Source organism: Mytilus trossulus, chromosome 12, assembly GCF_036588685.1.
Source record: "Mytilus trossulus isolate FHL-02 chromosome 12, PNRI_Mtr1.1.1.hap1, whole genome shotgun sequence".
In the NCBI taxonomy this organism is placed as follows: Eukaryota; Metazoa; Mollusca; class Bivalvia; order Mytilida; family Mytilidae; genus Mytilus; species Mytilus trossulus.
In genome coordinates, this window is record NC_086384.1 from 18,480,395 (window position 1) to 18,624,573 (window position 144,179).

The following is a 144,179-nucleotide window of genomic DNA, read 5'->3' on the forward strand; positions in this document are numbered from 1 at the left end:
CCGTCAGTAGTGTTTAAAGAACACGACAAAAATTTTAAGCCACGAATCTTATACTGATATTGCGAATATCAATGTTAAACTTCGGACATTTAATGTGTTGTGCCTTGCAATAGAGTGGTGGTCAAATGTTTGTGTACCACATATAGCGAGCTTTTATCCATCACCATTGTACATCATCGTCATTACATAATACACTTTGGCCAAGTCAATCTATTTAATGGGGGACATAAAACAACTGAAACATCAGTGCACCTCTAGGACACAAATGTTAAAAGAATCCTGTATTGAAAGAAACGTCTTGTCCTGCTGCTTGAAACTCAAAATATTTCTAAACAAAAGCCAAGAAAAAAACCCATCTGTGATCCGCATCGACAGTATACACTAGCCATGGTCTGTATAAGTGATTTGATATCTGAACTAGGGATAGCATTCTTAGAACTGTGAATGTTCTTGTAATTTAGAATACAACAGTTTGACTCCCAGTAAAAGTTTATAGTGGCTATATGACAAATAAGCATTAAACAGCCTTTACTTAAATGTTCTGTTTTAGAGAATGAAACTCCTCGTCTTGGTTGTAGTTTTTTTTTTACAATAGATGCAAGCATATGAAAGAGAGACGAAAGATACCAAAGGGACATTAAAAGTCATAAGTCGAAAATAAGCTGACAACGCCATGGCCCAAAAATGAAAAAAAACATAGAAAAACAATAGTACACATAGCACAACCTTTGATAGCCGTGACTTCGGTTTCTTGACTTGAGCCGGCTGCCATTTTGTCTGTATGTCTCAAAGAATCATTACAGGCAACAGTACGTAAGTTACCGATGGTTATGTTTTAAACAAAGCTAGGGGAATTCCAGGAAAAACAAAAAATAGTTCAGCTTGGTTGTGTGAACAAGATGTTACCCGTGTCATGCATATCAAAAGTATCAATATATTACAAACATGAATGGAACACAAATAAATTGCAAATTTTCAGTTCTGATCTGACACTTAGAATCTAAAAATTGTAAACCGCAAAACGACGTGTTAGTGAGTTTGGCCACGACAGAGCTTAAAGGTATCATTATTCGTGATACGGTAATATAAAAACCTATGTTGTGTCTATTTCAGTGGCAAGTTCTTCATAATTAAGTACATGACACCAAAATTAAATTTCCACGTTCGACACTCAGGTATTACAATTGAAACAGAATCTTCTAAACCTTCCGGGGCACACGAGATAACCCCTGGTTTTCAGTATGTTTCGTGTTTATCTTTGATGGTCTACGTAGAGTTTTGCAGAATTTTGTTTGTTATTGACGTCGTTCTACTTTTACCATGCCGTTTTGATATTATCGTCGACTAATATGTTTGAAAATCCCTTAAAATTCTGCGGCCTGTTTTAAGTAGTAAGGGGTACAACCCCTGTCCAAGAAGACTGTATTGACTCAACAAGCACCAGCGTAAGGTATCTTTTGAGATATGTGCACATTATACGATGGCGCAGAGGAGTGTAGTACATTGGAACCTATCTGGGGAATTGACATTTGGAAAGTTAAAATCGCCCTCCAAAGTTTGTCAAAGATTTTTTTTGTAGTCGTCAATCCGTCTCTATATCAAAGAAAAAGGTTAAGATATGAAGCGAACATTATAATTTCTGTAGTATCCTTTATCACAAGCTAACTGGGAAATGTAAGTACCGACTCACTAAAATGTAGGTAAAAAAAGAGAAAGGTAATCTTCAATATATTTGAATTTTGAAATCAAAGAACTAAGCAAAAAGGTTTACTTAAGGTCTTTAAAAGGTTCTGCATTTCAAATTGCAGTGCAAACTGTAGATATCACTATCATGACTATGTCATGTAGACTTATGCATCATTCGTATCCATTTTTATTATAAACAATTTTCAAGCGAATAGAATGAACCCGATGATAGATGTACATCTATGAATTAAAGTCACAATTATATGCGCAATCTTGGGTATATCTCATCATTACACCAATCAACTGTGTCAAAATACCTCAATTTACTGTACGTTTGTAAAAATAAATCAATTATTCTACTTCTGCATCAATTTAAGATTGATGTGAACTTCCATTGTTTATGTATCAACATTCCAATGTAGCCCCTGTATGCACATTGAGTTACTCAGTATATTTATATAACACTTAGTTGATATGATATTTAAGATCTTGCATTTTCCATCACGATTTCCATGATAGAAGGTTGATGCATATATGCTAATAGGAAGCATTGTTGTCTTTTGTTTATGTGTTACATATTTGTTTTTCGTTCATTTTTTTTACATAAATAAGGACGTTAGTTTTATCGTTTGAATTGTTTTACATTGTCTTATCGGGGCCTTTTATAGCTGACTATGCGGTATGGGCTTTGCTCATTGTTGAAGGCCGTACGGTGACCAATAGTTGTTAATGTCTGTGTCATTCTGGTCTTTTGTGGATAGTTGTGTCATTGGCAATCATACCACATCTTCTTTTTTATATTAAAGCCATTAAAAAAAAGAGTTTTGATGTCAAAACCAGCTCTTTGAAAAAATTTCGGATGCCTACGTGACGAGTTGGTTGATTGTTCAATAATACCTTGTTCAAAGATCATGACGCATGTTCCAATTATCGTAACCCCACGAGTTGGTGAATTGTTCAATAATACCTTGTTCACAGATCATGACGCATATTCTAATTGTCGTAACCCAACGAGTTGGTTGATTGTTCAATAATACTTTGTTCACAGATCATGATGCATGTTCCATTTGTCGTAACCCAACGATCGAGTTGGTTGATTGTTCCATAATACCTCGTTCAAAGATCATGACGCATGTTCCAATTATCGTAACCTCACGAGTTGGATGATTGTTCCTTAATACCTTGTTCAAAAATCATGACACATGTTCCAGTGATCGTAAGTAAAAAAAATCGTAAGTAAGAAAGTTATGTCATATAAATACATAATGTAACACTAGATACAAATTGGGGTGAATTTCAACAATAATACTGTACAATTATAGAGCTAGCTAAAACTTCCCGCTGTACAGATTTAAGGAGAATAATCTTGATGTTCATAGGCTTCATACAAATGTAGTACGAAGAAGTAAAAATTAGTAGATATTCAAAATAATCAAAGCTGGTATACATTGTATATAGGGTCATAAAGACAATTAATTAATCGTGGTTTGACTTTTTAGGTACTGGCTCTATCAATTGTATCAAATCCTCCACTGCTTCTTTGAATTAAAATTTTGGGGTTCTTCTTGGTTAAATTGAAAGTAATTACCGATTTAATTTCATAGGTCATTTCACACCCCACTATATTACCCACTCACTCACTAAGAAACAGGCCTATATATATTTTAGTTTTAATAGCTTGAATATTCAAATTTTTAAAGGTTATGATTGTAGAAGAGGTCAATTTTAATAATAATATATATTACTTAAACATTGACATTTTTTTTTATAATTTTATTTGGATACGTTTATTAAAGTCACATGCAACGAGTGAATATTGAGCTGATTTGTAACAATAACATATCCATGCCTTATATATCATGTACTATAGTACGCCGCTAGATTAAAACTGACGAGGAAAGGTAACACACGGCCACCGAGAGCGTTATTTTTGTGAAGCCCAGGTGGTCGTGTGGTCTAGCGGGATGGCTACAGTGCAGGCGAGGGAAGAACAAAAAATGTGCAACAACAAATTTACACATCTAACATTGTTGGGTTGATGTTTAGACGAGTTGTATAAATATATTTATATGTATATAGTATATATAATTTTTAATTGCTATAGTACTAGTATGTAAGCTGTTCAAAGGTTGCATTAATTAGGACAGTTGTATTAAAGGTGTTTTTTTCCAGATTTCAGAGACAAGCGGATGTGAAGCAACCCTGTGACATATCAAGCATGTATTGTAGATCTCCACAGTCAATAACCATGTGACAAACGTTCCTTTGTATAAATACGCTGCATCGTCCGGTTCAGTCGATAGTCAAGGTCGTTAAAAACTTCCATTTGTTGTTGTTCAGTCGATCGACAGGTGAGTGTCGGGATCTGCTCAGACTCTCTCAATAACTCTTCGAGGGTTCAGTATTGCTAAATGTGTGTCCCTGTCCAAATACTCTCATTTTCCAGCTACGGTCCAAAATTTCCAAACAGCATCCGAGTCGATCCCTTTTAGAGGTTCTACCTAAATTATAAATATATTCTTTTTTCGTCTTTTTATTCTTTGGTCGTGATAACCACGGCCGACATTCGGCTAACCGAGAGATTGGTCGGTTAATCTATATTGAGTATGCGGCTATATATGCGATTGGTCTGTTACTCGGGTTGGTTATACGTCTGTTAAGAGTAAAACGCACAATCTAATGTTAAACTCTATTAAAAGAGGGACGAAAGATACCAAAGGGACAGTCAAACTCATAAATCTAAAACAAACTGACAACGCCATGGCTAAAAATGAAAAAGACAAACAGAAAAACAACAGTACACATGACACAACATAGAAAACTTAAGAAATAATTCATGGAAGCCATAGATTTGTTGGAAATTTACACATGGCCTGGGCCATGTGTGAATTTTCAACAAATCTATGGCTTCCACGAATTATTTCGATTCTAATAGGACAAATTATAAGTTCATTCAAATACTGAAGCGAGGGTGGATATGCCGTATCTGTAACTGTTCTTTTTTACTCCTTGTTAGATAAAGCTCAACTTGAATATTTTCATAAATCTTTAGCTTGCATTGATTTTAGACAATATACGTATAGTGTCTTGAAATATGAAATTTATTTGTATGAGGCTTAGAAACGGGAAAATGCGAGGTTCTACCGAGCATTTTCCCGTTTCGTGCCGAATACAAATAAATTTCATATTTCAAGACACTAAACGTATATTGTCTTTATACTGAAATCGAAAAAAAAAATGAAAAATGAAAAAAACATGTAACAATAATTGTTAAAAAAAGTGTTTGGAATTTCCCTCTTGGGGTACCATTTTGGGGTATTTCCCTATGAGCGTAGTCCAGGTGGTAAGACATTGGCGTATTTTAAAAGGAATTAGAAAGGAAAAATGAACTTAATTAATAGCATTTGATAAACATGATATATAAATAACCAATTTGAAGACACAAAAGTTTAAATTCAAAAAAGTTTGACCATTGTTACTTTACGTTGTCATGGTCGTGACGTGATGTTGTTGATGAAATACAATAAGGAGGCGGGGCTTATAGGTCAATTGGGGTCATTGACGTATAAAGCTAACGTTTATACGTATAGCTTTATCTGTACAGTAAAATAGCTGATTGCAGTATAAATTTCGTTAATAACCACTAGAAAAAATATGTTTAATTCCCAAACCCAATTCTTCCGATTTTTTATTTACATGTTTTGTCGTAAACTACCGTCAAAACCAAAATTGACATTTCTTACGAAGGAGCTCCATGTTGACTCGCTGAAATTAGAAAACAAAACAAAACCTACCTCAGAATTCCATTTTAATACAATATTATACGAACTTCGATGGTTACAAAAAAGTTTATATTTTTGTGACATTGACTAAATAATGTTTTTATACTGCAACTTAAATTAGTTTATCGATAGCTTTTAAAATCGTTACATAAATATCAAGCTTATTTTCATCCCTTAATGAACCCCTCATTGTAGAGAAAGCGTTCCACGATGAAATTGACATTGCACCAAATATAGCTGTGTTACTATATTTAGGAAATAAACAATAAAATTGAGAATGGAAATGGGGAATGTGTCAAAGAGACAACAACCCGACCAAATAAAAAACAACAGCAGAAACTAGTTGCAATTTATTAATTCTTTTTATTATGCATCCGAATAAGAATAAAAGTTCTTTTGTCTTTTGTTTTATCACAATTTCTTATACAAAAATTGGCAAAGCGTTTGCAAAGTAGGTTCAATACATGTGGATTTACGTGGGAGGTATATTGTAACATCCATTATCGCTATTTTGTGCATTTTTCCTTTGATCCTTTTTTGTGATAATTTTCATATCATGCTTCCCGCTTGAGACGGAAAAATTATCGCTAGAAACTAAGGAGACCACATGGTGTTGCTAACGAAATTGACATTGAAATTGACAACGTCGTCATAGGTAAAATAGCGATAAACAGATTATCATTGGTCATGCTCAACTCGATTGCTTTTCTCACTTTCGCTGTACCAGCTCAAGCGAGAAAATCAATCTCGTTGAGATAATCAACGATAATCTATAATTATTATGTATATCCCTGAGTCTGCGCTAAGTATAGATATATCAAGATTTTTCACACAGTGTTGTTTACAAAGCGAAAGAAGCACGTCATATTAGAATAAAGAATAAACAACACGCACCCCACCAAAAACTAGGGGTGATCTCAGGTGCTCCGGAAGGTTAAGCAGATCCTGCTTCACATGCGGCACCCGTCGTGTTGCTTATATGATTACAAATTCGGTAAATAGTCTAATTCGGTAGGTCAAATTCATGAAAGGGAAGGGGATTGTAATTACGACGTAAGGAACATACCCGATATCATTTGTGAAACAGTTATTCCATAACGGTCAACCAACTCGTGATGGCGTCCGTAAAATTTACGAAGGGATGATTTCAACTTCACCATTTGGTTAAATTTATTTATTTATTATTTATTAAATATACAGATTTTTGGCATATTATAAGAACCAAATAAAAAAAAAGAAAAGTGTCTGACAAAATGATATCTATCATAGAACATTTTCCACCTTAAAACATTTCATAGTCTGCTCAGTTTTCAGTAAAACTAAAAGGCGTCGCGAAAGTATGTAGTATTTATACTTATACGCATAGCAATTTTTTTTTGATAAAAGGCGAAACAAACAATTTTAGATATCATTTAAAGGACAGAAAATAGTACTTTGGTTCTAAAAAATAAATTGACATTAGTAAATATTTCATAACTATAATATAACGTGAGTAATACCACGTTTTAGTGAAAATTATGGGAATAAAGTCTGTTAATGGGTTGGACGATTAAAATTGTGTCAGTTAATATTTATTAAGCCAAGACAATAGTTTTGCTACCTTTATATTTTCCCATTGAAAAAAGTAAGAATGAGATGTTCTTGAGTAAAAAAAAAGACAATACGGTGCAACATAATCCTTCTAGTAAGAGCATTTTTATTTTGACTTTCTTTGCATTTTTTTGAAGGGCGTGTCACTTCAATATATCGTGATATGGATTGACTGGAATATGCATGCATTTATTATTAACGTTTTCAATTAGCCTTAGTTTTTGTTTCGGTTCAAAGAGGCACGTTCTCACATCCGACTGAAAGTGTTTTTCTAATACAACACAACGTACATATAACTTGTTGTTGCTCTCATATGCACATGATATTTGTCACTGGACGTTTAACCGTAATTCATCCGATTGGTTCTTTTCATCTATTACTAAATCATCGGTTGTTTACAAATCATCTTAAAGAAGTAAATGGAAAGGAAGGAATGCAGCTACATTTGGTTATTTTAAATTTTATTTAATTTTATTCCGTTTAGTTCCTTTCTACATAAGTGCAGAGGAGAACTGCAGTTGTCCGCATGTAAACTTGTACCATTTGTCACCAATATGAGTACATCGCAATCCGTTACTGTTTCAACACCCAGGGGTGTTTCATCTCTGTATTCTTAAACAATTATTAGTTTATCCCTCTCTACTGTCCTTATCATCCTGTGTCTCCATCCAGATTCTCGTGTATGCCACGAGGGTCCGGATTGGGGGTGTTGTTTATTTCTTTTTTTTTTTAAATTGTTGTGTTACTTTTTTCTACGTTTTTTTTTTTATCTTACTCATTTTACTTTCTCTATTCTTTATATTTTAGCATCCCAATATATTCTAATTACTGATGTTTAGTTATATTACGACGTTTATCTCTGATTTATATACTGGTTACAGACCTTCTAAAATTCAAACTGACCACACGCACGATACACGCACAGTGAATGCACGATACACGCACGGTACACGCACGATACACGATACACGCACGATGAGCGATGAGCGTTACACGAAGGATTAACGCAAAATGAATGATGAATGATGAACGCACGATACACGCACGATGCACGATGAATGATAAATACACGATACACGCACGATACACGCACGATACACGCACGATACACGTACTTTGAATGATTCATTGAGGAATGAACAACGAACGCTTTTTACACGATTCTCAAAGCTATGATATTTAGAATAGTATCTAAAATTGATTTGCATTCTAATTAAAGGCAATACTTGTGGCTGTTTTGCCGATACCAGGATAATAGATAATATTCTATTTTGCCAGCTCATATTCAAATAACTAAATTAAAGTCGGCTATTTTATAGGCACCAGAAATATTTCTGAACTTTGACAGAAGCTCCTAACAATCAAAATATAGTGTCTTGATTAAAGTTCAGCCAAGTTTACGGCAAACGAAGGCGAGACATTGTGTTCCGCGAAACCCTAAACTAATTTTATTTCATACAGTTAAAAATCTAAATTTTATTTTTATTCATACAATGTCCGACGCATTATGTCTATAGACATTGACTGGTTCTAGAAATTATTTCAACTACATGTTTGATATAATTGATGTCAATAAATGAATGATTTATGTATTTTTATTTTTATGATATATAATTTTTCACTTTGACGGTTTATACGTATATATCTAAAAAAAGATAGTAAGCTGTAAGAAAATGACATTTACCAAATAAATAGAAAATTTAAACATTTGTTATACCAATTACTACATTATATACTTCTGTAACGACTTTTCGTCCTGAATATGCATGAAACTTTTGCCACTGGACGTTTAAACAACCACTGAATAATCAAATGTTTCTCTCAGTAAAATGAATTAAACAATATAACTGACACAATTGGTGTCTGTGGTTTGTTTGTACAGTAAACTTATTGAATTTGTATTTATTCCATATACAATTTCAAGTATGTTCATACATATTTCCAAACATCCTAACACTTCAAATTTCTAGGAGGTGAGATTCTCGGGGTTTTACCTAAAACTCTTTGGGAAAATGCAATTTTCAATTCAAATTTGAAACCAAACGGTAATAGATATCCCATGGTTTTTTTTAAAATGCAGGACTAATTTGATAAGGAGATTTGAAAAATCGATCTTAATGGTAGTTGAAATTTTTCAGTGCAATATTTTGTGTCCGTCGTTGTATTTCATACATATCAATTGGTGTATCCACTGTTTGCTGTTCGTAATCTGTTGTTTGTGGCAGTCAGGCCTCGCGATCGGTGTCCAAATTTAAGCCCCCACTTGGGGTTAATGATCATTTATAGGGGAGGGCTAATTATTTCGATGCAAACATAATTTTCCTTCCTGAAATAAAAAACAGCTTAACAATTTTTCTATATTTTTTCATTTAATCATAAACCGATGCATATTAAATGATATTTTAAAAATTTAAAATATATTTTATGGTAAATATGTCTAAATGTCAGGGTAATTTTCTTATCCAAATAATTATTTTTTTCATATTTTAAGGTAATAGTGTTATCAGTTATATGGAATTTGACACGTGTCTTATAGTTCAGTGATTTTCGGAAAAATTAACGAAAACCGGCTCAGTCATTGTTCTATTATCCTTTGTGATCTTTTATTGATTAAATTTGAAGATATATGCATTAAATAACAATATCTATCCAGATAAGAAATGTGTTTACATTGTACAGCACCCCTTTTAGTGGCCCTCAGTACCATATTATAACTCATTAGTGCACTAAGAAGTCCTTAGTCGTGTTGGTAAACGGACAGAAAGTCACAGGACAAAAAGTCACAGGACATAAAGTCACAAATTAGATAGGACAAAAAGTCACAGGACAAAAAGTCACAATTAATCCTTCGACAATTGTTTGAATATATAAAAGAAAGATCTTGAAATATTATCTTTTTATTACATCTATTCATTTTGAAGTGTAGGACATTGTTCATAAGCTTTGTTAAATAAAAAAATAGTAAATTTTAATCATTCAAAAATGATATTTCTTGGCACCATGAAGCCATTTAAGTACAATGTCATGATGACATCTTGTTTTCATAACAATTATTTGATCATTATTGATATTTATTGAATAATTTTTAATTACAAAGTTGCTTTCAGTTTAACACTTCAAGAAAAAAACAAAACTTTTATTTTTTAAATTATTTTTTCTTGCTTAAAGAAAAATATTCTAAAAACTAAATTGTGACTTTTTGTCCTGTGACTCTTTGTCCGTGACTTTTTGTCTGTGACTTTTTGTCCTATGACTTTCTGTCCTACATTCGTCGTGTTTAGACGCACCATTTTCTGCTCTTTGGTTGGATTGTTGTCTCTTTGACACATTCTCCATTTCAATCCTCCATTTTATTCAATTAGTTGTGTTTTCTTTATCTCTCTGTTTGGTGTTTTAACAGACAAAAACAATTCGCAGAATTAAAATAAAAAAAGCAGACATTAAACTCTTTCTTCTAAAAACCTAATTGCATGACATTGAATTAGTATTTTAATATCAGTCTTATCACATATTATATGACCTTACTAAAAATTTCCTATACTAATGATTTTTGACAGAAATTTTCTTACTTAATAATTATAGAATTCGTTCTTTTTGACACATTTAAAATTGCTGCCGTACATGTTATTTTGCGCGACGTCAAACTGTGAAATATCGGGAAAAGATGCATTTTTTCGAGATTTAACCATTAGCTTAAAGGGAAACTCCGCAAAAAAAATAATTGATACTAATATGTTCATTCTGTATAAAAATGCTCAAATTCATTGATATTAAATTTTATTCTGCTAGACAAGAGATCGCCATCAATTTTGAAATTAGAGTATCAATTCTCTGCGTGCCGCCAATTTGACCATCTTTGACTATCTTTTCCGTTTTTAGCCACGATATGTCTATGAACAACTAAAGACCAAAACAGTAACATAATGTAGTCGTAATTGCGAGTGGATATCTTGTCAATCGAACGGTTGTATTATCCGACTTACTAATTTGATACGGAAAATGTTTTTTTAGTAACCAACATCTGCATGTCGTTTTTAACTGTTTATATGGGAATTGGTTAAAAAGTCATAGTTTAAAGTCACAAATGATCATAAATAAGTGTTCCATGAGAATTGTTTTCAAAAATCTAATTTGTTCATAATTCTTTTATGTAATAAACTTATTTCAATAAAGTCGGACCTTCCCTTGTCTGATCACCTGCCTGGCTATAGGTATTACTCCCAAAGGTATTGTGAGGTGACACGTCCAGGTATTCCAGCGATTTCCTGTCGGGTGTATAATATACATCTCTGTCTTGCGTGTCCGATAGTAATATACAAGTCAATATTACTAAATAAAAATCTAAATAATTAAAAAAAAAAAAAAAAGATTTGATAAAATAAAAATCTGTTTACACATTTTTTGCCAAGGGTAAATATGGGAAAATATAAGTACTCGTATCGTTGTTAAAAGTGAAGGACAGTTTGAAACACACAAGAAATATTGATTAAACAAAAATATACGCACTTGTCGACCATTCTTTATACGCCTGGATAGAAAGTTACGGAACTATAGATAGTTGCAATTTAAAATTATATACAGGTCTGCATTTTTACATTGAACATATAAGAATGAAACATACATAATGTTTAATTTGGGTTAAAAGTTTTTTAAATAGACTAGTCCTCGCATGACAACAGTATGTTATCATAGGATATCGATGGACTATTGTATACCAAAAGAAGAAAAAGAGAACCATTTTGAATTAAATACAGGTCGATATTTAAATTGCTTTGGTTCATCGAAGTTATGGACATATTAAAATCACAGATTTTTATTTCAATAAGATTGTTCTCGAACAAAGGAAGAAATTCGTCTTCGCGGGATTTATTTTCTTTCTTGGTATTCACTAACGCTTTTTCAACTAAAGTTGAAGACTCGACAAAAAACATACAAATCAGATTTCCTTCTGACATACGGGCGCACTGCGTTTTTTTTATACGCCCGTCAACATTTTGACGGGAAGTAGTATAGTATACAAATGTACGGCGTACGTCCGTCCGCCGGGCGTCCACATGTCGCACTGTAACTTGAGAACCGCTTATCCATTTCATGAAACTTAACATATATAGCTGTTTCGGAATTTACGGTTTTTATTGAAACCATTTGTATATGCACGCATCTTTGTCGGAATTAAAATAAAAACAAAAGACTTATAAATATATATATATTCCTTTTGTCTTCGTATATCTTACATAAACATTTTAACAAGCTGACCACACTCTTACTTACAAAAAAAAATGTATAAGTTAGCGCACATCAAAGTCGTGCTCATATGACAAACAATTTTGTTGGGAAAGAAATACAAGAACAGCAAAATTATTTGTCCTTTATATCATTTTAAATAAGAACAACACATTTAATTATAAATATTTGAAGCATAAATATTTTCGATACAATTGTTTTAAATTACTTAAAATAAAAAGATCGTGATTGTTTTATTTGGCACGTGTCAATCAGTTCATTGATTTTCGGCATATTTAAGAAAAACCGGCACGTGTCTAAATAATGTTGAATATTTCGTTTATTTACGATTATTTTTTTGTAAAATTTGAAATTTATGCATTAAATATCATTCTCTAACATGACATATCAAAATAATACATATAACAACACTCCTTCTAGTCCTTAGTAGCATAGTCAAGGCCTTTGTGCACTAAGGACTCCTTAGCAGTGTTTAGACGTACTGAGAAAAAAACCATCCGTCATTCTTTAATAATCATAGAAGGTTAACAACTAGTCTGTTTCCCGGTCGTTATTGAAATTCTTGACAATACCTTACTTTTTGTATATTCCGAAGGCATATTGAATGTTGTACGGAGGGGACCAACCTAGTTAACAACATACTATTGTGAATTATTTTTTCGGATAATAATCTTTTAGACATACATTAAAAACGGTGTCATTGATTGGCAACCATGAACACAATGAAAAATGAATCCGTGAAAGTGTTCCATAGATATAGGAAGATGTGGTGTGAGTGCCAATGAGACAACTCTCCATCCAAATAACAATTTAAAAATTAAACCATTATAGGTTAAAGTACGGCCTTCAACACGGAGCCTTGGCTCACACCGAACAACAAGCTATAAAGGGCCCCAAAATTACTAGTGTAAAACCATTCAAACGGGAAAACCAACGGTCTAATCTATATAAACAAAACGAGAAAATGTTTATTCCATTTGAATAAAGGCTTCTTATGATATTACCATATTTTAAACTATTTTATATAAAAAATAATAATAATAATAAAAACAAGATTATATATCTTAACTTGTAAATTCAATTTCAAGTTTTGAAAGTTCCTCAAATTTAAAATTATGATGATACATGATATATTTGCCTGATCTTATATTTGTTTGATAAAAAATTAAATGATGTCTTCATATAATGTTTATTTATATTCAATTTTCCACAAAACATATTTAGCTTAGTTTAAATGAAATTCAGAATAGAGATTTCAAACACTGTTGAAGAGGATATACATATTCGTGTTAATTCACCTCAGTTTAATTTGTTAATTCAAGTTTGACATTTAACATTTTAATCCGCAATCCACATTTACCCGACAATCTTGTATATTGTTTTTTTCTCAATGAAATAACATTACGTACATGTGACCATCAGAAACTAAGGCAACATATTTATAATGGTATTTATCAAAACTTAAATATTTGAAAATATCTTAGTAGCATATGAATTGGCCAAATAAGCAAAGAATTAAAATCTAGCATCGTTCAATCAAGGATTTGTATAGTTTCTTTTAAATAAAATATTGTTGGTGTTTTGGCGACTAAACCAGCAACATTGCCGTTATTGAATAAAAATATAAAACTTTCGCCATCTGATAATGATAGGTTAAAATGTTCATTAAAATGTATAATATTTGTCTTAAAATTACATATAATGGGCTTTTTAGAATGACATGAAGTTCATCTTCAATAGTAGAGCGACAACACATGTCATTTCGTGGACTTCTTTTCTTTCATACTTTCCAGTGTCATTTTTTTTAGTGGAGCAACCCCACATCTAAATTTTGCAAAAAGCACTTTTGTTTTTAATTGCCAGAATATTTTTAACAAATAGCAGTTGGCCAACAGTATATTCTTAAGTCCATTTCGCTCAGGGGAATAGAAATTACAATTTTAAGTCTAAGTGTAGACCCAGCCAAGATTCACTGAATAACCACAAAATATTTACAGATGATAAAATATTTACACAAAAAGTCATGAACCTTTATGAACGTTATGTACGATGATGTTAATTAAGTGTTCACAAGAAAGTAAGTATGACTGTAAGTTTTATTTTAAGTTGGAACAAATATATATACTGTAACCGTGAGAAAAAAAGATAAGCTTTGGTTAGCTCTATAGCCGACTATGACCGTTACAAAATTAGAGATGAACGTTTGACAAACGCACGTTATCTGATATACACAATTATACAAGATTGACGAACGCACGATACACGGTTAAGAATGAATGATTGATGAACGCACGATACACGCACGATACACGATTAGAATGAATGATTGATGAGCGCACGATACACGCACGATACACGATTAAGAATACACGATGCACGCACGTTACACGAAAAATACACGGAACGATGAATGATGAACGCACGATTGGCACACGCACGATACACGCACGATGCACGCACGCAACACGCACGATACACGATGAACGCACGGAATAATGGTCAGTTTGAATTTTAGAAGGTCTGTACCAATGTAGATGACAAATTATGTCATTCATGCTAATTAAACAGAATCCACATGATATATGCGACCATTCTTGGATGAACTCAATATTACATTAATATTACAATTTTTGAAACCATTTTTATCAATTTTCAATTTCCATTGCCTAAATTGTTCATTGTTAATGTGTTGTTCCTGTATGTTTTATGTTTCATTGCTCATGTGTTGTTTCCGTATATTTTAGTCGCTCGCCTTGAGCCTAACCGTTTGATACGATAACATTCAATATCGCAATAACATTATACTTTTATTGCCATTCATAACTCTTAACAGACCGATTAACAGATCTAGTTTTATACATCCGACCCATTAACAGACCAGGTTTTAAATAAAGATTGATTTATGTCAACAAAATACAGATTTTCGTCTCGATTTATCAAACAATGATACCAATATGGTTAACCAACTGTCTTTTTTCATTGTTAAAAATATTGCATGCAAGAAAATTCAATCAACGTGTCATTTTGTGTACAATTTGTGTGTGTAAAATGTGTATAAATTTATTGATGAGTAACCCGCCTTTTCATTTTATAGATCGTACATTGCAGCTACAAAAATAATAATTACACCACTGGATTCAGTACATTAAATTGTTTTGTTAGACATGAATAATTTTTATGATAAACATATTATATTTAAAAGTTATTCAATGAAACATGCTGAATTTTCAATGATTTTCTCGATAACACCTGATTAACAGACTTTAGCCAACCCTATTAACAGACCATGCGCCGATATAGCCGCATACTCAATATAGATTAACTGACCAATCTCTCGGTTAGCCCAGTGTCGGCCGTGATAATGCCCATCTTTCATCGACTTGTGTGGGTTTTTTGTGTGGTTGCCAGAATGTTGTGTGTCTTCGATCCTTATTTTCAAGTTCCCAGGATAAGTGAGGGGAGGACAGGGGTAAGGGAGACAGGGAGAAAGAGGGTAGGAGAAAGGAGAGGAAGGCTGGGAGAAAGGAGAAAAAGTTAGAGAAAAAAATAAAATATGAAAAAATAAAATATCTCTTTTTTTTCTGGTAAATTAAGAAATTAAATAAGAAGAGGGGTAGGAGAAAAGAGAAGGAGGGTGGGAGAAGGGAGAAGGGTACCCCCTGTCCTCCCCCTCTTAAGTGTCGAGGCAATATGTTAACATACCAAAATGTACATTGTTACTAGAATGCTGGACTATTGAAGTTAATTGTTAACTTAAAACAGAAGTGCAATATGTCGTTGAAAAATACTTATTTAGATTGTATCGTGAAAGGGTCACATCATAATGAACACGTGTGCTCAGTTTCAAGTTGATATGACCACAAATCCATAAACTATATGTTAAACTAAAACTATAACTTTCATTAAAATAAGCCATTACCTCGTACGGAATGAACGAACGCACAGACGCACATTCATAAAAAAAACTGCATTCAAATTTTAGGAACCACTGATTAAAATTGTTAACGCCTAAATTGCGTTTCGTCTGAATCACCAGCGATGTTAAAATAAAAAAAAACTGAGGTCAAATTATGTACTAAGTTAAAGAGCATCGAGAACTTTAAATACCGACATGTTAGAATACATGTATACATGTATTTCACAATAATCCCTTACAATATAACAACACACATAGATGTGATATCGTGATTATCAATTTAGAAGTGCTACATGTAACTGAATTTTCTTTTCACAAACAATCAGTTCTTCGATTTTTAACTGGCTTTGGGATATTGAACCGTATTTAATTACTTTACTGTTAGGCTCAAAATTAAGTAGATACATATGTATAATGTGACGCAATAAAGATAAACACGATTAGATCAGCCTATCTTTGTTTACGTGTTTATTTATCTTTTGAACGCCATTGACTAAGATAATGTCTGTTTATGATTTGGTTGTGGTTGGAGCAGGATTAATAGGTTCTGCGACAGCAAGACATGCATCACAATGGGGCAGTGTGTGTTTGGTAGGACCAGAAGAACCAAAAGTAACTATTTTTTTTTCAGTTTCAAATAGACACATTATTCAACTTCGGAAATGATAAAGACTGAACGGGTTTACATGTTTGCATTTTTTAACTAATCGCGCAGGAAAAAATAAATCTTTTATAACTGATTTAATTTATAAAACGTTTGAATTGTTTTTTTGATTAAATAATCATTCTTTTTTTTTTGCCGGTCGAATATTTATGATTCAGAAATGTTTCCACTAGCCCATAAACCAACAATAACCATTCATATATAATTGTAAATACGCTATTTGCTAATATTCTTTATTCTTATAATAGTCTATATCGTCCAATGTTGCATAAGGGACGACCAACCGGGCATTGCTCTTTTACATTATATGGCGATAACATTTACGTCCACATGTTTACACATTTGCTAAATGCATCTTGTGATGCCAAACATTCTTTTTCTCATATCTTGTGCAAAGTTAATCATCTTCAGTTCTTACGAGACCAAGTTGTTTGTTTTCATTATCCACTAGCCCAATACCCCTAACTCTTAAGAAAACAGCATCATCAATCATTACAGACACTATATTTATGTAGAAATAAGAAGATGTGATATGCGTCCCAATGAGACAACTCTTCATCTAAGTCACAATTTGTAAAACACAAATCATCATAGATCAAAGAACAGCCTTCAATACGGAGTCTCTATAAAGCACAAAATGACCAGTGTAAAACAACATAAACAGAAAAACCAAGGTAACCAATAGACTCATTATGACACAGTAGTATAATCTTATAATAAAGAACAACACACCATAAAATATCAAACTAAAATGGCTTCACTCGATAAAAAAGCAATATTAACAAAAACAAGTAAACAGAAACTGATACGAATAAATTTTATCTATGACACAATGTATATATACAATATGTAAAACAGTGTCAAAAATACAACTATCTTGTATTGACTTAATTTACAGTCACGAACACTAGATGATGCTCGAGATATTTATGGAGCGCATTATGATGAAGGTCGAATGACACGATGTATAGCACATGATCCTGTATGGGCAACATTATGTCAAAACTCCATTGCTAGGTATAGAAAACTAGAGGCCGACTCAGGTATGACATTTTTATAGAGAACCTAGGTCAAAAATTGATAAAAATAGATATGGACAATTAAGTAAGAGAAAACATAGTTATATTTTATTTTTTTTTAAACACCATTAGACATGTTAAGAGCGACTTTATGAGATCTGCAAATATAATTGAAGACCTCTTTATCATTAATTGTGTTATTAGAATATTTCTTAAAGAATGCAGTACTTTCTATATACATCGATATGATACTTTAGAAATGTATTCACATCGTATTGAAAAAAATACGCTCTTCTCAAAATTTGATTCTGACAGGCACTAGCGACTGACAACTACAAGAGTGTTTAGTTTGGTCATATTCGAATTTTATTTATAAACTTGAAATCAAGTAAAAGAAATCTATATTTTTCAACCCCTAAACATAATGTAAAAAAAGAACATAAACATTAAAAAGAATTTTGAAACGACAGCAAAACCTTAAAATTTGCCACCAAAAATATGGTTTCTTTAATGTTTTGTTCACTAAATGTATATTTAGTAGGATAGCACGATCAAATTTAAACATAAATAATTGATATAGTACAACATATGCAGTTACCAAATGATATTGAGAAGATAAAAGCAGAGTTTTTGATTTGAATCAAATTCGTTAGCTGCGACTGTCGTACAAGTAAGATGTTTGTGCTATAAAACCAGGTTCAATCTCAAACGACCATTTTCTACATTTGAAAATGCCTGTACCAATTAAGTCACGAATATGACAGTTATAGTCCATTCGTTTGATTTGTTTTGTCATTTGATTAGGGACTTTCCTCGGAGTTCAGTATTTTTATGATTTGACATATTTTGATAGGTATATCCTTTTATGATGAAGTTGGGGCGTTAGTGCTTGGTGAAAACAATTCTGAGTATATGAATCAAAACGAAAATGTGATAAAAGCTCAAAATGTGAAAATTAGTAGACTGACATATGATGAACTTAGACAACAGTATCCGTACCTAAATGTTTCCTCTAGGGACTATGGTTTATACGAGGGTACAAATGCAGGTTATATCAGTCCACGAAAGGTTGTTAAGGCACAGATCCAGCAGGCAAAATTATACGGCTGCACTGTTATCCCTGAAGTCGCTAATGAAGTGTCTAGAGTGGTACAAGGTGGCAAATATCTTATGCGCATTACCACCGACTCCAAACACATACTTGCACGAAAGGTTTTATTGGCAACTGGAGCATTCACTCCATTTAGAAACCTTCTACCACGTGGTCTTGAACTTGACCTAAAGTTAATCCCGATAACGGTGGCAAAGGTGGAGATTTCCGACTTAGATTTTAAGAAAATAAAGTAAGTAAAGTTAAATATTATCTGTGCAACTATCAAGATCTAAAGAATTCTGGACCGATACGATACTTTTGTATTCATTCGTCGTATTTCAAAAGTAAACTCGCACACATACTGAATTCCAAGGACTATTCAAATCGGAAAGTCTTTTATCAAATGGCAAAATCAAATGTTCACATTATGTAAAACGAATGGAAAACAACTGAACTATTTAAATGTTTTGGATTATAGATATTGCAGGCAATAAAACCACACGTTTACTTAGTAAAACTGTACAAATTCTGTTTTCAAAATCATTATTTCCAATCAATTTCAAATAATATATAACACCTTCATGCTCATTCTGTGTGAATGCATGTGCCTCTCCCAAAACAGGGATTGTCGTTTGTTTAAAATTTGTTTTTCGTTTATAACATTTTTTTAGACGAAACGCGCGTCTGGCGTACTAAATTAGAATCATGGTACCTTTGATAACTATTTACACCACTGGGTCGATGCCACTGCTGGTGGACGTTTGGTCCCCGAGGGTATCACCAGCCCAGCAGTCAACACTTCGGTGTTGACATGAATATCAATAATGTGGTTTTTTTTTATAAATTTCCTGTTTACCAAACTTTGAAATTTTCGAAAAACTAAGGATTTTCTTATTCCAGGCATAGATTACCTTAGCCGTATTTGGCACAACTTTTTGGAATTTTGGATCATCAATGCTCTTCAACTTTGTTCTTGTTTGGCTTTACAAATATTTTGATATGAGCTTCACTGATGAGTCGTATGTAGACGAAACGCGCGTCTGGCGTACTAAATTATAATCCTGGTACCTTTGATAACTATTTGTACAAAACTAAGCTGTTAGTTTTCTGGTTTGAATCCATTTGTCATCTCGGGGCCTTTTATTTATCTGACTATATGGTATATGCTTTGCTCATTCTAGAAGTCTAGAAGGCCGTAAGATGACTTTGGAAATATACAATTAAGAATCACATACTGAAAATTGACTTTTGTAATTTTGTTTTTGCAAATAGAAAAAAAAGGTTCTGTAGAAATACCTTTTTATTCCAGAGACATGCCTGGTATGGTTTATTTTGGAAAAGGTACTGACGATTGGACGCAGGCGTTTCCACGTGATCAAACTGGGTTAATAAGCTGGTATATGTTACCTCCAGTAAAATATCAGGACGGTAATATCATAATATTTATTGAAGTTATTATTTAGCATGTCCAAATAAAGTTTCGGCGTTTGAATTTCATAACTGAATCTAAATAAACTCACTTTTCCGTTATTTTCAAATACGAGAAAACATGAAAACAAATTAAACAGTTTCAGGTTCAACCCACCATTAGTTTCTAAAAATGTCTTGTACCAGGTCAGGGAAATGGCCATTTTTATATTATAGTTCGTTTCTGTGTGTAACGTTTTAATGTGGTATTTCTGTTGTGTCGTAGTTCTCATATATTTGATGTGTTTCCCTCAGTTTTAGTTTGTAACCTGGATTAGTTTTTTCTTAACCGATAAATGAATTTTGAAGAGCGGTATAATAGTGTTGCCTTTTAAAATAATCTCAAGTTTAAAATCCTCCAGGTGGTATTTGCATGACGGGTGATGTATGAATAGGAGAAGCTCAACCCCTGAAAGCACTTCCTGCTTTTGGAGTGCATGCCATTTCCCAGTTTTTTGTTTGTTATCTTGATTTGTGTTCCAAATGGATTGATGAGTTATAACAAGAGTAATCTACTGCTGACTTTACTTTTATTTAATACAATCCGTACCATAATAAACTATTTGGACCATTCGTTGTTCATTTGTTCTATCTTTTTGGTAATATCTTTTTTGTCAGATGTTGGCGGATAGTATTGTGTGTTCTGGGTCCATATGCATAAAACTACGTGTCCCCAATCGTAATACTTATTTATTATAGGACAATTTAAAAAAAAATACGTCTGTTCGGAACACATCTTAAATTAAGTAGCTTTATGCATTTGGGCGCTGATGTTCCAATGTTCTGATGTTGTCAGTGATTCCTGTTTACATTTTTGTGAAGCAGATTCACCAAATTTTGCTAGGAACTTGATTATGTTACTTTTGAAATGTTTCGACATCATATGCACATATTTAAAGATGTTATTTATGGTTTATTTTAGGTAAATATTATATAAAGCTGGGACATTTTCAACATGTTGTTCCTACACATTTTACCACATGCAAAGAAATGAAGACATGGTTTTGTAGTACTGGGGATAAATGCATTGTCAACGCTACTGCTGATTTGATTGGCAATATAATCAAAGGTAAGGATTTATCAATACCAGATAAAGTAATCTTATATACTAGGATTGACATTTTATACGACAGACGTATGTTTTGTCTACACAATACCCATCCGTGACCAAGGGATAGTTGTTAATGTATTAACTAAATTTATTGACAGTTTTCCATCTTCAAAGACACCAGTTTTATATGCATGTTTCGCCTACATAAGGATATTAAGTGTTATTTCAATGTATGAACAATGGTCAAATGTTTACTTATATGCAACATCTATGTATATTTTATTCTGAAATAATGAACATAAACCCTCTATCAATGAAAATATGGTAATTTTTGTGATGAAATGAATTATCAGAATTTTGATTATTTTTTTAAATACTAAGGCTTTTCTACCTCAGGCATATAAATTATCTTAGCTGTATTTGGCAATATATTTTCGGAATTTTGGATCTCAATGCTCTTCAACTTTGTACTTTATTTGGGCTTTTTTTTGGGGGGATTCGAGCGGCACTGATGAGTCTTTTGTAGACTGGCGTATATATAAAGTTTATTCCTGGTATCTTTGATGAGTTTATAGTAAGAAATACAAGCCAAGGAATATCGCATCAACTGGGAGATATTTTTTCCATGCCTTCCATTTGTATACATAGGCGCTGTTTAAATGTCCCTTCGGTATCGTTCGTCTCTTTTTATGCTATCGGTGAAATAACTATTTGAAAATACTTATTTTAGGTGTCAACAGGGTTTCGTATCATGGAGATTGTTGCGTTATAACAGAGACATCAACAGAAAGACCCTACATTGATATGTTACATTCCCAACTTGGTGTTGCAATAGGTGGTAATGGGTACGGAGCCAAGTCCAGTGATGAGATAGGACGAATCGCAGCGGCAATGGTATTGAAAAATGAATGGGATTCAACTATTCCGAGGACAGTATTTCAGGCTAGATTTAAAGATGTGGATTCAAAGTTGTAGACAACATACAGATGTTTTCAAATTTGTAAATTACAGAGATTCAATTTTTGAATAAGTATATATAGACAGAATTAATTGATAATATGAAATTGGATATATAACTTTATTGGATCACACATAATTGGTTTAGAGTTTTGATTCAACGTTTTTCCAACCATTGATTTTTATGCAGAAAGAAATTCGTGGATTTTCACTGCAAAGTCTCTATTTTTTTACATCTTAAAAAAATAACAACGCCAGTGATAAGAATAAAAACAAAAATTTTATTATGATATTAGACTATAAAATTCAAGTATTTTAACTCTTTGACAAAACGTAGTTTTACCAAACATGAAAAATATATCAGAAAGTGTAGATTAGCGAACAGTTTACCCGTCATTGGTTATGTGACATGTTAGGATTTTACACATTACATGAACACTTTTAAGTAATTTAAAAAACCTCAACCAAGTTTTGAAATAAAAAAAAGCTAGTATGAAAATTATTCTTTATAAAAGAAATAAACGTAAACTACATATTAATAGCATTGTATTTTCTACATTAACTAGTATATAAATAGTCTGTTCAAGCTATGTGCAGTGTGAACTACCTAATGACAGTGGCTTTTTGGATATAAATTAATCAAAGCGGTTCTTCATTTGTACTTGGAGAACATTGTCTATGGTAGAATGTTTGAATAAAAATAAAAAAGAAGATGTGGCTTATTTTTGCAAAAAAATTGAGAGCGTGAGAATTTACTGTTTATTACGAGCCAAGATTGTGGGAGACTCATATACATCTTATGTTAATGGATGTACTAACTGACACATATTTGTCTGCTACAGTTGAATGGGTTGAAGAGTTTTCCACTCATTTTTTAGCCATACCATGAGAGGCGAAAAATTCCAGAGGGACATCCAAACGCGTAAGTCGAAAAAAAACCCACCTAACAACGTTAGCTATGTCTAAAATAGAAATACTCAATATATAAATAAAGGCAACTGTAGTATACCGCTGATCAAAACTCATAAATCCATGGACAAAAACAAAATCGGGGTAACAAACTAAAACTGAGGGAAACGCATTAAATATAAGAGGAGAACAACGAAATAATATTAAAATGTAACACACACAGAAACGGACTAAGCATTATACAAAATCCTATAAGAATAACAAATATAACATCAAAACCAAATAGATAAATAGGGATAGATAAGTACCGTTACTCGTCTTATATTCACACTAAAAAAAAAGAGAAAACAAGGGCACAACGGAAACACAACGTTAAAATGTAACACACACAGAAACGAACTATAACATAACAATGGCCATATTCCAGATTTTGTACAGGACACTTTTAAAGGAAAAAATGGTGGGTTGAACCTGGTTTTGTGGCTTGCCAAACCTCACACTTTTATGGACATGTTAAATATAACATTAAAATGACAATCCAACATTACAGGACTACAATATAAATAAATAGGAGAACACAATTGACAAAGACACACAAGAATAATAGCTAATAAAGGGCAACAAGTTTAAAATTTTAATACTAGCTATCAAAGGTACCAGGATTATAATTTAGTACGCCAGACGCGCGTTTCGTCTTCATAAGACTCATCAGTGACGCTCATATCAAAATATTTATAAATCCAAACTAGTACAAAGTTGAAGGGCATTGAGAATCCAAAATTCCAAAAAGTTGTGCCAAATACGGCTAAGGTAATCTATGCCTGGGATAAGAAAATCCTTAATTTTTCGAAAAATTACAGTTTTTTTAAACAGGAAATTTATAAAAATGACCACACTATTGTTTTTAATGTCAACACCGAAGTGTTGACTACTGGGCTGGTGATACTCTCGGGGACGAAACGTCCACCAGCAGTGGCATCGACCCAGTGGTGTAAATAGTTATCAAAGGTACCAGAATTATAAATGAGTACGCCAGACGCGCGTTTCGTCTTCATAAGACTCATAAGTGACGCTCATATCAAAATATTTATAAATCCAAACTATTACAAAGTTGAAGAGCATTGAGGATCCAAAATTCCAAAAAGTTGTTCCAAATACGGCTAAGGTAATCCATGCCTGGGATAAGAAAATCCTTAGTTTTTCGAAAAATTCAAAGTTTGTTAACAGGAAATTTATAAAAATGACCACATTATTGATATTCATGTCAACACCGAAGTGTTGACTACTGGGCAGGTGATATCCCCGGGAACGAAACGTCCACCAGCAGTGGCATCGACCCAGTGGTGTAAATAGTTATCAAAGGTACCAGGATTATAATGTAGTATGCCAGACGCGCGTTTCGTCTTCATAAGACTTATCAGTGACGCTTATATCAAAATATTTATAAAGCCAAACTAGTACAAAGTTGAAGAGCATTGAGGATCCAAAATACCAAAAAGATGTGCCAAATACGGCTAAGGTAATCTATGCCTGGGATAAGAAAATCCTTAGTTTTTCGAAAAATTCAAAGTTTTGTAAACAGGAAATTTATAAAAATGACATCATTATTGGTATTCAGGTCAACACCGAAGTGTTGACTACTGGGCTGGTGATATCCTTGGGGACGAAACGTCCACCAGCAGTGGCATCGACCCAGTGGTGTAAATAGGTATCAAAGGTACCAGGATTATAATTTAATATGCCAGACACGCGTTTCGTCTTCATAAGACTCATCAGTGACGCTCATATCAAAATACTTATTAAGCCAAACTAGTACAAAGTTGAAGAGCATTGAGGATTCAAAATACCAAAAAGTTGTGCCAAATACGGCTAAGGTAATCTATGTCTGGGATAAGAAAATCCTTACATTTTCGCAAAATTCAAAGTTTTGTAAACAGGAAATTTATAAAAATGACATCATTATTGATAGTCATGTCAACACCAAAGTGTTGACTACTCGGCTGGTGATACCCTCGGGGACGAAACGTCCACCAGCAGTGGCATCGACCAAGTGGTGTAAATAGTTATCAAAGGGAACCAGGATTCAGACGCGCGTTTCGTCTTCATAAGACTCATCATTGACGCCCATATCAAAATATTTATAAAACAAAACAAATTACAAAGTTGAAGAGCATTGAGGATCCAAAATTCCAAAAAGTTGTGCCAAATACTGCTAAGGTAATCTATGTCTGGGATAAGAAAATCCTTACATTTTCGAAAAATTCAAATTTTTGTAAACTGGAAATTTATAAAAATGACCTCATAATAGATATTCATGTTACTAATGAGTCTTTTGTAGACAAAATTCACGTCTGGCGCAAAAACACAAAATTTTAATCCTTGTTTCTATAATGATTTTATATATAAAACTCGTATTACAATAGTGAGAAATCTTACGAACATACTAGCTAGAACTAAGAAACATACAAAGCATATCGATACAGTCGCAAAGAATTATTATGGCATATGATATATACATGTACAAATAACTAAAACAGAAATTGTTAAAGATCGTAGAATTATGTGGGATTATCATATATACACAGACTGACTACATTTATTTTTGTGTATCATAGTTGTACATTTATAATCAAGTATATCATAAAAATGTAAACATACTTGAAATGTAAAAATATGTTCTAATTATAAACAACCATGTATATAGTTTGCAGTGCTCTGAATAAGGACCACTAAACCACTCCACTGATCAATAGTACGGGCTAAGGTCCCAATTATATCACATATTCAAATTAATAAAATTGAAAAAGATTTTTTTTTTTAAATGTCTTAAAATAGATTTACACTGAAACTTTAATTAGAATCCACTTTACTCAATTCAAGGTCAAAGAACAATAGAACTTTAAAGTATTATTGTTACGTAATTTGATATTATGTTTAATTGTTTGTTTACTAACTGAATATGTAATAATATTTCTAAGTGAATAAAAATGGAGGACGATGTGTATGATTTGTGTGTAGTTGGAGCTGGAATGATAGGGTCTGCAGTAGCAAAATATGCATCAGAATGGGGTCGTGTTTGTTTAGTTGGACCAGAAGAACCAAAGGTATCATAAAGACTGTAAATATGTATTCTTTTAAGACAATGCTTATTCTGGAACGTTAAGGTGCAATGTACAACCTATTGAAAATACTATTTTAAAATTGACAATGGAAATGGGGAATGTGTCAACAGAGACTACAACTCTACCGAAGAACGATTGACATCTGAAATTCTTACCAAAATAACATACATTTAAAACAACATAATAGTTATCAAAGATACCAGGCGTATAGCATAAGTGCGATTCGACGATTGATGGGATTGAGACCAGGTGGGTCAGCCTGTCAACGTATATTTGTTCCACATTACAGATATTCTAGTGGAAACTTTGTTATAAACGATGTGATAATACCTGTACCTGATGAAACAAATATTCTATACTATTTATTCCGTTAGGAACATCTACTGTAACATTGTGTAATATTTATTCCTGTGGAAATAATATTCCAGAATATTTTCCCATTGGGAACATATATTATGAAGGAACTTCTGTTCTGTGACATCAATTCTTGAGTTAATCTATTCATGTCTGAAATAAACAGAAAATGATATTTTTTGTAACGATCTGAAAATGAGGTATGATGGCCAATTAAACAAATATCAACAAGAGTTTAAATGATGTAAATATAAGCATGCAGTTATATTCATTGTAAGGCATTCAAAAATATGAGGTTATTTAATTAACACAAATCATGTCAAGATAGGACCAAGCAAGCACGAGAATAAATGTAAGGAAAAAATTCGATTAATTAATCAATGGACGAAAAAGCTAAAACGATGCATCGGACAGCGTAGCCACCAGCAGTCCATGATATTAAGTTTCAATAGAACATATCACAGATATTTTGAAACTAGAATAGTTGAATAAAATTGAGTATTTTTCAATTTAATGGAAATAATTGAGATAAAATAAAACAAGATGAGCTAACTTTAAAATAAAACAAGCTAACAAATAACATGTAACTGATTGTCTTAGGAAAGGGATGTTAATTGTAAGAGAGATATATTTGGATGTCACTATGATGAGGGAAGAATTGCGAGATGTTTAGCTCATGACCCTGTCTGGACACAGTTGGCACGTATCTCTATGTCAAGGTACAGACAAATAGAAAGTGATTCAGGTAATGACCACTCTGTATCAGCTAAAAATAGTTCCGTAGTTTATACAGTATCAATATTTTTGGCATATCTCAATAAAAAGTAAAATTACAAAAAATACTGAATTCCGAGAAAAATTCAAAACGGAAAGTCTCTAATCAAATGGTAAAATCAAAAAAACTAAAACACATCAGACGAGTGGATAACAACTGTCATATTCCTGATTTGGTACAGGCATTTTCTCATGATGAAAATGGTAGATTGAACCTGTTTTTATAGCTAGATAAACCTCTCACTTGTATCATGCTATATATAGACAAGAAGATTGTTTTAACAGATATGAACTGAAACAGCGATATTGATACCACGTTAAGAAAGGACACTCGTTCTCGTAGGATTCCATATGTATTCCATCCATACATTAACACTTCACTAGTAACTATTCGCATTACTAATCATTGTTTAATAAGAAATTGATCCTGTATTGCCATATTTGTGTCTATTTCATTGTATATGTCTTCCCAGCTAACAATGTTACGTCATTATTACGTAGTGACAACGTCATGTTTTCGTCGTATTGACGTCAGGTTATTACGTTGTATTTACGTAAAAGTGTATGGTTTTCTTGGCGTTGTCACAACGTCGTAAATCAACGTTGTGGTGACGTAAAATTACGTTACTACAACGTTATTCCTGACATTACAACAACGTTTATATTACGTTATATCGATGTTGTCACAACGTCATACATCACATTGTGGTGACGTAAAATTACGTTTTTACAACGTTATTCCCGACATTACAACAACGTTACTATTTCATTATGTTGAAGAAATTAATATGCTATATAATTGGCCTTAAAATGATCATATATATACATACATAGTATCAACTGTGTTTGGGACCATGAAGTGATCTCTAGACGATGTACCTGTTTGTGCTACTCTCTGGAGGAATTTGTATATTTCTACATCATCTTTTGTTTTTGTAGCTTTAATCGAGTTACTGTTTCAGTAATTGTGATATAACAGAAATGAATCCTAGGGCCATCCATAGCTAAGTCGCTGTCTATTCGTATACAGTTCTTGATAGTTAGTGCTTGTAAAAATGATGCATTTATCATGTATGTTACTCGATAAGGGGGTGTTCCCCCTGTCTCTTCTAACCAATTTTTAATTGCTGCCTATACGATATGTAATTCGCCAAATATTGAATGCCGTACAGTGACCTCTATAGTTAATTTGACTGGTCTCGTGTGGCGAGTGTCATTGACAATCATACCACATTTCTTTTTTATACTAGCATTTAATTTATTTCATCGTAATAAACATTTCTCATTTGGCATGTTCACGTTCTGGATATAATATGGTTAACTACATACCCACCCAGGCCATGAAAATTTTATAAAAAAAAAAGTTTATGAAAAGTAAATAATGCCTGTATATCAAAAAGTGAAGATTTGATCATCGTTAACTTTGTTTATTTTAAATGGTCTCCTTTGTTCCTGGTAGTGGTATTTCCGGATCTGCTGGAATTACCCTCTTAGTAATTGGTTCCTGCAATGACAATACAAAAACTTATTAGTACACATAATTATATATTCAGTAAAATTTAATGTTACCCTTTATTGTCGCAAAAGAGTATCTTGATCTTCACAATGCTAGTAACAAATACATATCTATAATAACAATTTCGTACTGAATTAAAAAAAAAATAACCAACATAGAAGAATACAAACAATAATAGTTTTGGAAAATAATCCAAGATAGGTTGTACTATAGATACTGGGGAAATACGGGTATTCTTACATAACATGCTTATTGCGTGTTTCGCCTGGTTTCGAGGGTCCATGTTTTAGGGTTTCCCCGATCAATTCTTCATGTAAGACTCTACAAAAGTTGACATTAATTACATTTGCATCGTGATATTTAATATAATTAAGAATAAACCTTAGACTGTCAGGGAGCAACAATTTACTTAAAGGAGGGTGTTTGCTTGAATCAGATTTTTTCGTGCCGTATAATTTTCATTTTTCAACGATATCACTCAAATTATTTTGTTCAAATCTAACACTATAATAAAGGTATGGGAGGAATCGGGATTCAGAATATTTTGTGTCCTGTATTCGAACAGAATATTTTGTTTCATCAATTTGGAAATCAGAAGGAAAAAAAATAAAGAAAAATATCCATGACCCCTTTTTAATTTTTTTATTTCAAAGGCAAATTCGGAATTTTCATAACCTATTTATGATTTTGAAGCTAGTCATTGGACAAAAGTCAGTTCCCAGTATGAGTAAAAAAAAGTCCTATCATTTCAACTAAAACCGATATTTTTCAAAAAAATATTACGAAGTAACTGTATGAGCGATTTTCATAATAAAGATACCAAAAGATGCGGAAATGTATGAAGTTTGATTGTTTATTTGGTTATAATATTATTCATGTTCATTTTAATTTTCTGACGAGATGGACACAAAGAAAAACAATTCTTGAAAAGTTTGCAATTATTCTAAATCGTAAAAACTTGCACTTGTGTTTAACTCATTAAATGATGAAAACGAAACTCAAGAAAATTATGACTAAATAAACAATAGACATTTTTACATCTTTGGTAACTAATTTTAAAAAAAATCGCTCATACAGTGACTTGGTAAATTTTTTTTTTGAAAAATACCGATTTTAGTTGAAATGATAGGACACTTTTGTCCCATCATCATGACTGTAGTATATAATTGATTTTGTAAGATGACATAATGATTTATCATTTATCAAATTTAAAAATACACTGCGCCTTAGTTCTTATCATTAATTTCTACATTATGACATAATCCAATGACTGATATATCATTTTAAACTTCACAAAAAAAACCGGTAAAATAACAAATTCACAGTATTGCTAGCGCCGGAATACATTATTTATACCAAGCTGGCTTTTAATCGAGATATATTTTAATCAGATCATAACTACTGTTTCACCGCCAAAATAGACACTGCCAAAATATAAAAAAAAAATATCATTGAAAATTATGATCAATAAATCTACGTTTTACATTTACAAATTTGACATATATATGTTCCACACCATATGAGTATTTGGACCGCACGAGTACGATCCGGACCGTATAAGTATACTATGTAGACTCGTACGGTCCGACCATACGCGTGCGGTCGAACGGTATGAGTAAACGCGTATGGTCCAGTACGAGCTGACCATACATGTTATGGATCATATGGTTTACATTTAGACCACCATTATCACAATCTTTATTTTTAGTATTATAAATTGTTATTATTACAATAAGATGGACGTAATGTTCATGCTCTAAACACCAAATCCTGTATTTTGACATTTACCGGCAGCTAAAAGCCCTAACAACGAACCAAAATCGGAAACGTTACGGTATTTCCGTATCCTTTTTTTATTGAATGTTTGAACACAGTCGCCTGCAGATTTCATAATTATAGCGAAAAAATGGGGAAAATAAGATAGGTGACTGTGGTTTGAATCAAAAGACTTCGTCCCCTTTCACAGGTAATGCCTGACGCATATCAAATATCGTTCATTAGTTCTATCAATAGAAACAATACAAATTAAAATTAAATTAGTGCATAATAAAAAAAAGAAATCTTGCTATTGTAATTTTAGGGATGTCAATAAATTACAGTACTACCTGTGACTTTATCTTATTAATGGTGGCCATAAAAAATATATTCACCATGGTGGCCCTATATGTTCATCATCATACCCCCTATTGCTTTTTTAATACACCAGATATTACTCAAAAGCTAGTCAAGGATAAAGGGAAATCTTGAATGCATTGAAGTGTTAAAATTATATAACTTACAGGTCGGGTGTCTCAGGTAAAATATACATGTATGTGTTTGTCAAATTTAATAACTGTGATTATGAACATGATGAAAAAAATTCAAAACTAAATTGAAATAATAAAACTAGTTGAACAAACAGCTAAATTAAAAAATTATTGTCCCCTGACTATTAGTTTTGATATTATACCTTTTAAATAATTTTTGATCAATTTAAGTGTTTTGTTTTGGTAGTGAAAAATAAATGAATATCATTTTCAAATATACTGCAAACATTTAAAATGCCTGCATTTTTCTATTGACAAGGTGTTTCTCAAAAATTAATTTTCTAACATCAAAATGGTTTATTATTGTAGATAGACTGATCTGCATTCAATATTATAATCAAATGATAAAGATTGTCTTTAGGACTCATACGCTAAATAAAATTCAGGCAATTGATTATTTCTTTATTGAATAAAATATTAGTAAGTATTAGAAATATTCATTACAACAAACTTTGATAATAATTTAATTGTCATTTGATATATTTTAAACATGATCCATGTTTTAGAGGTTAAGCATTTCTTTTACTTTTTGTTCTTGGGTTAGAGACATTATAATAAGAAGGTAAATAATTTTCAAATGGATTATTTCAAAGTTGTTTTGAATTTTACAATCAAGGAATAGGTGTTCTTCATTGACCTACAAGAGGCACAGTTTACACATTCTATCCTTTCTAGGAGTTTTATATTGTCCACTATTTTAAATTTCTAAATTATGACCAAAAATTCTATACCTATTGACACAATCAAGTTTACAGTTTTTATCAAAAGTTTTTATTTTTAGATTTTTCTTTAATTTCATTTTTTATTAAGGACTTTAAAAGTCTTAATTCATTCAAGTCCCTGCAATTATTAACTTTATCTAAAAGGCGTAAGTTGATTGAAATATTCTTTGTAAATGTATACCAAGAATATGTATCATGCCAGTCCAGCACTATATATATTGACAATATAATACACTAAAAAAAAATGATTTAATTAATAGACAATTAAAGTGTCACCATCTTTAGAAGTGGACTTTATTTTTTCTGGAGACAAATTTTGAAAGAAATTAACCAAACTGAAGATAACATATTTAATAAGTTTCAAGACAATTTCTTTTCATAAGATTCACTTGATTCAGATATATAAGAACATTTTTCATTATGATTAGCATTTTTAATGAACATTTATCAAAATTTGATGAAAACTAGGTGGACATTTGGAAAATGAGTCTTTTCAGTTATTGTTTGTGCACAACTCTTGTTTTGAGATTTGAAGAAAATTAAGATAAACAAAATTAGTTTTTTCCTAAACCATATAATGGTACTTGTAGTTTTCCTGAATAATATTAGATGTTATCAAAATTTATTGTAAAAGGATTGATATTGATCATCTTATTTTGTTAAGAAACCAAATTGTTTAATTACTTTCATTTTTTTTAATTTAAAATATCACTTGCATGATTATTAGTTATTATTGATAGCAATAACTCATTTAATAATGTTAACAAATAATTGAATACACATCATATAAACCTTTTACTTAAAAAAATAATTATTAAAAGTCTGTTTATTTCAAATGCTAGTCAATAACTCTATCTTTAACTTTTTGCCACTTCTACTCAAGATTCTTACTAAGAAGAAATTAAAAGAATAAGAAACAAAACATACAAAAAAACAAACAAAAAACCATTAAAAAAAAGAGACAAAAAAATTAAAGACAAAAAAATAATAATAAATTAACAGATTAAAACAATATTTTATTCTACATTTTCCAAAAAAGGTGAAATGTCAATTTTAAAAGAAAACAAGTTACCTGTACAGGTAAATTTTAATGAAACATACCAGCTGAAAACTTCAACCCTGATTGATTTTAACAGGTAACATAATTAGATAAAAAATGTACCTTTGATTTATGACCCCCAATAAATGGCCAACATCTCAAGATTGAATACCCCAATAAATGTTCACCATTGGATGTTGACCATGCAAGAGGGTGGACATTACTAAGAGGAAGTCACAGGCTGTACTGTACGTTGCAACATCGTTTTAATGACGTGATTTATTTGATCGATGTACAGTACATATTGCAATTATTTATTTTTTATTTTTTTATTATCACCATGTATTATTGATGACAAAAACATATAGTTCCTCTTTTTTAATAGCTTAAAAATCAACTTAATACTTTATCGACAAAAATATGATGACGTTGCTATAACGTCACAGATACGTGACAGATGCATCGCAATATGACATTGCAACAACGTAATACAAACGTTATTAAAAACAATAATTACGTTGTCCTGACGTCGGTTCTACGTCGTATCTGACGTGACGTAAAATAACATTCTCACAACGTTGCAACAACGTCGTACTTACGTAACGTCAGTCACGACCTTCCAGCGACCAATACATAACGTCACAATGACGTCGTGTGTTTCCTGGGTTTGTCTCTGTACGATCAATTGTCTCCAATAAACAAATACTTAAATCTGGTATGATTGCCAATAGGAACACTTTATATAAAGAACCAAAGTACGAGGTAATATATCAAAATAAGAAAAATAATACAACAAACATAGGAGAGACATGTACAAGAAAACATGTAAAAAGAAAATAAAAAAAGAAGGATCAATATAACTGATCAAACATCCTCAGAATTGTTCAATAATTGAATATAACTCACATAAAATCTATATTTAAAACTGTATCTAAACTGTTTTAAAAGTACATGGGTGTTCTCTTAAACCATTATAAATGATTGTTACAATTTGATGTGTTGTGAAAAAAATATATTTCCTCTTTAGTATTGTAAAATATGTGTATACTTCATTTGGGGTAGGCATAAGTCAAAAATATAAATCAATAAAAAGTCTTTTTGACGTTTTTTTTTTACAACCAATAACGTCACAGATTAATTAATACATAAAAGTAATTGTAATCAAATTATTATAGAAGTCTATGGCATGATTCATTTACTGTAACTTGATCTTTCAGTACGTTTTAATCACTACATTCGAATCTTATTTTGGAATTAGGGATTGATTTTTATGATGAAGTTGGGTCATTAGTAGCAGGAGGAAAGGATACAAAATATATGATTGACAATGAAAGGGTATCAAAGGAACAACACCTGGAAAGCGAGATTCTGTCATACGAGACACTCAAAACGAAGTTTCCACTTTTAAATTTCTCTGACAAAGATCATGGTTTATATGAAGTAAAGGCCGGACATATCAGTGCAAGAAATTTGGTCAGTGCTCAAATCAAGCTGGCTAATTCCAAGGGTTGTACATATATTAATGAAATTGTTAAAAACGTTACTCAGTTGGAAGAAGATGGCAATAGTAAAATGATCGTAATAACAGAATTAGGCAAACAAGTCGTATGCAGAAAAGTAATACTAGCAACTGGCGCATTTACATCATTCAGAAATCTACTTCCTGTCGAATTAGATGTAGGGTTATGCCCCCTTACCACTGCTATGATTGAAGTTACAGCTGATGATTTTACAAATATGAGGTTAGATTGTAGTTATTTATTAAAGTTGAATACTTCCAAATAATCTGATATTTGTTTCCTAGCAACACACTAAACAATTTGGTGCATTATCACTTGCAATAGACTAGATTAAACAAAAAATGGGTATCTTAGCCAAACACACGAAGGTGATGGATAAAGGCAACAGTAGTATACCGCTATTCGAAACTCAGAAATTGATAGAGGAAAAAAAAAAAATGCAATCCGGGTTACAAACTTAAACTGAGGGAAACGCATCAAATTTAAGAGGAGAACAACGGCACAACAGAAAAACAACATTAAAATGTAACACACACAGAAACGAACTATAATATAACAATGGCCGTTTTCCTGAATTTGTACAGGAACCAGCCCACACAGTGCATGTTATGTCATTTCGGTATAATGATTTCACGTGTTAACAACATATAACGCCATATCTTTCCTTATAGGTATGCTAATATTTCAAACACAATTGTTCTGTTTAAGTCATTGTGTGAATAGTGTTTATATTTTTTGTAGTACGGCGGATCTTGTCATTAGGTCTTTCCACTTTACTGTGGAAAGACCTATTGTTTTTCTTCTGATTATTTTTTTTTTTTTTTTTTTCTTCCGCCTAATTTTGTTCTTGCGATAAACATTTGTTTCGCAATATGTCGCTTAGATATTTGATATATGATATCGAACAGTTTATGCACTTTTGAAATTTACCCTGCGTAAACGAATACATTTCTTTGTAGGAGTTATCTCCCCAAACACTGTTTTTCTTGTTAGCGCAACTCCTTCGCAACCGTAAAATATTATGACAAATTTATTTTACAAAATTGCTCGTTATATCCTTCGCATGATTTGTCCTATTTTGACTGAAGTGATATGAACGCTCCATATGAGAGTTATTTCCCCTTATGCATTTGATATAAGTGATATGCATTTCTATCTTGTAAACCATAAGTGCTAGAGACTAAGGATCTTTTGATTTGAGGTCCTTGGTCCAAAAAAATAAAAATTAGGTCAAGGTCAAAGGTCAAGGTCATATTCTAATTTTTGAATTTGGCTTATTTCCACTAATTTCCAGAAACCGTATAAGATATCGACAAATTATTTTTTCTAAATTGTTAGTTGCGACATGTCGTAACACGTAAATTTTTATTGCAAGGGTACGTAGAACGTAAAATTGAGTTTTCTCCCCTCTTATATTTAAAAATACGCGTATGGTGATATAACTGATTAACCAAATATAATTAAGACCTATGGTCTTTTGATTTGAGGTCCTTGGTTTATGACCTTGAAATTGATCTCAAGGTCATAGATTAATTTGACTTTCTAGTTTTTGACCTTTGCTTTCAGCTCATATGTATACATGATATAGCCATGAGACTTTTTGGCGAAAGGTATTAAACCACTTAACCTTGAAAAAAACAACCGGAAGTGACCTCGTGTAAACCGGAAGTAGCTATTTTTTGTACTTTATTAATAAAAAGGTATATAGAACCAGATCTTTTTGGAATCAGTGTCAATTAAATATTCAAATATTATCGGAAGTAACATTTTTTCAAACCGGAAGTAACAAATTATCTCCCTTATTTAATTGTTTTGTATAGAAACCATATATTTCTGGAATCAGCGTACAATAACCTATCAGTTGACGATTGAAATGACATTTTAAACTTAATTTTACAACTTTCATTTTAAAATACATTATTTTCAGTGGAAAGACCTTCAATTGTTCTCTGAACAATTGGTTTTTAATTATGTATAATTTACTTATAGTCTTTCTTATGTTTGTGGTTATATTGGTTTCATGGAGTAAAATATATATTCTATTAGTATTAAACGTAAAGCTTCGATACTCATCAAAGCAGGTTATCAATAGAAAGAGGCAAATTTAGTATGCAATTGCTGGATAGTAAAAAGTATTCTCACTTTTAAAAATTCTGATTGAAACAAATAATAATTATATCAGTTAATCTTGCAAAAAAGAGTTCTGTTAATGTTTTTTCCTATTTTTAGAAATTATCCCGCTGTAATATATTTTGGAAAAGGGGCTGGTAATTGGAAGGAGGATTACCCACGCTCAAAAGATGGTGACTACAGCTGGTATATGTTGCCGCCTATTAAATATCCAGATGGTAAATTTATACATAAGAATTGCCTATTTTCACCTTTTGTATTTATTTTTGATGGACAGGTTTAAAAAAAAAGCATTTTTTTTCAATTTCTATATAGAAAGAGTAAGGAATCCAATTTTGATATCTGATACATATATATGTATAAAATTTTTCTCGAAATCACTTTGATTAATTTCACATACGTATCCATGCTCCTAATTCGTATTAACAAAAGTACGCGATAATTTCTGAATTTACAGTACCGCATTCCCTGCAAAATTTCATAATGTCGGCCGTTTAGATTCATGTTCCCTTACATGCAAATATTTAAAACGTATGCTAAAACCTTCAACAATGAGCAGAACCCATCACACATGTTTATGTGATACCTTTGAGATACGCTTTAGACAACAATGATAGTTAAAATGAAACCATAAGGAGTTGCAACCGAAGCTTGACTTGAGTTTCATAATTTGAAGAACTAGACAGTGTAGACCAAATACTGTCTGCATGGTATCAGGGATTCCGACTAAAATAAGATCATCAGTGTTTCTGACCTAGTGTGATAGAGCACATACAGAAAACTTTCAGATTTTTTTAATTTGAAGGTTTGTCCATCTATTCGTGATCTATCTAAAATATGTGAAATTTAGTTTTTATACAAACAGTAAAACCTTTACAAAGTTAGTTTTCTAACGTCAGACACTCAAATCAATCCATGTGTTCTTAGACAGTAGATGTTATTGTGTCCTGTTAAATTGTTCCCTTTAAAAAGTTTTGGATTCTCATATATTCTATGTATAATTTTTGGACTAGTTTGAATCTCGGTCTATTTCTGTAATTTATTCTTACATACTTTTGATTTTTTAACCCTGTATGCGTACATTGCCTATGTAAATTTTAAAATTGTTTGTATGCACATTGAACGACAAATTTATGTGACGTATATAATTTGTCTGACGTCGGACACTCGAGTAGATCCATGTGTTCGTGGATAGGTTTTTGTGTCCTGTTAAATTGTTCCTTTTAAAAGTTTGGGATTCTCATAAATTATATGTATAACTTTTGGACTAGTTTGATTTCTGTAATTTATTCTTACATACTTTTGATTTTTTAACCCTGTCTGCGCTCATTGCCTATGTAAAATTTAAAATTGTTTATAATCCAGGTACTTTTGATAACTATTGTATGCACATTGAACGACAAATTTATGTGACGTATATAATTTTTCTGACGTCAGACACTCAAATCAATCCATGTGTTCGTAGATAGTAGATGTTGTTGTGTCCTGTTAAATTGTTATACGATGATGACTGATGTTCCCATATTTTGACTATTTTATTGATTGTGACTGTTTATTTAACGCATTATGTAAATGTAACGGAATTTGATGAGACTGTTATTAAAGTGAGAGGGTTAGCGCTATAGAACCAGGTTTAATCCACCATTTTCTACATTTGAAAATGCCTGTACCAAGTCAGGAATATGACAGTTCTTGTCCATTCGTTTTTGATGCGTTTTGTTTTTTGATTTTGCCATGTGATTATGGACTTTCCAAATTGATTTTCCTCTGAGTTCAGTATTTTTGTGATTTTACTTTTTGATGCGTGTAACAATAATGTTGTTATATATGACACATCTGATGCTATATATGGTATGTGTTGGATTCAGGCAGTTATAGCTTTTAATTCGTATTATAGAGAAGTACTATATAAAGCTAGGACATCTACAGCATGCTACATCTAAACGTTTTACCAGTAGCTTGGAAGTAAAGGAATGGTATTGTAGTGGTGGGGACATACAACTCGTTAATGATACAGTTGATCTTTTCAAAACTGTCGTTCAAGGTACGTTTCTATGGTATAAATGTATGTTTTTTTTAATAAATCGGATGATTTTTGGGATGACATGTTTGGTAAATACAACATGAGATTGTGTTATTATATGTTCAGATTTGTAACTATCGGTTACCATAGCAGGCATTTGATACATTTTTTTTTTATATTAGACTGATGTCATTGAACAAAAACATGTCCCGGCTTTTTTTTATTTTCGTTCCTTGGCTGAAGTTCTTGTTGTCTTTTTGTTTTAAACAGATGATTTCAAATGCACACACAAATATTTCTTATTGCAAGCGTTTAGAGGAGTAGCTAATTTTGCTTACTTACACTACGGAAAGAATGACCTTTACCTATTTCACTTCGCCATCTTTCAAAATGATAAATAGAAAGCACAAGGGTGTTCCTTTAAATCAAATGATTTACGAAACGATGATATAAAATCCAAACATTACCAATGTTGCAAACAACGTAGAACAAATAAGTTAGCAGTGTCCTTTTACTTTCTTTCCGCTATATAGATGATGTTCTCTTACTTTTGGGTAATTTTGTTTGACAAATCTATCATATCGAACTTGACAGAAAGGATACAAAAGATACAGTTAATTCTGCCTCACTTTTTTACTAACGTAAAGAAATTGATACTGAGGGTCGGAGGGAAGCAAGCTATTACGAATTTACGACAAAAGAGACGATTTCAGCTTCCCAATTGTGAATTTTCCGTTAATATATAGCAATATTTCATCAGCGCCTGCATACGGAGTACTTATTTCCTAGTGTATAAGTTATTCCTGGACTTGTATTTCCTATCATAATGATTTCCTTGATAGAGGGTTGCTGCTCACATGAAGCTGTAAAGAGTTTAAAGTGGTGAAGTTTAAATAAACTCTTCGTAAATTTTATAGACGCCAGGAATATCCGAAACTACAATGCTGTCCCCTTTTTCTAAATGTGACTTCCGATTTAGACTTATTATCGGTTTGTATTAAAACGAGCAGCACGATTGTTTCTTCCCTTTCTTGTAATATAATATTTGTAGATTTGTAAATTCTATCAACTGTACTGATTTTAAATGAAAGAATAATATTATTATATACAATTGCGAGTATCAAATCAGTACCTTAAAGGTAAGTGTGTACATCTGTTTACTCTTCTGTAGCACCTAATATCATCCAAGTGTTTGGTGGTGTTCGTGTTGATTAGTCTTTAGTATCTATGTTGTGTCTAAGGTACTATTATTTGTGAGTCTGTTTCTTTTTTTAAGCAATGACGTTGTCTGTTTATTTTTGATCTATGAGTTTGAATGTCTCTGGTATCTTTTGTCCCTCTTTTATGAATAGTCATATGTAAAATATGGCTAGAGTTATATCTGCATTAAATTTTTTTTATAAAATGTTCTTCTTTTATGTTTTTATTGTAGGCGTTGAACCGATTTCCTACCATGGTGATAGCTGTGTTATAACAACAACCCCAACTAAACGCCCATACATAGATACAATACATCCACAGCTAGGTGTCGCTGTCGGTGGGAATGCGTACGCAGCAAAATCCAGTGATGAGATAGGAAGGATAGCTGCTGTGATGATGATGAAAAATGAATGGGATTCATCCTTAAAAAAGACAGATTTTCGCATCAAAATGAAAGAAAAACGTCAAACTGACAGTTAACGTCTGCAACTGGTACCTGGCTTGTTTCTTTGAATGACCCAACTAAGTCAGGAATATGACAGTTGTTGTACATTAGTGTGATGTGTTTGAACTTTCCGTTTTGAATTTTACTTGGAATTATATTTTGTTTTTGTTTTCTACTACTCATTATATACCTATATGGAGTTATTTTCTTTCAGAACGTCAGGTCATTCTTTTTCAGAATCAACCCGGACGATACCATGTTTCAATGGTATATGCTCTAAGGCATAAAATAATGACCTGTGTAAGGTCATTAATTTCCTTGATTAACATGCAATCTATGATTTACTTCAAAATTTTATTCGTCTAATAGTTTTTTGGTGCCGATTTGGATATTTATTTTCTAAAGTTTAACCGATGATAGATGTAAAAGAAAACGTCATTGTAGGCCCGCAATTTAATTTTAGAAACAAATAACTTGAAGTTTTGTTGATTTATCGCTATAATAAAGAAACATTATCATATAGGTCAGATGAATTTTAATGTAGACTTTCATAAAATAAATCCAGATTTAACATATTCGTGTGTAAGATTTTGAAAATCTTATTGAGTCAAACTGAATAGGTTGATTGCTTAACGTCCAGTGGCAAATATTTCATGCATGTTCAGAACGATACACACTGAATAGGAAATCATACTGTGACCTACATGTATTTATATTCGTCTTCGTGTCAGTTCGTAACTTTTAAAAATTTATGTATACCTTTTACTCTATCAAATGATCAACTAATAAAATAATCTTATATTCTATTGAATAACACGAAAGGGTCGGTGCGGAGGGTAATATATAATTTTATCCTGATTATCTTTTAATAAAATGTATTGCTGTTCGATTCAAGTAAAATGGTTAAATAAATAACAACTTTTCCGCGAAAGAAATAACATAACAAAACGAAAAAAAAAACCACATACCCCTCCCCCTTTTCACTAAGCTAAGTGATACAATAAATAACTTACAATGTGTCTTGTATTTGTCATACACCGTTATCGGATGGTAACAATACATTGGTGTCTTACTTCATGCAGTTACAGTAATATTTTTATTGTGTATGGATAACAATTTTTAAAAGGTTTATATCTACATTATTTAGTGAGTTTTATTTCACATTTTAAATGAGCCGAAGGACGTATTAACCTGAACGCATTAGAAAGGAATATCCCACTTTAGTGTTGTCGGTAAAAAAGGATACTTAATTTTACAAATCTTTATAAAATTAATATTTTTTTACGGTAAATAAGTCAGATAATGCATATTTTAAGGTTTTTCTTGTCGTAGAACACACCTCGGGGTGTCAGGATTGTTCAAAGAAAGACCTCCCTCCGGTCGGTCTTTCATTTGATCAATCCTGTCACCCCTCGGTGTGTTCTACGACAAGAAAAAAACTTAAAATATGCATTATCTATAACTTAATCAATGATTTCAGCAACCTTAACATCAATGATTTCATCAATGTTTACGGCACGATCTACCGCAACATGTTTTTATTTTTTTTTTAAATTTCATTATTCTTGATTGAACATACATTTAAAAGAACTAGTTATTTCTTTTCTAAATTATGAAATATATATTTCTATATCATTATGTATCCATTACGTTTTAATTTTTAGTGGAGTCCGTGTTGTTTTTATACCCCTATTTGCGACATTTTGTTCACGCATCGTTGTCAATGTGATGGAAATTTATGCAACTGTCGTACACATGAAAGATCTAGCGCTGTAAAACCAGGTTCAATTCACCATTTTCTACATTTGAAAATGCCTGTACCAAGTCAGGAATATGACAGTTGTTGTACATTCGTTTGATGTGTTTTATCATTTGATTTTGCAATTTGATTAGTGACTGTCCGTTTTGAATGTACCTCGGACATGTCTGAATTCAATATGTTTGTGATTTTACTTTTTACTTCCATGGTATTGTAATCGTATTAGCATGGTTTGAATTTTTCCTACTACAGTTATATTTCCTTAAATTGATTGGTTGGAAAATTGATTCGTTTACAAACAAATATTTGGTATTTAATAAAACAGTCTGAATGATGCAATATAAGTGTCAAGTTGGTTGGACTTCAACTTCATAAAAAAAAAACCTTGACCAAAAACTTTAACCTGAAACTTGCACTTTCATTTTCTGTGTTCAATTAACCTTGCAGTTGGGGTAGAAACTATAATTTGGCATTCAATTTAGAAAGATCATATCATAAGACACATGTGTACTAAGTTTCAAGTTGATTGGACTTCAACTTCATCAAAAACTACCTTGACAAAAAACTGTAACCTGAAGCGGGACAGACAAACGAATGGACGGATGAAACGGCCGGACGAACGAACAGACGCCCGGTCAAGAAAGCATAATGCCTCTCTTCTATCGTAGTTGAGGTATAAAAATCACAAGAATTCATTCCTTTAGAGATTAAAATTTATTAAACTGTTCATTTTATAAAGTATTAGTGTATGTATTGACAGTGACATGAAGAATTAGCTTCTAATTGATACAAAAAATGCACGTCAAACATTTAACTAGTAATCATCAAAATCTTGCATTGAAATATAAACATCAAATATCTAGTTATACTTTCACTACAGACACACGTTGTGTTAGTAAGTTACATCTGCGTTGCTACTGAACTAAAAATAAAGACGCGGAAGACAAAAATGAGACATTTAAACTCGAAGGCCGAAGGCAACGTCACATCTCTATACTAAAAATATTAACGTAGATGCAACAAAAAAACTCGTAACAAACTACCACATAGCAATATAAAGACTGAGAAACACGCATTTTAGTATATACAGCTTACAGAAAACTACTTAATGAATGGTGAGTAAGTTTTAGTCTAATGTATTAACCAGGTCACATGACAGTTATTTTCTTTAACTTTTTGTTCCACTTTATAGATAATGTTTTCTGACTGTTTTTCAAAAACATTTTCTTATCCAATGCATAGATTTCCTTAGTTGTATTTGGTACAACTTTTTTAGAATTTTGGATCCTCAAAGGTTTTCAATATTGTACTTGTTTGGCTTTATAAATATTTTGATATGCGCGTCACTGATAAGTCTTATGCAGACGAAACGCGCGTCTGGCGTACTAATATATAATCCTGGTAACTTTGATAACTATTAAACTCATCGCAATTTGAAAAGGAGAATACCACAGGGACAATAACGGAAAGTTTGATTTTAAATTACATATAACTCTTCTCCATTAATAACTCACTGCAGAAGTCTTCAGTATTTGCTAATTTTAGTTTAGACTTTGAATAACTCTCAAACATTATACAGCGTAAATGACATCTTGTTAATAAGAATTTTAAACAATAAAAAAGCACATATATACATGTAAGTAGTATAAAATGTAAAAGCATTATACATCAGGCTGAAATACAAAGCACAAATTCTGATTTCATCGTTCTCCGTTCTTTAAACAGTGTTTTAAATGGTGTGTATGTGACATCCGATTACATCCGGTGAATATGTTACCGTTCAATACAATATTTCTAAAAAGAAAAATCACATATACGAATAAAAGAGAAATATTCAAAAGATAAACTGTTCAAACAAACGAACAATGCACAAAAATGAAAATGTATGAAAAACAAGAATGTGTCCCAAATACACGGATACCCCATCCACACTATCATTTTTTATGTTCAGTGGACCGTGAAAATGGGATGAATAAACTCATCATAGATACCAGGACTAAATTTAGTATATACGCCAGACGCGCGTTTCGTCTTCAAAAGACTAAAACCACTAATTTGGCATTAATATTAGAACGATCATGTCATTGGAAACTAGTCGATTGGACTTCAACTTCATTAAAAACTACCTCGACAAAAAACTTTAACCTGGCATCTGCACCATCATTTTCTATGTTCAGTGAACTGTGAAAATGGGATACAATCACTACTTTGTATTAAAATTATAAAGATCATGTCATATGGAACATGTTTACGAAGTTTCAAGTCGATTGGACTTCAACTTCATCAAAAAATACTTCGACCAATAACTTTAACCTGAAGCGGGACGAACGGATGGACAGACGTCGGACAGACGAACGAACGGTACGACGGATGCACAGACCAGAAAACATAATGCCTATGAAAGGTGCATACAAAAAGACAGGTGTTAACAAGGGCTCAAACATTGAAATCCGTACGATAAAGTTAAATCGAGTTTCAGTATCATATTTCCTGTATCTATTACACGTGTGCCTTTTCACATATTTCATTTATACATAAAAAAAACTATGTAATGGAAATAAACGCCGCATTCGTTCTGCGTCAACTGCCACCAATAGAGTTATGTCCTTCATCGGATAAAGTCATCAGTTATGCGCTACTTTATGGCTTCATTTACCAGAAATTATTCATATGTTCATCAAGAGTCTTAGTGATCGTCATTGTGCAGTCAGCTGTATAAACTTAAATAATGTTTGTTCCGTACGTAATTTATCATAGTTTCTTAATGTGAAGAATTATGAAGGTCAATTATCATATGATTATTGCAAATTCTATTGCCAAAAATTCTTGACACTTAACATCATATTTTGCCAACCACCAACTCAACATGCGAACGGACGTGACAATGATCATAAAACGCACGAACAGTGTTCACTAAAACCAAAGAGTTGCATCGAACTCGAAAGTATATAAGTTGAATTTTGCGACGTGTCTGTATCTCAACTCAGGTATGCAATTTGTATTGGTCTAAAATCTGAGGAATTTAAGAGTATCGTCTTATTAAAATTTTAAAAACGAATGTCGACTGATCCAAATAATGACGATTTCTATACATCCTGGATTTGCATTCATGCATCAACAGACGTTCACCCGATCTGGATCCGGCAATGTGACAAACACAGATTTTTCTTTTGATTTCTATGTATATCATGAACAATTTCTTTTTTAAGTTTTATGTTAATTGTCACGTGGACGTTATAATTGTGCTTTGGGTAATAAAAATGTTTAGTTCAAATGATGAATACTTTCAATTATTAATGGCAATTCAATCTACTGCGTTGTTATTTTCGAATTTAAAGTTTAACAAAAAATTCATAAGAAAATATTGTGTTACTGCTTTTTAGATAAATAACCACAAAAAAACAAATGATGTCGAGTACATTAAGGTTATTGTACGGCTTCTCATAATTATCAAAACCGTTATAGTATGAAGTGTATAGCGTACTATACGAGGCTTTACATTTACATGTACATATCTATTTTGGTACGAGTATACCATAATACTTACAATTATTTACATGTAAACATGTTTTTGGCCATGTGATATTTTCGTCCATGCTTTCAGCGCTCTCCTCTGGATACCGTATTCTACAGGAATAGTGTCCTTCGTCTTCCTTTGTTGCGCAAAATATGTTAAGAGATGGGTAATCAACTTGCGATCCTTTGTATTTGTTTGATGTGGTCTCATCAACTGTCAGCTTTACTTCTTCGGAATTTTTCTTCATAACCCAATACACCTTCGAACCATCGGGCAACGGTACTACTGTTTTACATTCGAGTGTGCATCCACCACCGACTTTCACTTCAAACGAAGGCTTTATTTTCAGTCGTGGAAATTCTAAGTTTAAAAAAAAATATTAACATGCAGATACAGGTTCCATGCAAATTTATGTTTCATGTTTTAATGATCATGAATTACACCAAAAGCTTTATTTCCTACATGTATTATATGTAGATCGAGACCAACAACGACATGAAAAAAAATTCAAGCAGTTCAAATCGCTATCATTTATCTAGAAAGGAATGACATTTCTCAATTTAGTATCATCTCAAAAGATCAATACAAACCCTTCTTTCAATTGGAGTGAAATACAATACATCAGATTAGATATTAATGTGGAAAACATTTTTTTTTCGTATTTTGAATTCAATATCATTTCTTTTTTCATCACAAAAGCAATTGTTTTGTAGTATATTGGAAGATTAATAAACTTTGCGAAATAGTTTTAAAATATAAAAAAATATTCACTCACACAAACTACCCGACAGTTCCAGCACCGATCCGCTTAAATTAGTTGATGGAATAAAGGGAAAAGTTCCCAAATGAAACGATCACTGTACTGAGTTTGTTACTCATATTTAACACGAACTCACAACCATTCCACTATTAATTATAACTTACCGTAAGTTATTTTCTTCTGATAAGTTTGCCAGTCTTGTAATTTTGTCTCTTTCTTTTTCACATCTTTCATTTGATCTGTGTAGAGCTTTCCTTTCCCGTTATAGGTTTCTAAACGATGGAGGACTCTCTCTAGTATACCACATAGATCATAGTATTTGTTGTCATCCAACGAGAAGTTCTTTGAGTGAGCCATGTCATTTCTGGACAACCTGATGCGTTCAATATCGTCACCAATTAAAATGTCGGAATTCTGAATATCAGACCACCTTCCTCCCCATTTATGACTTGGAACATGCTTATTTTGTTTTCGAAGCTGTGCATACAGATATGTTATATCACATTCGTCTCTTTGTTTAACGAGAAAGCCACCACTATCGGCGATTAACAGGTCAAATAATGCACTGGTCAGAATTTCTAAAATGATGATGGCCATTCTTGTTGCATTTATTTGCTCACGGCTGAAGATTTTCTGAAAACGCAATTCACAATCATATTTACTAAGTTAAAACTACCTTCATGTGTATATAAAAGCAGATGCAAGATGACGAATGAAACTAAACATTACATCTTTAACCAGTCTCATCTTTAACGGGTTAAGAAATGGTCAGTGAAAATTAAATAATTATTCTTTTATATTTTTTTAGAACAAATATTTACAGTCAAATAGAATATTTTTTCATGTCATTCTATATGGTTACTGTCATAAAGGATTGTCATAAAGGATTATAGAATACACAGACGACAGCCGAAAAACAACAATCAAAAGATCTTCATAACAAACAACTCTCATTGCTAAACATGAGTGCAACAAGCAATACTCTACTTTGTTGTTGTTATCAATTATACACTAACATTGATTATTAATAAACTATGTTTCAAAGGAGTAGGTCCAGTAAGACCCCTTTTGGCCCCAAAATATAGAAGTTTTACAAAATTGTTAAAATGTAAACTTTTAGTTATCTATTGGACAGTTGAATGCTTCTGTTACATAAATATGGGCTGTTTTGGCAACACAATACACATATGGTACGATCACCATTTATTCATGCTAAATTACTGAAATCTTTACAATTCTAGCAATTTAGTTAAATTTTAGACGGTTTTTGTGTAAAATGAAAGTGGTCACATTCGTGTTCATCCTTAATATTGAAATTTAAGTTGTATTTGATGATAATACATAACATATATAATATAAAGGTTGAGGATGAACACGGATGCGGCCACTTTCGTTTTAAACCATCTGAAAAGTGACATTTTATGGCATATTTGGTATATTTCCATATTTGAGCTTGAATCAAATCGTTTGTAATGACTAGATGAGTTAAAATCTTTCACATAAACATGATAAACTAATTGATTCAAATAAAATAGCCACTTAAGTGAGTTGTAAAAAATGTGGTCAACATCTTTCGTCAGATGAAACCAAAATTTGAGGCCAAAATCGGTCCTTTCCAGATCTTACTCCTTTAAAAAACAAAATTATACACTTACACAATGTAGTGCTTAATATGAGATGATACAAACTAGAAAGGCAGAGATCTTTTTGTTTTAATTTTGTGATATGAATAGATTTTATTATGTCAATGAAATACTAAGACTCTTAACCTGCTCAATTTCTCCTAACCAATCAAAAAAAATTTCCTCTGAACTGTGGGTGTTTCCATGTTCTTCACAAAAATATTCTTTCTTTGGTTTGATGACTTTCAGTTCAACCATCCCATCAAGGCATTCGTAGTCTGTAAATTTGCATTTAAGCTTTAGTTCATACGATAAATTAGGCTGACCTGGGATCTCTTTCATCTCTTCAATGATTCCTATCAACTTTGCCTTGACATCTCGATACGAGCGCTTCTCTGGTTCTCCCCATTTCCATATTTGCATCTGCAAAACATTCCGATAATTAGCAACGAAAAGCTTTTCGCAACCGGTAGCATCTAAATTGTAAATCGCAAAATCTCTATAGAAGGCAGGATGTCGTCCATCAGATGTCTGTGGACCTTTGGCAACGGTGTAATATCGGGTACAGGCAACTAGAATCAGCGTGGCAAATGATGGTGGGAGAAAATCAAATGCAACACAAAGACATGATGATTTGGAAGCGCAGGAATAAAATATGTCGTTGATGTTGCTCAGTGATGTATTTTTGATCATACATGGTACATAGTAGTCTGTGTCTTCGTCAATTTCGCATGCGTTTGACATTGTTCTTGACCGAACAATAATGTTAATTTTTTCCATGATTTTCAGTAAGTGTATTCTGTATTTCCTTATGTTTACCTCCTGTCGCAGAAATATTTCATTTAATAGTTTCTCGCTCAGACGTCCATGCTGTCTCAGCTCTTCCCACTCTGTTTGATGGACCAAATCTTTCTGGAATTGGTCGGCTGTTATTATGCATTTAAATGCACTTGCCAACCATTGTGGATCTAACACGACGTATTCGGGTAGGTCCGAAAAGTAAACATATGTTCCGATGCCATTATGATACGTGAGAAACTGCTCTAATTCCTCTTCGTCTGTGATAGGTTGTATAATGTTGTTTGCAATTTCTGCAATATCTGATTTAGCAACTACAGGTTTTCCGCATGAATTTTCACCAGAAAGGGCCTTTTCGAGGTGGATCCATCTAGCGGGAGTTTTGATATTCCACTGTTTTCGGCTTTTTGCAATTTCAACTAAGTCTCTTCGTAAAATGTCGAATTCATCATCTGTATCATTTGTATTAGATATAACATAAATTTTTCGTATATTTCTTCGTATCTGGGAATTCCTTACTATCTCATGTACTTGGCGCTTAAATTTTGCATTGCAGTCAATGTTGTTTCCCTACAAAACAGGTAAAACTGGTTTGACACAAATTAATACACATACATACACAACTTCAAAGTATAATATTTAACAGACTTGATGATTCCAGTCTTTTCGAATTATCAAGTTATTATCACTCATTAGTAAATTAAACTGTTGCCAATCGTATGACATATACATATATCAATTTATGCGGTACGCTCAGTTTAGATGTTCGAGCACATTATACGATTTTAGTCACAATTATAAATTGTTTCACCGTAACGATGATTTTGTCTCTCAATTATCTAGGGGAATGATTTAGAGGACACTAGGTTAAAATTATATTATACGTATATGTATTATCATAATAATACAACAATGTCAAAGTCAACATACATGCATAAAAATTTAGCATCGTAACAAAGTTAAACCGAAAAGGTTTCTATGGTGATCAATATGAATACGCCGATACATTGTATCGTCGCAAGCAAATTATTCGTAGTGTATCACAAGGGGTTGCCTGAAATGTTCAAAGTTGTATAATGATTTTGTCAGAAAGTGTTATCCTACCTACTTTAAACTGATCTTTGTGTGTTCCTACAATGATAACGGGTGGTTCCTGATAATCATTGTTGTTTTCCTCGTCGACGGATAACTTGCAATGGCAACGAATAGTTTCAAGCCAAAATGCCAGACCGTCTGCAAAAAAAGTTTCTAGGTAATTAGTTTTATAGAGCGGATATCATACTTGTTTATATACATAATATGAACATTCAAACAGTCGATTAGAATCTGCTTTTCATAATTACTAGAAATTCACAACATTTTAGTCTCTTTCTCATCAATGGTATCCTTCGAGTGAATACTTGAAACACCCACAGTAGTGCAAACGACACTCAATTAGCAAAAAGATATTATTTTAATTCGTAAATGATACGCGTTTGGATTCAATTAACCTACAAATACACGTAGAAATTTAGTACTGCATAACACTGTGACAATAACTAATCAAGTTAAACGATATCAAATTAAAAGTGGAGAGTGAATTGATGGACAATATTATTTCTTAAAAAAAATATAACGCTTTGGCAGCTGTAGCTGCCATGTACTGCTGCCATGAAAAGTCGACGGTTGTCAACATTTGGATAAAATTATTGGATTTTTGTAATAAAAAAGTTTGAACCTGAAATGATTATCCCTGGAAGACACACATTTTCTGTGGACAAATTATGTAACATCTTGTTCATGTTGTTACACTGTATTCCGCTTGTATACATGAACTTACATTCTGAGTCGTCAATTTTAATAGTGTCCATCACATTTAAAACAACAACATATATGGATTCCTGGCCAAAAAAGGTCTGATGTGTATTGAAGTGTTCTCGGTCTCCTGCAAAATCCCATATTGCGATTGGTGCAGTATCTTCAGCGTCAATTTCAGCATAAACGATGTCATAAAGATTGTAAAAATCTTGTACTGGAACTTCTTGTGCTTGTGCTTCGTTGTCAGGCTTTTCTGACGCACTCTCGTCTGGTCTTTTCGAAGACAAGTAGCCTGTTGCCATGTTTGAATCGTGCGAAAGATTAGCTTTACTTTTCGCAATACAGCATTTCAAAAGCCTTGAATTTATTTCATTGTCATACGTACGACCTGAAAACGACAAGATATGAAAAATTATCCCTAAGTCTCAAAAGCATAAATCAATCATTTTGTCATAATTCGACTAAATAAAAGACGTGATGGAATATTTAGAAAAAGTATGTTGTCTATTAACAATCAAGTCCCTAGGTTGTAACATTCTCTGGGTACATTGTGTTTGAATCAGAATTATGAAAGGGGTTTGGTTTTTAGTACAATGCAAGCGTGTAATAATGAAAATAAATTCTCCTAAATATCCGTTTGAAATTGTTCAAAACTGCATAACCTCAAATACATAGATAGGTTCTAGCTTAAAAAGTCCTCTGATTATTCTATAAAAATTTTAAAGCGTTTCAGTTCTTCTTAGAAAGGGACGATTTGCTTTACTTCTCAAATTTATAACCTGTTAATCTTATAAGCTTTAGAAACATAGTTCTCAAGTTTACCTATTTCCAAATAGTTATCAAAGGTACCAGGATTATAATTTAGTACGCCATACGCGCGTTTCGTCTACATAAGACTCATCAGTGACGCTCAAATCAAAAATATTCATCAACCCAAACAAGTACAAAGTTGAAGAGCATTGAGGATCTAAAATTCCAAAAAGTTGTGCCAAATACGGCTAAGGTAATCTATGCCTGGGTTAAGAAAATCCTTAGTTTTTCAAAAAGTTCAAAGTTTTGTATACAGGAAATTTATAAAAAGACCACATTATTGATATTCATGTCAACACCGAAGTGTTGACTACTGGGCTGGTGATACCCTCGGGGAAGAAACGTCCACCAGCAGTGGTATCGACCCAGTGGTGTAAATAGTTATCAAAGGTACCAGGATTATAATTTAGTACGCCATACGCGCGTTTCGTCTACTTAAGACTCATCAGTGACGCTCAAATCAAAAATATTTACTAACCCAAACAAGTACAAAGTTGAAGAGCATTGAGGATCCAAAATTCCAAAAAGTTGTGCCAAATACGGCTAAGGTAATCTATGCCTGGGTTAAGAAAATCCTTAGTTTTTCAAAAAGTTCAAAGTTTTGTATACAGGAAATTTATAAAAAGACCACATTATTGATATTCATGTCAACACCGAAGTGTTGACTACTAGGCTGGTGATACCCTCGGGGACGAAACGTCCACCAGCAGTGGTATCGACCCAGTGGTGTAAATAGTTATCAAAGGTACCAGGATTATAATTTAGTACGCCATACGCGCGTTTCGTCTACATAAGACTCATCAGTGACGCTTAAATCAAAAATATTTATAAACCCAAACAAATACAAAGATGAAGAGCATTGAGGATCCAAAATTCCAAAAAGTTGTGCCAAATACGGCTAAGGTAATCTATGCCTGGGATAAGAAAATCCTTAGTTTTTCAAAAAGTTCAACGTTTTGTATACAGGAAATTTATAAAAAGACCACATTATTGATATTCATGTCAACACCGAAGTGTTGACTACTGGGCTGGTGATACGCTCGGGGACGAAACGTCCACCAGCAGTGGCATCGACCCAGTGGTGTAAATAGTTATCAAAGGTACCAGGATTATAATTTAGTACGCCATACGCGCGTTTCGTCTACATAAGACTCATCAGTGACGCTCAAATCAAAAATATTCATAAACCCAAACAAGTTCAAAGTTGAAGAGCATTGAGGATCCAAAATTCCAAAAAGTTGTGCCAAATACGGCTAAGGTAATCTATGCCTGGGATAAGAAAATCCTTAGTTTTTCAAAAAGTTCAAATTTTTGTATACAGGAAATTTATAAAAAGACCACATTATTGATATTCATGTCAACACCGAAGTGTTGACTACTGGGCTGGTGATACCCTCGGGGACGAAACGTCCACCAGCAGTGGCATCGACCCAGTGGTGTAAATAGTTATCAAAGGTACCAGGATTATAATTTAGTACGCCATACGCGCGTTTCGTCTACATAAGACTCATCAGTGACGCTCAAATCAAAAATACTTATTAACCCAAACAAGTACAAAGTTGAAGAGCATTGAGGATCCAAAATTCCAAACAGTTGTGCCAAATACGGCTAAGGTAATCTATGCCTAGGATAAGAAAATCCTTAGTTTTTCAAAAAGTTCAAAGTTTTGTATACAGGAAATTTATAAAAAGACCACATTATTGATATTCATGTCAACACCGAAGTGTTGACTACTGGGCTGGTGATACGCTCGGGGACGAAACGTCCACCAGCAGTGGCATCGACCCAGTGGTGTAAATAGTTATCAAAGGTACCAGGATTATAATTTAGTACGCCATACGCGCGTTTCGTCTACATAAGACTCACCAGTGACGCTCGAATCAAAAATATTTATAAACCCAAACAAGTAAAAAGTTGAAGAGCATTGAGGATCCAAAATTCCAAAAAGTTGTGCCAAATACGGCTAAGGTAATCTATGCCTGGGATAAGAAAATCCTTAGTTTTTCAAAAAGTTCAAAGTTTTGTATACAGGAAATTTATAAAAAGACCACATTATTGATATTCATGTCAACACCGAAGTGTTGACTACTGGGCTGGTGATACCCTCGGGGACGAAACGTCCACCAGCAGTGGCATCGACCCAGTGGTGTAAATAGTTATCAAAGATACCAGGATTATAAGCCAGCTGTTATCTTGTTTTTCTATTTTCTTACACACATGTTTGAAGCACAATGAATTTTGAAACGATAATTGGATTGTCCATTGGGGGGTCCACGCTTCTGATACCTGAATGATTACAGTCGTAAATAAGGGGTTTCGTTCTATGAGTATTGTTATATACATACATGTTTATAGCTACATTTTAGTAAAACCCGACTAAGTACGCTGAGATTTTATCAAGTTTTCAGTTATATGAGTTGAATAAAATCAATAGTTGACAATAAATTCTAATAAAATATAAAGCAATGAAAACAATAAATGAATATACTTATGGATTTATAATTTTCGAAATACCAAGGATTAATTGCATCTCCAAGTTAGAATAGATTACTTCAGCGGAGTCTTTTACTTTTAAATAGAATGAGTGTCAGATTTTCAAAAAGTCAAACCTGGGAACTGTGATGAGTTTATTCAAAACTGATATACGGCGGATATTTTTGATTGAGTTATAAACTTACCATCATGAAAGATCCAGTCCCCTTCATTTACTTTGCCTCTGCACTTTAGTGTATGTATTTCAATTCCATTTGTTTGCTGCACATTTTCAACTGATTCCTTTAAAAGTCGTTTTGTAAGGCTTGTCTTTCCAGTATTTTTTCGTCCTACAATTGCCAGACGAATCCCATTGCTTCTTTCTTCGCCATCTTTCAAACAATTAAGATAAATATTGACCGATTCGTGATCCAAGCGAGTAAGTACATCGGGAATAAACCTTTTGGAGTTTTGTCGCTGTACATCTGTAGGCGGTGTCTTATCCCACAAGGAACTGTAGCTATAATCTTCAATTTAATACATATGACAAGAAATTAGAAAGATAAACACACACACCTTGCAGTAAAACAGCACACATCAATCAGTCATCTGATTTGCGCAACATTTTGAGCGGTTTTAAACTATTTGTAAGTTCACACAAAATTTCAAATGAAAAACTTTAATAAAAGAACATGCTGTTGTCGAATTCGTATATCTATTCACTTGTTCAATAACGTAACTCTTTTCAGTTGTCAAGAAAATGTAGATAATATGTGGTCTTGTATTCCTTGGATTTTGTGTAACAAGGAACTTATGTAATAATATTCTTAGAATGATAAGGTCATCAATAGTCGTTCTCTCATGAATCAAAACTAATAAAAAACATGAATAAAAAGACGAGAGAAAAGGGGGTCACAGTAAATTCTAAAACATAAAAATCGACACAACTTGCTGAATTTGCAACTTTATGAAATTATTTCCCCCGCAATACCACAAACCCACTATGAATGCAATGACTCTTATGGACGGTTGACGAAATATTGAAATTGTTCATCATAGCAAAATTAAGTCGTTGACACATTAATCTGCACTATTGAACTTATTACCATTTGATTTATATCAGGCCAAAAGGTTACAGTTTATGTCAACCATGACCATTTCCCTTATCAACTTTTGTCCAAATGTCTAAAAGCGAAAGAGATACAGAAAAATATTTTGGACATCTATTCAAAATTTTACATTTGTTTACGGAAAAACTTCTACTGGGGTCTCACCATTTTAAGGATGCAGAATTGTCGTACGTGGTTATTACTCAGAAACTGTTAGTCGTAGGGACACATAGATAACGCACCTATATTTTGTCACCAGTAAAGTACATTGCAATACGACTGACAAAGAAGAAATTACTTAAGAAAACTATCAGTGAACACATAAATTGCCAGAAAATTATTTTACTTTATCATAAAAAAATTCAGGATAATGAATGATGATTTACCATTTTTGTAGTTGACCTTAGCAATGTACTCCTGATATTCATACTCTTCCACCAGTTCCTAGGAAAGAGACAACATTTCTTATACAGGAAATTTACTATCAAAATCATTAAAAAATTAATACATTTATTTATTACAGAGGAAAACTATAAGAATTGTAAATCCAAAACTAAATAAAAAAAATATATTAATAGAAAAAAACCTATATGGTTAATATTGCGACATTTTGCCGATCATAAAATAGACGTCTATGGAGACTCTTTCTCAGAACAGTTGGCTATGAGTTAAGTTATTTGCAAAATGACTAAACTCTTCTTAAATCTATTTTAATCTTATATGTATTTATGAATTCGAGCGATTTGTCTTAACAGTCATAAATGGTTTCTAGTACAAATATAATATAACTCGATCATTACCAAATTTTCTTTTATTTAACTATTACCAAAATATACGAAACTGCGTGCGCACACAGTCTTATTCCGTGATGTGGCAAAACATTGAATGTTGTACTTGCAGCATTGTTTTTTTAATTAATTGTTGTGATATTACATCATTTAAGTTAAACCTGTTAAAGGTGAAGGTTTGATAGAAATTCAGACAAAAACAATGTTCGATGTGTTTTAGTTACAACATATCAACATTTTGTCTTATTCATGCTACAGAGATATAACAATATGTGGTATGAGAGCCAATGAGACTACTCTCCATCCAAATAATAATTTGTTAAAGTAAATCCTTATAGGTCAAAGAACGGCCTTCAATATGGAGCTTTGGCTCACCCCGAACAACAAGCTATTAAGGGCCCCAACAATGACATACCTGTTTTACTTGAAGTTTGAAAATGGCAACATTCACGTCTATTCGTTTTAATTCTAAATGTTTAACTAATATTTTACTTAACACGTGCAACTGATCTCTGAGTTTTTAAATTAAGGATTAAATTGTTTATCAAAATTATGGTATACAAATATTAGATATTAGAATTTCGGTTATGTTGTTCACTGAAATGACTGATGTATCTATACTACGAAAATAACGAGGTCCAATTTGTTAGTCGGCATAATCTTATGTATTACAATTGAATATTCATATGAAAGTTTTAATGATATGTGCATAGGTGTCGCTGATAAGTCAGTTTTAGGCTGACATAAATTCCTATATTGAAGGTGTCATCATATCATTTATTACTAAATTCCTTGCAATTACATAAACGGTACCAATTTTTCTGCACCAGATGCGCATTTCAACAATCATTGTATCTTCAGTGATGCTCGAGGTCAAAATATTCGGAAATCCTAAGCTTATTAAAAAGATGAAGAGCTAAAAACCAAAAAGAACAAAAAAGTGTAGCCAAAGCCTGGCAAGGAGTCAGAGCTTTGCATGAGGGGGATACATTCCTTAATTTCTGTAGGTTACAACTCTAATTTTTAGTGAGATTTGTATTTTCCTCATTCTTTAGTTTTCTATATAGAGTTTTTTAAACAGTTGTTTCGTCATTTCCAATTCGTTTACCCTAAAATAGTCCTCCGAATAAAATATGTGTGCAACTCTTGATATGATTATACAGTGTTGGAATAATACATTCTTGTTCAACAAAGTGTCGAAAATATTTTCAATGTATTTACTAAGAATTCTTAATGAACTGCCTGTCCCATTAAAAAAGAAAGGCGAAAGATACTATATAAAGGGATATTCTAACTCAAGTCAATTACAAACGAGGTCATTGAGTGCAGAAAAAAGACGCTTTTTTCAACTGCATTGTAACATTTGCCGCATTACCATAAACTTTTATGGCTGTAATACAACCATCACATTGATAGTAACAGGAATTGGAACCCACGTTTCTGGTTTGTAATGGTAACCTATTTAAATTACATTCCGAATAATTGAATTCCTGTAACCTAGACAATGACTGAATGGTTACGGATTCTTTTGAATGCAGAAAAAAATGTTGAAGCACACCTAAATAGACCAAAAAATTAAAAAAAATGTTTAATGGTTTTCACTTTTTGCTTATTAAGTGTTGTTTGTTATATAAATTGCCGTTAAAGTAAAAAAAATGATTAACTACAGTATATTTCAATTGTATTAAGAAGCTCTATTGGAAGGGAAGTTTCCAAGCTTATTTCATTTTATCATTAAATAAGATTTTTTCGGATACTGCACAATTATAGTACATCGTAGTATGATATAACTGCAAATAATAAATCAAACATTTAAACTGATAGAACAAACTGTACGAATTACAATTCTTCCTTAGGATTAGACTTAACCGATTGCATACTACCCATAGTGTTTCCTCAAATGCATAATAAAAAGGCTCTAGATAAATTTTAACAACAATATGTTCTCACAATGATATCCGGTACTTACTTGATTATTGTGCTTGAAATACATGGGAGGATAATGGAAATCCACGTCATCATGAGTATGCTCCGCTAAATATTAAATGTATTTTATATACACAAAAATCATTTATTGGATTTGATATAATTGACAGTACTGAAACATACAAATAAAGTTATAAACACAGAAAGAGATTTCATTTTCATAGCCATGTTGGTATCACAGAATATTGTAAGCTTTTTGGGATCGTTTATTCTGACTTTTATATGTAACAATTAGTTATTAACTGACAACCAGTGTGTGGTGCCAGATTTATGTTTGATTGAATATATTGTACCTTCCAAATGTCGTTCCTGTTTTTTTTTAATTTTCTAATTGACGAATGGAAAGACAAACTCATGACGGTATTTAATACACAAAGGTTATAGTTCTGATAGGATACCAGAGGGACATTCAAACTCGAAAATAAACTGACAAAGCCATGGCTTGAAAAGAAAAAAAGACCAAAAGACAAACAATAGTACACAAAACATAACATAGAAAAAACTAACGACTGAGCAACACGAACCCCACCAATAACTGGGGGTAATCTCGGGTGCTCCGGAAAGGTAAGCAGATCCTGCTACACATGTGGCACACGTCGTGTTGTTCATGTACGAACAAACCCGGTAATAAGTCTAATTCGGTAGATCACATTTGGAAAAAGGGGACGGGATTGTAGTAACGAAATTAGGAATATAACCGCTACCATCTATGAAACGAATATTCCATAACGATCAACCAACTCGTGATGGCGTCCGTAAAACTGACGAAGGGGGATGATTGCAACTTCACCACTGAAAACTCTTTTTTAGCTTTCTTGTGAGCAGCAACACTCGATCTATGTACAGTGGTATAACAGATTAGGACTGATATCTTGCTTTACCTCAATATTGACACATATGGTCGACTTCAAACTAAAAAATGGAAAACGGAATGATTTCAACTTCCAAGTGGTCAACTTCCTATTTCTCATCAGTAACATACCCTCATCCTAATTCGTATGGCGCTTGACTAAATGTGGATCCGGGTGGCGGGTGTTGCATGCATATCAAGAGACGATTACATTGTCACCCGGTTTTGCTCCTTTAGAGTTCGTCGATTCCCTAGGTTTTGAAATAGTTCCTTGATTTGTGAGATTTGGCCATTAGTAAGCTAACGTTGCCTGAATTTTTCAAGCTAATATTTTAATATGTTATATGTAATTTACCCTAAAGACCAGAACATCAAAAATGGTAACAATTTACACCATTATATACGGAAGGGTGGTAAAATGTTTCTCAAATAATCGAAACTGTTGATCGGCGAGTCAACTATAAAATCAAAATGACATACGAGAACTAAATGTTAACCATGTGAATACAAATTTTTAAGAGAAGTTTACATGGATGAAAGTTAATGTAGGTGAGTGGTAGATTTATAGTAAAGGGTACTGCAACCCATTTTTTCTAGATAGTTTATTATTCATGAGATAAATTTGGAACACTACTAGTACCCTATGGAAATTGCATTACAATTAAATGCGTCCCTGTAACCTGTAAAGTGACTAAATGGCCATGAAATGAGTGCAAGAAAAGTATTGGGGCACATGGAAATATATGATAAAAAGGGACATTAAAAATATTTAATAGTTTTTATCATTTGATTATTAAAAATATATTCTAATAGGAAAAACCGTGAAAGTTAAAAAAAAAAAAATTCAATTATGTTTCGACGATTTTATTGGAAGCAAAACTTTTAAATGTATCACAACTAGTAAGAACACAATATGTGTCTTTTGGAATGCTCTTTTTACATGCAAAAGGTAGCAGTTATGAACACTTTTAAACTTCGAGTAACCGTTATATTTGATTTTCTCGACTATTTCCTGTGAACTAAGCGGATAAGTCTAGTAGAGTAAATCAATAATGATCAATTAAAATCTATTCTGATAATTCATTTTTTCTATACTAGTTTAGTGTACTATGATATAACTGTAATCAATAAATAAAATTGTCAAACTACTTAAAAAAATCAGTACGAGTCTCTATTCTTCCTTGCGTTTATAATCAGCTAATCGCAAATTATCCTCAGCCTTTGTTTAAATGCAAAATAACATGAGTAAGAAGGCTTCAAATAAATGTCAACAAAATATGATCTCCGGTACTTACTTTGTGTTTTTGAAAAGTGATGTTATCGGTGAAAGCAATTCAATTTCTGTATTACTTACATATTATTCTACATGTTTGTTGATGAAGTATGTATTATATTACATATGAATGGAAATTTTTTGAAAAAAATAGTATCCAACATATATTCATATACATATATATATATATTGGTCATAATACATTACATCTCTCTGGTTGTCAGTTTATTGTTGAGTTTGCTATGGTTGAGACTTGGTCGAGTATAGATAATGGCAACAGTTCAAAACTCATGAATCCATGGACAAAAAACAAAATAGGGGTAACCGAGGGAAACGAATTAAATATAAGAAGAGAACAAACAGTCCAGACTCAAATCATATGTGGTAGAGATTCTACATTGTTATATTTATTAAAACAAAAAAGTAAAATTCTGAACGGTCGAGTAAAAATTCAGAACAGCCTAGTACTTTGTACCATTTTACAGTTGGTTTGTAATGTATAAGAATGTCGTTTGATGACGATCTGATAACTTATAGAGTTGCAAGTGTATTACTATTTATTCAAATATGTGTTTTACGCATATAAATACCGTTGATATTTTCTGCAGGTAAACATGGTGGTGGCATTCGTCTTCTTGGTGGCAATGGTTGAGGCAAGGATTTACTTCTTGGCACATTGCCTACATCCGAAAAATAGAAACTGTTAACATACTATATAAGAATAAATCATTTCTATCGAACACAGTATTATTTTATGTAGGGGTTTCATTCGATAGACGCAATTTTTTTTATTATTCTTAACTTCAAGGTAAATCGAGCAAATTTATTTAATAATTATTTTTGTGTACTTTACACCGTGCTCATGTGGGTCTTATATCTGATCTTATTGCTGTGTCCACAATTGATATTCTACGTATATCACCTGTATCGGTGTGAACAATTCCATGTTTATATCACATGCCATTTCCGTGGGAATTTCTTCTATTGACTCAGAGGCCGTACGAATGGATGTAAATTTAGATTAATGCATATGTATTGTGAAATATAATGTGTATATATTTTTGATGAATCGATGATCACATTTTCAACAACACAGTTAGATGTCAGGTTTTTAAACATTTAGTCTCTACTCTAGTCTATACTCAAAACTGAAGCCATGCAATAAACTGGTGAAGACTGAAGGGATATATTGGAAGATATTAAATGTGGCAAGCAAAATCGAGGGAATTGTGCAAATGATGATACAAGCATGAAAATTACCACAAAGCATCATTATTATAAACATTTTAAGAAATAACTGCTGGCCATTAAAAAAAAAAATTCAAGATGGCCACGGCCATTTTCTAAAATGGCTGTTTTCTTCATTTTGAAAATATTGATTTTTCTGGAAAACTTTTCTTTGAACTTCTTTTGGTAAAAATCAATTATCAGGTTTGGCGGCTACATTCCTTCCATCACATATTTATTAAAATGAATATTTGACATATCCAGTATTTGCGCATGCGCGAAAATATTACAAAATTCTTTAAAAACATTTGTGATATACTATGTACCATATATTTAGTATTTTTGGATATCTATTAAATGATATTATGAATTAGTTTAATAACATTTTTCAAGTTTTTGATACACATGTGTTTAACACTTTTGCGCATGTGCAAACTATTTATAGACATCAAGGGCGATTTGCATGCACAACCAGGCAATTCTCAAGTATTCGATGGATCAGCGAAAATATGGTGAATCCCGGAGAAACATCAATTGTAACTGCTGATCAGCCACTTTTGGGAATGTCCAAGCAAATTCAATTAGAATGGCCTGATTTTTACGGAAAAGATAAGTTTATCGTCATGGTTGGTGGATTGCACATTGAAATGACTTGTTATAAAACTATTGGTGATATATTGCGTGATAGGGGATGGAAAGGTTGTCTAACTGAAGCCAATATTGCAACGCCAAGAACGGTAGATTCTTTGTATGCATGTTCAAATGGAGCTAGGACTAGACAGGCGCATCAGACAACTGCGTGTATTTTGCTTGAACTGTTAATTTCGGATTATGAAAGCTAAACTCAAAATGGAAAAGTATGTCATGACTCTGTGACGTTCAATGATTTAAAAGACTGGTGTATGGAGTTATCTCGACCACAGTTTCATACCTGACGTTCAATTATAAATTAAGAACTTCTTCAGATTTTTGTGTTATGCTCATTTCATGAGTAAGAGTTCGTACTTTACAAAAAATCCATATAAAGCATGATAGAGTATTGTTTCAGGTTTTGATCGTGTAAGTTATGCTCGATCGTTACCAAACAATCTCCAAATTATGACCTCCCTTCCCGAACATCACCACCCACAGGTTGCAATTGAATTTGAAAATGATAATTTCACTGTACGTAAGACCAGCAAATTTCTTTCTAATAAAACAATTTGTCAGGCACAAAAACAGAATAATACATTTGCGAAGGGCGATGTTGGTGCCATGGGATTAACCAAAGATCCAATTAAGACAAATGGATGGTAGCTGGACCAGGAGTCAGTATACTAGAAGATGAATTTAAAAAGATTCTGTGGTTTGGGTCATTCGATAACAGATGAACGACCTAATGAAGATTTTTCGAAAACACAAAACGATGTATCCTTGAACAGCGTTAAAGGCTTTGTAAAGTGATGAACGAGTTTGTAAAATCATTTCAAGAAAAACAATACTCAATTTAGGAAATTGTTGCATAGGTAAGATATATAAATAAACTCTAAGAAATTGTCGAAACAAAACGGAGGTCTTTTGAAGCAAATGCAAATGAAAGAGAACCTGCTTTTTATAACCAAATTAAAAATAACAACTTCTTATTTTGGCCACAAAATGAAACTGGACACGTCTTTGTCAAAGACAAAACTAGATAATCATGGGTTTGGAGTATTTTTCTTTGTGAAGATGACAACGAAACAAAATTGTTCAAGTTTCTTGCTGACAAAATTGCTTCTTAAGAGACTAATACAAATGTGTATGTTACTCATAGTGAAAATATTCTTTGCAATTTCAATAAGGATACTTCCTATCTACCCCTTGTAATCATGACGAAGCAGATACACGAATGTTATTTCATCTAATGCCAGTCATACCAACTGACAAAATCAGCGGAAACCGTGTATTCGTGAATTCTATGACTTTGACCTGCTATGGACGATTCTCTATATTAAACAATTAACATTGTATTTTAGGGGTTGTTTACATTTTGAGTCGTATGACAAATGTATGTTGGACGATCCATATAACATTGCATTTATTGGATTGTAATGTTTACATTTTGAGTTGTGTTTGTATGTGGAAATCTTAATGAAAACAGCTCAATTTTATAATACTTTAGAAACATGACACACAGTTTTCACTTGAGTGTATCCAAATGACCTACATCACATCCTTGAAAATGGTATTGTAACGTTTATGGGTCATCGTAAATTCCCCTTTTTCTATTTATAGATACTATATTTATAACTATACTTGTCTGGTCACTTTTTCGCGGGGATCGTTTTTCTCGTGCTTGAGACTCAATGTTCCGACTTGGATATTTAAACCTCGTCAGGGCAGTATTTCTTTAGATTGGGGAAAACTTTCGTACTGGTAAGTTGTACTTTAAATTTCCATTTATTTTGTATTTTGATGTTTGACTTAAATATTTATTCTTCACATTTGATAAATGTCTTTTCGGTCTTGTAGTCAAACAGTTCTAAAATATTAAGTTCCGTTTCCGTTCTACGATAAATATAGGGAATTGTAAACTAGCTAGATATTTTATGATTTCGGGTCTATTAAGAGATGGAGTTCATTTTGATAGCGATATTTGGACAGATGGTTAATCCGAGGGATATTTTGGAGTAAAGGTCGTCAATCTACGGAATTGTTCGTGCCTACTTACTCTGAAATAGAATTTTGTATTATCGCATGATTTGGTTTTGGATCTTGAACTGGTCAATTTGATTGAAACACGTTTTTCAAACATTGCTCTGGTTGGATTGAAAGCTAAACGGGTATAGAGAAATGCGATGTTTTTTTTACTTGATCGATTTTTGTTCCCTAGTCATAGAATAATGAGATTCATGATCTAGTCTAACAAAGTCAGTGGGAACCAGTGGGTATAATTATTTTGTCTCGGAAGGTTGACGTCACAACTTGATTGAATGGAGAATATTTTAGTTAAAAACGATTAGTGTACAGCTCTCAATATTTTAAGGAAACGGACACCTCAAAATTCTAGTATCATTTTATTTTTTTATTCAATTAGATAGCGCTAAGGCCAAACGCTTCTATGAATTGGTTAACTTGTAATGGGTATTTTTCATTGCATCGTTCGACAAAAAGGGGAAGTTCGAGAGTGTATTGAAATTCGAAATTGATATTTTTGCCCTGGAGATACCGCGATATGATTTATATATTTATGTTGTCTTTGTCTATTAAATATGAAAATGTTTTATGAATTTTTGTCATTTGTTCTATGTGCAAATACATTGCTTTGCAAATCGTCATCACTGGTCATTTTTAGGTTTCTTATACCTGTCATTTATTGAATTTACTGTTTCGTTGTATTGTCAGTATGCTGTCAGAAGTCCTAGCTAGCAGGGTATAATGTCATGAGACAGATTATGAATGAGAATACGTTTACACACGAAAACCCATTTACGTTGCAGTATATCCCAATTTACTCATGGCATTTACGTGGGAATTCCGCAAATACCATACTGCCATATCGAATATACCAATTACAAAACAAAGAATCTGGGTTCGTTCGCGCCAAATCATGCTTGCGCCCACTCATGTTGGCCCCCTTTTGCGTTCGCACCCAAAGTCCGTTCACACTCTACACGTTCGCGCCCAAATATACTATGAATTATACAAATCGTACATTGTATCTTCATATCTTTTTTTGTAAACAATAATGATGATCGAGTCTAAATTTGTTGTGTGTTTAATATTTTGTAAACGAGTTTTTGAAAGTGTATTGCTATAAATATTTAGCCATCATATTGTCATACTTGTCCAATCACACATGGGATCAAAGGAGACAAGCTGTTAAAATAATTATATTTCATATTTTTAATTAAAAATCTTCAAAGTTTTAATCATTACAAGCTAAATATATGCAGTTATTTACATCACAGCAGTTAAAAGATCTTAAAAGGCTTAAAACAACAATCATGTTTTTTAAAACACTAAAAGATAATACCAAATTAGGCTGTGTATAAATATAAGAAGTAATCATACTTTTAATTAACATTTAAAAATTAATCATCAAATAAAAAAATAAAAAAAAAATATATGATTTCTTAAATTTTGTTCAAAGAAAATAAAATTACTTGGTATGTATACACATAAAAATATCTAATAATTTAACTAATTTCAACCTCCCTATTTCTGATACAAATCGGGCTCGAACGTGAAGGGTGCGAACGGACTTCGGGGGGTTACATGTAAGGTGCGAAAGTATATTGGGTGCGAACGGATATGATACCCAAAACAAATATATACATGTACATGTATAGTCACAGATGTTTGAAATTCTAGAAATGGCGGTGTAAAGATATGACAAACTCTACTATCATAGAAATAGGGAGGTACATCCAAAGTTCCAGGACTTCTGATCCAACCATGTATACGTAGTATGGTATGTAATTGAGATATAGTTTTGGTCGATAGATGTTTATGAAGGACCTGTACATATGTAGTACAAAGTATATCACTGGATTGAGCTCTTTGTCCAAGTGTATTATGAAAGTGCTTTGCTTGAGCTCAGTTCATTGTTATGCAATTCATTCATTGGGAAATAAAGATTTGACAGACAACTCTCATGTACAATGAATTGAATCCATTTTATGTACAATGTAAGTAATAGAGAGATAATAGCATTTTATTTAGATTTGAATCAAACATTTTTATCCATAAGCCAAATTTATAAAAAAAAAAAAAAAAAAAATTTTTCCAAACAACGCTTCTCTAGCTACTAGCAATATGATGCCTGATTATTATTATTTTACACTTTATTTTATACATCTATACTACCTACATGACACCTTAGTCCTGAGTGTAAATGGTCATCCAGTATGTTAAAAAAAAAATTTATAAGGCCTATTTGACCTTACTGAATTTAAAACTATATTTCATTGTTCATGTACAACATTTATCATTCATTTGTTTATTTCCTAATTTTTGTGAGTTAACAGCAATTATTAATTACTACAATACTCTTTCATACCACACCAAAACTGCCTTATACTGTATTGGTATTACCTATATTTGTATCTGTATCACAAAATGAATTGAAAAGATAATATTTTTGCAATACCTTTTTTCATATAGAATACTATAACTTTTTAGATCATTAGACATATTAAGTAGATGTTCATATCCCCTTGAAATTGTATCAGATGACTTCTGTAGCAGTTATATATTTTTTATGAGTCTGTGAAGCATGCTCACAACGGTTCTTTTGATGATATAATTTTCATACTGGCCAATTTTTTTGGCTTTGACCTGCTTTGGAAGATATATTTTCAAATAATTAATATGAAATAGCACAGAAGTTTACTCTCTAGCTCATCTAGCCCAAGCATCATGTCAGGCATTGTCATTACTAATGTCTTCTAAACTGAGTAAATTAATCCCTAAAACAATTAAATGTCTTTTAATCTGAGAAACAATTTCGACATTAAAACGAATGATCATGATGATCCTCCAAAAAGTAATATAAATAGCCAATACAAATAGTAAGTAAATAGATGTTCTCAGATACCATCTCCCATATAAAACAAAATCGCATCATGAACAAATGAACCTGTTATGGTTCCTCTCCTAGCTTTAAAATGTATCCAAAATCAAAGATGTGACACATATTTTATCATAATCATTTGGCATTAATGTAATTCGTGTCTCTTCCATGCCGGTTTTGAACATAAAAAAACTAAATATTAAATATACAACTCTCCTAATGCTCAGGTTGGTTGTAATATTATGCAACACAGTTATTAATATGGGAAAAACATAGAACTTTTTTTGTTAAATATACAAACATAATATCCATACTGATTTGTGTCCACACTTGTTTGAATACTAAGATAAACAGAAACCACAACAGTTTTACTTAAGATTTTTGAAAATTGTTTACCAGTATTCACAAAGGCGTGAACTTTTATAAAGATATTAATGCGTATAACCTTTTGTTGTGTTAAAATTTAAAAAAAAAAACCCGCATCAGACTATGAACATATTTCATAAAGGTAGAAATGGTATCAAGTGATATGATGCTTCAGAATTAGACATATGAACCACATATGATGTTATTTATATTGGATTACACATAAAACTAGTTACACATATTTAAAGAATGACTTCCTTACAGTACCTTTAATAAATATTTACAACTACTGATCCGTTGAAATTGCTGATGAACATTCTTTCCCCGTTGGTATATTCAATTATCAGAATTTTTCACTCTTTTTCAGATAATATTATGTTTATAGGGACAAACAGTGTTAGATACTCACTTTTGACGTGATGTTTATAGGGACAAACAGTGGTAGATGCTCACTTTTGACCAGACATAGTTGCTACAAGTGAGACATTAAGACACATCATTCTGCCTCTGATAGGGATAGGGTTAAAATATTTAGGATCAACTAATACTTTGCACTTATAGAATATTTGAAAGCCAAGTATGTATTAGAACCAAAACAGTCGACCAGCTTTATGACCAGAAAGGACATAATAATGATTTCCATATCTATCTACTGCCAACTTGGCATGAGATAGTTGAAACAATAGCTTATTTAATACTTTTTAAATTTGAATGTGGTCCAGACTCTACAGTCTAATATTTATTAAAACAAAAAAGTCAAATTCTGAACGGTCGAGTAAAAATTCAGAACAGCCTAGTACAAATTTGTACCATTTTACAGTTGATTTGTAATGTATAAGAATGTCATTTGATGACGATCTGATAACTTACAGAGTTGCTGGTTGATAGCTTACGTGTATGAATGTGTATTAATATTGATTCAAATATGTGTTTAACGCATATACATACCGTTGATATCTTCTGCAGGTAAACGTGGTAGTGGCACTCGTCTTCTTGGTGGCAATGGTTGAGGCAAGGATTTACTTCGTGGCACATTGCCTACATCTGAAAAATAGAAATTGTTTCAATACTAAATTAAATAGATACCACAACAGTTTTACTTAAGATTTTTAAATAAAGGCGTGAACTTTTATAATTATATTAATGTATGTAACCTTTTGTTGTGGTAAAATTAAAAAAAAAAACCTTTCAGACTATGAACATATTTCAAAGACATGATAGAGGTAGAAATGGTATCAAGTGATATGATGCTTCAGAGTTAGACATATAAACTACATATCATGTTATATATATTGAATAAGACATAAAACTAATTACACATATTTAAAGGATGACTTCTTTACAGTACCTTCTATAAATATTTACAACTACTGATCCGTTGAAATTGCTGATGTAAAATCTCTCCACGTTGGTATCATCAGTTATCAGAAGTTTTCACTCTTCTTCAGATAATATTATGTTCATAGGGACAAACAGTGTCAGGTATTAATATGCTCACTTTTGACCGGACATAGTTGCTATAAGTGAGACATGAAGACACATCTGCTTCTGATAGGAATAGGGTTAAGATATTTAAGATCAACTAATACTTTGCTCTTAACCTGTGAAGAGATGAAAGACAGTTCACAGCTACTTTGTCTTTAAACACGGACTTTGGGCAATGATTCACTAAGATTATGAACTTATGAATTCGACAATTTATTAGAGACCTGATTGTTTTGACCAATTCTGTCCAGTGTCCAGATCAACTTCTTCTCGTTTAGCACATGATGGCGTAGTCCTCAAAAAGAAATCCATAACTATTTTAAAGTAACGGTCCCACCTGATGTGTTGGGGTTCTCTGAACTTAGGACGATGAGATATCACCTTTCGGAGATGTTCATGTTGAATTATGTTTAGATTCCAAGCTATAACATGGCCAGAGAGACTGCAAATGTGGGGCGAGTGGGAACAGTCACATGTCAGAGTTGTTTTTAGGTATTCTTCAAAATGAATATCCTGCAATGCTTGCGAATATTTTATGGACATAAAATCAATTTATTGAAGCATCTCTATTAACATAATGCATATGATATTGATGAACATAACACAATAGTTCACAATTTTAAAATTTTTGTTTTTTTAAAGTTTACGAATTATCTTGAGATTAAGGAAACTATCGAAACAAGAAGTTCTGTTTATTATCTTGTAATTCCTCGATATTGACATAGATGCACGACTTCAAACTAAAGTCTGTGATAATGTGATGATGTCAACTTTCTAATTGTAAACTTTCCCTTTCCCAGCAATAGAATACCGTCTGCCCATTCGTATAATGTTTACATGTATGAATTCATCAGTTACGCAAGTGTATGTTCACACTTTCTTGACATCATTAGAAAGGGCGTTCTCCTTACACAAAAACTGCTCCAACAGGGTTATGAGGAACAGTGACTGGAATGGACACTCTATACGTTTAACCTTATTGATTAACAGATACAATATGTCTGTGTCTCAAATCACGAGCAAAATGTGTTAATAACCGTACAGTTTTAGATATCAGAACATTTGTCTTAATTGTATTTTCCATTTGGTTCTTATTCCCGATTCTGACATTTTGATTGAACGATGATAAGAATGGCGGATGATGCATGTATATCAAGAGAAGCTAACACTATCGATGCATCTGGTATCGCATTTTGATTAGCTCGTGCGATTTCTTTGTTTTATGTTTAATTTTGTTACCTTGATTTGTCTTTTTTATCGTTTGAACATCGGTAAAATAAGGGTGCCTGTAATTATCAAGATATAAAATTGTGTTAAATAAGTTAAGACTACAGTCTAATATTTAGTAAAAAAATAAAATTCTAACCGGTCGAGTAAAAACAGAACATTCGATGTCCAATTCTGAGGTTTATATTACACACGAACTTCATTTTATGACGGTCTGGTACCTTTTAAAGTTTTTAGCTGATACCTTCTTACGTGTTTATGTATTTATAAAGGTGTTGTGCTATACGCAAATAAATACCATTATTATCTTCTGCAGGTAACCATGGAGGTGGCAAGGTTCTCTTTGGTGGTAGTGGCGGTGGCAAGGAGCTTCTAAGGTGTATTCTACCTACACATGAAAAAATAGAAATTTTAAACTACTAAAATAAACCACAGCAGCATTACATCAGAATCTTGAAATTTTTAAACAGTAATCACAAACATGCAATTATATAAAGATATTGATAAATGCAACTGTTATAAATACGATGCGAACACAACGCGGGAACGTAGTATTGTATTCCAATAGGTATGAATTATTTTCCTTTTCATAACTAAATTATACCAGGCTGTTAATGTATTTGCGTGATTATATTTCACTTGTATTTTTCTTTTAAAGTATTCATATATGGAGTATGAATGATATCTTAGTCCTATATGCATATAACGTTTGTTATAATTTTGTAATATTATTTTTGCTTACCATTTTGTAAGAGCTTATTTAAATGAAATAATAATAATTGAAAATAAGTTAAAAGAGTGACAGACGCATTGATTAGAGTAAGAAGTGTGCAGTGCGATGCTCATTGGCCTATATGCAAGCCTTGTGGTGACATGGTGACTAAGCTGACTTAGTTGAAGGTTGGTTTTTGCTGCAAAGTTGTTTTTGGTGTGTTAAATATATGATTTGAATATGTCTTTTATTTCGTATCATAAAATTGTTATTTGTTTAACTGAATACCATATAAAGTGCCTTGTAATATATCATAAACACTGTAGCCCAGAATCACTCCCTTGACAGTAATTAGGTATTGTAACATAAAGACTTTGTGACGTTTCACTTGTATACCTGGGCATACTAGATCAAATTTTTCTTCATTTCGTAACATTTCCCAACATTTTGGTGCCGTGCAAATTTTAATCGGCTGAAATCAATCAGACAAGCAACCAGAAGTGTTGGGACAAGTTATTTAAAAAATATATGATTTGAAAAACGGACCAGACTGAGTAGATTTTTTGCAATATTCAAAGTGTAGAGTTAAAACAATACGAACAATTATAAAAATCAACAGTCTACTTTATCCTATGAAACAATGAATTATGATTTATTATTGAAAATAAACAACAGGGCCATAACCGCCTACAAACATTAACTATGGTCAAAGTCAAGAAAAATATTCCTGAATAGCAATCTTTCTATGACTCCTTTGAGTACATGTGAATCCAAGCTTACCAGACATTCAGAAATTCAAGTATCCAAATTCAAAGCTTTAAGGTGAAGCATCACATACCATTGATGGTTTCAAAATGACAAACGCAGTAAAAGTATTAAAAGAAAGAAACAGACAATCTAGAGAGTTGATACAGACACACATGCATGCAATTCTAGACATTACACCACCAAATAATGATTTAGCGACTGTTACATTTTTTAAAGATCGTATAGAGACATCCATACCCAGATTAGAAGCTTTGGTACTGGACAGTACTGGCTTAAATAATTGTGAGCAAGTTTTCGGGAGAAGTTAGACAACATCTAGCACGAGAACATGGATCACATACCTGAATGTTGTCAGATTTATGCAAAGCTATTCGTATGAGATAAATATAATTGAGGCAGACCAGGATTATGGTATCAAACAGTCATTCTACCACGCCTACATATATGTTTCTCGTTGAAACAAAACTTTACGGAAAAGAGTTGATCATGTGAAAAAAATAACCAAAGTGTTTTGACCAAGATACCATGTATTTTCTGTCAGGTAGTGCACCCACCGGTGCACTGAACACGAATTATAGATACAAATAAAAACGAATAAATATTGTAAAACGCAGCAATCTGTACTTTAATTGTCTTAGTACGCGTCGTGTTAACGAATGTTACTCTACAAATGTATGCTTTCATTGCAAGAACGAAAACCCCTCATAGTAGTTTATGGAATGAATCATTGGTCGGTAAAATAAATACACGTGTTCAAAGTCGAACTTTCGTAAAACAAAGCGGTAAACTTAAACACGTACATTCTACTAAATCATCAGAATCCGTTAATATTATGCATATCATCATTGAAAATGATGATTTATTTTTTAACAAATATTTCAAGAACAAACTACTGACAGTCTATATGAATGGAAAATGATTAGAAAAAAATCCCACATATTTTCATATACAGGTTTTTTATAACTCATTTAATCAATCTGACTGTTAGTTTGCAGTTCAGAAGTGATCGAGTATGGTTCAGACTTAAGTCAAGTGTGGTTCAGATCCTTACAAATTGTTAAGAATTGGTCTACTAAAAGTATAGTACTTGTTCAGACTGTTAGGTATCGTTTAGACTACAGTCGAGTAATATTGAGTACGAACCAGTCTAATTCAGAATGGTCAATTGAAAATCAGTCCAATTCAGAATGATAAAAAAAAGTCGAGTGCAAAAACTGCCTAGTGCAGATTTGGTTATTAGTACCAACGTAATTTTAAGATGATCTGATACTTTTTAAATTTGCTGGTTGATAGCTTGCGTAAGTGTATGTGTGTGTATTAGTTCAAATACTGTGTTACACGCAGATAATACCGTTTATGCTTTCTGTATGTAAAAGTTGTGATGGCAGTGGCAATAATCTTCTTAATGTCATTTTGTCTACGACTGAAAAATATGAATTGTTAAATTACTGAATAAACAGATACCATAAATAAACAAATCCGGGCCACATATCAAAACTGAGGAAAACACATCATCTATAAGAGGAAACATAACGAAACGACAGATAAACTGAACTGCTACAAAAATAAACGGCAACATACATAAAAACGGATTATGTGATAACAATTGCCATATTCCTGACTTGCTACAAGACATTTTAAGACAAAATGGTGAGTTGAACCTGGTGTAATGGTAAGCCAAACCTGCCGCTTATATAACAATGTTAAAAATACCGCTAACATGACAGTATTACGTGACAGGAATAAAGTACAAATAAATGCAAGAACATTTGGGACAGAGAAATACATATATAAATAATATAATAGTTCATTTTAACATGGTAACCACAGAATAACAGCAAACACTTAAAATTAATTTAAGACAGAACACAAATACAGCCCAATTGAATAATGAACAGTGCGTCACATGAATGTATCAAGGCCACAAAACAGTGTTACATCAGAATCTTTCTTTTTTTATAATGAATTTCATGAGCATAATAGTAAGCTATATACATTGTATGAATAATATAATATATAGGCCAAAAATATACAACATATTGAAAAGACACAGCTACAAAAGTTTGATACATTGCAGAATATGATTGCAAGACAAAGGTTGCTTGAATAGAGAATACATTTTTTTAGTTTATACAACATATAATGTTATTGTTTATCTTTGCTTTTATGACAATAAAAGAGTCCAGGTGTTCTAGCAGTTCTTTGCCCTACTGATTCTTTAATTTTTATAAAAAAAAAAAAATAATAAGTTTTCTTTTAATTTTTTTTTCAGTGCTATCATATTTGTTTGTTCCAATGATAATTTGCTTCTATGAATATAGAAATTGTGTACAGAATTAATGAGCTTCCTCTATCATTTTTTTCGGTTTTCTTTAGAATACCAAAAAAACCTAAATCTATATCTAAAAATAGATTTAGTTCTGTCTTTTTATATATCCAGGAGTAAAGGTCGTCCCATAATTTTGATATATACTAGACAAGTCCAGAATATATGTTCCATTGTTCCAACCCCATTCACACCCAAAACTACACTTATTTGTATATTTCACTTTTATTTTAAAGAGAAGTTCATTTGTGCCTAAAATTTGATGTATTATTATGGATTGAAACTACTGCAATTTTGAATTCATAATCCATAAAAGGGCACTATATGGATATTTTTCCTATTGAAGTTTGTATTTAGAATTATGGACCATTTTTGCTCACATTTCTGTTAAATGTGGTTTGAATAAAATGTCTCTTTTAACTTTATCTGGTTTGTTATCTAAGATAAAGGAATATATTTTGTCAGTAACATGTTTACACTTTAGACTTTTTGGACTAGGTATGGATAGGAATAAGCGGTTTAATTTTGATATTATAAGTGTTTTATCACTGTTACTTTCCCAATTGGGTAGGGTATTTGGTTTGGGTAAGATTTTATTGTATTTTCTATTTCTTTCATCCTTGACAAAGACCTTCATCATTGACTAGTCTTGGAAGTGTTTTATTAACAAAATTCTTAGTTTCTAAATTGAGGAATTATTTGGAGGACCTTTCTCCTTATACCTATTGCATTTTTGAATGCACATAATGACCACGCATTTTTCCTTGTCTTGAAATTTGAAATTAAGTATTATTTTTTGGTTTTCTGTGTTTCTGTGGTTTGTATATTTTCTTCCAATTTTTGAATTTCATTTACCAAAGCATTTTGCAATTTATTACTTTCTTTCTACTGTTTATTTGGTGCAAAGGAAATTGTTTTACCTCTAATTTCGGTCTTTATTGTTTCTAAGAACAATTGATCTTTTAATTTGAATTGAATATCTAAGCAATCCACCTGATCTAGCATGTCTCTATTGTACACTAAAGTTGCATATTAATCCTTTTGTAAAACTTGTATTTCATTTTCTATAAGCCCTTCCCATTTTGGAAATCACTTATTGTAAAGTGGAAAGCTATTGGTGTATGATCAGATCTATAGCTGTTTTGAATTTCTACTTCTTTTATATTTTGATAGAAATTCCTAGATACAAGAAAAAAAGACAAGCATAGCTTGCTTTAGAGGATTAATTTTTTCACCATGTATATCGTTTCTTATCTGGGTAGAATTATCGAAAAGGATCGATTATATCATAGGTTTCAATAAGTTCCAACACTTTTTCTCGTGTATTATTTATATTTATTTATATTTAGGTAGTTGCAAGTAAACGGACGACTTATGAAACGCAATACTCAATTAGTTTTTTATTTTTTCATTTTAAAATACGCATGAAATACTAAATTGAATATAAAGTTGATTTATTTGAAATTCAAAAGCTGAATTGATTTTGGCACGCTTAACGTTTAAATCATGTGGTATGCACTAAAATCCTGTTTTTCTCTTAATTATTGGTCGTGTCAATCGGTAGCTGTAAAAAATCCTTGAATGATTGAAAGAAAGGTTAACCAATACTGTTGGGGATGTTTTAAGTCATGTTTTCCCACTTCTGATTTTGTTTAGACGAGATGTATATAATAATGTACACAGCCATGTATCACCATCATTGATGGTGATCCGATGGATAAATCTATTGTAGAGTTGTCACTGACTCAGACGTACTTATAAATATAATTATTTTCTGTGACTTTATCTAACATTAATTTCTAGGATCCTTTACTATAAATAATTGAGCTGATCTGTAACAATAACATCTCCATGCCTTATATATCATGTACTGTAGTACGACGCCAGATTAAAACCGACGAAAAAAGGTAACACACGGCAACCGAAAGCTTTATTATTGTGAAGCCCAGGTGGTCGTGTGGTCTAACGGGACGGCTGCAGTCTTCCGATTTGGTGTCACGATATCTCAGTAGCATAGGTTCGAATCCCAGCGAGGGAAGAACAAAACATTTGCGAAAGCAAATTTACAGATCTAACAATGTTGGATTGATGTTTAGACGAGTTGTATATTTCACTCTGTTGGTCTTTTGGAAAATGTTGTTTGTGCTGTTTTTAAACCCTTTTACAACGAAATGTGTTTTACATGCACACGTATAAAAAAATCGGTTTTATCCAACGCAATCATAAGTTTTAACGTAGTTTTCAATTTAGACTCGTTTATATTTTTTCGTTTTGGCTTGTATCATATTTTCTCTCCGGTTTATATGATCCGTGCATCCTATATTCACTCTTAAAATCCAAGAGTCTATCTTAACATGAGAGTACTTTTTATATAGCCTTCCAAATACCGTTTCGATCCCTAACATCACTGAAGAGACATATATTGTCGAAATCCAGATCTGGTGTACAAAAAAATATTGACACCTTATGTTTGTGGCATAACTTCGTGGCCACAAGTCAAGTTTTTTTTATGTTTAGTATCAAATTTGTATTAAGATTCATTTTGTTACATCTTGTGATCAATATATGGCAATCGCAAATGGCAGTCAGCAGGGTGAAAGAACATCAGTTGTTCGACCTGTTAGTCAAATGCGTTTTGTGTAAATATACTTTTTCACTTTTTTGGTCTTTTGGAAAATGTTGTTTGTGCTGTTTTAAGACCCTTCTACAACGAAATTTGTTCTACATACACACGTATAAAAATTGCGGTTTTTTATCCAACGCAATCATAGGATTGAACGTAGCTTTCAATTTAGACTCGTTTATATATATATATATTTATACATGTAAGCTAACTACAACTAATTTAATAATTTATTTTTGAAATTATCTTTCATTGATTCATTTATATTTAAATAGTCAATCTAGAATTGATATAACAAAGCTTTTCCCTATGTTTGATTGTATAAGTCAGAGTTAAGCAGATAGTTTAGGCTTGTATCCATCGCTCGTTTGCAGTGCTTACAGTATAAGTAACGTATAAGTAAGAAAGGCTAACGTAAAAAGCACAAAGAAGCACACGTAAGAACATACATATACTTACGCGCATCGTAGTATTCTAAAATGTACAAGAAAAGAGTAAATACTTCATTGAATAGTAGATGTATACAAATATATATCAACATTCAGTAAAAGAGAGGTAACAGATAGCCGAGGGACATTCAAACTCGTAAGTTGAAAATATACTGACAACGCGATGGCTAAAAAAAAGATGACAAACAATTCTACACAAATCAAAACTTATTACAATATGTGACAGAGAACCGGAAGGTTACGTACAAGTTAGTAACAATGGAATTCCTTGCGAACATGCCACTGATCTCTTGAACTATTGCGTGGTTTGAGGATCACAGTGAATCCTGAATGGCGAATACGCCGTTTGATTTTTTCTTCTGACCTAATCTTCTGGCGATTTTGGCAAGTTCATTCCGGGCTTCCTTCTTGCGTATAAACTTTCCAGCTTAATTTGAACCATGCGATAAGAAAAATTGTTTATCAGCATAATGCATAAATCTTGTTATAATAGGGTTTAGGCGTTGTCTTTCTGTATTCTTATTGCCGGTATTCTATGAGCATTTTCAAATGGGGAAACTATTTACTTTATGTTTATCTATGTTTTAAAAGATTGATCAAAAGGTTATCGAGTACTGCCCAGATGTTGTCATCACTCTTTTCTGGCATTCCATACACTTAAACATTATATTTGCGGTCGTGTTTTTCAAGTAGTAACTGCTTTTCTTGTAAATTACTCATTTTAGTTTCAAAACTCTGCCTCATTGACTCTGACTTTTCTACCTCTAGAGATTGTACACTAAGTTCCATATATAGCTTCACCCCTCTTTGTAATTCTTCGTGATCTTGTCTTATATCTTCACCTGTTCTTGAAACATCTAACTTTACTTGTGTGACATCGTGTTTTAACTCCTGTACTAGATTTGAAAATTTATGTTCGATTGGATCTAATTTCTCCGAAAAATTGTTTACTTTGAGTCTACTCCCGAAATAAATTTTTTGAAATCTTTAAATGTTGTGTTTGACAGGTTTGTCATGATGATATCAGTAGTTCGTGTGTCAATTTGAATGTTACCTTTTTGATTGACATGTTATCACTGTTTCTAAACCATACCGGCAAAAATTGTTCGCACTCGATGGTATCTAACATTCGGCACAAGGACGGAACATCAATAGACAGAAGAAAGATAGGTTTATCCTTATTTTCTTATTTTATTTATGATATCGAAGAATATATATACATATATAACTACTTTCTATTGTGATATGCAATATATTTATACAACCGTTCTATATTAACGGAGAAATAAGTAAAAATGCACGTCAAAATGACGAATACTTATCAACTCGTGTAGTTGTTTCCCATAAATATATCTTTTATGTACTAATAAACATTTCCAAAACAGATGTCCTATTAGTATAAATGAATGGGATTGAATTTTACGTTAATAACTATAAACATATTTACATATCCGATTACATAACTCTGACTGTCAGTTTATTGTTGTGTATGAATCATACTTGGTATATATATAGTATGGTTCAACTTAAGTTAGATATGGTTCCGACTATATAAAACTGGTCTAGTAATGATCAAATACAAGGTTAGATTACAGTCTCGTAATATTGAGTAAAAACAGTCAAATACAGCTTGTTCGAGTAAAATGCAAAACAGTCGTTTGCAAATTAAGACAATTTCAGATTTGGTAAGCATTATAAAAACTTCATTTTAAGATGATCTTATACCTTTTAAAGTTGCTGGTTGATAGCTTACTTTGTCTATGTGTGTATGTGTGTGGTCGTGTGTTTGTAGTAATTCAAATGGTGTGTTATACGCAAATAAATACCGTTGTAAAATACTGTAGGTACAAGTGGCCTATATGGTCGCCCTTTGTCTGTAACTTAAAAATAGAAATTGTTAAAACACAAGAATTATTAGATACCACAACTGTTTTACATCAGAATCTTTAATATTGTTAACCAGTAATCATAAAAGGTATCTTCTTAAATAAATATATCAATAGATATACCATTAAGGTCGTGATGAATTTTCAATATGTTTTAGTTTTATTTTACTATTTACACCTTTCTTGAAATTAAGAACGGTATTAATCGATAAAATGCATCAGAGCTAAATATGAACCATATCAGATGTTGTATTTATCAAATGAGACAGGATCTCATTTAAACATACTCAAATCGTGATTTCATACGGTACATTTTATAAATATTTACAGCAACTGGTACAAAAACACTGGCGAAAGACATTCCGTTTCCGATGGGTGCATAATACCAGTAATCAGCGGTTTTGATATGAAAAGAAATATGTTAAATGGAGTCCATTTGAGTTAGGTCAATGTTCATGGAGACAAGTCAGACAAGTCGTACTTATATCTTCTTTTGACCATAAACAGTTGCATCTTGGGAGACTGACGGCAGATCTCCTTGTAACAGGGGAAAACTTGATGTATTTCGGATAAAAAGTATTACTTTGCTCTTAATTGTTAATCTCAGTTATGATAACACTAACCATTAACGGTACCAAATTTACCAGATGCTCATTTCGACAATTACTGTCTAATGTGACGCTCGAGGCGAATTATCAGAGCATTATGCCATCATGTCCACGTGTTTGGGAGAAGGTTAAACATTTTTACTACTTTTGCAACATTTCATATATATACAACTGCTACATATTTGAAGTTCAAATAGAAAATAACTCTATCAAGATGTAAAATGAAACTTAAGATATATCCTAGGCTATGAAAATTTAGTTTTTTTCGATATTGCATTTATTGATTGTCTTCTAGTTTGACAACGTTGCATTATATCAGCATGGATAAAGAGACTCTGGGAACAGAGTTTGTTACAGTGTCAACTTTCAAACTCATTTCATGTTGTTAAATTTTTAGTTTCACTTTTTGTGACGACCTTTGCACGGAGTTTTGACAATATTATATTCTTATTACATTTTATGTTGTACATTATAGTAAGTTTAAGATAAATGAGACGTATACATAATATTTAAGAGTCGCCGGCACAAAAATAATGCGGTTGCGTTTAGCCTGTTTGTTTGGCGTCCAACCCTCTCCTCATTGTATAACAATAAGTTGGAAGGGGCGTTACACATAAGATCTGCACTTAGTTCAGCAAGAAATTAACAGAAAGTACCAATGTAAGAATACTAGTGGTTACTTCAAATGTTATTTACATCTTTTTTTTTAAATGACTATGAACGTTCAAGGTCCAAGCAAGATCCAGAATTGTCTCACTTTAATTTTTAAGTTCTCTTCAAATGTTTCGCGTTTACAAGTTTCCAAGAAATAGATAAAATACAATCAACTTAGAAACATGAGGGATCACCCCCTCCCATCCCCAAATTGTAATATAATGAGAAACAGAACTGTGTATCAATAATCGATTATAAAGCAATATATTGAACATACTTCCTCCTTGGGTTGATGGGTTTTCCTTTGTATCATAATCATTCATATCAACATAGGGCGGTTCAGTTTCTATTTCTTGGTAGCAATCACTTTCATATGGTACATGTCTGCATTAAATAATATTATAGTCATTATTGAAAAACATAAAATGTAAATGCCAAAATGTTAGAACTTCCGACCTCGCAGATCTGGTACAGTTATTTTTGTGTATTCTATTGGATTTTTTCTTTAATTTATAAAACATACACACAAACCGAGTTTTTCAAACACGACTGTCACAAAAAAACCGTTCATAAAAGCAGTTTCTTAGTTTTTAAACAGTTCTCCAACGCACAATATCTTGTTTCCTATTTCACGGTTCCCAAAGCACCATTCACCACTCCCATATGCACAGTTAAAGAGTTTGCAATTTCCAATAACAATTTGCACGTTTTAAGAGACGTTCAAAACATTCTAGAGCTTTACATATATAAGGGAAGTATTTTTTTCAAAATTTTGATAAAGTTTTAACAAGAGTCTAACACTAAGCTTCAAATTAAGCACAGATCAGGCAACAACTCTGATAGTATACATGTTTCCCTTCGATAGGTTTGTTTACGCAAAGTTCTGTTTGCGGAATAGATATAATAGTTCCCTGGTCAGTTTCCATTATAGCCCTCATTAAATAATATTGTAAAACATATTACACTAGATACAGTTCAGACGGAGTGTCCTCTAACGACCTGTCAGTTTGACAAACTCACTGTATATATACTCACTCTAAATCTTCACTGTGTACGTCTTCTAAATCTCCGTTTGCATTTCTCAATTCTTTTTTAAACGCGCTTATCCAAAACTACAAATATATGATATGAAGTATAGTGCACTTTTTGGCAAATACTTAAACAAAATAAATGTGAAGTTACTTTGTTTATATTTTTTAACATGTACTGGGTTTTTTTAAACAACATTCTAAGAGATGTACAGGTGAATTGGCCCAAATGAGTTTCGAATATTGGCGCAATCGATACGTTTGGAAAGCAAAATTTAGAGCAAATAATACCCCCGAAAATCAGAAATTGGTGCATAAGGACTACTGCTGCAACCACCCCGAAAATTCTTGTCGATTGAGTCAGACCAGTCTCCCGATCGTTGAATTTGTGTAGATCTAGATTGATCGAGTTGGTCTGATCGGCAGTGTGAACCTAGCTTAAAAGAGCTATGTAAAACGTGTATACCTTCAAATCATTATTATTTGCAGCAGAAAAATACTGAGGGCAGAATACATATTGATGACGATGAACCAGTTTAAATGCCCATAGTGCTTTGTTATCCGCGCATTCTGTTGCCACTTCGACACTGAAATTTAAAGAACAAATGTTATAACTTAAAGATATCATTCTATACATTTTATTACACTTGTAAATACATTTGTAACAGGAGGGTCGGGTGGTTATGCGTCACCGTTCCCTCTTGTCGATTAATGGTTCGCTCCGCTGATACTGAGCTCTTGCAAATGAAACCTAATACAGATGTTCAGATACTTTATTAAATATTCCACATAATTTACATGTGAACAGTGTAACCATAAATTAAATTTAGTTAAGTTTAGCAAATTTCACTGGTCGGATTAATGATAAACCAATGTTGTAAAAGATGTGAAGCGGATTAATTAATAAGTGATCTATTTGAGACCCTATTTCATTGAGCCGCATATCCTCTGAAACCATACAAAGTCGGAAATATTTGTGATATGACGAATACATGTAGTGTTTTGTACTTCCTAAATTTGTCTCTGAAACAATCTTTTTTTTTAGCAGAAAACGCCAATTTTTGAGGAAATATCCAAATTCGGGGACCGTTATCGATTCGTGTCTTATACGCTTTCGCGCATATTGACGACGTGCTGTCCGACAACTCGGCCCACGTCCAACTCGCACCACTCAAACACTCAGTAAATAATACAACTTGTATCACTTTATCAAACTTGCACCACTAAAAAAAAGAAATATACCAAACTCGAAGAAATGTGTTTAATCATTAGATTGTTTTCTTCTTATCTGGGTAAATTCCTTCTTTCTCGGAGCACCCGTGTCACACAGAGACAGAACTTGCACCACTCGAAAAAAAACTACTACAAACTCGCACCACTGAAGAAATGTTTTAGATTGATTGTCTTCTTCACTGAGTTATTTCCTCCGTTCTTGGAGCACCCGTATTACACAGAGACAGAACTTGACTCGCACCTTTCGAAAAAACGAAAAAAAAAAGAAACTGAGAAATGTTTTATTCATCAGTGTTCTAGGTTGTATTCGTCTTCTCTAGTTCTAGGAGCACCTGTGTAACCGAAACAGAAGCAACTGATTATATATTCAAACTCATATGGAAGAAGAACTGACAAACTGATAAAAACCATCAACATACCATATTGCATCAATGCATAAAAACAGTTTGAGTAACACGAACCCATGCTCAAACATTTCAAGTAGTCTTCAAGCCGCGTTTTTTTTTAGTATTTCTAATTTCAAGATATATTAAGATGGCTACATGTGTGTGTGAGCATTTTTTTTTTGATTGATGTACACGCATGATTTGAATTTTACCTGTATACTTACCTTTGGAAACCAAATAGTGAAACACCTTCATTTTCAGTTCTACTGAGTTCATTTTCGTAATAGTATACGCAACCCTTATGAAGAACCATATATATATGAATCCCTAAAATGAAGTTATTATTTCAAATGAGTCATTTAAGATTTCGTTTTGTGTATGATTTAAATGAAACTGGTACAACAAACAACAAACATACACGGGACAATTAAAATAACCAAACCGCCAAGTCTCATGAAAAAAAAAAGAAGAGTGAAGAGGATGTAAAAATGAAAGATTCAAAACTACTAAAAACAAATGCAAAACCGTTGAAATAAAATTACGGAAAATCTCATTATAGCCTTACTCATTTTAACACTAAACCGATAATTTAATTCTTTTTAAAATTACAAAAACATGGACTGCATTAAATGTCCTCTCATCCGTTTACTACATTTTGTAAGTACTTCAATCGGTGTTAACATGAATTATCGTTGCTATGGTCATAACTATAAATTGACTGTAATAAAAGTTAACTTTGAACTTTCTAAATAATAAGGATTTTCTACCCTACTAATGATAGGAATCGTTTGTGTCGAAAATGAACATTTCCATAGTACTTTTTAAAAGTATTAAAATATTAACATTACCTCTATTTAAAGAAAGCGGCAAAATAACAAACTCACGATATTGCCAGCACCGCCAAAATGGACATTGCTATAGAATATTTTAATATTCCGGTTAAATTGATCACGTTTTAGAGAAACTCTACCCGTTCGATTTAAACTTTACTTACACGAGTAACCAGAGTTAATCAAATCGAGGTCGACCATGGAGAACATAATAATAGCTTACATTTTTTGTTTTTCTCTCTTCTAATCCAGCCACTTGTGATGTCATCTGAAGCAATAAGCTGTTGACATGCTGCAATATATGCATTCACTATATTGAATATACATGTATGTATATATTAATAAAAGACAAAACTTATGGCAGTATATCCCGAAAAGACATGTTTATGTCAATCTTCAGTCTTCAATAATAGATATGTGACTTCATAATATTTTAATGATTTACACACACCAACTTTTAAGGATATAAGTTATATTCAGAAAAAGGTAATGAAATAAAATATTGTTGTTGAGAGAATCGAATTTACGTATAAGACAATATTTACTTACGAATTTTCTTGAATGGTTGGCGTATACTTCTGTAAGCAAACTGTTTATCATACTCTCTGTTCATTTTGTCACATTTTCTTTAATTATTTGATAGCTGTGTATAATAATATAAATGTGCTATAAGATAAACAAACAAAAAAAACAAAAAAAACGCAACATAATTTTTATTACATTAATCGTCAAGAGAAAATCTAAAGCTTTGGTAATCCAATTACAGTTCTGGTAAGTATAAATTGCATATTCTTTTATTTATCTTTTCAAATTGACAGTTTCACCGAATTCAGTAAATACTTGTATATATTTTCAATCAGACAGTTCAATAGACCATTTTATTAAATTGGAAAACTTTTTTAAACGGTTGTGTGGAAGAGTAGAAACTCCATGCAAAGTCATTAATCCAATTGGAGGAACCATGATTTAAAACGTTATTTATTATAATACAGTCGAAATGAAACGATAGTTTACGGGGTAGTCGTGTTGTTTAAGTAGCCAATATATAGCAGGGAACTTTTCATGTTCAGAGGTGGCCTTAATTAAGCTGAAATGTGTTTTTAAGTTGTAACTGTTTACCATTTGATACTACGTGGCTCGTACGGCCTTAAAAGTAGATAAATTGATAATTTTATTCTGAAGAATTTTCTCAGTGTGTTTGGTCTACCATCAATATTTGGAGCAGATTGCATATGAATATCTTGTTCGATGTCCAATAAAAATTATAAAATAACTCCAAAACAGTAAAAATTTTAAAGAAACATGTTAGACTTCATTCAAGTAACTATAGTTGTTGATAATCTAACTCATGTACCTACTTTGATATTGACAAGGCTTTAAAAAAGGGTAACGAAGTGTCGTATACATACGTAAAGAATGGGAAAAAGTGCAAGGTATACGAATAAACCTGTAGTAAATTACATACTAGAAAGTTTTGGGGTGCTCGTTTGCTCGAAAAGATCAAAATGCTAACAAAGAAAAATAGTTCCAGTGAATCATATGATGAAACGCAAGAAAATAAAACTATTTGACAAACATTGCTTACCACGGCCTTAACCAGTATTAATCATTGAACTTTATATATATATGTGTCTATAAACAGCAACACAAAGCTAACAAATTATATGCATCGCTTTTACAAAATCTATTTGTGTGCAGATAAATCAGTACAAAAACTTATGCAATGAAAAACCAATTGTTCAGAGAACAATTGAAGGTCTTTCCACCCCAAATGCTAATGTTTTGATAAGAAAATAATCACTTTTAGTTTAAAATATCAATTCGAATATCAGATAATAGAAACATATACTGTGATTTCAAAAATTTATGATTTCTCTATACTGTTGCTAAAATAACTTTTAGGTTGATAAGTAGGTACTTCTGGTCTTTTTACATCCGGATTCATTAGAACCTTACTTCACAGTAATTCTAATTCTAGTAATTTTTACATTAAAATAATGCAAAAATGGTTACTTCCGGTAGATCATCTTCAAGGTCATATGTCTGCAACCCAATGTAAAATACTACATTACTTTATAATGTACCAAGAAGATGTTAGAGCAAAGATCAAAATCTATAACATCAATTTAAACTTTAACCTTAACTTTAATTTCAAGGTCATAATGCAAGGACATTATGGCTAATGAGTTATATCACCATACACGTAATATTGAATATGAGAAGGAAGAAAATTCCCATTAAATGTCAACGTACCCTTTGAACAAATAATTATCTGTTACATGTTGCAACTACATGTAACAATTTAGTAAAAATATTTTGTAGATATCTTTTACGGTTTTTAAAAGTTATAATAAGCCAAAATCAAAATTTAAAACATAAACTTGACCTTTGACCTTCACCTTGTTATCTTTTTAATTGATCAATGACATCTAACCAAAAGACCATAGGTCTCTATCACTTATTCTAATGCAACAACGTTTGTAACGTTCATTTTAATTGGATAACGTCACTTTCTTACATGGCATCAATTGACAATTGATGCTATGGGACGTACGCGCAAGCGCAGACGGCATATGACAGATTTTAGATACATGTTTTAACGCTGTATTCTGTCAGTTTCATTAGAATGGAGATAACAATATTGTATTTTAAGCTCCGACGGCATCAATTTGGGATTTGATGGTCGCAAATACCCGTTTACTGTCTCCGCTAACGCGTCGCCAGTAAACTTAATTTGCGACCATCAAATCCCCAAATTGATGCCGTCGGAGCTTAAAATACAATACAGCTATCTCCTAATTGTTTACCAGTTACAAATGTATATCACTTATAACATGAAGATGTAACGAGCAATTTCTTAAAATAAATTTGTCGGGTTCTTTTACTGTTGCAAATGGGGAGTCGACAGAATAACAGTGTCTGAGGAGATAACTCTTACAAAAGTGTTCTGTTAAATAGGGTCAGTCTCAATAGCATATAAACTGTTTGATATCATATACAAAATATCTAAGCAACATCTTGTGAAACAACAAATCTGCGCGGGTGCAGCACCAAAAAAAATAATTAGGCGGATAAAAAATTAATCGAAACAAAATCAAAAGGTCTTTCCACGAAAAAGTGGAAAGACTGAATTACACAAATAAAGTTTAAGAATACCTAACGTTGTATTTTAACACATTGTTAGTAAGTAAACACAAAGAATATTAACGAGGCAACCTACTTCACCTCCCGGTCACTATGAACATTAACGGAGAAGGAATTGTCTATTTTGTAAATCTGCCAATACTAGCAGCTCTTCCATCAGCTACTTTACACTGTGTACAAGAAAAAAGTATCCCATCTACGCAATATTCTATCTGTGAAATGGAAAACTCAATGTATATATAAACTTGTAACATCTGTGGTATTCAATGCGCGGGAAAAACAATGGAAAACACATTATTCTAAAGAACTATCGATCATTGTACAAATTTTAAAAGACGTAAACACTAGGTGGGATATAGCGGCGAGAAAGAGCTCAAAAAGAAAACTTGTGGATTCTAAAAACGATACAGCAGAGTTGTCACTAGAGGACCACCCATGATAAAATATGGTACAGCAGAATTATCACTAGCAATATATTTAGAAATAATATGATAATATCTAAACGATAAAGATTAACTTCATTAAATGGTATCATCCTAATTATTACTGTATAAAAATTCAGGGAAATAAAACATTTTGAATGAATTTGGAAAAAACTAAGTGGTTAAAAAAGTATTTCCGATGTCACTTTGTGGTCTGACCCAAAAAGCAATATATGTTCAATAAAATTTCCATATTTCCTTATTTAAAAAAAAAGTATGTTAATGTACTGCAGTGCACAACGTACGATAAATTTCAAGAGTAAATATTTTGTATAACAATAAAACTCCGATACAGACACGATGTAATACACTGACATTCAAATAAGTATATAATCACCAGGAACGCCCGGAATCATATCACCGACCGTGCAAGGACTGTATAGCCAGTCAATGTCGTTAAAAACTTCCATTTGTTGAATCAAATCTTTGAAAGTCAAAAATGTATCAGTACATAAACACGTGAAGGGCTGTTTGACAAAAAGGTACATAAGTATAATAACTAAATCCTTCTGAGGTCAACTTTACTTAAGGCTGTTGGAACCTTTATTTATTTCTTTATGATCTTTAACTTAAGGATCGGAACAATTTGAAAAAAAGTAAAAAAATATGTATATAGTTTACCATCCTAAATATCTACAAAAATATGTCAGTCAATGAATGTTAAGAAAACACACACAAATCTGATAACATGCCATTATGTGTGATTAAGAATTATTAAATCAAACCCAAGTTCATAAAATTACACCATCACGATATAATAGTATCTAGCTTTTAAATATGTACACATGTATTTATACATGCAATGTGCGCTTTCACAATACTTAGATAAACGCAAAAACCTTCTGTTGGCGTCTTTTTCAAATTTACTATCAACTAAAACATCTTTTTGTTGGCGCCTTTGTTGGAGTTATTTGTTTGCTTAAATTTTTCAGTTAAATGTGATGTATGTTTACACAATTTTTGCCGCTGGATCCCAATTATTGTCACATTTACCTTTATGTCTGTTTTGGTTGCTAATCTTATTTTGTCTATTTAACGGAACTATAAACGACTGTTATACAAATGGGAGGTTTAACTAGATATACAAGCAGTTGTAACCCACCTTTCTCCCTTGGAATGCCTGTCCCAAGTCAGGATTTTTTTTTCACTCCTTCTGTTGGTTGATATCGTTTGATTTTGTCAGTTCTTGTGGACTTCCCCTTTTTGTATTGAGTTCGGTTTTTTGTTATACTCTTTTACGCAACACCAACAAACAATAAACACAAAAGGAAGCAAAATGTCTAACTATACAAAGTTTTAGTTAAATAGAGATGGATTAAATGCTTTCTTTCTATGACCAAGTAAACTTTCCTTGAATATCATGCTAAAACGAAATGTAAAATTTTGTAAGTATTTATAGATTATAGATGGTTTTTTTAATTTTTTTAACAAGAGGATGTGATATGAAAAATCATCACACAAAAACAAAATTCAATGAAAAATACACCAAATAGCGATAATTCATTATACCTATATAAACAAAAATAATGATGATAATTTTTAATAATTCGTTTGTGAATGACTAATTTCAATTTAAATCATGTAAAAAGTTATCAAAAGTACCAGGATTATAATTTAGTACGCTAGACGCCGTTTCGTCTACACAAGACTCATCAGTGACGCTCATTTCAAAATATTTATAAAACCAAACGAGTACAAAATTGAAAAGCATTGGGGATCCAAAATTCCAAAAAGTTGTGCCAAATACGGCTAAGATAATCTTTGCCTGGGATAAGAAAACCCTTTGTTTTTTTAAACATTCAAAGTTTTGTAAACAGGAAATTTATATAATTTATTTTTAAAACATTTGCAAATATCAATATTTATTCCTACCTTTACATGATGTATGAAAAACACATATCAGCAAGTGTTATGTTCAAACTAATGTTCTGCAACTTGATTTAAAAACCCATTTATCAGGAAGTATTTACGAATAAAGTCCATAAATTCAACTGGAAACTTTCTATGTATTATTATTCCCAGTTTTAAAAATATTTACCGATGCTTAAATCTGGATCAATTTAACACTTATTTATCCTGTTCATGTTCCATACAAAATTGTTGAAAACGAAATGGATATTGCGGAAGATTATCTGGGTAAATTGTTGATTCATGTTAATTGCTATGTCATCGAAACGATGCAGGATCTTTTTCTAGTCTTTCTCAAAACATTACTGCGTTCTTAAATGTCGAACATAACCTTTCTTGAATTCTATCTGCAACCACAATAAAAAAAAAACACTTTTATAATGACTTTGGAATTGATTATTTTTCTCACTCAAATGAATTTAAAAAAAAACGCATTTCCATTAATAAGATAGTTTGGCGTGGGAGGAGTACATCATCAGTAAATAATCTGCAGAACGTAGTACAATGTAGTATTAGCCGTCGTGTATCTCGTTGTAAATGTGACATAACTCCATTTTCAAGATAGTCAATCATTTGTCGTAGATTTGTACTTTGACATTGGTTTGGCATGCAAGAAAGAAATGGCAAAATAAAAATTTATAATTGAATGTTAAAGGAAACACCTATATTGTCTCTTTTTTAATTGCTGAAATATCATTAAACATTTGGTTTCTAAATCATTTTTGTTTTAGATTATGACACAATTTTTGTTTTAGATTATGACATAATCGGAAGGTAACTTGTATCTTTTACAAGATTTGAATTTGTAATACTCAGTCTAAGACATGTAGTTTTGAAGCACATTTTACAGTGTACTACTAAAGTTCATAAGTTTGGAATGAGATGTACCAATCGGCATTAGAATTATCAGATCCCTTCGATATCGTTGATGCGATGTGGTCGACAGACAACCGGGGCCAATCATCCTGCAACCACGCCAAAACAGTATTGGAAAGTCTCATTATTTTTTGCGTTCATAGACTATATAATAAGAGAACTGGAGAGTGGAGTCGCATCAAGTATTATCAGAAAATCGCTTCTGTGCGCTGTATCTGCTTCATCGTGTTGTAGGAAATATCCCAAACGAACAAATCTCAATATTGTCTGAAACATACGTAACTGACCTGGCATGTAATTTTGACAAATTCAATTGGGAGGTCGCTCGATGCCGAACACGTACGCTGATTTATAACATCTCGCGAGTGCTGTCATGCCATGCTGGAGATCCTTCAGTCACGGCACTACGTAATGTAATTGAAAACAAATGTATAATCAACAATGAACAACGACAGTAACATATCATTACTGCATATTCCTCGGGATTTCAGTCTGAATATTGACAAAGTAATAAAGAAATATTCTGCCCAGACACAAAGAGCAGATTTTGGACAATTTTGAGTAAATTCCACAAATATGTGTTGTTTATGTATTACTCTTTTTAGAAGATTTCTTAATAGTTTTACATTCATAAATTTGTATATACATATAGCTTCTCTTTTAACCGTCCTATGACCGAAAACCGAAAAAAAAAAAAATTCTGCATAATAGAGTCCCGCTCGGCGGGAGTTGCTTCCACATCGTTTCATTCTAGCTACGCCCCTGGTTCTTATGTTTTACTGTTATACCACTGTCCAACGTTAGGGTGATGGTTTCGATCCCACTAACATCTTTAACCCCGCAACATTCCGTATGTATGTGCCTGTCCCAAGTCAGGAACCTGTAATGCATTGATTGCCGTTTGTTTATGTGTTGCATATTTGTTTGTCTTTTTTTTGTACATAAATAAGGCTGTAAGATGACCTATAGATGTCAATTTGTGTGTCATTCGGTCTCTTGTGACGAGTTGTCTCATTGGCAATCATACCACATCTTCTTTTTATATATCATGTTCTAAACCATATATTATTCCAAAAGCAAACTTTTTGATAAGGTATCCGACACCAATATATATATCTAATTATGAATAGTTTTCAGAATTAACCACCTCTAAAGTTTCGATTTGTTATTCAAAATTGTTTAAATTGTTTTTAGAATCATATTCAAAACAGTGTGGTCCTGGCCATTGATTGACGACCTCAATTATCCCATTGACTGGGAAAGATTAGGTGAACGTTTGTCGGTAACAATCACTGCTCACTATGTACGTTTTAAAGACACTGAATCTGTGGGGTCGCCAAAGGTTCTCAACACCTAAAAAAAGCAATTCGAAAAACGAATCCGGAATAATACGATGTGTTGATTTATATCAATAATATAAATCAAAACGTAAAGGTTATTCCTGAATAATTTTTCGAGTTGTTTCATTATTTAAGGCGTTAAGAACCTTTGGTGACCCCACAGTTTGAATTCTATAATAAGTAAGAAGTGAGCAATGGTCGTTACAGAAAAACGTTCACCTAATCTGTCCCAGTCAATGGGATAATTGAGGTCGTCAATCAATGGCCAGGACCACACTGTTTTGAATATGATTATATTATCATTAGAATATATGAAATCCTTTTTTTTTATTATTCATAAGACATGCCTGGTATGGTTTATTTTGGAAAAGGTACTGACGATTCGACGAAGGCGTTCGCACGCGATAAAACTGGGTTAATAAGCTGGTATATGTTACCCCAGTAAAATATCAAGACGGTAATATCACAAAAAAAAATATTGACTTTTTCAGAGGAGACGTGTATTGTGGGTCGGTGTGGCTGGGTTGCTGTTTTTTTTTTGTTTTTTTTTTTAATATAATTTCTGCTTTCTTTTGTATTAAATGATTAATAGTGATGAATACATCTTTTTTGCCACCCTATACGAAAAATTCTGTTAAGCTTGGATCGTTTGTGATAAGAACGCTGTACATTTCACTTGAAATAATTGAAATAGTTTATCTGTACCTTTTTAAATAATAATCCTAAGTTTAAAATCTTCCATGTTGAATTTGCATGGGGATTGATGCATGCATAGAAGAAGCTCAACCCGTCAAAGCATCCGCTCTTCCACATTTAGGAGTGAATGCGATTTCCCAGTTTTTTGTTGTTATCTTGATTTTTCTTCCGAATTGATTGATGAATTATAACATGGGTAATCTACTGTGTCTTTACTTTTATGTAATACAATCCGTACCAAGAAAAACTATTTGGACCATTCGTTGTTCATTTGTTTTATCTTTTTGTTAATTTCTATTTTGTCAGATGTTGGCGGATAGTGTTGTCTGTTCCGGGTAGGTTTGTATAAAACCACGTGTCCCCAATCGCAATAGTTATTTATGCTAAGGTCACACGTAATTCCAATTCGAATCGCATTAACTAATTCGAATTAGTTAAATTCGCATTCGAAACGTTTTACGTCCTACCGTCAATTCTAATTCGAATTACATTGCGCGTCAAATTCGCTTTACTGTCCAAGCGACGTTAACTTTTAATTCGTATTCACAAAAGCGTATTTCTATAAATGCGAATTAGATCATTCGAATTAGCCAATTCGAATCATTACGAATTAAAAAAGAAGAGTGTGTGAACGCGATTAACGAGTTCGATTCGCATTCGATTCGAATTCAATTTGAATTAAATGTCCGTGTGAACGAGGCATTATTATAGCCTAGGACAATTTAAAAATACGTCCGTTCGGAATGCATCTTAAATTAAGTAGCTTTATGCATTTGGGTCCTTATGTTCCAATGTTCTGATGTTGTTAGTGATTCCTGTTTACATTTTAATGAAGCAGATTTACCGAATTTTGGTAGGAACTTTATGATGTTACTTTCGAAATGTTTCGACAACATATGCACATATTTAAAAATGTTATATATGGTTTATTTTAGGTAAATATTATATAAAGCTGGGACATTTTCAACATCCTGTTCCTACACATATTACCACATGTAAAGAAATGAAGACATGGTTTTGTAGTACTGGGGATAAAAACAATGTCGACGCTACTGCTGATTTAATTGGCAATGTAATCAAAGGTATGGATTTATCAATTCCAGATAAAGACATCTAAGATACCAGGATTGAAATTTTATATGACAGACGTATGTTTTGTCTACATAATACCCACCAAGGGATAGTTGTTAATGTATTAACTAACTATATTGACAGTTTTCCATCTTCAAAGATCTTATAAATTATCTATCAATGAAAATATGGTAACTGTTTGTGCTGACATGAATTATCATTGATATTGCTATATTCATAAATTAACTGTTTACAAAATTTAGAATTTTATGAAATACTAAGGCTTTTCTACCTCAGGGATAGATTACCTTAGCTGTATTTGGCAACACATTTGGGAATTTTGGATCTCAATGCTCTTCAACTTCATACTTTATTTGGCCCTGTTTTTTTGGATTCGAGCGTCACTGATGAGTCTTTTGTAGATCTATGATATGGTAAGAAAAACAAGACAGGGAATATTTATTAACTAGGAGATATTTATTCCATGCCTTCCATATATACACATAGGCGCTGTTTAAATGTCCTTTTGGTATCATTTGTCGCTTTTTAAACATTCGATAAAATAACTATTTGAGCATACTTCTTTTAGGTGTCAACAGGGTTTCATATCACGGAGATTGTTGCGTTATAACAGAGACACCAACAGAAAGACCCTTCATTGATATGTTACATTCCCAACTTGGTGTTACGATAGGGGGTAATGGGTACGGTGCGAAGTCCAGTGATGAGATAGGACGAATCGCAGCGGCAATGGTATTGAAAAATAAATGGGATTCAACTATTCCGAGGACAGTATTTCAGGCTAGATTTAAAGATGTGGATTCAAAGTTGTAGACAGCATACAGATGTGTGCAAAACTGTAAATTAAGAGATTCAATTAGTATATATAAACAGAATTAATTGATATAATGAAATTGGATATATGACTTTATAGGATCACAAATAATTGGTTTGGAGTTTTGATGGAACGTAATTCCAAATATTGATTTTTATGCAGAAAGAAATTCGTGGATATTCACTGCAAAGCCTTTATGTTTTTATATCTTATAAAAATAACAAAGTTAACTCCATTGATACGGAAAAACATTATTTTATTATGGTATTAAACTATAAAATTCAAGTAATTTAACTCTTTGAGAAAACGCAGTTTTACCAAACATGAAAAAATATATCAGAACGTATAGATGAGCTAATAGTTTACCGGTCACTGGTTATGTGACATGTTATGATTTTACACATTCCATGCACGCTTAAAAGCGATTGAAAAGAACCTCAACCATGTTTTGAAATAAAAAAAAGCTAGTATGATTATATTTTGTATATCATATAAAATACAAAAAAGTAAACTACATAATAGTATTGTATTTTCTACATTAGCTAGTATATGGATAATCTGTTCAAACTGTATGCCGTGTTAACTACCTCATGTCAGAGGCTTTTAAATCTAAATCGACCAAAGCGGTTCTCTACTTGTACTTAAAGAACATTGTCTATGATAGAATGTTTGAATAAAAAGTCACACAACTATCTTGGATTTCTTAATCAAATGTGGCTTATTTTTGTTAAAATATGGATAGCGTGAGAATTTGCTGTTTATTACGAGCCAAGATTGTGGGAGACTCATATACATCTTATGTTAATGGATGTACATTTTTTGTACTAACTGACACACATTTTTTGGTACCGTTGAATGAGTTGAAGAGTTTGTCACTCATTTTTTTCGCGATACCAAGAGAGGCGAAAGATACCAGAGGGACATTCTAACGCGTACACAGCTACTTTTGCTTTCAATGGTCCTTACAATTCTGTTGACAGTTATGATTTTTCTACTCTGTACACTACACTTCCACACAATCTTATAAAGAAAAAGTTTTTGTATTTGATAAAATGGTCTTTCGAAAAATCTCATTGTAATTTTATTTGCTGTAACTCGTTTAAGGCCTTTTTCTGTAACGAAAAAGGAAAGTATGCTAGATACACTTACTGGAAATGTGAGGATATGATTGAAGCTTTAAACTTTCTGCTTGATAACATTTATGTACGTTTCGGCGATAAAGTGTATCGTCAGGTAGTAGGTATTACTTTGGGCACCAACTGTGCCCCTTTAATAGCAGATTTATTTCTATATTGCTATGAATCTCAGTTTATGACCAAACTCAGTAAAGACCCATCATTGTTACATTTGGTTGATACATTCAAAAATACCTACCGTTATCTGGATGATATTTTTTCGTTGAATAATCCAGAGTTCTCTAAATATATTTTATCGTATGTTTTTTATATGTTGTGATGTTATGCTATTGTTTCAGAAAAAGGGAGAAGGTTTGGGTCCATTAAAACGTTTAATCCCGCTGCAAATGTTTGCACCTGTCCTAAGTCAGGAATCTGATGTACAGTAGTGGCTTATTTTTGTTAAAATATGGATAGCGTGAGAATTTGCTGTTTATTACGAGCCAAGATTGTGGGAGACTCATATACATCTTATGTTAATGGATGTACATTTTTTGTACTAACTGACACACATTTTTTGGTACCGTTGAATGAGTTGAAGAGTTTGTCACTCATTTTTTTCGCGATACCAAGAGAGGCGAAAGATACCAGAGGGACATTATAACGCGTACACAGCTACTTTTGCATAGGTACTATTAATATACTATTTATATACCACAAGTATGTAGTACTTGAAATCTACTAAAAAGATTCAGTAATATTGTGTTATTTCCCAACTTATTCGATATTCAAGAGCTTGTAGCTCCTATTCAGACTTTGTAAAACGTCACCAGTGTCTGAGTAGAAAGTTGATAAATCAGGGGTATGCCAAAGAACGTCTCGTCCTTTTTAAAAAAAAAATTCATCGGAAGGTACCAAGACTTTGTTGATAAATATTCCGTATCAACTTCTCAAATAATACACGATGGTCTTGATGTATAGATTCTGCGTACTGATGTTGTTTGTCATCTTAACAACGTGTTTTATTGTTCTTTCATTTGTCTTTGTTCTATTATAAATATTACTTTTACTGTTGAATGGTTTTATGTGATATCTGTTGATGTGGCTCGGTACTGTACATAAACATCTCGTCAATGTGTTTGTATTGGCTTTCATTTTTTGGTGGTTTTATGTATATACGACTTTTTGTATTTATTTTGTTCTTATAACGTGACTCTGTACTTTAAAAGATCCCGTCAGTATGATATTGTTCTATTATATGTCGTTATGATATATTTTTATTATGAGTTACTATATACGTTGAACCACAAACGTCAAAATCATTTAATCGCGTAGTGAAATTAACTATTTTTGGATTCTTATAATTTCTATATATAACGTTTGGACTAGTTTAAATATCGGTCTACTTCTGAAATTTATTCTTACTTACTTTTGATTTTTTAACCCTGTATGCTAACATTGCCTAGTATGTAAATTTTAAAATTGTTTTACAAAATTGTGAAAATGTAATATTAAAGCTATTTATTAGAAAGAAGAATGTTTCTGCTACATAAATATGGGCTGTTGTTGACAATACAATGCACACATACCAGGTACTAGCACCACTAAGTCATGCTAAATTACTGAAATCTTCAAAATTGTAGCATTTTAGTTATATTTTAGACGGTTTCCACGGATGTGGCCACCTTCATTTTGTGATAAAAAAAACATCGAAAAAGTTACGTTTTGTTTTGCATATTTGATAGATTTTCCAGATTTAAGCTTGAATCGGAGAAATTTTAATTACTAAATCAATTAAAATCTATCACATAAACTAATCGAATCAATTGAAATAGACACTTAAGAGTTTAAAAAGTGTCTAAAATCTTTCGTTAGATAAACTTGAAAATTGAGGCCAAAATCTGGCCTAATTGGACCTACTCCTTTATGTGACGTAAACACAAATTTCTGACGTCAGACACTCAATGTGTTCGTAGATAGTAGATGTTATGTGTTCTGTTAAGTTGTTCTTTTTAAAATTGTTATACGATGATGACTGATGTACACATATTTTTACTATTTTATTCATTGTGTCTGTTTATTTAACGCATCAATGTAAATATAAAGGAATTTGATAAGACTGTCATTAAAGTGAGAGGGTTAGCGCTATAGAACCAGGTTCAATCAACCATTTTCTACATTTGAAAATGTCTGTACCAAGTCAGAAATATGACAATTCTTGTCCATTCGTTTTTGATGCGTTTTGTTATCTAAATTTGCCATGTGATTATGGACTTTCCTAATTGATTTTCCTCTAAGTTCAGTATTTTTGTGATTTTACTTTTTACCTACGAGTTATTGTAATATTTAGGTAAAATTGAGAATGGAAATGGTGAATGTATCAAATAAAGGCAACAGTAGTATACCGCTGTTCAAAAGAGACAACAACCCGACCATAGAAAAAACAACAGCAAAAGGTCACTAACAGGTCTTCAATGTACGAGAAATTCCCGCACCCGGAGGCGTCCTTCAGCTGGCCCCTAAACAAATAGATTTTTATTATTGCCCCCTGCTATGGTTTTTATTAGATTTCTTACAACCACTGTTTTTGCCCTGTGTTTGTTATACATGTCAGTTTTGTTATATTTAAGTCCATACGTCGGGCCTTTAATTACAGTTTTTGTAAGAGTTCTTTACTGCACTCCTTATTACTCCCTATTCCGTAACTGTGATCCTCATTCAATGTTACAACCTCCGGTCTTTTGTATTGATCCTATACCCCTATTAAATAATCATGATTTTACGGAATGGAAAAAATATTATCAACAACACAACTTCTAGGTTATCTACGTGCATAAATAAACGTATTGGTAATGCCACTACAGCCAGATTATTTAACAAAAATGCACGTGGATATCCACAAATTTTCCCGTGCAATGCCAAAAAATGACTAACTTGTTTTAGATTAACTTCTCAAAATACTATAAGGTCAACAGTGAACGGGAGAACCTTTTCGCTCTCCTTTTCCTGTGATATTACCTGAAAAACTCAAAACCTAATATATGTGGTAACTTGAACCCAACCTAAGTGTGGTATTCAATATGTGGGACAGACGGGACGAGAGTATTTCAGAAGAAATCAAGAACATCTGTACCGCTTTCGTAAACCACTAAAAAAATCAAAAGTTTAGTATATCAGCATTTAGATAAGCATAATCATAATCTGAAATATATAAAATTCCAACCGCTCGAAACCGTTCAAAAACAACCAGGAGAATCACACAAGCAATTTGAAAAATCACGCGAAGTTCGCGAATTGTTTTGGATAAAAAGACTTCAAACAGCTTATCCTCTCGGTCTAAATGATAAAATATTAGGGCAGGGGAACATATCTAAAACTCATATCGATGTCATTAATATTGTTGATAAACGACTTAGAAATAATAGGTCTCATGGTAAACGCAAGAACCGCAATCAACGTATTAAACATCGTATACATTATACACTTGCTGATCTGTTATCTAAAATAAAGAATAATGGCAGACATCAAGTATTATGCAAACTGGGTCAGATACCTATAAGTAAATTATATGCTATTTTTCTTGAGTGTGATAAAATTTCTTTTTTTATGCCCATTTTATGAATACACCCGTATTATTACAGCCTTTTGTCATCACAGGCTTTTTCCTATTATTGATAAACCTGAAAATCGTAAACGACATTTTCTCAAATTAAAATATATAAATAGAGGTATTGATTTTATTAATTTGTCTAGCATATTCAATGACTCTTCTGTCTATAGCTTAATACCTCCATATTTTGATAATATAGAACAACCCATTATTTCTTATTCTTATAAAAAAAACGAGCAGAAATTTGATTTTCAATTATACGTCAATTACACCAGACGTCAATATAGAAAATAATGTTCCTTCCACTTGAGATTGCGAAACATCTAGTTTTAAATATGTTCCCTATGGTCATGTTATCACAGGAGACCTCAACATAGTCGATGACCGTGAAGTCATAACTTTTCTAAAGAAAGGACCGAAATACCGTCCTCCATCTACAATAGATTGAAAACAGTGTCGTCAGGTCATTAAAGACGCTCTGTCTGCCTATTGTAAAAATTGGTGCAAACGTGAAAAATCCGATAAAAAATCTTTAGACAGTTATTTGAATAAAATTATGAATACTGTTGATATTCGAATATCTCATTTAGAAAACAATTCTGAAATTAATAATAGGAACCATGATATACCCATTTCTTGAATAAAAAACAAACTCAAGGTACTCGCAGAGCGGTTTGTGTTCGTACCGGCAGACAAGGCAGCAAATAATGTAGTGGTGGTGTGACGCATATACTACACGAAAGTTCTTCAAAACGAAATTATCAATTCCTCTACATTCAGGTCAGTGCGCACCACAGAGAGTCAAATCTTTAACAAGCATACCACTGCCACTTAAAGCATCTTCCGAACATTTGAAAGTCCCTACCATGTACTGGTTACCGAAATTACACAAAAAACCATTTAAATTCCGTTTCATCTCCGCTTCGAGTAAGTGTTCTACTACTAATCTATCAGTGCTTCTAACCACCTCCCTTACTACTATCAAAGAACTGGTTATTAACTTTTGTAATAAAGCTTATGAAAATAATGGTATTAATTATTTTTGGAGTGTTAAAAATTCTTTAGAGGTTTTAGATAAAATACATGCTTTCAATGGTCCTTACAATTCTGTTGACAGTTATGATTTTTCTACTCTGTACACTACACTTCCACACAATCTTATAAAGAAAAAGTTTTTGTATTTGATAAAATGGTCTTTCGAAAAATCTCATTGTAATTTTATTTGCTGTAACTCGTTTAAGGCCTTTTTCTGTAACGAAAAAGGAAAGTATGCTAGATACACTTACTGGAAATGTGAGGATATGATTGAAGCTTTAAACTTTCTGCTTGATAACATTTATGTACGTTTCGGCGATAAAGTGTATCGTCAGGTAGTAGGTATTACTTTGGGCACCAACTGTGCCCCTTTAATAGCAGATTTATTTCTATATTGCTATGAATCTCAGTTTATGACCAAACTCAGTAAAGACCCATCATTGTTACATTTGGTTGATACATTCAAAAATACCTACCGTTATCTGGATGATATTTTTTCGTTGAATAATCCAGAGTTCTCTAAATATATTTTATCGTATGTTTTTTATATGTTGTGATGTTATGCTATTGTTTCAGAAAAAGGGAGAAGGTTTGGGTCCATTAAAACGTTTAATCCCGCTGCAAATGTTTGCACCTGTCCTAAGTCAGAAATCTGATGTACAGTAGTTGTCGTTTGTTTATGTAATATATACGTGTTTCTCGTTTCTCGTTTTGTTTATATAGATTAGACCGTTGGTTTTCCCGTTTGAATGGTTTTACACTAGTAATTTTTGGGCCCTTTATAGCTTGTTGTTCGGTGTGAGCCAAGGCTCCGTGTTGAAGGCCGTACTTTAACCTATAATGGTTTAATTTTTAAATTGTTATTTGGATGGAGAGTTGTCTCATTGGAACTCACACCACATCTTCCTATATCTATTCAGAAATTTACCCAAACGGACTTACTTTAACTAAATCTAACATAAACAGCAGCAGTTGTCCTTTTCTAGATTTAGACATTTCAATTTCAAACGGGAAACTTCACACTTAAATTTACGACAAAAGAGACGATTTTTCATTTCCTATTGTTAATTGTCCTTTTTTAGACGGCGATGTGCCTTTGGCTCCATCATACGGTGTTTATATATCGCAACTCGTTCGGTTTGCCCGTGTGTGTTCTGATGTCATAGATTTTAACGAACGTAATCAATGCATCACTGGTAAATTGTTGTGTCAAGGATTTCGATACCATAAATTACTTAAAACTTTTACTAAATTCTTTCATAGATACAAAGATTTGATTAGTAAATTTGGCTATACCTGTAGAAAGCTTATTAAAAATGGTATTTCTCATCCTAAATTTTATGGTAATATTGTACTTAAAGCGAGGAAATCACTATGTGATCCTTGTAAACTCATCGAACCTTTAAACAAACTTATAAGTAAGGGTTATCGTACCAATATTGTAATTAGATCTCTGAATATAGTTCACATTGGCACTAATATTGATTTTGTCATTAGCAAATTAAAACATAACTAAATTTCATTATATTTTGAGGCGAGATGTATAGGGGACACAGCCACGTTAACTTTTATTTCTATAGAAGTCGCTCTTCACTATACTACTACCTGTCGATACATTTATTTTTGGCATTGCACAAGTCATGTCTTCTTTGACTATTAATGACGTTAAAATACTAAATCCCTGTGATGTGTTTTAGTCGATTTTAGTCTCTGATGCATGATTTTTTACTATTAATTGGTTTTGGCTTTTAACTAGCTGTCAGTAACTCTCAAATCGTATTTCTTGTTAATTCGACCTGTTGATACTGTTTATAATGCTTTTTTGTCATTTTTTTTTATTTATATGGATCTTGTCTGTATACCAGCTTTGATTATTTGTAATATCTTCAATTTTTCACTTATTCTTACAACATTTGTATAAACTTTAAGATTATAAAAAACCGGTTTTTTTCTAAAGTGAACATTGATTGGTTAAATATTTCTCAGTGTGTTTGAATTTGTTTGTTAACCTTTTGGTCATGAATGTTTGTCTTTAATATTTAATTAACGGTGCATTTGTATTCAGATATCGCAGATCAAATTTATTCGTTCATTGTGTAATCATACGTTTTTTGATTGAGTTAAGTCTGCCAATTGATATTTTATCGTATGTTTTTCTATGTTGTGATGTTATGCTATTGTTTCAGAAAAAGGGAGAAGGGTTGGGCCCATTAAAACGTTTAATCCCGCTGCAAATGTTTGCACCTGTCCTAAGTCAGGAATTTGATGTACAGTAGTTGTCGTTTGTTTATGTAATATATACGTGTTTCTCGTTTCTCGTTTTGTTTATATAGATTAGACCGTTGGTTTTCCCGTTTGAATGGTTTTACACTAGTAAATTTGGGGCCCTTTATAGCTTGTTGTTCGGTGTGAGCCAAGGCTCCATGTTGAAGGCCGTACTTTAACCTATAATGGTTTAATTTTTAGATTGTTATTTGGATGGAGAGTTGTCTCATTGGCACTCACACCACATCTTCCTATATCTAGTTCAGTGATAATGAACGCCATACTTATTTCCAAGTTGTACAAGAAACTAAAATAAAAATAATACAATACTAACAAAGACCAGAGGCTCCTGACTTGGGACAAGCGCAAAATTGCGGCGGGGTTAAACATGTTTATGAGATCTCAACCCTCCCCCTATACTTGTAGCCAATGTAGAAAAGTAAACGCATAACAATACGTACATTTAAAATTCAATTCAAGAGAAGTCCGAGTCTGATGTCAGAAAATGTAACAAAAGAAAATAAACAAAATGACAATTATACACAAATAACAACAGACTACTAGCATTAAACTGACATGCCAGCTCCAGGCTTCAATTAAACTGATTTAAAAATTATGATTTCATCATACGAATATCAAGCACAATCCTTCCCGTTAGAGGTTTAGTATCATACCATCATCACATATGTGAAGAGAACATAACCCGTGTCATGCCAACAACTGTTTTTTTAATAAATGTGTTTAGTTTCGATGCAAATAACCTAAGTGAATTAATATTAACGTCAAAATATGCATTCTTTAATGACCTGACAACAGTATCGTAACTATATCCCTTCTTAATAAGTCTATTCAAAGGTTTTGTTAGTTTCTGCGGTGAATACTGACATTTTTGTGCTTTATAAAGAATATTTCCATAAAAAATTGGATGTGAAATACCTAAACGTATAAGAAGTCTGCATGTTGAGCTATATTTACGAATGATGTCCTTATACCGATGATAAAATTTAGTAAATGTTTTGACTAGTTTGTGATATCGAAAACCCTGGTGTAATAATTTTTCAGTAATACATAAATTTCTCTCGTTAAAATCTAAACCATTGTAACATGCACGAATTGTACAAGTTTAGATATATAAACACCGTAAGATGGTGTTATGTACCTGTATTTTACAGTACTTGATTTGTACTTGAAATTTACGTACTATAGATTTATGATTGCACGGTTAAATTTTCAGCATTTTGACCGTTTGTCTTTTTTAAAGCTCATGAAGTTATGATGTTCAAACATGGAATACTGTGATCAGTGTTGGTATTATTTTTGTACCAATATTTTTAGTACAACATGTACAAGTTTCAAGTACTGGAAAATATAAGTACCTAAATATTACAATAATGCTAATGTAAAGAAATAGTACTTAAAATTAAAAACCAATTGTTCAGAGAACAATTGAAGGTCTTTCCATCAAAACAATGTATTTTGATATGAAAAGTTGTGAAACTAAGTTTAAAATGTCATTTCAATCGTCAAATGATAGCTCCAAGTAAGCTGATTCCAAAAATATATTGTTTCCATACATTTGTTTTAAATAAGGGAGATAATTTGTTACTTCCGGTTTGAAAAATGTTACTTCCGATTATATTTGAATATTTACTTGACACTAATTCCAAAAATATCTGGTTCTATATACTTTTATATTAATAAAGTACAAAAAAATAGCTACTTCCGGTTTACAAAAGGTCACTTCCGGTTGTTTTTTTCAAGGTTAAATGGTTTGATACCTTTTTCTAAAAGTTGTATATCTTTATCATGTATACATACAGAATAAAAGCAAAGGTCAAAATCTAGAACGCCAAATTATGCTATGACCTTGAGATCAATTTCAAGGTCATAAACCAAGGACCTCAAATCAAAAGACCATAGGTCTTAATTATATTTAGTTAATGAGTTATATCACCAAACGCGTATTTTTAAATACAAGAGGGGAGAAAACTCCCTTTTTACATTCAACGTACGCTTGCAATCAAAATTTACATCTTACGACATGTCGCAACTAACAATTTAGTAAAAATAATTTGTTGATATCTTATACAGTCTTTGGATATAAGTGAAAATAAGCCAAATTCAAATATAAGAATATGACCTTGACCTTTGACCTTGACCTAATTTTTATTTTTTGGGACCAAGGACCTCAAATCAAAAGATCCTAGGTCTCTATCACTTACGATTTATAAGATAGAAATTCATATCACTTATATCAGATGCATAAGGGGAAATAACTCTCATATGGAGCGGTCATATCGCTTCGGTCAAAATAGGACAAATCATGCCAAGGATATAATGAGCAATTTTGTAAAAATAAATTTGTCATAATCTTTAACGGTTGCGAAGGAGATGCGCTAACAAGGAAAACAGTGTTTGGGGAGATAACTCCTACAAAGAAAAGTATTCGTTTACGCAGGGTAAATTTCAAAAGCGCATAAACTGTTCAATATCATACAAAAAATATCTAAGCGACATATTGCGAAACAAATGTTTATCGCAAGAACAAAATTAGGCGGAAGAAAAAAAAAAAAAAAAAATAATCAGAAGAAAAACAATAGGTCTTTCCACAGAAAAGTGGAAAGACCTAATTAAAAGTAAATTTCAATTACTACAGATTTTAAGTACAGAAATAGTACCTTTGCAAAAATAGCTGTGTAAGTAAAAAATAAGCTGACAACGCTATGGCCAAAAGGTAATACTCAATACATAAGCTAGAGTTTGAATATCATTTATTACATTAGAATATCTTTTTAATCAATACTCCTTCTCCTTTTTAAAGTTTTTGTCCTGATACATTTTAAGATCTTTGAACTTCGTAGAGTAATTATTAACGGCAAAAGAATACAAAAAATCGTTTCATTGAATTTGTATCATTTTCCTAACTTACCTTCAACAGGACCAAACGAACCCCTGTAAAATCGAAAGCATTTGATCCTTTCAGTTATTCAGTCTTCAAATTTTGTTTATTTATAATTCTTGTTCGGACATTTTACCTCTTCATTACTAGATTCATAAATACATTGTTTATTTGAGAAACATGTTCAAACGTTTGTGAGTGCACACCTAAATGTCTATATTGCAATGTATTGGTTTGTGAGTAAATCAAACACAAAAAAGATGTAGATATGTGCTTTAACCATTAACATAATTGAAAATGACTACAAAACTATATGAATATTCAATACTGAAAGGAGGTAACACACTTAATAATCATTTTATAAATAAATGACTACTCGTATAGGGACATTTGTGACGATTATTTTGTATCAAAATGAGTTTATAACAATGTAAATAAAACCATGTTTAACCAACAGATACAAAAAGACCAAACCAGAACATTTAGAACATACAGAAAAGATTCCTATGATGAAATGCATATCAAGATCTCATCGCTTTAAATGAGCTGTATTGGGAAAACGTTAACGAAGTTTTGGTCGTCAATGCTTTTAAACTTCAGAATCGTATTCTGCCTTTTTAACTTTTCTATGATTCGAGAGTTACTGATGATATTTTTTGTAGACAAAACGCGCGTCTGGAGCAAATATATTTGTTTAATCTTTATATTTATGATGAGTTTATGTATTTAACTCGTATAACAATAGTAAGCAATATTCAAGAAGCTGAAACCTAGAAATAGTTATCAATGGTACCACGATTATAATTTAGTACGCCAGACGCGCGTTTCGTCTACATAAGACTCATCAGTGACGCTCATATCAAATTATTTATAAAGCCAAACAAGTACAAAGTAGGAGAGCATTGAGAATCCAAAATTAGAAAAAGGTGTGCCAAATACGGCTAATAATGGGATAAGAAAATCCTTAGTTTTTTTCTCGAAAAAATCAAAGTTCTGTTAACAGGAAATTTATAAAAATTACCACATTATTGATAATCATGTCAGCACCGAAGTGCTGACTACTGGGCTGGTGATAATTACAATGAATATCAATACTGACACAATGAATGATTATTTTATGACATACAAATAACTAAAGCTAAAATTGTAGAATAGTATGGGAGTATCATATTCACAGACTGAATACATTAATTTTTGTGTATCGTACATGTATAATTGTCAATAATTATATACACACATTTTAATATACTTGACATATAAGCAGATTTTCTTAATTAGAGACCATTATTTATATAGTTTGCAGTAATCTAAATAATGACCACTAAATCACTGATCAATACTACGATCAATGGTAAGGTCTCAATAATATCATTGCATTCGAATTAGAAAAATTGAAAAAAGAATGTTGTTTTTTTAATGTCTAAAAATAGATTTACACTGAATCTTTAATTAGAATCTACTTTACTCAATTCAAGGTCAAATGACAATAGAACTTTTAAGTGTTATTATTACGTAATTTGATATTATGTTTAATTGGGTTGTTTACCAAGTGAATATGTAATAATATTTCTAAGTGAATCAAAATGGAGGACGATGTGTATGATTTGTGTGTAGTTGGAGCTGGAATGATAGGGTCTGCAGTAGCAAAATATGCATCAGAATGGAGTCGTGTTTGTTTAGTTGGACCAGAAGAACCAAAGGTATTATTAAGACTGTACATATGTATTCTTTTAATACAATGCATATTCTGGAACGTAAGAATGCAATGTAAAACTTATTGAAAATGTTATGATAAAATTGATAATGGAAATGGGGAATGTGTCAACAAAAGCTACAACTACACCGAAGAGCGGTTGACATCTGAAACTCTTCACAAAATAACATACATTTAATATAACAAAATAGTTATCAAAGATACCAGGCTTATAGCATAAGTGCGATTCGACGACTGATGGGATTAAGACCAGGTGTCAACGTATATTTGTTCCACCTTACAGAAATTCCAGTGGAAACTTTGTTATAAACAATGTCATAATACCTGTACCTGATGGAACAAATATTCCATACTATTTATTCCGTTAGGAATATCTACTGTAAAATTGTGTAATATTTATTCCTGTGGAAATAATATTCCAGAATATTTTCCCATTTGGAACTTATATTATGAAGGAACTTCTATTCTGTGACATCATTTCTTGAGTTCATCTATTCATGTCTGAAATAAACAGAAAATGATATTTTTGTAACGATATGAAAATGAGGTACGATGGCCAAATAAACAAATATCAACAAGAGTTTAAATGATGTAGATATAAGCATGCAGTTATATTCATTGTAAGGCATTCAAAAATATAATGTTATTTAATTTACATAAATCAAGTCAAGATAGGACCAAGCAAGCACGAGATAAATGCAACATAAGGTAAGGAAAAAATCGATTAGGGAAGCAATGGATGAGAAAGCTAAAACGATGCATCGGACAGCGTAGCCACTAGCAGTCCATGATATTTAGTTTCAATAGAACATATCACAGATATTTTGAATCTAAAATAGTTGAATAAAATTGAGTGTTTCAATTTAATGAAAATAATTGAGATAAAATAAAACAAGATGAGCTAACTTTAAAATGAAAACAAGCTACGAAATAACATGAAATTGATTGTCTTAGGAAAGGGATGTTAATTGTAAGAGAGATATATTTGGATGTCACTATGATGAGGGAAGAATTGTGAGATGTTTAGCTCATGACCCTATCTGGACACAGATGGCACGTATTTCTATGTCAAGGTACAGACAAATAGAAAGTGATTCAGGTAATGACCACTTTGTATCAGCTAAAAATAGTTCCGTAATTTATACAGTGTCTATATTTTTGGCATATCTCACTAAAAAGTAAAATCACAAAAAATATTGAATTCCGAGAAAAATTCAAAACGGAAAGTCTCTAATCAAATGGAAAATCAAAAAACTAAAACACATCAGACGAATGGATTACACCTGTCATATTCTTGACTTGGTACAGGCAGTTTCTCATGTTGAAAATGGTGGATTGAACCTGTTTTTATAACTAGACAAACCTCTCACTTGTATCATACTATATATAGACAAGAGGATTGTTTTAACAGCTATGAACTGAAACAGCGATATTGATACCACGCTATGACAGGACACTCGTTCTCGTAGGATTCCTTTTATATTCCATCAATACAATGACATGTCAGTAGTAACTATTCGCATTACTAATCATTTATTAATAAACAATTGATCCTTTATTGCCATATTTGTGTCTATTTCATTGTATATGTCTTTGTCTTTGTATAATCAAATTTCACCAATCAACAAATACTTAGATCTGGTATGATTACCAATGGGAACACTGTCTATAAAGGACCACAGTACGAGGTAATATATCAAAATAACAAAAATAAGACAACTATATAGCAACAAACATAGGACAGACATGTACAAGAAAACATGTAAACAAAAAGTAAAAAAGAAGGATCAATATAACTGATTAAACATCCTCAGAATGGTTTAATAATTGAATATAATTCACATAAAATCTATATTTAAAACTGTATCTAAACTATTTTAAAAGTACCTAGGTGTTCTCTTAGACCATTATAGATGATTGATACAAATTGATGTGTTGTGAAAAAAATATATTTCCACTTGATATTGTGAAATATTTGTATATGTCAGTTGGGGAAGGCATAAGTCATTATATAAATCAATAAAAAGTCTTTTTTCGACGTTTTTTTACAACCAATATCGTCACCGATTAATTAAAACATAAAAGTAATTGTAATCAAAATATTATAGAAGTTTATGGCATGATTCATTTACTGTAGCTTGATCTTTCGGTACGTTTTAGTCACTACATTCTAATCTTATTTTGAAATTAGGAATAGATTTTTATGATGAAGTTGGATCATTAGTAGCAGGAGGAAAGGATACAAAATTTATGATTGACAATGAAATGGTTTCAAAGGAACAACAGCTGGAAAGTGAGATACTGTCATACGAGACACTCAAAACGAAGTTTCCACTTTTAAATTTCTCTGACAAAGATCACGGTTTATATGAAGTTCAGGCCGGACATATCAGTGCAAGACATTTGGTCAGTGCTCAAATTAAGCTAGCTAAATCCAAGGGTTGTACATACATCAATGAAATTGTTGAAAAAGTTACTGAGATGGAAAAAGATGGCAATAGTATAATGAATGTTATAACAGAATCAGGCAAACAAGTATTATGCAAGAAAGTCCTACTAGCCACTGGTGCATTTACAGCTTTCAGAAATCTACTTCCTGTAGATCAAGAGTTGGACGTAGGATTGTGTCCCCTTACCACTGCTATGATTGAAGTAACTGCTGATAATTTCACGAACATGAGGTTAGATTGTGATTAAATAAAATAGTTAAATTACGATAAGCTGCACCCTCTTGAAACACTGAAAGTTCTGTAAATCATTATTAGTTTTACTTGTATTTTTCTGTAATACGGAGAATCGTGTCATTATGTATAATTTAGTTATAGTCTTTCTTCTGTTTGTGGTTATATTGGTTTCTTAGAGTTACATTTATATTCTATTAGTATTAATACGTAAAACTTTGATAGTCACCAAAGCATGTTATCAAATAAACGAGACAAATTTAGTATGCAACTGCTAAAAAGTCAAGTGTATTCTCACTTTAAAAAATATTAATTTAAAAACACAATTATCAGTATCCTTTGCAAAAAGAGTTCTGTTAATGTTTTTGCTTTTTTTTTAGAAATTATCCCGCTGTAATATATTTCGGAAAAGGAGCCGATAGTTGGAAGAAGGATTACCCGCGCTCAAAAGATGGTGACTACAACTGGTATATGTTGCCGCCTATCAAATATCCAGATGGTACATTTATATTTGCATCACCTATTTTCATCTATTGTATTAATTTTTGATGGACAGGTTTAAAAACTAAGACAATTTAAAAACGAATTATTTAGAAATTTTACGATTCATACGTGCATTTTTTACATTTGTTTTTTTGTTTTAGAATAGTCATTATACTAGTATTTGTTGTCTGAGTGTGTAAATACGTTTATATTGTTATCAAAATCAATATGCAGTACTATATAGAAAAAAAATCATATTCTGATATCTGATCATGCTGATACCTATATCTGTAAGCAGAATATCTTGAAAATACCATGATAAATTCCACTATTAAAAGTACTCAATAATTTCTTCATTTACATTACCGCCTTCCCTGTCTGTTATTCAAAACCTCATAATGTCGCCGATTTTCTTTCATATCTATGTTCCCTTAAATAGTCCTTAAGTAGTGTTCTTTCAAATAATGATTTCTTATAAGACAATTCTCCACGAGAGATTACATGACACAAAAGTGTACAATCATATGTCACAGTAAAACCTGTAACAATTAGCAGAACCCATAGCAAACGTTTCTTGGATACTTTTGAGAAGGTACGATTGGTAACAAATTAAAGCTAAAATTTTATAATTGATAAGCCTAAAAACCAAAAGGAGTTGCAACTAATGCTGGTATCAGTGATCCCGCCCGACAGTGTAAAACATCAGTAGTTCTTGCCTAGTGCGATAAAGTGCATGCACACGTATTTCTGAAATTTTTAATTAGAAGGTTGGCACATCTATTCGTGCTCTATCAAATATATGTTGCATTTAATTCTTATTCAAACACTAAAACCTTTACAAAGTTAGTTTGTCAAGAATTTTGTTCTCTATGACACATCTAATGCAATATATTGTATGTGTAGGATTCAGGCAGTTATAGCTTTTAAAAAATTCTTATTATAGAGAAGTACTATATAAAGCTAGGACATTTACAGCATGCTACATCTAAACGTTTTACCAGTAGCTTGGAAGTAAAGGAATGGTATTGTAGTGATGGAGACAAAACACTCGTCAATGATACAGTTGATCTTTTCAAAACTGTCGTTCAAGGTACGTTTCTATTGTTTAATGTTTTTGTTTTACTAAATCGGATGATTTTTGGTATGACATGTGTCGTAAATACAACACGAGATTGTGTTATTATATGTTCGAATTTATAACTATCGGTTAACATGTTAGGCATTTGATACATTTTTTATATTAGACTGATATCGTTGAAAAAAAACATGTCCCAGCTTTTTATGTTCGTGCTTTGGCTGATGTTCATGTTGATCACTCACAAAAAAATCTTATTGCAAGCGTTTAGAGGAGTAGCTTATTTTGCTAAATTACAAAACATGAAGATTTAACTCTTTAGATTTCATGTCGCCATCTTCCAAAAGAATGTATAGAAAGCATAAGATTGTTCCAACAAATCACTGGTTTTCTAAACGATGAAATAAAATCCAAACATTACAAATGTTGGAAACAACTTAAACATGAAAAAAGAAGTTAACAGTATTCTTTTACTTTTATTTCCGCCATATAGATGATGTTCCTACACTTAGTAATTAAAAAGTGGGTGATTTTGTTGGACGCATCTATCCCACCCCGAACATGACATAAAAGATACAACAGGCACAGTTAATTCAGCCTCATATTTTGACTTAGGTCTAGAAATTGATACTGAGGGTCGGAGGAAAGCAAACCGTTTCGATTTTACGACATAAGAGATAATTTTAGCTTCCCTATTGTGAATCTTTCATTTTTATATCGCAACATTCCATCAGCGACTACATACGAAGTATTTATCTCCTAGTTCATACGTTATTCTAGAGTTTGTAATTTCTACCATCTTGATTTCTTTTATGGAGGGCTGTTGCTGACATGAAGCTGTTCAGAGTTTCAAGTGGTGAAGTTTAAATCAACCCTTCGTAAGTTTTATAGATGCCATCACGGCTTGGCTGAGTGGTATCGAATATCAGTTTCACTGATGGAAGCGGATATGTTCATAATGTCCAACTATAATCCTGTCATCTTACATGAATGTGACTACCGAATTATATTTATTATCGGATTTGTATTACCACGAGCAGCACGATGGTTTCTTCCCTTTCTTGTAATATAATATTTGTAGATCTAAATTATATCAACTGTACTGATTTTGAATAAAAGACTAGTATTATATACAAATGCTTGTATCCGATAAGTACCTTGAAGGTAAGTAAGTAAGTAACTAACTAACTAATTTTATTCAGTATAAAATCCTGTACAAAAGGATCATAAGTATGTATATATGTTTACTCTTCTGGAGCAACTTATTTCACCCAAGTTTTTAGTTGGGTTCGTGTTGCTAAGTCTTTAGTTATCTAAGTTGTGTCTAAGGTACTATTATTTGCTTGTGAATCTGTTTCTATTTTAGCCATGACGTTGTCAGAATATTTCCCATCTATGCGTTTGAATGTCTCTGGTATCTTTCGTCCCTCTTTTATGAATGGTTATATGTTGAATATGTAGCTTTAATTATACCTGCATTATTTGTGTTATAATATAAAATATTCTTCTTTTGTGTTTTCATTGTAGGAGTTAAACCGATTTCCTACCATGGTGATAGCTGTGTTATAACAACAACCCCAACTAAACGACCATACATAGACACAATACATCCACAGCTAGGTGTCGCTGTCGGTGGGAATGCGTACGCAGCAAAATCTAGTGACGAGATAGGACGGATAGCTGCTGTGATGATGATGAAAAATGAATGGGATTCATCCTTAGAAAAGACAGATTTCAAAATAAAAGAGACAAAACGTCAAACTGACAGTTTACATCTGCAACTGATACTTGCGTATGTCTTTAAATGAATTGAATAAGTCAGGAATATGAAAGTGGTTTTACATTCGTTTGATGTGTTTGTGTTTTGGCTTTTTGGTTTTGTCTTTTTTATAAATGACTTTCCGTTTTGAATTTTCCTTGGAGTTCGGTATTATTGTATTTTACTTTCTCCACATCAATCAAGGATTTCAGCAACCATAAGCTATTCATTTCTGCAAGGTTTACAGCACGATCTACTTCAACAGTGTTATAATCGTAACGAACAATCGGCATATTGTCTTGTATGATCCTTGTTATTATCACCAGAAACCAAAAACCCGAACTTCTATGAACTGAAATATCATTTTGTTATCAATTTTTGCAAATGTGTTGGTTTTTTTTAAATTTCTACTACATAATGTTAAGAACCATTATAACGATATTTAAAATAGAAATAAAGGTTTTTTTATCGAAAGTCTGAAAAAATGTGTGTGTTTACATTATTTTGACCTTCACATTTTGATAAGCAGCTATCCTTTCGACAACAAAGTGTACCTTGTCTTGTCTCGGATAGTGGTAATATTAACAACGAACCATTTGGTAGACAGTGATAATTTTGCAATATTTGTCATACTAATTCTTTAAATTATATCATTAAGTGGGCTCGCGGGTATAAATTAAATTTTTATTTTAATATAGGATTTCTCTATATTTTTCTATAAATCATTTTTTTTATAAACTGAATAGAAAAATGAAATAAAAAAATGGGGTCAGCGTTTATTTTAGCTCACAATCTATCTCCAAAAGAAGCATACGTTTTCGGTAATGTCATTTGTTTCTGTTGAACTAGTAGGAAAAATAGAGGTTATATCAAAATAAAAAAAAGAACTAAAGTACAGAAATCTCTTAAATTTTACAATTATTTACTTTATGTACAGCTTATTTGAAAATAGTAATAAAATTATAGGTTTACGATGAGTTAAAAAAGGATATTTCAATTTCAATGCTCCAAAATGGCATTTTTGCACCAAAGGGAGATCATTTGGAGCTTTCCCAATGATATGAACATTTAAAATTCATATGTGGTCAAACCGTATTGATTTGTTTCGGTGATTTGTACCATATCATAAGTTAATAACAAATAATGTAATAAATACAAATTGTAATGAAAAAACTAAATTTTAATTTTTTGCTGAAATTTTTGTACCCGCGAGCCTCCTTTACTGATGTAACATGTGTTTTCTAAATACTTTTTTTACTTTTAAAAGTAACTTCGATTTAAATTATAGACTATTTGTTTATGAAACAAAAGGTTTATAAATAAATTACCAAGACAGGTATAAAACTGTTTAATAATAAATCTTGAACAGATAAACACAACCGGCTATCCACAAAGTTATAATAGATTTAATCATGTAGTGCATAATTCTTATAAAGAAGATCACAATTTCGGCATGTTAGTGTTCAATGGTCAATATTCACTTAGGAAAAAACCTATTAAAATAGTTGTAATATAGAGGGCAGTTGATAATAACAACTGGATACTAGTAATACTTTAAAATATTGTGTTTATGTTAAATAAAAAGAAAATGAATTCGATTGGTACTGTTAAATCAAAAACATATTTGAGTGTAATCTACGTTTTAGGAAGAAATGATTAAAAAAAAATACAAACGTACGAGTTGCAGATCCTTTAAAACTCGATAAAAAAATGAACGACGATGTTAATTGTGGTTAATCATATATATGTAAATAAGGGACCTTACAACCCAGGTCATTTATTTTAACAGGGGCGATCTGAGCAGGATCACCCCTACCAGATCACGCCAGTTTGAGTTTATTTGTTATGCATGCTTTCCTTTGTTCTGTAACATTTTGGCGGAAATATCAAATCCACTATAAAACTTATAATTAATCTTATGGAAAAGACTGTCTATCTAAATTCACGTAGAGAAAATTCATCTTTGAATTCGAACTCAAGGCCTTAAGCATATCAAGCCACGACACATATCACTACAACAGGACGTCTGTACACGAACTATCAGTATTTTAACATACTTAAAAGAAGCAAGATACTTTTACAAATGAGGCGAGTTGGCAGACCTTCATTTTGTGAGGTTTAAACCCTTTTCGTTAATAAGTGTGTTGTCGGACTGATTGTTCAATTTGATTTTACACTTTTTGAAAAGTGGAGCGAGCCGGTAAACAAGAGTGAGGCGATTTTTTTTATAATGAGTCGATTTAGTGTGGGCTAATTGGCCAGTGAGGCGAGTTGACACTGTTTGATTTTTACCTGTCGTGTTCGGGGGTCCTAAAGGGTATATATTACATAGTATATAAAGTATGTAATATACTTGCGTGGCGTTTTAAACTAGATTTTATGAATTGTAAATGGTTTATGCTAATCTGAAACAGCTGGGATGTAAAACAGTTATCCCATTCGAACTTAGTGTGTCAGTGTAAGATCATCTCAGGCCTTAGGCCATAGGGATGATCTTACACTGACATGCCGCGTCCTCCTGGGATAATTATTACAGATCGACCAACATTTGAATATTTTTAATGATTGTGTCCAAATCATCAAACGATGGTATAGGTGAATATTGCTTTAAATAAAGCATTATTGTTTGAGTACTTAAGTCCGTAAAAAGAAACAGATTAAGTCAATAGACACTTTAAAAATCAAAACCCACTGTATATGAGGTCTTAAAATGATAAAAATTGAAAACTACATCAAGGTTTAAAATTTACATGGATAAGAAGACTCAATAGAAGTAATTCAAAACTTGTGAAAATATTCCTGTTTTCAGAAAATTTAACATTTTTAGAATTGTAATTTCTTGGCACTTATAATGAAGTGAAAAAGAAAGAAGTATATAATGCTTGGAATAATCTTCAAAATATACAAGATAACTCTCAATAAAACACGTAAAATATATGGACAAATGATACAACAAACATTAGTCATCAATCTTTTTTTGTTTATAAATATTTGATTAAAAGAGGGATTTGGCTGATAATGACTTGTTGAAAATATTTATAAGAATATAATATATGTCGCAATAACGGTGCAGATTTGGCCTCAGACAAAATATGTTTAAATCCAAGAGAATTTCAAAAGACATATACATAATTTTTAATAGTGAAAAATCCAATATTATAATGTATAAAAGGAAATGTGAACAAAATGATTCTTAATTCTTAATACAAACTCACTTGGAAAAATATCCATATGATGCCCTTTTATACTACCAAAGATTCGCTATAACTGATAAAATTGACAATTTAAACTTTTAATTTATTCAGTTAAAAATCATAAATGACAGCACTCAAACAATATTTAAAAATAAACATTTTGAAATTTTTTTTTAGATTAAAATAAAAAAAATCATGAGGGCAGAGAACTGGTGAAACCTTGGAATAATTTAGTGTCTTAAAATAAAGATAAACAACAGACACCATATATAGTTACAAATAAGATTTTTTAATCGACGGAACCTTAGTCTAGCAATTATATTTTGCAATGTACCAAACTATTTTTTCTTATAATTCATTGTCTGCACGAATGTACAGGAATCAACATCTATTTATCTTGTGGCACATTAATCGAGCAGTTGAAATAAATAAGCATAATAAGCATTCTATGAACTAACACTTAGAAATCTATGGATTAAGTATATAGTCATAACATTTTCCTTATTATAGTAATATAAGTAATAGTGGTGCAAGAAATATATGAGCATACATATGATATGGTATAACAGTATACAAATAATTTAAAATACTCATATACACACATGTATATACATTTACCATACTTAAATTTAATAAATGACATTAGCCCAGTGGTTCTAGTATCAGTTGTGTTCTTTCAAACTTAAATATTTTGAAGATATATGTTTCTCTAAAATCAGGTTAATTTTTCATGTAATTTGGATATAAAAAAGAAGATGTGGTATGATTGCCAATGAGACAATTGTCCACAAGAGACCAAAATGACACAGACATTAACAACTATAGGTCACCGTACGGCCTTCAACAACCAACAAAGCCCGTACCGCATAGTCAGGTATAAAAGGCCCCAATATGACAATGTAAAACAATTCAAACGAGAAAACAAACGGCCTTATTTAAATAAAAAAATGAACGAAAAACAAATATGTAACACAAAAACAAACGACCCCCACTGATTTATAGGCTCCTGACTTGGGACAGGCACATAGATAAATGATGTGGCGGGGTAAAACTCTAACCTGGGACAGTGGTATAACAGTACAACATAAGAACGAACTATACAAATCAGTTCAAAAAGGCTCAACTCATCAGATTGACAAAAATACAAGTGGACGTTGACGGGTACTTGTACATCACGACAACAAATAGACACTAGAAACAGATCTGAGAGTACTCACAGTTATCTGACAGCTAGTTCAAAGCCACTAATAACTTATAAAAAAAATCATGAATCTAAGACCTTTTATGTAAGATTTTATGTCTTGCATCTTACATCTGTAAATGAATTACTTTGTCAGTAACAAACTATTTCAGCTATGTCTATTCAGTGTGTTTTTTGTCTTCTGCTGATATATTATATTATTCACACACAGAGTATAACTTCTATAATGTTTAATAAAATTAAAGGACCCAATTTTCTTGCACCAGATGCGCATTTCGACAATACATGTCTCTTCAGTGATGCTCGTGGCCAAAATATTTGAAATCCAAAGCTTATATAAAAGATGAAGAGCTATAATCCAAAAGGTCCAAAAAGTATAGCCAAATCCGTGAAAGGAATCAGAGCTTTGCATGAGGGAGATACATTCCTTAATTTATAATAATTTCTATCATTTTGTAACAGAAAATTTGTAAAAGAGGCAATATTTTGTAAACACTATTTCGAATGTTGATTCGCACATCATTGAATATTAGTCCAAATATTCTGGTGAAGAATACACTGGAATGGAAGAACTAAAATGTAGAGCAGATGCACGATTCTTTATATTATATTTTACATTATCATTCTATTGTATATATAAAGAGAAAGTAAAAAAAGATCGATTGTAAGAATATCTGTACGTTTTTGTTATCAAAACAAAGAACCAGCATTTTTGGTGGGGTTTATATGTTGTTTGCTGAAATTTGATGTTTTATGATGTATCTCAAAGAAATGATTCATCATCTGATTATTTGTATCTTTAAGTTACAATATGTAATCAAATATCTTTTTCAATGGTGTAACGATTGACATTCCATTTGAAAACGCAATAGCCATTCCTAAACAACCGGAATGAGGACACTTGCCGTTTGAACCAGAAAGGTTACATTTTACATTTGCACTTGCATATGGACAATTTCTCAAATAAATACATGTGCCAGAATCACCAGAAACTAGTGGAACATTCAAGCATAATTGATTGTACATTCTAAATGTTGTGGTAGCAGGAAATCTACCCTGGGGCATCTGGAAATGAGCCGGCTGTGCAATCATGACAGGGAATGTCGTATTACCATTTGCAACTGCAGTAGCATGTCCCATACTTTTTAACTCAACTTCAATCACTTCTTCTGGTTGACAAACTGTTTTACATTTGTCAATTGTCGTCTGCTGACCAAATGCCATAATTTCTACATGAGAATTTGTTAACGTAAGCAGTTCATAGTCTATGCAATTGTCATTTAGGTATTCATTAGACATTCCTGCAGAAAAATGGAATAACAAACTGTTTGAATTTTTTCAATTTAGTAAAATGAGTTTATTTTAAGAATTATCTTTATGTCTTTATACCAATGGAAACTATAGACAATTACTGTGTGTTCAAATTAATGTCAGATAAGGTGTTATCCGTGTTGATACTGATTTTTACAGTAGTATACATATTTCAAAAGAGATATTGTAACTGGCATTGTTATCTGTGTAAATATATTTCCGGCAATTTCTTAAATCATAATAAAACATATTAAACAGATTGTAAACGGTCAATGAGTTTGATTAAATAATGATCTTTGTATGCAAGATTAGATTTTTGAACGTGGGTCTAAATATCGGCCATTTAATTATGCATGTTGCTTTATCTTATCTCTATTTCTATGGTTTTATTTTGTATATTGACAATTAACATGAAGGTACAGTATGAAAACAATTGCGTTATGAGAACAGACAGAATTGAATTGTCATAAAAACATCGGAAATTGCGCTCATAAGAAATTGATCTACACGTTCTTGTCTGCGATCTTTTTCGAGAACTTTAGAAGCATTATTCTTAAATTTGATGCAAAGATTTATATCATTATTTATCAAAGTTGATGTTCCTTTCTTCAAATTGTTCTACATATTTTTGGTGGTCATAATAATACATATTTTCTATCTTCAATAATACTAAATGAGTTGCTTATTTTTAAGAATTTAATATTGCTTTGCCTGACGTTAAAATATTTAAATCATACACTGTATCTTATATTTGCAGTGATACATACCTAAGTAAAGATGCGAATGCGGATTTTGTGCCTTGTCCTTGACCATTGAATTGGGATTGACTTTAAATTGAGCATTCATTTCAATAATAGCAACATCAATACCTGGCTTAGTATCCGAACCGGTTTCAAAATCACATCGCAAGGTATTCCCACATTCAATCCTTAATCCATTTCCATCTCGTATAAATACACGAAGATCCTTTTTATGGATTTGATTGAATTTTCTTGATATCATGCTTTGTTCGTCCAGCATAACGTGAGCGCAAGTGATGAAGCAGTTTCTGTTATAGTAAAGCAGAACGCCACCAAGAGTACCGCTCATTACAGTACTTTCAATATGATCACCGACCATTAAATTAGCAAGTGTCACATTTCCTTCAATCACGTCAGTTGAAACTATCGTACCATCGGCAGCTTTTACCGAATCTGGAAAGTGCCTTTCTCCAATTGGTACGAAGCCTTTCGCTCTGCATGTGATAGTTGCACATTTTTCTACGGAAAACTTATATCTGGTAGAATTGAAATGCTTTGACCTTAGGAATGAAGGAACAATCGAAACCATATTTGAATGGTTAATAAAACATTGATTCGCAAACGCCAATGGAACTCCATGGGACAAAGAAACAGAACACGACCTATAAAGTAACGACTTTTTTTGTTCTTGACTGATAAGCATCCCCTCCGTTGGTAAATCTCGAGCATATTGTTGAAATATTTTAAAATCTTTATAGTTGATAGGCAATGTAGAAATATAATTGCCTACTTCCACCACAATATAAAGATCGTTAGAACAGAAAAATTCTGTACAGGTTTTGTTTTCACAAGCGCATTTAAAAGCCGGATATACATTTTTGAATAGCTGTCTTTCATCTTGATTATAATAAAACATTCGAGTAATTTGCCTGGCTATAGCTTTAGCCGTGTCTGCATGTTTAGCTTTGTCAGGACCATTGCGTGCATTGATAGATAAATGTATTGATGTTTTAACAGCTTCCATTAAACAAAGTTTCAGATATAATGATTGATGGCACTTCAAAAGAAACCTACAACACAGACTATATCCATTTCTTACACAACGGTTAAAGATTTTTACGGAGTTTTCAGACAACGTTCCGTTCTTCATAATTTTGATTGTCCCATCGAGTTCCTCTTTCTCATTTACAGTTTTACAACCACCTTTGTCTCCTGAAAGCATACAAAACCAGCAGATAATGATTTATTATACTTATTTCACAGAAAATCATATACAACGAACATGGTATACTCATTAGTTATTATACGAGTTATGTATTCAAGGAAGTTGCTATTTTCTTAGAATAATAAATTAAAATATATCGTTTTTTCATGTGTTCGTTGATTATGATAAATTTGTATGGAAAATAAATTTTGAAATGCAGTCTTAGTTTGTTTACCAGACAGAAATTTAGTTTTTGGTTAACCTTGATCTCAAAACATGATTGATTATTATACTTATTTGACTATAGGTGTATTACCACCATTGATTTCCCCCTATTAGTCTTTGTTAAATTTGCACTTTTCAAAAAAATGTGCAGAATTTATCTTTGTTTCAAATAAAGAAATACTTGGCATGAGTAAAGTTTTATCCTGTCAAGTTCTATAGAAAAAGTTTCACATAACATTTCATTGCATATAAGAAAATAACCATTATTGGAAGTTAATCAATCAAATTGCTCCCCTTATTCTATCTGTGTACAAGGTTTAGTCACCATGTAACCTCAACATTACAAAATTTTCTATAGAAATCACATATAAAAAATAATGGTGTTTTGAAATAACCAAGACTTATGTTTATGACACAGAAATAGTTTTACTGCAATAAAATGTAGGATTAATAACCAACAACGGTCAAATTCAAGGGAATATTTTTTTAGACCTACTTTCGTATGCAACCGGATTTGACGTACCATGATTTGGTGGTATTACACCTAAAGAAGACCTTTTTGTTCAATAGACTGAATGTGACTTTTTACCTTTGTAATACTGGTTATTTCAAGCTTTTCTGTCAAGTTTTGTCATAATCAGTTCAATAGTTTGAGAAAAATCTAGTATATTGAAAGACGACATCTGCAGCGATTCGAGCTAAATTTCTTCGACAAATCCAAACCAAGCCGCATCAAGATAGAATAGAGTGTGGACCAATAAATGACCAAATATCTATCTTATCTGCCTACAAACAGTTGAAAATGATACACAAGATGATTTTAGGAAGATAAAATACCACTTATAAACCTCTTTATCTTCTTTATAAGGTCTCTTTGGGTCAATTTTTACCTCTCATTTCTTCAAAATTTCAACTATTCAGGCCAATAAATAAAAATATTGGGGTAACTTTCACTCATTTATGGTCGAAATGTTATAAGAAATGAGTAATTGAAGCATTTTAGCAGAATGAACAATCCATATAAAAGTGTACTGTCTCCATGGAGGTTTCAATAAGTCCTTACGTAAAAATAAAATTTACGCCGTGTTCCAAAGAGGGACATAAAAGGCTTCTCTTTTAGTGAATAACTTGTCGTTTCAACATTAAAAATAATTTCATCTACTTATAACTATATACTTATTTAAGTATTACCTAGGAAAATGTTATATCATAGCAAAATATAAGGAATAAGGAGAAAAAGCCCAACCCCTTCCAAAAAGATAAATATATGCACATAGTATGGCTTGTTCTGTCAACTGAATACTCATAGTACAGTCCTATGTCAAGACAATTTTCTCATAAAATGGGTTTTGGAGACTCAATCCACTCAGAATATTTATTTTTTTTGTATTATTTCACTTAAATAGCAAGAAATTTTAACACATGAGATTACTCACAAGGCCATAGGTGCATGTACAGCTTCCCATATTAGGTGTATTACCACCATTGATTTTCCCCTATTAGTCTGTTAAATTTGTTCTTTTCAAAAAATTGTGCAGAATTTTTCTTTGTTTCAAATAAAGAAATACTTGGCATGAGTAAAGTTTAATCCTGTCCAGTTCTATAGAAAAAGTTTCACATAACCTTTCATTGCATATAAGAAAATAACCATCATTGGAAGTTAACCAATCAAATTTCTCCCCTCATTCTATCTGTGTACAAGGTTTAGTCACCATGTAACCTCAACATTACAAAATTTTCTATAGAAATCACATATAAAAAATAATGGTGTTTTGAAATACCCAAGACATATGTTTATGACACAGAAATAGTTTTACTGCAATAAAAAGTAGGATTAATTACCTACAAAATGTACAACGGTCAAATGCAAAGGGAATAATTTTTTAGACCTACTTTCGTATGCAACCGGATGTGATGTACCATGATTTGGTGGTATTACACCTAAAAGTAGAATAGTAGGTTTATTGTCCACGAGGTGCATCTATTGTCCTAAGGCGAAACCGAGGGCAATAGTTGTATCCGAGGTGACAACAAACTTACTATTCTACGAATATCCAGTCAGTCAGTGTTTTATTATATCATCAAAAACAACAGACAATAAATGTCGGTTCTAAATCAACTATCGTAATAAAATAAGCAAAAACCTAACCATAACGTTTACTTCATAAATATTATGAAATGCTAAGGGTATGTCGTGCACTGATGTCAACTCTCGATACAATAGTTCGCGAAAACGCGAGGATGTTACTCCTGCGATATTTCAAAATCCTCCAATCCCGTAGCCGCATGAAAATTCCGCTAATTATAATGACGGTTGAGGTCAAAAAGTTTCATCGAGGTCCAATAGTCTGATGGTTATTGACCGGTCCAATAGTTCAACGATTGCAAATTTGAATAAATAGTAAACATATTGTGTACTTATCTTATATAGCGAATGAGAACTGAGGTGTAATAATTATAGTTTTTTTTATACCACATATTTTACTGTGTTTATATACTTGGTAAATCATTAAGGTAATAGACTCGCTGAATTATAAAATTAACAAATCAACAGATAATGTAACAGATCATATATGTTCTTGAGTGAGTTTTTTTTTTAAATTATGGCTGGGATGCTTATAATATGTTATATCACGATAACACTGACATATCTTACGAAGAAAAAGTTTCAACACACTATATAAATGATGTATAGATGCCCGTTTTGTTTGAGGACTTTTTAGCTATCCTAATTTATTAAAGATTTATTTCTAGAAATATATATAAATTGTAAAGCAGGCTATGTATTTTGACCATGCTTTGAAATATTAATTGGCTTTTCTCCTTCTCACGCTTAAGGACACCATATATGTTACTCTTGTTTTTGAGGCGTGTCTTATTATTTGTAATATTTACAACAAATAAAGGTTGAGGGGAAGTTTCTGTCATTGCCACCAGGTCGTTCTATCTTTGTCCCGTGTAGCTCTTTTTTCTTCTTTGATTTGTTTCATTAATTGTATTTGTGGTGTACCTCATCAAGGGTGTCGGGTCTTGTCGTTTGTAATAATTAGGTGTACTCTTTTTTGTTGATTATTGATTGCGATACAGATACTGGTGAGATAAAAACGTTGCTAACGTAAAATTAAATTTTTCGCGACATAAACTGCAACATAATCAGGAAAAGATGCATTTGCCGAGGGATTTTTATCGTCAAATTTAAAGCAATATGACTCGATACTGTATGAAGATAAAATTGAGAAAGGATGGTGAATGGGTCAAAGCGACAACCACCCGACCATAGAGCAGACAACAGCCGAAGAACACCAATGGGTCCTTAATGTAGCGCGAATTCCGGCACCCGTAGGTGTCCTTCAGCTGGCCCCTAAAAAGTATGCATACTAGTACAGTGATAATGGACGTCATACTAAACTCCGAATTATACAAAAACATAATTTTTATAGGCCTTCCATTAATTAAGTGAAAGGTCATATTGGTTATACTTTTGTACTTTGTTAATACATTTGTATTATTGAGTATCACTAAAACAATTAAAAATCTTACCCAATTTCTCTGTTTGATAGAATGTTGTAGATAGTCTTCTGTCAAGCAAACAATGGACATAGTAGCCATCGCACTGAATCAATACGTCATCAATTCCTATTTAATTTCAATAAATGGCAGATACATTGCATATTTTGGAGAAAAAAAAACACGAATTAGCTTTCTATAAGAATGGGTTACGTTTCTTTCGGTGATAGGTGTCTAATATAGTTATGCTATATGTATTTACGTGCCTCCTACTGACATTTGGAGTTAATTGTAGCTGATTTCCACAGTTTGTTCCTAATGTTGTGCCGTTAAACCTCTGTTATAGGTTAGGAGTGGGTTCACAATGTTTAACATAAAAAAGGTTTGGTATGGTTACCAATGATACAACTCTCCACAAGGGACCCAAATGACACAGAAATTCACAATTATAGGTCACTGTAATTATATAACCTCGCCACATTCTTAATTTAATAAATAATTTTGTATTTTAGTGATTCGTGTAGGTACATTTCTGTTTTTTTTCTTTTCATAAATTGTTTTGTTATAAATCAGGCTGATGATTTCACATCACTTGTGTTAGGGCCTCTTAAAGTCGATTGTATGGTTTGGTATTGTTCGCGACGTAAAAATTCAACATAGCAGAAAAATAAGTATTTGTCGAGAGATTTTTATAATTAGCTTAAAAACATATTAATGTAGCCCTCTGTTTAAAAATTGCGTTTTAATCGAAACTTGATGAAGATTATTTATTCCACTTTAATGAAAAAGTTCCCGATGATATTTTTTTAAATGAGATAAAAATACGTAAAAAAATAACGTTTAATTTCTAATTGCATTCAAATGGAATAAAAATTCATCATTAACCAACGCTTGTTACACAAGAGGAGCGAAAGATAGCAAAGGGACAGAGAAACTCATTATTCGAAAATAAATTGACAACGCCATGGCTAAAAAAAGAAAGGCAAACAGACAAATAATAGTACACATGACATAACATAGAAAACATAAAACTAAGTAACACGAACCCCACCACAAAAATGGCGGTGATCGTATATGCTCCGGACGGATAGGCAGATCCTGCGGTAATATGATGACCTCACCATATTCTTACACAAATTAACAGTTAAGCATATTGTATAAAAACATTATCTGATTAACCTTGTAGATGTCATTGACTATTCACAGAATCATTTTTCATTAGATATATCACCAGTTTAAATCTAACATTTGTCGGCCTGATTATGAAGACTGGCACCATTTTATGTTTCATTCAACAAAAGTGGTAACACATGTCCGTTTCCCAGCGGTACACTTTAATGACCAGTAAACTTGAAATTTCCAAAACATATAATCATTTCATTAATATAATTAAAGGTCATATTGTTTTTCTTTTTGTACTTTAGTATAATTAAAACAAATTAAAATCTTACCCAATCCATCTGTTTGATAGAATGTTGTAGATAGTCTTCTGTCAAGCAAACAATGGACATTGTAGTCATCGCACTGAATCATTACTTCATCATTTCCTATTTAATAATAAATTTTAATAAATAGCAACTGCATTGCATATCTAAAAAAACAAACTATGAACTAGCTTTCTATTATTAATGGTCATCCTTCTTTCGATGCTTTTTGTCTGATGTTATAACATTTTATGTATATAAGTGCTTTGTATTGACATTTGGAGTTAAATGTTACAGATTTCCACAGTTTTGTTCTACTGTTGTGCTGTTACACCTCTCTTTTAGACTAGGAGAGGGTTGACCACATAATGTTTAATATGCGCCAGAATCTTTGATATAACTCTGTTTTTCAGTGGTCATTGGAGGTCAATGTCTGTTTGTTATACATTGTTTTGTATTAACACATCATTCATGAAGGGCCTTTTAATGTCGACTGTATAATCACTGTACTGGAAGATAGTTTTTGTCTTATTAGCGAAAATACCATAGCTCCTCAATTTTATATTTATATCAGGGATTATATATAAATAACAAAACAATTAAAAATACATGTTATAAGAAGTGTTCGAAAGGCCTGGACTGGGTTGCACAAGCGTTATTTAAGTTAAACTTTATTTAAAAGATAAATGAAACTTAACTTCTTAAATGATAATAAGTTAAACAACAGTTTAAAATCCGTTGCTCAAAGCTAAATTACGCCTACAGTTACTTCAGTGTTATCTAACAATTTAAATTATTATCTAATCCAGAATTAACTGGTTCTGAAATAGTTCCCCTATTCACGTGCATTTTCGCGAATTTTGTACGGAATAAAAATGGAGAACCAAGTAGACGCTGATAGAAAAAAATATCATCAAACTGGGATTCATCAGAAATTTCCTTACTCAGGCAACTTGTTGAACAGAATTTAACTATAATAAGAAGCAAATTGACCAATGCCATTACAAATGCACAGAAGATCGGGGTCTGGAAGACCATAGCATGTCAAATAGATGCTCTAGGGTTACACTGTCTTACAGGCAAAGAAGTTAAAACCAAATGGCAGAACTTGCAATCAAAGGCAAAAACACAGTATGCTGAAAAAAAAACCCATTCAAAGCAAACAGGTGGTGGGCCGGCACCTAAACCAATGTCAAAAGAAACAGAGAAAATAGTTGAAATGATGATGGATTGTTCCAGTTTTGTTGGCCTGAATGGTTGTGAATTTTCAGTGATCCTTGTAACTTCTGCAGGTGCTTAATCTTTTCTCTTTAAATTCTCTTATCGCGTTGCTCTTAAAGTTAAAAACAAAGGAAATACACATTCTAATTCTCTCAACTACGCATCAGCTGATCAATATTTGTAAACAAATTCCTTAAATAAATTATGGGGCCTTTTTGAAGGATATTCTACATTTGAATAATAATAAAATTAATTGTATATATAAGGACGATCACACACTGTTTGTGGAATGAATATCGTCATTCGCTATTTACCGATTTTTTTTTAAATATTTAAGATACCTTATTCTCCGACTCCTCAATTATAAGTCAAAATGAAACCATATGACTGCGACCAAGCACATTTCGCAACCGTCAACAAAGTCGAACGGATATTCACACGAGCTTACTTCAGAAATAGAAAACAAAACCGGTTACTGTGTTATAATCCAATATTTCCCTATATTCTTACTCTCACAAATATTATTATTTTTAATTCAATTCTCCTGCACTATTGCCTCTTAGAGAAGTATTTTAGCGTTTCGATTTTCAACATGACGTCACACAGTAGTAATGAAGTACAATTATGGGTGTTTTTAAAGCACATCACTATCGATTGTTCTATTTTACTTGAAAATTAAGTAATCACTTCTAACATGTCAAAAGTGATATATATATATATATATATATCTCTTGCATAACCACAATTTTTTATTTGGGTAAACGTTATTACTGGTCATATTTGTGCTTTATAATTAAACAACCCGACAAAGCCATGGCAATAAGAATAGACAAAAGACCGCCTGTAAACAAAACACAACATGGAAAACTTAAGACGGGGCAATCTTGTTACATAACGACTACATACTTTTATTAGCATCAATTTACGATGCCATAATTTCCTTTCTTATTTTAAAATACTGAACCGTCAGTACATTAATTAATTCTAATGATGGTTTGTATAAATACAAAACTTTCTTGAATCAATGAACACTGACCAAATTTAAATCTTTATACTCCTATGGGCGGGCAGAGTGGACAAGCAGATACAAGCTAGACATTTTCCCCAACCAGTACTCACTCATACTGTGGGCGAGAGGACAAAGCAAAATCCACCTCAGCTGTAGTGTATATCAGTTACCTTTTTTTAACTGAGGATAGGTTGTACAGGTATAATATAAATGACCTTAATTTGTTTGGTATATTAGCACAATTTGTTGTTTTGTTTAAAGATGCATGTTAGAATTTCTTCTTTTTATTCCAGTTAATTGAGTTACGATGAAATCATGTTAAGGATATAAAATGTTTAACAAGGGTCGTCCACAATGAAGAACAAAGCAATATAAAAATGATGCTGCTACTATCCCATCACATAAATGTATGTCTTCACATGCATTTGAATACATTTTTTATCGTCTTCGAAATATTAGAAAAGTTTTTCATTTTGTACCTGCATATATTTATTATGCTGACCAACGAATGTAATATTTTTTTTATTTTTTTTTATTCAAGGATGAAAGAACAAAGCAATTTAATATGCTTTTTATAATAGAGCCCCATTGTTAAGTATTCGGGCTATACAATAAAAGTAGAATACTACGATTATGTTTAACATAATAAAAAAGTATATCTCATATAAAAGGTGTCAAATAAAGGCAATAGTAGTAAACTGGTGTTCAAATGTCATAAATCGATTAAGAGAAAAAAAAAATCTGGTTACAAACTAGAACCGTAGGAAACAAATCAACAATAAGAGGAAAACAAAGAAACAATGGAAGTTCTGAACTGCAACAAAAACATCCGTTAACACACATAGAAACAAACTATTTGATAACAACTGCCATATATCTGACTTGTTACAGGATATTTTAAGTACAGTATGGTTAATTGAGTATGGTTTAATTGATAGCTAAACATACCGCCTTATGAAAATATAAAAAATATATCCATAAAATAACATTACTACTTACAGAAATACAGATAAACACACACAAAAGGAGATAATGAAATAGTCGACGCAATATTTAAACCACTGAACAACAGCGAACATATTATATCAACGACAAAAGACTACAGGATACCACAAATATTGATCCACTTACGTAACTAACTTGCAATCTCGAACTTTATACAATTCCTTTCACAATACTCGTCCAAACAAATGTCAAGACAATGATGTCATGGAAAGGCAATTTTATAATTATTTGAACTACAAACGATAAAACATAACGTATTTAAAAAAACCAGAAACATCAGAAATAGATACATGATTGAACAAAATACAGTTACACGTCGTATAGCAATGCAAATTCACTCTCGTATTCGGGAATGTTCCAATGTTAGTAAGGAAAGGCAATTCTATAATCATATATTGGAGAACAAACAATGGGATATAACACATTATTCAACCGAAACCATAACAAAAACTTCCAAAATAAAAACACGAATGCTGGATGTACAAAATGACGAGACACGTCGTATAACAGTTTTATTCGGGAATGTGTCCCATTTGAGTAATTAGCAGACGAAAGATATGTTAAACTAAGAAAAATGTACAATATGCATCATTATTTAGTTTAGACAAGGTCACATCGTATAGATCAACCAATTCGTGAAAAGGTCCATTAAATTTACGGAGTACCATTTTAAAAGAGGGACGAAAGATACCAAAGGGACAGTCAAACTCATAAATCTAAAACAAACTGACAACGCCATGGCTAAAAATGAAAAAGAAAAACAGAAAAAAAATCTTAATCTTGCCTTCTCATAACTCGGTTGGAGCAGTGTCTGTGTAAGGCACACACTCCTGTATCAAGTAGGTATAGTGTTAATATTCACGAGCATAACGTATCAATTAAGATTGGAACACAATAGAAGACTGAGAAGTAGGAATGATACTGCTGTGAAATGGGAAATTGATAATTGGAAAGGTAAAATCATCCAGTTTGTCATTAAATTTAGTGTGAGATTGTCCACATTTGACAGTATGGAGGAAAAAAATCAAGGCATGGAGCTCTTCTACTGTTATCTCAAGTATCCCTAACTGCAAGTTCACTGGAATATATGAGATGCAAGAACTGACCAAAATAAACGCGACGATCTTTTGAAAGTAGGGTTGTCCACATACCTTGTCAGACTGATATATTCTCGTACCATTGAAAAACAATCAAGTTTAAAGCAGTCATGAATACAGTTTTAACGTGCCACCAATCGGTTAACATGCTGATCTTTTCAATCATATCAGTTAACTTGAGGCAGTTACAAAATCTGCTCAAAGTTAACTTTTTCAGGTTATCGGGAACAATCGACTCAATGGAATAGTGATTGTTTTCCTCATGAATGATTTGATCGATATCTACAGCACATCGACACAATTAACCTGATTAAAGTATGGATTTCAATCAATTATTTTGTCTTACTCTTTAAATAATAGATCGAAGTTATTCAATATGTACTCTTAACCCGGTTATAGTGCAAGCTATATAATTTAATAGACGATTGACATTTGAATGCCAAACAAGTCAATTATCTGTATGAAAAAAGAAAGGAAAAGATATTGACTCATTTGGTGTTCTAATTATAAATGGACACAATATAAACAAACATTCAACCAATTGTTATTTTTGTTTCCCTTGATAATTAGCATAGTTATTATTGTTATTATTAAAAATAAGCTATTTCTAACCGGAATACTCACTAACGATTTCTGCGTTTTCACTGGTGAGCGTTGTCATCAATCTGAGAAAAAAAAGTACAAAAACGCTTAGAGTAAATTTGTATTATGATTTGGTTGTCTGCATGTGATACGAAGACTTTTTTAATATGCAAATGATAACATGATTAATAGGGAATACATTTATATCTTTGTTTAAAAATTAATAACTGATGGCAGCATGAAAATCTACTTACAATTTCTACAGTGACTTCTACTAATTAACACTTTTTTCTTTTAGAAATTTGAAAACCACAAGATGTTTAAAAAAAAAATACGAACAGTGATGCATTTATTGTCCTAGTGGTGATTCTAGACGTATTCTTACACCTTATCTGTGAATTTTTTACTCACTTGCTTATGTGAAAAGTAAAATCACAAAAATACTTAACTCTGATATAGATCAGGTTTTCTTGTAATCAGATGCTTATAAATAAACCAATACTCGTTACCGCATGCCGAAGATTCCGACATGTGTAAGGATAAAAAGTTTATTCAAATGGGTTGGTTCCAAAAATACACATTTAAAATTCATTAGGTCAGATATATTAATTGTATTGAGTAATAATCCCTTTATAATTTGATATATCGATGTTTTTGGCAGATTTTGAAAGTAGCCAGTAGATGGTGAATTAGCACTTGAGTTATAATCTTTCATTTCGATAAAAAAAAAAAAAAAAACTCATAGCCTAAAAATCTCAGAACTAGCAAATGACACATCTATTTTGCTTTAAGGTAAACGGCATTGGTATTCATTCTACTATTAACAAGAAAGAATATCATACAAACGATAAAGAGAAACAAAAAAAAATATAAATGTTTTTATAACATTGCAATCACGCAAAATTGGTAAAATGACTGTCACAAATAACTGGTTATTCTGATTTGTAATTGGAGGATGGTAGCAAGAAAGTTAAACTACCAGTTTGAAGTAAAATTTACTTAGAATGGCGGTTAGACATGTAAAAAATAACGGAAATTAGTTCATATATTGATGCAATGAAAATGAATTGAAAGGCTTAACTTGTAAAACTCCCTAAAACTGAAAAATATTCGAACTTCTACATGTTCTATTTCACCATGTCCATTGAGTTTCAGTGTGAAAACCTGCTGTATTAATTATGCATTTGAGATCTAATAAATCACTATAAAACATACAAAAGATGCTCAAATTTTAACTTGAAATGCTTCAATGTTTGATTTAAAAAGAAGGCTGTTAAACAAATATACTTGAACACTATAATGATATAATGAAACAAGTTATATTGGAAAATCAACACACAAAGAGTCAAAGCAATAATGTATATTTTAGTAATTTGGTAACAGATGATACAACTTGTATTAATGACGTTATTTCTGTTTATAGCAAAATTTCCCAAATAACTTAGATATACGAAAACAAAACAATACTGAAAATCTGAGGTTTGTACTTTAGGCAAATCTTTTTCTAAATTTTAAAAAGAGAAATTAAAGAATAATCTATCAATAAAAACTCAAATTTCAATTCAACAAGATATAAGGATGATCTGCCAAGGACTGTGTTACAATCTGGACAAAGACATATTGTATTATAATAAGGTCTAAAACCCAGCTTGCAGTAGGGTTCTTCCTATATGACAACATTTAGCTTAGGATATTGTTACCTTTTTACAATAAAGTTCCTTTCGCTTTTTAATAATAGAAATGTTCCGATGAAAATTACTGCATAACATTATACAAATACACGTGGCTCTGTACTTATACATCCTGTCATTGTGTAATTATGCAATGGTATTTTTTGTATTGTGTCTTTCATTTTTCTTTGTGTGTTTTGTCTATATGCCTTTGTGTGTGTAATTGTTTTTAACATATCTGTTTGTTCTTTTTTTTGTGATTAAGATTATAACACTATGTTGACTGTTGTATACCTATTCTAGTGTTTTCATCTATTATGTCTATTTGTTATGTTCACCAATCGTTTTATGTAATTTCATACGATTGTCATACAAGTAAAAGGATCAGCTAGCTATAAATTGGGTTAAATCTACCATATTCTACATAATAATATGCATGTGCAGAAATATGACAGTTGTTATTGATTCGTTTGATGTGTTTGAGCTTTTGATTTTGCCAATTTGATTAGGGACTATCCGTTTTGAATTTTCCTCGTAGAAATGTCTGTCAATTACTTGTTCTATTCAATTCCATGATTTTAAGGTATCATGGTAATATATGAACCTAAAAAGTCTTTAACTGAATTTTTAAATTGAAATGAAATACTTGTAATGTAAATGTATTTAGGTTGAGATCTCACAAACGTGTTTAACCCCGCCGCATTTTTGCGCCTGTCCAAAGTCAGGAGCCTCTGGCCTTTTTTAGTCTTGTATTTTTTTAATTTTAGTTACTTGTGTACAATTTGGAAGTTAGTATGGCGTTCATTATCACTGAACTATATATATATATTTGTTTAGGGGCCAGCTGAAGGACGCCTACGGGTGCGGGAATTTCTCGCTACATTGAAGACCTGTTGGTGACCTTCTGCTGTTGTTTTTTTATTTGGTCGGGTTGTTGTCTTTTTGACACATTCCCCATTTTCATTCTCAATTTTATATAGATAAAACAACAAAGTACGAACATTGATTAGTGATGCTGTGAACTATTGTAACGTTTAAAAAATTGTCTCACTGGAAATCACATCAATACACATTGACATCATTTGCATTTTACTTAGTATATTTTTTTGCTATTTTTGTATTTAATTTATTCAGTTACTGGGACGAAACAGGTTATGGACCATGGTGCCAAGTTTAATTTAATCGATATATTTCAAGTTCAATATTCCAGTGTCCATACCTTTTCGGTTTGTTTATTTTGTCTTTCAGTTTCCTGTCCTCCTTTGCTTCGACAACATCTGCAACAATATAAGTATATCCCTACTTTGTTATATGACCTTAAAAATATTTAAAAAATGCATGTGCAATGCAAAAGTGTCAACTCGGGCATTAAGAAGAACAATCTTGGTTTTGCGTATAGTAAAATGACAAATCAGTATGAAAATCTAGCTCCATGTTATATCAAGATTTCTTCATAGTATTAAATATTGTCTTCATAACAAAGAGTAATGACAAAATAGCATGAAAAGGTAGCGCCATGTTGTATCAAAATGTCTTCATATCATTCAATTTATCTTAGTGATATAGCAAATGTCTTAGTATTATAGTCAAATGTCGATTCAGTATAGAACATTTGTTTCATGATATATCTCTACCCTTAATAATATGTTTTTTGTTATCATAAGGCAGCTGTGGTGTTCCATATTTATTGTTTATATTCACCCCACATGTACCAAGTTTTAAAATAGTGTGATTGGTATACAAGAAATTAACTATAGATTGTACAGAAAGACGAAGAAGTAAACTTAACAACATATTTATGATCTTTAATCTGTGTAAAATGTTGATACTGCAAATGGCTTTTTTTCAAAGTTGATATATTTTGTTTTGGTTTGATCAACTATTCACAAAATCATTATAATACTTTTACTGAATTTTTCATCCCTTATCTTTATTAATTTTGAAATGCATTTTATCAAAGATCCATTTTTGTCCTCCAGTGTATTTTCATTTGTATCACTACGTCTTTTGATTGTGTTAAACCATTCCAATTTATATTTTATAGTTTGTCTTTCTATGTTGTAATGTTACATTATTGTTTCATATGAGGGTGAAGGATTGTTACCATTCAAACCTTTAAACCCACTGCTATTGTTACACGTGTCCTACGTCAGGAATCTGATGTTCAGTAGTTTCTCGTTTCTTATATAAATTAGACCGTTGGTTTCTCGTTTGAATGGCTTTACACTAGTTATTTTGGGGCTCTTTTATAGCTTGCTGTTCGGTGTTATTCAAAGCTTTGTGGTGAAGTCCTTACCTAGACCTATAATGCTTTACTTTTATACATTGTGACTTTGATGGAGAGTAGTCTCATTGGCACTCATACAACATCTTCCTATTTCTATATAATAGACTACGGGTGGTAAAAATTGCCAGAATTTGTTTAGTAATCAATGGTACCATGCTGATAATTTGAAAACGTTAATAAATATGCGAATATAGACTGTTGGTACAGCTTTGAATATAGATAGTTATTCAATATTTGTCATTGAATAGTTTTCTTGCACAAAAAATATAAATGATTGATAAACTGAAAAAATTGAAATTGGACTTATATAATTAAGTCAAAAATATAAAATCAAAATACAAGATTATGTACAGTTTATAAGTTTGTTTTCGATTTATGAGTTTGCCAGTCCCTTTGGTATCTTTCGTACCTCATTTATACAAGTACACCTATAATTTCTTTAGTTTTTATATATATATATATTATAGACAATATTATAAGCTTAGTTTTTAAACGGGCTGCTTCATCAAAACATAATATATATACATAATTTAAACATTCTGGGATATTTTTTTTAACAGAATAAAACAAAAATTGCCACGAAATTCTTTAAAGCATTTCTGTTAGATCATTTAAAACTTACCTTTGATTATTTACAATATCTTATTACGAAAAGAAAATTTCAAATTACGATTTCATACATAAAAGTATTACACCCCTTAAACCTAAATGTGGACCAATCTGATAACGGGTCACACAATCCACAATCTATGTACAAATTTAAATTCAGCATTTCAAAGACCCCAAAAATGTCATTTATGTTAAATTCAAACAAAATGCAGTTGTTCAACCCTTTGGATGTTAAAGTATACCAATTTTAAGGGGGAAGACCTGGTTTATGGGATACAACTCTTACACATGTATTGAAAATCATTTGTGCGTTTAAACATATCAATACATAAAACAGTGACCAAGCATCTATGTTGTTTACAGTTGGCTGTGAGAACGATGCAAAGAGATCCAATTAACTGTTCATATTTGACACCACCAATCATTTAACTAGTAGGGAACATTTTTTTTGTAATAAAGTAGATGAGGTAGTATACCTACTAGTTTTTTCAACCATTTGTGAGGGTACCCCAAAACTGGTTATATTTAATATGCCCTAAACATAAAATAAAGCGGTGAATTTCACCAAGACTTTAGCAGATAATTCCTGGACCCCTACCTTTTTAATAATATATATATAAGTTAAATTAAAAGAGGAAAATGTCGGTGTTACCATGGCCTACCCCCTTGAAATGGGACCAAAAATTCAAAATCTTAGTATAGGGTTTTATTCAACATTTTTAGAACTCAAAGTATTCCTGACCTCGTATTAAACCTTATTGAAATTGGTCAAAAAAATGTAAGAAAAGTATTGTGTTTTTCCCCAAACGGTTAAACCCGAAACCCTAGAATCAATCCTTTGTTTGGTATGGAACCTTGTTGTACAATGTAATAGACACCCTTATATTTATACACTCAAACTACTTTTCAGAAACAACAGAAATATAGATTCCCACACTAAAACAAGTGTATTACGATATTTCTCCACTCGAGACAGTTAATTTTTTTTATTTAAAGCGCGAGGCTTACGCTATTTTTCCACTCGAGACACTTTAATTTTATTATTTAAAGCGCGAGGCTTGCCGAGCACTTTAAATAACTAAAATTTTACTGTCGAGATTGGAAAAATATCGTAATACACGAGTTATAGTGTCGGAATCTGTTTCTCTAATGATTTTTATCCTTCTTTTTCAAAGATTTTCAGGAACTTGTGTTCTTAAACGCGACGTCATTTGGCATTGCTGCCTACTTTCATGGCCTCACAATATGAAAATTCAGAAGAAGAAAAAACATTTAGACGTCATAACCAAATTTCGACAAATCATTTGCCGAGAACAGATTTTTCACTTTTGAGAAGATATATTTTTCTCACACCGGTCAGGAAATGTGAAAATAACACAAAAAATAGAGAAATGTATGTTACGGCCCCTTCTTGATCCCTCATTCCTTTATAATTTATAAAACAACCCCAAATTAAATTTTAACCTTTCTTTCAGGTATCAAACAGTGTCGTATAATTTCATAGAGATCCACTCAATTATAGTTTAAGCAATATTGGCCGGCAATTTAAATGTCCTCAGACGAGGATGACGACCACAATGACGCTAACAACGTGATAACATTATACGATCACGACAAAAGTTCGTATAAATAAGGACAACAGTAGTATACCGCTGTTCTAACGTCAAAAATCGATTGAGATTAAGCAAATCCGGGTACAATATGCATCTTAATGTTGCTTACATGAATATTTATATTCTTGTTGGTGAATAACTTGCTACTTACAATTATTCACATGTAAACATGTTTTTGGCCATGTGATATTTTCGTCCATGCTTTCAGCGCTCTCCTCTGGATACCGTATTCTACAGGAATAGTGTCCTTCATCTTCCTTTGTTGCGCAAAATATGTTAAGTGATGGGTAATTAACTTGCGATCCTTTGTATTTGTTTGATGTGGTCTCATCAACTGTCAGCTTTACTTCTTCGGAATTTTTCTCCTTAACCCAATACACCTTCGAACCATCGGGCAACGGTACTACTGTTTCACATTCGAGTGTGCATCCACCACCGACTTTCACTTCAAACGAAGGCTTCATCTTCAGTCGTGGAAATTCTTAAGTTTAAAAAAATTATTGAGATGCAGAGCTAGATACAGGTTCCATTGAAATTTATGTTTGATTTTTTAATGATCATGAATTACATCAAAAGCTTTATTTCCTACATGTATTATATGTAGATCGAGACCAACAACGGCATGTTGACTAAGAAAAAAATAAAAATATCTTATTAAAAATCAGTTCAAATCGCTATCATATATCTAGAAAGGAGGAGCAAATGTCGGAATGACATTTCGCAATTTAGTATCATCTCACAAGATCAATACAAACCCTTCTTTCAATTGGAGTGAAATACAATACATCAGGTAAGCAATTAATGTGGAAAACATTTTTTTTTCGTGTTTTGAATTCAATATCTCTTAAATTTTCATCACAAAAGCAATTGTTTTGTAGTATATTGGAAGATTAGAAAACTTTACGAATTAGTTTTCAAATACAAACAAATACTCACTCGCACACCAACTACCCAACAATTCCAGCACCGATCCGCTTAAATTAGTTGATGGAGTAAAGGGAAAAGTTCCCAAATAAACGATCACTGTACGGAGTTTGTAACTCACATTTAACACGAACTCACAATCGTTCCACTATTAATTCTAACTTACCGTAAGTTATTTTCTTTTGATAAGTTTGCCAGTGTTGTAATTTTGTCTCTTTCTTTTTCACATTTTTCATTTGGTCTGTGTAGAGCTTTCCTTTCCTGTTATAGGTTTCTAAACGATGGAGGACTCTCTCTAAAATACCACATAGATCATAGTAATTTTTGTTATCCAACGAGAACTTCTTTGAGTGAGCCATGTCATTTCTGCACAATCTGATGCGTTCAATATCGTCACCAATCAGAATATCGAAATTCTTAATATCAGACCACCTTCCTCCCCATCCATGGCTCGGAATATGCTTGTTTTGTTTTCGAAGCTGTGCATAAAGATATGTTATATCACATTCGTCTCTTTGTTTAACAAGAAAGCCACCACTATCGGCGATTAATAGGTCAAATAATGCATTGGTCAAAATTTCTAAAATGATGATGGCCATTCTTGTTGCATTTATTTGCTCACGGCTGAAGATGTTCTGTAAACATAATTTACAATCATATTAACTAAATAAAAACTACCTTCTTGTATATGATAGCAGATTAAAGATACCAAAGAGACATTCAATTCATAAGTTTAAAAGAAACCGATTTCGTTATGGCAAACAAATATAAAAATCTACAAACCAATACCTTGAAAACTAAAGATGGGCGATAGATACCAGAAGAACAGTCAAACTCCTAGATCGAAAACTAAACTGACAACGCCATGGCTAAAAATGAAAAAGACAAACAGACATAACACAACGTAGAAAACTAAAAACTAAGCAACACGAACCAAACCAGAAAAAATAGGGTGAATTCATGTGCTCTGGGAGAGTTCGCAGATCCTGCTCTACATGTGGGACCCGTCGTGTTGCTCATGTTATTACACAACCGATAAATAGTATTATTCTGTAGGTCACATTCGTGAAAGGGAAAGGAGATTGTACTTACGACGTAACGAGCATATCCGTTATCATTTATGAAATGGTTATTCCATAACGGTCAACAAACTCGTAATGGCTTCTGTAAAATTTATGAAGGGATAATTTCAACTTCACCAATTGGAACTCTTGGTTTATAAACCCCCTATTGAGCAACAACCCATTATCAAGGAAATCATGATGGGAAATTAAAGCACGAGAATATCGTATCAATTTGGAGATATATACTCCGTATGCAGGCGCTGCTAGAATGTAGCTACTAAAAATTTCAAAGTTCACAATTGGGAGGATGAAATCATCCTTTTGTCGTAAAATTTACTTTTTTAACCGACCCTTTGTCAATATCTAGTCAAGATATGAGGTTGATTTAACTGTATTTGACTGCGCAAACAAAACCAATCAAAATCTGAGGGGACCTTGGATGGTCTGGAAAAAACCCAGAACCTGTTCTACAAGTTTTATCCCGTCGTTTTGCTCATACTCATGTTAATGTATATATTGAAAAGCGGTTAAATCAAACATATAGATCTTCCAATTTTGCAATAAGCAAATACAGCCACAATTTAATAATATGTTTATTTAAAAAAAAAAAAAAGGATTAACAATAACTTTTGATAAAAGCAGATATGTGAATTATACATTAAAGTTGTTGGCATAACACGGATTACAAGTATGTTCTTCTCAAGCTCATATATGTTATGATGGTATGGCACTAAACCCCTAACGGGAAGGATTGTGCCTGATATTCATATGATGAAGACATAATCTTTCAATCAGTTTAATTGAAGTCTGGAGCTGGCATGTCAGTTAACTGCTAGTAGTCTGTTGGTATTTATGTATTATTGTTATTTTGTATACTTACTTGTGTTACATCTTCTGACATCAGACTCGGACTTCTCTTAAACTGAATTTTGATCTGCGTATTGTTATGCGTTTACCTTTCTACATTGGCTAGATGTATAAGGGGGGGGGGGTGAAATCTCATAATATAAAAAAGAAGATGTGGTATGATTTCCAATGAGACAACTATCCACAAAAGACCAAAATGACACAAATATTAACAATTATAGGTCACCGTACGGCCTTCAACAATGATAAACATTGATAAACATTATTAACCCCGCCGCATTTTTGCGCCAGTCCTAAGTCAGGAGCTTCTGGTCTATTTGAGTCTTGTATTATGTTTAATTTTAGTTTCTTGTGTACAATTTGGAGTTTAGTATGGCGTTCATTATCACTGAACTAGTATATAAATTTGTTTATGTGCCAGCTGAAGGACCCCTCCGGATGAGGGAATTTCTTGCAGCATTGAAGACCTGTTGGTGACTTTCTGATGTTGTGTGCTCTATGGTCGGGTAGTTGTCTCTTTGATACATTCCCTATTTCCGTTCTCAATTTTATTAAAGGGCCTTCTTGAGCTGACTATGCTATATGGACTTTGCTCATTGTTGGACACCGTACAGTTACCTGAAGCTATTAAATTTTGTGTCAATTGGTCTCTTGTGAAGAGTTGTCTCATTGACAATCATACCACAACTTCTTTTTTAATATTTGATATACAGTAAAGACGAATGAAACTACATATTAACTCTCCAACCAGTCTCATCCATAATAACAGAACTAAATGTCAGTGACAATTAAACAGTCTTAATATTTCTTTTCAGAACAAATGTATACAGCCAAATTAAATATTGCAACTTTATTCATGTTTTTTAACATGTGTAATGTAATATCATAAAGGATTATAGAAGACAACGACGACAACCGATAAACGGCAAGTAAAAGATCTTCCTATCGGACAACTTTCATTTCTTAATATGAGTGCAACAAACAAACATATAATTTATTGTTTATACCAATTATACACTTAAACAAAAGTAAATTCACAAAAATACTGAACTTAGAGGAAAATCAATTCGGAAAGTCCGTAATCACATGGCAAAATCAAATAGCAAAACGCATCAAAAACGAATGGACAAGAACTGTCATATTCCTGACTTGGTACAGGCATTTTCAAATGTAGAAAATGGTGGATTAAACCTGGTTCCAAAGCGCTAACCGTCTCACTTTCATAACAGTCTCATCAACTTCCGTTATATTTACATTGAGGCGTTACCTAAACAGACACAATAAATAAAAAAGTCAAAATTTGGGTACATCAGTCATCATCGTATAACAATATAACAGAAGTAACACAGATCACTATCGTATAATAAATGATTAACCGACAATTTCTTTTAAATAAATACTGTTAACTAAAAATATTTCTCCAATACACTTCAAAGACATTACGGATTAATAGATCTTTGGTAGTTACTAGAATGATATATATTTATTATCAATCTAAAACCAGATGTGTCCGTTTCAAATATAATATAATACTATAATATAAATATAATACTTCTTGTAGCTAGTAGAATTGTTCATCAACAGCTTTCAACGTATAGTTGTTCATTGCTATGTGGTTTTGTGCAACAACGTATAAGGTAAAAAAAATAATAAAGTAATGGTTTCAACTACGATTGGGAAAAAAATACAACAACATTTATATTTTCACATGTAAAAAGTAAAATCACAAAAATACTGAACTCAGAGGAAAATCAATTTGGAAAGTCCATAGTCACATGGCAAAATCAAAAAACAAAACGCATCAAAAACGAATGGACAAGAACTGTCATATTTCTGACTTGGTACAGGCATTTTCAAATGTAGAAAATGGTGGATTAAACCTGGTTCTATAGCGCTTACCCTCTCACTTTAATAACAGTATCATCAACTTCCGCTACATTTACATGATGCGTTAAATAAACAGTCACAATTAATAAAATAGTCAAAATATGGGTACATCAGTCATCATCGTATAACAATTTTAAAAGGAACAATTTAACAGGTCACAAAAACATCTACTATCTACGAACACATGGATTGATTTGAGTGTCTGACGTCAGAAAAATTATATACGTCACATAAATTTGTCGTTCAATGTGCATACAAACAATTTTAGAATTTACATAGGCAATGTACGCATACAGGATTAAAAAAATCAAAAGTATGTAAGAAAAATTTACAGAAATAGACCGAGATTCAAACTAGTCCAAAAGTTATCCATAAAATTTATGAGAATCCAAAACTTTTAAAAGGAACAATTTGTACAGGACACAAAAACATCTACTATCTACGAACACATGGATTGATTTGAGTGTCTGACGTCAGAAAAATTATATACGTCACAAAAATTTGTCGTTCAATGTGCATACAAACAATTTCAAAATTTACATAGGCAATGTACGCATACAGGGTTAACAAGAGTGAACACACTGAAATGTCTCGCCTTCTTTATTATACATTGATATTATGTTGATAGTCCTAAATATAAAGCCTCATTTAAACTGTCACATAAACTTAACATAAACCAAGATAACTAAACATATACCAATGAACCATGAAAATGAGGTCAAGGTCAGATGAACCATGGCAGGCAGACATGAACAGCTAACAGTTTTTCCATACAACAAATACAGTTGACCTATTGCTTATAGCTTAAGAAAAACAGACCAAAACACAAAAAGTCAACACTGAGCAATGAACCTTGAAAATGAGGTCAAGGTCAAATAAAACCTGCGCTACTGACATATAGATCATAAAATATTTCCATACACCAAATCTAATTGATTTATGGCATATATTATTAGAGAGAAACACCAAATCTGAAAACTTTACTTTGACCACTGAACCATGAAAATGAGGTCAAGGTCAGATGACATCTGCCCACTAGTCATGCACACCTTCCAATCATTCCATACAACAATTATAGCAGACCTATTGCATAAAGTATGAGAAAAATAGACCAAAACACAAAAATCTAACTATAACCACTGAACCATGAAAATGAGGTCAAGGTCAGATGACAGCTGCCAGTTGGACATGTACACCTTACAGCCCTTCCATACACCGAATATACAAGACCTACTGCTTATAGTATCTCAGATATGGACTTGACCACCAAATCTTAACCTTGTTTACTGATCCATGAAATGAGGTCGAGATCAAGTGAAAACTGTCTGACGGGCATGAGGACCTTGCAAGGTACGCACATACCAAATATAGTTATCCTATTACTTATAATAAGAGAGAATTTAACATTACAAAAAAATTGAACTTTTTTTTTAATCAATCACTGAACCATGAAAATGAGGTCAAAGACATTGGACATCTGACTGACAGAAACTTCGTAACATGGGGCCTCTATATACAAAGTATGAAGCATCCAGGTCTTCTACCTTCTTAAATATAAAGCTTTAAAGAAGTGAGCTAACACCGCCGCCGCCGTAGCCGCCGCCGCCGGATCACTATCCCTATGTCGAGCTTACTGCAACAAAAGTTGCAGGCTCGACAAAAAATCAAAAGTATGTAAGAATAAATTACAGAAAAAGGCCGAGATTCAAACTAGTCCAAAAGTGTAAGGCTGATTTCTAGACGTATAAACCTATGAAAATATAAATAAATTTAAATTATTTAAATGTAGTGCTTCATATGATGCAAACATAGATATGCAGATATCTTTTTGTTTTAATCTGTGATATGAATAGAAACAACTTTATTATGTCAATGAAATACTTAATTTCCCTACCTGCTCAATTTCTCCTAACCAATCAAAGAAGATTTCCTCTGAACTGTGGGTATTTCCATGTTCTTCACAAAAATACTCTTTCTGCGGTTTGATGGCTTTTAGTTCAACCATTCCATCAAGGCATTCGTAATCTGTAAATTTGCATTTAAGTTTTAATTCATATGATAAATTTGGCTGACCTCGGATCTCTTTCATATCTTCAATTATTCCTATTAACTTTGCCTTTACATCGTGATACGAGCGCCTCTCTGGTTCTCCCCATTTCCAGATTTGCATTTGCAAAACATTCCGATAATTAGCAATGAGAAGCATTTCGCAACCAGCAGCATCTAAATTGTAAATCGCAAAATCTCTATAGAAGGCAGGATGTTTTCCATCAGATGTGTATGGACCGTTGGCAACGGTGTAATATCGAGTACAGGCAACTAGTATTTGAGTGGCAAATGAAGGTGGGAGAAAATCAAATGCAACACAAAGACATGATGATTTGGAAGCGCAGGAATAAAATATGTCGTTGATGTTGCTCAGTGATGTGTTTTTGATCATACATGGTACATAGAAGTCTGTGTCTTCGTCAATTTCGCATGCGTTTGACATTGTTCTTGACCGAACAATAATGTTAATTTTTTCCATGATTTTCAGTAAGTGTATTCTGTATTTCCTTATGTTTACCTCCTGTCGCAGAAATATTTCATTTAATAGTTTCTCGCTCAGACGTCCATGCTGTCTCAGCTCTTCCCACTCTGTTTGATGAACCAAATCTTTCTGGAATTGGTCGGCTGTTATTATGCATTTAAATGCACTTGCCAACCATTGTGGATCTAAGACGACGTATTCGGCTAGGTCTGAAAAGTAAACATATGTTCCGATGCCATTATGATACGTGAGAAACTGCTCTAATTCCTCTTCGTCTGTGATAGGTTGTATAATGTTGTTTGCAATTTCTGCAATATCTGATTTAGCAACTACAGGTTTTCCGCATGAATTTTCACCAGAAAGGGCCTTTTCGAGGTGGATCCATCTAGCGGGAGTTTTGATATTCCACTGTTTTCGGCTTTTTGCAATTTCAACTATGCCTCTTCGTATAATGTCGAATTCATCATCCGAATCATCTGTATTAGATATCACATACATTTTTCGTATATTTCTTCGTATCTGGGAAGTCCTTACTATCTCATGAACTTGGCGCTGAAATTTTGTCTCACATTCACTGATGTTTCCCTACAAAACAAATATATTTGTTAT

The 144,179-nt window shown here is 32.1% G+C and overlaps 6 protein-coding genes across 6 annotated transcripts in view; 3 read left to right on the forward strand and 3 right to left on the reverse strand.

Annotated features, from left to right (window-relative positions):
- The first annotated feature begins 16,668 nt into the window (after positions 1 to 16,668).
- On the forward strand, positions 16,669 to 23,104 carry LOC134693206 (monomeric sarcosine oxidase-like). Its single transcript, XM_063553936.1, has 6 exons — positions 16,669 to 16,830; positions 17,781 to 17,925; positions 18,755 to 19,244; positions 20,304 to 20,422; positions 21,384 to 21,530; positions 22,243 to 23,104. The coding sequence occupies exons 1-6, from the start codon at positions 16,720 to 16,722 to the stop codon at positions 22,485 to 22,487; spliced, it is 1,257 nt and encodes a 418-aa protein (XP_063410006.1). The 5' UTR covers positions 16,669 to 16,719; the 3' UTR covers positions 22,488 to 23,104.
- Positions 23,105 to 26,305: 3,201 nt separating this feature from the next.
- LOC134693076 (N-methyl-L-tryptophan oxidase-like) lies at positions 26,306 to 40,724 on the forward strand. The gene is made up of 6 exons (XM_063553782.1): positions 26,306 to 26,482; positions 27,455 to 27,599; positions 34,470 to 34,953; positions 36,961 to 37,079; positions 38,759 to 38,905; positions 40,317 to 40,724. The coding sequence occupies exons 1-6, from the start codon at positions 26,366 to 26,368 to the stop codon at positions 40,562 to 40,564; spliced, it is 1,260 nt and encodes a 419-aa protein (XP_063409852.1). The 5' UTR covers positions 26,306 to 26,365; the 3' UTR covers positions 40,565 to 40,724.
- A 5,079-nt stretch (positions 40,725 to 45,803) lies between these two features.
- LOC134692284 (uncharacterized) lies at positions 45,804 to 71,056 on the reverse strand. The gene is made up of 12 exons (XM_063552735.1): positions 70,909 to 71,056; positions 70,207 to 70,296; positions 68,145 to 68,240; positions 60,661 to 60,750; positions 57,931 to 57,995; positions 55,560 to 55,617; positions 54,271 to 54,591; positions 50,805 to 51,170; positions 50,094 to 50,218; positions 48,335 to 49,555; positions 46,730 to 47,198; positions 45,804 to 46,165 (listed from the first exon to the last, which is right to left on the reverse strand). The coding sequence occupies exons 1-12, from the start codon at positions 71,054 to 71,056 to the stop codon at positions 45,804 to 45,806; spliced, it is 3,411 nt and encodes a 1,136-aa protein (XP_063408805.1).
- Positions 71,057 to 106,243: 35,187 nt separating this feature from the next.
- On the forward strand, positions 106,244 to 112,913 carry LOC134693075 (N-methyl-L-tryptophan oxidase-like). Its single transcript, XM_063553781.1, has 6 exons — positions 106,244 to 106,387; positions 107,356 to 107,500; positions 108,593 to 109,082; positions 109,463 to 109,581; positions 110,509 to 110,655; positions 112,168 to 112,913. Exons 1-6 carry the CDS (start codon positions 106,271 to 106,273, stop codon positions 112,446 to 112,448), a joined length of 1,299 nt encoding a protein of 432 aa, XP_063409851.1. The 5' UTR covers positions 106,244 to 106,270; the 3' UTR covers positions 112,449 to 112,913.
- A 4,135-nt stretch (positions 112,914 to 117,048) lies between these two features.
- Positions 117,049 to 119,448, reverse strand: LOC134693387 (uncharacterized). Its single transcript, XM_063554181.1, has 2 exons — positions 118,873 to 119,448; positions 117,049 to 118,095 (listed from the first exon to the last, which is right to left on the reverse strand). The coding sequence occupies exons 1-2, from the start codon at positions 119,432 to 119,434 to the stop codon at positions 117,599 to 117,601; spliced, it is 1,059 nt and encodes a 352-aa protein (XP_063410251.1). The 5' UTR covers positions 119,435 to 119,448; the 3' UTR covers positions 117,049 to 117,598.
- A 16,993-nt stretch (positions 119,449 to 136,441) lies between these two features.
- Positions 136,442 to 144,179, reverse strand: part of LOC134692286 (uncharacterized) — a 10,562-nt gene continuing 2,824 nt past the window's right edge. Inside the window, exons 2-4 of the mRNA XM_063552736.1 lie at positions 142,935 to 144,155; positions 137,389 to 137,857; positions 136,442 to 136,779 (exon numbers count right to left, since the gene is read on the reverse strand). Of these exons, the coding sequence (XP_063408806.1) occupies positions 136,442 to 136,779; positions 137,389 to 137,857; positions 142,935 to 144,068 (1,941 nt within the window). The 5' untranslated portion in view covers positions 144,069 to 144,155. The remainder of the gene's footprint in view (positions 136,780 to 137,388; positions 137,858 to 142,934; positions 144,156 to 144,179) is intronic.

Excerpts from the sequence above, each read along its gene's own strand:
- LOC134693206 (XM_063553936.1), top strand. The coding sequence starts at position 16,720 with ATGTCTGTTTATGATTTGGTTGTGGTTGGAGCAGGATTAATAGGTTCT. Across the intron at positions 16,831-17,780 it reads TAGGACCAGAAGAACCAAAA|TCACGAACACTAGATGATGC; the intron begins GTAACTATTTTT and ends CTTAATTTACAG. Across the intron at positions 21,531-22,242 it reads GATTGGCAATATAATCAAAG|GTGTCAACAGGGTTTCGTAT; the intron begins GTAAGGATTTAT and ends TACTTATTTTAG.
- LOC134693076 (XM_063553782.1), top strand. The coding sequence starts at position 26,366 with ATGGAGGACGATGTGTATGATTTGTGTGTAGTTGGAGCTGGAATGATA. Across the intron at positions 26,483-27,454 it reads TTGGACCAGAAGAACCAAAG|GAAAGGGATGTTAATTGTAA; the intron begins GTATCATAAAGA and ends TGATTGTCTTAG. Across the intron at positions 27,600-34,469 it reads ACAAATAGAAAGTGATTCAG|GGATTGATTTTTATGATGAA; the intron begins GTAATGACCACT and ends TTTTGGAATTAG.
- LOC134692284 (XM_063552735.1), bottom strand. The coding sequence starts at position 71,056 with ATGTTACGAAATGAAGAAAAATTTGATCTAGTATGCCCAGGTATACAA. Across the intron at positions 60,751-68,144 it reads ACCTGCAGAAGATATCAACG|GCAATGTGCCAAGAAGTAAA; the intron begins GTATGTATATGC and ends TTTCGGATGTAG. Across the intron at positions 57,996-60,660 it reads ACCTGCAGAAAATATCAACG|CGGAGCATACTCATGATGAC; the intron begins GTATTTATATGC and ends TTTAATATTTAG.
- LOC134693075 (XM_063553781.1), top strand. The coding sequence starts at position 106,271 with ATGGAGGACGATGTGTATGATTTGTGTGTAGTTGGAGCTGGAATGATA. Across the intron at positions 106,388-107,355 it reads TTGGACCAGAAGAACCAAAG|GAAAGGGATGTTAATTGTAA; the intron begins GTATTATTAAGA and ends TGATTGTCTTAG. Across the intron at positions 109,582-110,508 it reads GCCTATCAAATATCCAGATG|AGAAGTACTATATAAAGCTA; the intron begins GTACATTTATAT and ends TTCTTATTATAG.
- LOC134693387 (XM_063554181.1), bottom strand. The coding sequence starts at position 119,434 with ATGGTTTCGATTGTTCCTTCATTCCTAAGGTCAAAGCATTTCAATTCT. Across the intron at positions 118,096-118,872 it reads GCATTCGCATCTTTACTTAG|GAATGTCTAATGAATACCTA; the intron begins GTATGTATCACT and ends ATTTTTCTGCAG.